Source organism: Parasteatoda tepidariorum, chromosome 5 (assembly GCF_982258835.1).
Source record: "Parasteatoda tepidariorum strain Cologne lab strain chromosome 5, Ptep-v5.0, whole genome shotgun sequence".
NCBI classification, from domain to species: domain Eukaryota; kingdom Metazoa; phylum Arthropoda; class Arachnida; order Araneae; family Theridiidae; genus Parasteatoda; species Parasteatoda tepidariorum.
Window position 1 is genome coordinate 67,871,952 of NC_141759.1, and position 144,179 is coordinate 68,016,130.

At 35.1% G+C, this 144,179-nt stretch overlaps 3 protein-coding genes and 2 long non-coding RNA genes across 5 annotated transcripts; 2 read left to right on the forward strand and 3 right to left on the reverse strand.

Annotated features, from left to right (window-relative positions):
• Window positions 1–14,878: 14,878 nt before the first annotated feature.
• LOC147809451 (uncharacterized) lies at window positions 14,879–21,672 on the reverse strand. Its single transcript, XR_015433758.1, has 3 exons — window positions 21,533–21,672; window positions 20,476–20,620; window positions 14,879–17,666 (listed from the first exon to the last, which is right to left on the reverse strand). It is a non-coding gene; the product is annotated as an uncharacterized LOC147809451 (long non-coding RNA).
• Window positions 21,673–22,428: 756 nt separating this feature from the next.
• RpS8 (ribosomal protein S8) lies at window positions 22,429–33,193 on the forward strand. The gene is made up of 6 exons (XM_016073166.5): window positions 22,429–22,470; window positions 23,321–23,427; window positions 24,872–24,971; window positions 28,643–28,818; window positions 28,906–29,035; window positions 33,052–33,193. Exons 1-6 carry the CDS (start codon window positions 22,467–22,469, stop codon window positions 33,159–33,161), a joined length of 627 nt encoding a protein of 208 aa, XP_015928652.1. The 5' UTR covers window positions 22,429–22,466; the 3' UTR covers window positions 33,162–33,193.
• A 1,066-nt stretch (window positions 33,194–34,259) lies between these two features.
• Window positions 34,260–40,015, reverse strand: LOC147809452 (zinc finger BED domain-containing protein 5-like). The gene is made up of 2 exons (XM_087162817.1): window positions 39,272–40,015; window positions 34,260–34,373 (listed from the first exon to the last, which is right to left on the reverse strand). Exons 1-2 carry the CDS (start codon window positions 40,013–40,015, stop codon window positions 34,260–34,262), a joined length of 858 nt encoding a protein of 285 aa, XP_087018943.1.
• A 21,057-nt stretch (window positions 40,016–61,072) lies between these two features.
• LOC147809453 (uncharacterized) lies at window positions 61,073–65,139 on the reverse strand. Its single transcript, XR_015433759.1, has 3 exons — window positions 64,926–65,139; window positions 64,606–64,710; window positions 61,073–64,015 (listed from the first exon to the last, which is right to left on the reverse strand). It is a non-coding gene; the product is annotated as an uncharacterized LOC147809453 (long non-coding RNA).
• A 62,096-nt stretch (window positions 65,140–127,235) lies between these two features.
• Window positions 127,236–128,021, forward strand: LOC147809454 (innexin inx4-like). The gene has a single exon (XM_087162818.1). It carries the CDS (start codon window positions 127,236–127,238, stop codon window positions 128,019–128,021), a length of 786 nt encoding a protein of 261 aa, XP_087018944.1.
• Window positions 128,022–144,179: the final 16,158 nt, after the last annotated feature.

Consider the following 144,179-nt stretch of genomic DNA (forward strand, 5'->3'; position numbering starts at 1 on the left):
GATTCTCTCTTTTTTCCGATAATAAATAACTCTTCTATTTATGATAGCTAAAAAGCCTTGACCCTGACTTTGGCTCACCCAACAAAAATAAAACAATTATTTTTTAATAACGAAATGCATTTAAAAAGATTTCATTTTTTCGAGTTTGATCTATATTCGGTAATGTTTTCATTTTTAAAGTATTATTATCATTTATATTTTTAAGTCGTCGGGATTCGTTTTTTATTTATTTTTTCTTCCGGAAGTGTTTATACGGATTTGATACTTTAGACCATAGGTCACCAAACTTTTTTGATCATCGACCCCTGTATAATTTTTCGAAATCTCCATCGACCCCCATAAAAAGTAATTTTCTGTTAATTAAAATAAAACTCTGTTAGATACTGTGTTTGTAGATTTATTTTATGATTTTAAACATTTATTAAAGCAATAGTACATTTTGTAACAATAGTTTAATGAAAAATATATTAATGTTCGAATTTAAATACTTTAATATTTATTAAATAAGTAGAAATAATAAGTAAAGTAACTACAGATTTATGGCTTCTTAATCAATGAGATGAGTGCGTCAGGTGTGTTTTTTTTTTGCAAGATTCGCTATATTAGGTTCAAAATTGGTCAATTTTAATCTTAAAACCCCTCGAAACTACACATTTAATTTATTTCTGTACTTAGTTAAGATAGAATTCACGTGACTGAAACCGGCTTCAACCTAATAGGAGCTTGGAAATGCTAGCATAAATGGCTGAGCTATTTCGTAAAGTTTTACATGTTTTCGCATTATATTTATATTTGTCCAAAATTTGCTTATTGTTAAATTTTCAAAAAGCGTCTTTGCTTCAAGTTCCGATAATAATTCAGCAAGCTCATCTTGTATGTTGATGTCCAAGTTTGCAATTTGAGCAGAAAATAGCGCAATAATCCAATCAGGGATGTCAATGTTTTCCAAACCAACAAAGCGCAGTTTAAAATCGCAGCTCAATTTTTGAAGATGATCTGCATATATTTTCAAGTCTTCTTTTATTCCGTCTGTCGCAGATTTGAAAAATACTGATAATCCTTACGTAGCAATGAAGATCTAAATAAATTTAATTTCACTTGGAACCCTCAACCCTAACAGTGTTGTTCGAGCTTCGATAATTATTGCATCTTTTCCTTGCAGCTTTGTTTCGACATCATTAAATTTTCCAAATAAGTATGCTAAATAAAAAAAATGGCTCTTATTGTTTTGGAGTTTATCACTCAGAACAGGGTTTATTTCGCTGAGAAATTCGGTCGTGGAGTGAAATAACTCAACGAGTCTTTGCAAGCATACACCTCTAGACAACCATCTAACTTCGGTGTACAGAAGTAATTGGTTAAATAACTCGTCGTTTTCTTGGAAAATATTCTTGATTTAAGAGGTTGGGCTTTAATTTGATTGATACACTTAATACAAAACTGTAAAGCTTTAGGTAACTCTGGACTCGGATACTTTGCTACAAAGTTGCTCCTATGCAACACACAATGAATAGTACGTATACAGGGCACTTTTTCTTTGAGAAATGTAGCAAAACCTCGGTATCGCCCTATCGTATAGCAGGTGCCCATCTGTAGCTACCGCTATTATATTTTCATGCGGAATATCATATTTATTAATTTATTTAAATATTCTTGTAAACATCTAAAAATTGTCTCTCCTTCTCCATCAGTTTCAAAACAGTTAACAAATAAAAATTCATCAATGACTTGTCCTTTAATTTTACTGAAATATCTAACTTACATCATAAGAACAGCAGAAACGCCAAAAACAGATTCATCAGGTTGGATAGAGAACTTGCAATTTTAAATACGTAAATACTTGTTTCACCGCAATAAATATACGTTTATTAATTTATGTTCTATAAAGAAACTGATATTAAGCCAATTATAAAAAAATTCACAAATTTCACAAACTCAATTAAGTATGTGTGATTTGCGTATTAAGAACTGTTTTTTCTTCGACCCCCAATCTACCCCTCCGATTCGGATCGACCCCCTGGGTCAGACCGACCCCCGCTTTTGTTAAATAGACCCCTGGGGGTCTATATAGACCACTTTGGCGACTTCTGCTTTAGACAGATGAAGACTTAAACTTATAAAAACTAACCTTATAAAAACATCACCATCAGTGTGGAGAATATCAGGCATTAATCCTTAAACTGCAAAAAAATAAAAATAAATAAATAAAATTTAAAAAAAAACTGAATTGGGAATGCTGAGCATGAACCCTTAACGTTTAAAGCGTCAGTTAAGAGATTGACGGGCAAGTTTATCACAATTGGATATATAAATATATATATATATATATATATATATATATATATATTCAATATATATTGAGATGCATTTTCAAGACATTCATCCTAAGACACGATTATTCTTATTAATAACCATGATAGGCTAGGATGTTGGGATCATTGCTTAGTACACATTTTCACGATATTCTCAAATTTATTATTATTATATTATATTTATTAAAGTAAAGGGCATCACTGCTGCCCTTTATGCTCTATATTGCTGTTTTTTTATGGTAGCGGTAGACAGATCATGAGTTAGAGTCCCCTTGTCATCAGACTGACCGTGAGAGCTTTTCCTCTTCATGTAACGCAAATGCAGGTCAGTTCCATCATACAATCCTCCACAAAGGTCAATTTTTATCATTACTTGATTCAGGTGTTTTATTGTCTATTGGATTATGTTCAAAATTACAAGGCTACTGAGTTGAACATTGGTGGTCGCAAACTAAGAATTGGATCGGCTGTTCAACACTGGTTATAATACAGATAGTTGACTGAATTCAAAAAATAACAAGCTTTATGAAACTAGATGATGCGGCGATATGTGAATAGGTTTAATATTAAGGAAGTTTTATTATTGTGGTTAAATTTACCCGTAATTTTACCATTTATAGGAGTTTTCTGTAATTTATAAATTCAGATGGGTCGTGAGTTTAAAACAAATTCAACAAAATTAATATCACAGCATAAAAATAGTGTAAGGTTGACTATATTTTGAGTATCATCTTTGATTTGGCAATACTTGTGTAAAATAGCACCGTTTGTTATTTTTTGGGTAGCATCTTCCGCAAGCTTGCAGAATCTTCCGAATTCATTTGTTGCTCATTTCGTTGAAAGTTAGATTGAAAGGACGCGTTATATTGAAAATACTGCAAGAATGGCAGTATTGGATGGTGCGCTTCTTTTAAGTTTAGGCTTAAAAAATCAGTCAGAAATAGTAACCCGAAAAAATTACAACGAATTTTAACCCTTAGCACCCTCTCCACTTTCCTTTACTCTATCAACCATCCATAAAAAAAAATGGGTCTCTATCTTTTAAGGAATTGGTAACTAATTTTAAACCATAGTTTCTACTACAGAATGGCAACAAGGAAATGATAACGTCGGATCAATGGGCTTTTCGCATTGTGATTGGCTGTTGACTATCACTCATGGTTGCAAGAATTTGGGAAGTTATCGCGTTTATTGTGAATTAAAATAAAAATTTCAATAATTTTGTGCACGCCTGTCTGTGTTCTCGCGTAATCTCGTATTTGGTGTGATGAAACAATTGGTTCATTGATGGATTGTGTTTACATTTATTTCGTAAACAGACACTGGAAAAGAGGAGATTTGTGTTTAAAAAAGAAATTAGGCGAAAATGTTTTCGAATTTTTAGATATTTATAAATGTAACAATAAAAATGAATGTTTTCTTTGCTATGTTTATTATTTGTTTTTAAATAAAAGTATGTCATTTTGATATTAAGAGTATGTTCTTAATACTTTGCTCTTAATACTTTTAAATTAAGTATTCTCTTATAAAAGCTTAGCTGCAATATTTATATAATTTTCTTACATTCTGTTGTAAGGAAAAGAGAATTCGGATCTAAATTAAAAGAATAATTATGCCATGTAATGTCTAATCATCCTATGCATATTTCCTAACATTTGTACTTAATTATTAAGCATTATAATTGTAACATAAAAAATAATTCTGGAGTAAAGTTCAAATTGATGTTTAAGTGTTTATATATTATGTTTATTCGACATTAAAAGTGTTTCTACTTCTAACATTTTATAAATGAATTTGTAACCCGCTGTTTTAATAAAATAAAATTATCGCTAGTTAATAAAACTATGGCAAGAGAAAAATTATCGGTAAAATTTTTATGTGGTTATCAATTATTATATATTTATTTGGAAGTAATGAAAAGTAATAATATATTTGTGAATCTAAGCACATCATGATAAGCAATAATATTGAAATGATAAAAATTCTGTGGAAATAACAATAATATTGGAAATGAAAAAAATTCATGTTACATAAAATTTATTTTCGAATAGTTGACTACTTACTTTCATGATGATAGATTAGATTTTTGATTACATATTATTTACTGCTGTGTATTAAAAGTTAGGTCAAATGTGCATCAAGTGGCAGTATAAAAATGTTGCTTTTTTTAAACTTACCACTGCTTTATTAGAAAAACAATTTTGTAACAATCAAATAATAAATATATAAAAATCTATATTTGAAGCATATAAGAGTAAAATTTTTTATTTTTTGATTTAGAAACTATCAATCAAAAAGATCCTTTAAAATTTGAATTATATTTATATAATAAGTAGAAAGAAATATTAGCAAAGGAAAAATTTCATAATGAGTCATTGAACAATATATCAATCACTTTTGAACTGACCCCCCTACTATTTTAATGAAATTTGGTGGAACATGCACACATGATAAAGTAAACAATTCGAACAGTTTTTAATTTGAAATTTGTCCAAGTTATAAACACTTGAAAAAATAAACTTTTCACTGAAAAAACCACTAACTTGCATACATATAAATAACTGTATTTTTTTTTTACTTAAAAAAAGTTACTTTAAGAACTTTTATTTTATAAGTTACTTTTTTTTTGCTTTAGAAGAAAGTAAATGGTGTTTAAAAAAAGATTTGAAACACCATTGCAATAAACCTTTCATTTGATACCTTATATGACTTTCTGAGGCTAGGTCAACTTTCAAAGCAACCTGATTTGACCTGTGATATGTGGTCTCAAAGAATTATGAAAGAAATATTTTTTTTTAACTACAACATTCTTCTACATCTTTCAAATTTGTAGCATAGAAATTGAAATTTAAAAAAAAAAAAAAAAAAACATTAATTATTGCAAACCAAAATTTTTATTAATTGAAAGTGGTATGCTGTACAACTTTTTTCCCCTTTAAGACATTTCATACAATATACATGGAAAACTGAGTAAAAAGCCTAAAATTCTTAAACCAATATATAAATCAATGATCATTCATACCAAAAGTAGTATTTATCCCATACTTTTGTCTCCTAAAATGTATCGAAAATAACATTTTTATTTTTAGCAAGTGTATTATATTTTTCTTATTAAAAAATGGTTTACCTTTTGATATGCAAAAAATATGTGAAATAGTTACAAGATATGAATAACATTTATTTCATAGAAAATATTTTTTAAAATTATGATTATTAACTCTGTTACAATATGTTATGAACAGAATTAGTAATTTTTTAAACATATAAGCATTATAAAATTTTATGAAATAGTTAGGAATGATGTAGTGCTATTTTTTTGTTAATTATTTTTATCTCATTAGACGGTATGAAAAAATCTTAACCTGTTGTTGTTAGTACTTCAACCTTCTAAATGATCTGTGATTTATTTACTTTCAATATCAAAGGCTTCTGTGGGTACGAGTATGACAGTGAGGGTCCATGAGGCTGTAGAAAACGTATCTTAACTTCTTCGTAGTTTATATTTACATCTAAAATACATCGTATCCACCATTGGCTGTACTGCAAAATTACAACATACCCTCTAATATCTTCTAAGAGCAGTTCTAAAGGATGTAACACCACTGACTGGATCTTACTTTCAGATGAATTTTAATACATTTTCGTTTTAATTGATGTGTGGCTTTCGTGTCTGTTTTCATATATTTTTTTGTGTACCGGAGATTGTGTGGCTTTTCAAAAAAGTGTCTCTATTTCTCACAATCATAATATGATTTTATAATACACAAAATTTGTTTATTGAACACAATATTAAAAAGTGTAAATAATTTACTCTAATTTTTATTTCATCAAAGTTTTTTTTAAAAATTTTTATAGGATTGTTTTGTGTTGAATGAATATCTAATTTAAATTGGTCTAAATGTTGCTAGCATATATATATATATATATATATATATATATATATAGATTTTTTTTTCTGAAAAAATTATGTATGAATGCTGAAACATGAAGAAAGAAATTTTTTTTACAGTACAACTATCGTTTTATGTTAAAAGGGCATTTATTTTTTATGCTTTGTTTAGGAACATAAAGAGACCAAAGAACATCTTAAGGGATTGTGGATCTCATTTCAAATCAGCTTAAGTAAATAGAATTAAATTGTTTTTTATTATTTGAATTAACAGTATTTGTTTATGCTTACATGGTTACTGCTACTTTATAGCCTAAAATAATAATTTCTTGTTTTGTAATCAAATGGAGAAGTGTATTATTTCTTCTTAGTCTAAATCAACTACAGTTTAAATGGTCATAAAAAGTATATTTAATTCTTAATTTATTTACCATTTGTATCAATGTTAATGTACTCAAAGTTTGGTATGAAATAAAACCTAATATAAAAAAGAAGCTGCTTTTGTACATAGTCTTAAAAAAAAGCTACAAGTAAAGTTTCATTTTTTCATAACATGTTACACATATATAATTTTTTTTTTTTTCATTTTTTTATCATGGCTAAAATAAATTTTCATAAATTTAATACAGAAAATGAGATTTGTTAAATATTTAGTTAATTTTTTACTCATGAAAAAAAGATATATATATAATTTTTATTTTATTTGCATGTATAGAATTGGCCTTTTATGTATAATCTGCACTAAGGCTCTTTCTCATACTGTTTAGCAGTTTTGGAATTTTGACATTTTTTTTTCAAAAAAATTATTGAATATAGCTTTTTTTATTTTATTTATTTTTGTCATTTCTTAGATGACCCTTTGACTATCCTTGGGCTGCAACCCGCAAACAGTAAGCCTATACTTATCCCCATGATTCATGCATAGAATAAAAGGGCATACCCCATTAATTTAACAGTACTTTTTATTATTTATTTTTAATTGTTTATTTGTAAAATCGCTGTTTGAACTCTAATGCACCATTGAAAAAGATTTTCCTTAGAGCATGAGTGGTGAGTTTTCATTGCTTATTACTAAGGAAAATAGTGAGGTTAACTGGTAATCAATAAATAATGTTTCAATTTTGATTTGCTACGTTTTATATATGGATTAATTGTATTTGAAGAGAAGTGTGCTTAGGATAAAGCTCAAACTGGACTGACTCTTTCTAGATGAAATTTCAGTTATAGTTTAATGACAGCATTACCAGAATCGACTACACTGTTCCAAACATCAATGATATTAAAGAAAGCTCATCAATATTTGCAACATGCCTGATAAACCTAGTATGAAACACAAGGATAAAAACAGCAGAATTTTATTTATTTACTTTTTTTTTTTTCCAGAGTGCCTTCGACATTCTAAATGCTCCTCAATATCGTTTGAACACTAAGTTGTTCTTTTTTTCGTAAAATCTATGCAACTTTTTACAATAGCTCATTCTAAAGAGCGGTCGAAAATATGAGCACAAATGCTATGGCAATTCGCATTTCCGTCGTATCTATGAAGTTAAATTCAAGAATTTAAAAATATTTTCACATTACAGTAAAATTTATTTGTCCAAAACTAATGTTGAAGTTCCTTTAAGAATTAAAGATTATTTGTATTTTATTCATTAATGATTATAAAAAGAAGTGTATTTTAAAAGGTATGAAACATTTTATATCATTCTTAACATCATAATTTTTCAACATAATTTTGAAGTGACGTAGTAATTACAAGAAGTTAAAAAATGATATTTTTAAATTTTAGGTATTAGAAAAGCTATTTATCTTATTAAAATTTAAATTTGATTGTGAAAATTACCTAATTAATAATCACGTAAAATACTGTATATCATACAGGGTGTTCTGTAATTACATCTAACACGTTGTGAAAGCTGCAAATTGATATTTCATAGAGGAGAAAAAATGACAACTTCATCGTATCAGTTAAATTAATTGGTAAATAGGCGGTATGAAAAATAGAAAACCAGTTTGAATGGCCGATGACACACGAACGTGTTAAGTTTTAATCGCCTTCTAAGTTTTGTTTTCTCTAGTAATCACAAGTTTTTAGTCAATCCCACCTTCATCAGTCGTGATTCATTAAATTTTGATTTTTTTTCCTTACCTAAATATTAATTTATGACCCTTAATGTGTGTACTCGTTTTTTTACTTAAATTTCATCAAGGATTTTAAAAATATACATTAAGGTTGAACTTTATGAAATGCCCTGTTTAAGTTGAAACCTTTTATTGTTTTTAAATGAAATTATTACGACAACCAGTTTCGACAACAATGATTGTAATAGGATGATTTGAATGCAGTCATCCAACTCCATCCAAACTCAAATATGTTATGCAGTTTAAGTAATGATATTTAAGAGCTTTAAATCTGACTCTCAAAAAAAAAAAAAAAAAATCGGGATATTACTGAAAAATATTGTGATTGGAGCGCGTGGTTTTTATTTTATTTCATAATCGTTGTTCAACAGCCGACCCAATTTTGGGTTTACTGTTACCAATGTTCAACAACGTCGCCTTGTAATTTTGTACCCAATCCAGAAGACAAGGGAACTCTTGGATCAAGTGTTGGGAAATTTTTTTATTGAAACTAACCCGCGTTTGCGTTACACGAAGAAAAAAACCACGAAATCCTATAATCCGTCTACCGTGGAGGATATTTTGCATCAGCACTGTAGTAGGTGCAAGCCGGGTGCGGAATTCGTATCGACCAGCCATTATTGGGATTCGAATCTGGTTCACCTCATTCGGAGGCGAATACTCTTTCCCTTGGTTCCATCTTCACTGAGTATTAACTCTACAGGATGTTCCAATTTTATTGATTGGTACCAATTTTATTGTTTTGTCTAAATTTAGTCATCTTCAAAATGTAAATAGCAATTCGATCGTAATTTAAGGAAATAAACGGTTTTTTTCTCTTAATCCGCAATGATTAATGAGAAGCAACCATGAGGGTTGATCAGCAACGTAAACAAGGGGCGGAACTTTCCAGTTTTTAATTATAAAATTACAAAACTACGGAGTTGAACATTACTGGTCGTAAACCCAAAAATTGGATCAGCTGTTCTACGACGGATATAAAATAAAATAAAATCTATCTATTATAGGCCTGGATAGTAGGGCACTGAACCCATGCCCAAGAGTTCGTGGGTTCATCCACAGCCGGCCGAAGACTGCCCGTGTAGTAAATGGTGACTGATGCAAGTTAAATCTATCGAGTTGCAAAGTCGTCCATGTTCCTATAACAAATCAATACCTCTGAGGGTACTGAAACAAAAATTTCCTTGTCTTCTGAATTTGTTCAAAATTACAAGGTTACAGAGTTGAACATTAGGAGTCGTAAACCTAAAATTGGGTCGGCTGTTCAACGATGGTTATAAAACAAAATCTATATTTTAAATAAGGCGAGTTAAAAAGTCTTTCTCACAGTTCAAATAAGGGGAAAAATCAAAACTGTTACTCGAGTAACCAAAAGTAGATTACAAGACAGGATGTGAATATTAAAGTGCAAGAGCGTTTAGTTTAGAATAGTAAATTAAGAAAAAGACTTCGACAAAGGAATAACATAAAAAGATTAGTTGAAGCGCTTTATGTTACACACACACATATATATATAGGGAGGGGGGAGGGACTCCCCCCACTCTATAGGTACTGCCGCGGTCATAATTTTACTTCTTATAATCTTAGCTTAACTAAATTACGCCGAAGGAAAAAAATGTAGCTTTAACTTAAACTAAACTCAGTGGCGCGACAGCCCCTAGGGGGCCAAGGCCTACTGGGCCCATCTCAGTTTTCTTGACATTGGGCTCTGGGGTACAGGAGCAGATGTTCCAGTTAGGTGGTCAGCCGAACGCGGAACCCCAAGTGTTTAGTTCCCAAGCATGCTTGGTACTCATTTGTCTCCCCACTTAAGCGATGAAAGGCTGAGTCAACCTTGCCCGGCCTGAGGATCGAACCCAGGACCGGTGGCACGGGAGCGCAAAGCACTACCAGTCAGCCACCGGGCGTCTAGCTTTAACTTAAGATAATTTAAAATCTGTTCTCCTATTTATATCCAATTATGTTAGATGCTATGTGTCCTTTTCGCTCGCACTCACTTGTTTTTTCCTATATTTTAAAAACATGAATGTAATTATAAATGGATGCAGAATTTAACAGAGTATTTATAGTTTGTCTAAGCTAAGAACTCCCCCCGCCACATGGTCTGAGGCCGTCTGCTGCTATGGATACAAGAATAGCGTATTCCAGGGAAGGTAGCTAGCCGACCGGCCTGTGGAGGGGTTAGGGAACTGCCTTTGCACCAGAAAGGTTCTGGGATCGAATCCCGGGCAAGGCATGGATGTTCTTTTCTTCTCTGTACTATCTGTCCTTACTGTGGGAGCAACGTTGGCCCACCTAATATGGTGCCCTTGTAAGAGAGGCCAACAAATCTGCCCTGTTAATGTCCGAATTGACGAACAATGTTAACACAGGAGGGCATTGGGGGGGAGGGAAGGTAGCTTCTCTTCACTCTAGGGCTAACACAATAGACTGGAAAAAAAGTCCTCTTACTCTCGCTGAATCTTAGCCAAAATCTGTCCTAAGCAATGACCCCACATCCCTTGAAATAGTTAGACCTCGTTACCATAGTCACCGCCAAGGGTCTTGACAAATGGCTAGGCGAGTTTTTACTTTAGACAAACTATACATTAATTAGTTCATTAAACATTTTTTTAGAAAAAATTGCACGTTGAGACATAAAGGTTTGCCACCCTTGGACTAAACCATCCGACAGAGAGCAATGAAATTTGGCATACTAATAGTTCGTCGCACGAAGGTTACTGTTCACATTAAAACATTATATTACAAACCGTTCGAGCGAAAAACGGATTGGAACTTTCTTGCGTCATGTCCACTTAATTACATGTCGGATAATCGAATAACAAGCTTACACGAATGGAACCAAATCATTTTGTATGCAACTAATGTTAAACTTCCCCGTTTAAACTGACATTCTTTGTTTTTTGTCCCCGCCTAATTGCATGAAGAAGAGGTACTGAAATGAAAAAAATTTGTTTATTTTGGAGAAATGCTTCACTAACTAAAATGAAATTTTCGTTTTTCAGTTAAGATAAGGATACAATAGGTGGTCACTTCAAAAGGGTCCTGTTCATTAGTTGGTCTAAACAGGTGTTAGGGGTAAAATTGAAAAAAAAAAAATCTAATCTTGCTGCTAGTTATACATTGAAGTGAGCGACGAGTGTTTTACCCCTCTTTGAATTATAGTTTGTTTACGGTAAGAACTCCCCCCGCCACTAAATCTGAGGCCGTCTGCTGCTAAGGAAACAAGAATAGCGAATTTCAGGGAGGGTAGCTTCTCTTTACTTTAGGGGAGTTTTTCCCAAACTTATGACTTTTGTGTACCCTTTCTAAATTTTTCGTAATGCTGTGTACCACTAATAAAAAAATGAGTGTATTTTTTACTATAAAAAAAATTGCACAAAAGTTAAAAATCACAACTGGCTGTTGACACCACTAATTATTAACTGCAAACTCCGCAAAAAATAGCAAATAGAAAAATACGTAATCTTAAATTTTCATGGCTAGCTTTGTTTTTAAATAAGTTTGTTTGAAATTTTCGTTTATTGCAAGATATTTCGCATAAGGACGCGTACCCTCGCTAAACTGTTCCCGTACCCCTGGGGGTACGCGTACCACACTTTGGGAAACACTGCTTTAGGGCAATATGAAGAAAAATGATTCCCTTTCTCTCCCCCACCCGAGACAAAATATATCCTAAATAGTGACCCACACCCCTATTTGAAATAGTTATACCTTGTTACCATAGTCACCCCCACAGGTCCAGACGAATAGGGGAGTTCTTACTTTAGACAAATTGTACTTACTTACACATCATTTAGAATTTTAAAAAGGTACAGAGTGATTTGTTTTGTAGTCAAGATTTTTGGTCCCCTCCTGGTGCGCTATTAGCTTTCATAAGAAAAAAATTTCAAAAACGTAACAAATCAGTATACAGTGTGTCTTTCTCTTAAGTAAGAATAATTATTGCTTAATCCAGAGAATAACTCTGAGAATGATTGCAAGTTCAGCAAGAAAAGGATGGATTTGAATTAATAGAGGGGGGGGGGCAATGAATCTGGGAAACGATATATTAAAAAAAATTCCAAACTAAAACAGCTCATTAATTTGGAAATTCTCAAGACGAGGTTAGAAAAAAAAATTTAAAATAAATAATCTGACTATACGTTTGAGAGGAATACGCAATTATTCATGAAAGTCTTAATAGAAACTGAAAGGGAAAATCTAATTTTGATAAATTGACGAATTAAACGGGTATAAAAATAGTCTTCAATTATAGATTTTTTCGGAAGGGATCAAATAATATTTTAGTACCTAACCTATATATTATACTATTCACTAATATTGATTTATTTTTATATAACTTTAAATGACATTTATATTTTATGATACTAACACAGATACTATTAATCAAAATTGTTTATTGATCATAAAACTAAGTTTATTTAATCAAAACACTATAATTTGCATTAAATATCATTAAAAATAAAATTTCGCAGAAATTTAGGATAGAATATTGCACTATCCTTTTAAATCGAATAACCCGCTCAATTGCATAGATTTGGCTGGAACTGATGATATTCCTTTAAGCGGGGTTGACTGGTTAAGCCTTAGCCGTTGTTTCCTCAAAAATCTTAAAGATAACATCATTGATACTTTATAGCTCTATTTAATAACAATAAAAGAGAGTTATTGCTTGTACTTTATTTAGTTTTTTTTTCTCGCTACGTCATAATTTCAATCAACAACAGTTCCGCAATTGACTGATTGTTGACACGTTCTCAGCAGATCACCGAAGTCGAGCATAACTGGCTGCTGTCAGCGTGCGGGTGAAAAACTACTTGGATCAATCTGTGAAGGGACCGAGGGTGTGAGGTATTGTTTCTCGTTAAAATGTTACACGTAAGTACTTGACTTCACGCGCATGTCGTCGGTCTATCGAAGCGAAGGGAGCCTCACCTCGGCAGAGTTCAAAATTGTGATGGCATGTCTTCAGATGATTGTCAGGAATGTTTACCAAACCGTTACCAATAGCCCATTGAGCAGCTTTAGTGCGACGTAAACAACAACAATGAAAAAAAAATTTACGTGGTAGCACTATGTCACCAAATTATCTCTGAAGTTATCTGAAATCACGTATTTAATTTGTCACGTCTGTCAAAATGTGTTTCGGTATAAGTAAATAATTTAAAAACAGCGGTAATTAAAATTAAAAAAAAATTCTTTTGCAATGAAAGGCAAAATTAATGGGAAAGTGGTAGTAATTTGCTTAGGAAAAACGTAGAAAATTACTTCAGTTTTATTAACAGCTGTCCCTCTTTTCTTTTTCTCTGGCCTTTTAATTCCTAGTAAGAATATATATATTTTTTTGGTATTCTCTCTTTAAAAATAAAAAGTCAAACAGCTGATAAAAAATATTTGTTAGATTACGGAATTATATATTTTACTGAAATATAAAATTCAAAATAATTAGTTTGGAAAAATCTTTTTTTGATTCATATTCAAAAATGTATTAATGATTTTGTAAATTAAAGAAGTTTCAATTATAAATAACTGTTTCGCTAAGATTTAAATAACTGCATATTAGTTAAATTGTTTGGAAGTGAACCGCGTTTGAAATATTTGACTTTTTATGCAGGAAAAGACATGGTGTTTCACGTTATATTTCATCTCACCAAATATTATTAAACTTCTAAATTTATTTCTCACCTATCCTGACATGAATAAATACAAAGAAATAATGAAAAAAAATATATTTAATGAAAATTCTGAGTCAAAGTGTTAATGCTGACGCTCAGTTCATTTAAGTAATGTAATAGATGCATATTGAAATACTAAAAAGTAAGCCATTATGTTACAAAAAGCAACATTTATGGAGTTCAGGTACTTATTCGTATAGATTAATCGTAAACAAGCGCCATACTATTATTGTCGCCAATGATGCTTAATTAATATGGGTAATTCCTATTATATAAATTAAAAAAATTACTTATTTACAAAAATTCCAAGTTAATGGTTAATTTCGATATTATGCCTAGTAATGTTGAATACAGTTAATCTCAATTTTAATGGGCTGAACAACAAAAAAGTTTTTGTTATGTTTTTGCTTATTAATTTTGTCAGTATATACCGTTCAGTTTTGTCCACGATTTCATTGGGTTGTTCAGTACCGAGTTATTGTTTTTTTGATTTTATTAATCCTGTTCGAAGAGTGGATATTTAGCTAGTTGAAAATAAAAAAAAGTTGAATTACAGTTCGTTAAAAATAAGTTAACTAACGCTTTTCGTTTCCCGAAACTCTTGTTTTTTTCTCAGGTCAAGAGCTAGCCCTTGTACAATACTTATCAATATTTTAGTCAAATAACTTCTAAACGTACTATTGGATGTATTTTCAAAATTTTAATTAAATATAGTAGCATTAAATTCTAACTTGCGATTCATTTAAACTGAAATAGTTGCAGTGTTATAGTAGTAGCACCTTGGATACATATGTACTATAAAATAGTATCTTTCTCTTGATATACATCTTCAAGAAAGAATAAATAAATGAGATAAATTTTCTTTTGAATATATTTATTTTTAGTGGTAAGAGTACAGCATATGTAAAAAGTATAAAAAAGGAAGAAAAAAAAATTATTCAAGTTGGATCTGAGAATTTGAAGCACGTATATTTGTTTTTGTTCTTACACAATAGACAGAGTATGGTAGCTAGCTTGACTCTATGAAGGTGCTTGCAGATGCAATCATATAAGGTCTATGACCACTATCAGTGGCATCATCCTGAGAAAAAGAGCAGCTAAGTCTTTCTTTATAACTATTGCATAGCTGCCAACCTTATGAATCAAAAATGAGGAACACTATATGCGACAAAATTATACGCACTAATTACGAGAGTAAGATAAAAATTTAATTATTAAATCATAACATTAATAGACATACATTTAAATATGTAAATTAGTAAAACAAAACTATAAACACTATCTTTTGTGGGAAACTTATAATATTAATGTTTTATAATTAGGAATACCGGTATAATATATTAAAAACAAACATTACCTATTAATATATAATTATTTATCTCCAAATTATAAAACACTGGTAAATAATAATCTACATCATAAACAAATATTTCTGATGCAAGTGTTTAAATACTACAAAAAAAAAATTTCCAAAAATAATAATTTAGTGAAATAATCAGCAACAGACAGCTATTGGAATAATATTTTCCAATAAAAAGCTACTAAAAATTACTTTAGCACAATAATCACAGGATGCATGCTTGTGGCGATCAGAAAAAAGGATTGGTTTAAAATCAAAAATTTTATGAAAATTCAGAATTTTTATAAAAATATCAGATTGGATTTAAAAATTAGGAACAAATCCGAAAAATTCTGAACAGTTGGCAGCTATGCTATTGTCTGCTTAGTCAGCTGTAAAATAAAAGCATTTTTCTAGATAAAAAAATAGAAATCATGTTACTTTAAAATTCTACAGTGGATCAGAATCCAATCAAAGACTTCAGTTATATTAATAACTGACAACCGTGCCCGAAAATAAAGAGCTTAATTATTTTTATGAATTTAAAAAATATACAATTATATTTAATACATATAGCAAAATCAATGACTGAAATGTTATCTTGTTACGGTACAGAGATATTCTTCAAACTAAATGAGACTCTGCATAAACCATTGTAGAAAATCAAGTCCTGGTAAATATATCTCACAGAAAAGCTTTAAGCAGACAATGCTGTGAGACCATTCCCCGGGACAAACATGAATCATCAGCAGAATCCAGGCAAAAGCTAGAACAGGGTGGCCACTCAAATCAGATTTCAAATTTCCCTGATTTTTCCAGGTTTTCCAGATAAAAATCTTAAAATTTCCAGGTTTTTGTTTCTTTTTTCTTATTAAGTGTAGGATGTGTACAAGAAAAGTGTCTATATTATAAAATATTTTATTCAAAATGTTATTTTGACAATTTGGCAAGATTTTTTTATTTATTTTTCAAATGTTTTGGTACAAAATTTTGAATCAAAAATCATATATTGATCAACAAAAAGAGTAAAATTAAATATTAATATATAGTCGGTTCTTAAAAAAACCATTTTTTAAAAATATGTTATAAAAGGTTAAAATGAAATAGAAAAAATTAGCATTAATGCTACAATTGTAACGATTCATCGACAAACATTGCTGTCAGCGATGGTAAAAAAATGTGTGATTGGTTGGCTTGCTGAGAAAAAATAATTCACAGATTTCCTTGAATGGGAGTAGAAAAAATTTCAGAAAAAAGAGTGCAATATAAAATCTATTATCAAATTATAACCAACAAATTTTTGGAGAATTTTATAAAGTTAAAAATACAAAAACATTTTGTCAAAATAGAAAAAAAAATTACCACCAAAGCATCAGAACAAACTTGAGCCATAAATGGATTCAGTCCAAAGACAGTATTTAAAAATAGAAGCTAATATCCTAAATCTTTTTCCACCTACACCAGAATCTTTCCTAAATTGCACAGTCCCATAGCGGTCAAAGGTTTCTGCATTCGTTTAGCAACAATAGGAGAATTTTATGTGGCATTCAAGTTTAACAGCTGTAATGGAGCAAATTTTGATGCAAGCAAAGTATAGCTACATTGATGATATTTCAACTGTTTGGCGATACATTTCCGTTAAAAAAAGTGGATATAATGGATGAAATAATTTAAATTAAGAAAATTAGCAAATAATTTAAAAAAGTGAAATTAAAAAAAATTATCAAAGAAAAAATTTCCATCTTTTCTTTAAAATTCCCTGATTTTTCCAGGTTTTTATCCAAATTTCCCTGATATTTCCAGGTTTTTTCCAGTATAAAAAAATTCCCTGATAATTCCAGGTTTTCAAGGTTTTCCAGGTGGGTGGCCACCCTGTAGAAGAGAACAAGTTGCTTCAAATTAATATTGTAATCAAGATACCTTGTTAAGATTTCAACCAATGGTTAAGTATATAGATAAAAGCACAACTCTTCAAATTGTGAATCTAATAAAGGATTGCATACATTAGTTTGAATCAATTTGAATTACAGAGTGAAAGAACTTTTAGCACAGAAGTATAAGTTTTAAGTTATAAGCACAGAAATTTTTTTATTATTATTAAATCTGGCATATCCATCTTTTCCCACGCATATGGCATACTTGCGACACTTTCAGAGTGGTCTCACAACTCTTTTGGGAGGAAGCATCACTCAAACTCATACTCGGGGATTTGACACATAAAAAAGGAGTGTAAATTATTGCAACATTAGCTTTGTTGCTCGATTTTTTCTTTTTGCAGATCCCCAATTTAGTCAGGTTACTTACATCTGAAAGAGAGGGAAAGTGTCTGATTAATATTATTTAATATTTCTATTGCAGCATCAATCAGGGTTTACATATAAAGACTAATGGCTTTAAGAACAAGACAATCACAGGACATTACATCACAGCATTTAATAGTTAGTCACAGCACAGATTTTATTATATTTTCTTTACACAACATAAATGACCCCACAGCCAATTGTTCAGTTGGTGTGTGCACTGTTGAGTCACCGTTTACCCTAGAGACAGCCACGTAGGCTTCTTAAAGGCACGAGTCCATGATGGATCATGGAATGTGCATGTTGTGTTATCCCCACGCTGACTTTTAATGATGAGCCAGTACATGTTGATGTGTTTGTCCATTGTTCAGGTTTGATTGCACTGTTCCCAGTTTTATAGTATCTAATCATTTAAATTCTGTCGACATCACCAGTTCCTTAATGAATATTATTTTCTAAACCTTTTACAAGAATAAAAAATAAAATCATAAATTAATTTTCTAAACTTATTAGTATCTAGATCAAACATTAAATTAGTTTTTATTTAGAATGCAATAAATGCCACTGATAAAAACAAAAGTAATAAATATTTTTGAAATAATCAAAGTAAAAGAATATATATTATTAATAAAAGAGGAATATACTAACTGGTAGGGCACTGTCTTTTCCTTAACCACGGTGTGATTAAAGACAAATACTGATAAACATTAAAAGATCATTTAATTCATTCTGACTTTAATTATTTTATTAATACTGTAATAATTTATAAACAGTGCTGTACTAACAGTAAACAATCCATACTATAACAATACAGTTGGGGAAAAAAAACTCACAACGATTAAGGTATAATGCCACTGTTAAAAATATACAATTCTCCGAATAATCAAAACATTATAGTAATAAAAGAGAAAGATACTAACTGAGACACTCATATTAGCTTCTGTTAAGTCTAGATCTCATTTAAGCTAACAAAGAATAGAATTAGATCAATCTCCGTGCAATCTAAAATTTTTTATAATCTCTTTTAGTGTTGAACATATACCCATTGCTATTTAGAAATAGCAATTGGCATTATTCATTAGCGTTATTAGCATTATTCATTTAGTATATTTTACCAAAGGCATTTAAAGTGGAAGAGTATTTATAATTCAGGTACAATGCTCTAAACAATCTTCCCTCTGTCCTTTAAGGGTAGAACCAGAATCATTGAGAGAGAGAACTAGTCATAAAATATTCTATTGCATCTAAAAAATTTTCTGCATTGTGTAAAGTAGCACAGATAAGAATATTAGAAAAAAACACTCTCTACTGAATATTTTTCTTTACAGCATCATAGTACTAAATCTGTTCAAGTACTGTCAGGGATCTGTCCAGACATTCTGTAAAAGGTCCGTATTTGTAAAATTGGAAAAAAATTACTTGTAATTTGTGAATATAAAATAAACGTTAAGTCACATTCTTTCAACCAGGGTCCTGCTTTTGTGAATTTGTGCAAATAGGGTCTGTTATTGCAAAAAAAAAAAAAAAAAATTTTTTTCAAGGAGTTTTTAAATTGTAAAGACTTACAAGATTATGTCCAACACTGTAAAATTATAATTAAAAAAATTAAAATTTAAAAAATAAACAGCAATTGCTGCTACTAAATTAGAGATGCAACATACAAATATTTGGTATTTTGCCTATACTGCTGAACGCAGAATATTCATTTCGGACGAATAAAGGAAGAAGTGTCTGCCGAAGACAAAATTTATTTAGATTACATCTGTCGTTCTCCCCCCCCCGGGAAGGGCTTATTCGATTAACAAAACAATAATGAAGATAAACGAATTTGTGAAGGGTCTGAGTAAAGGATAAATTATTTTGTGAAATGTCCGTTTTTATGAAAAGATATTTTGTGAATAGTTCGTTAACGGACCCAAATCTCTTCTAAACAGATATCTGACTGTGACTACTCTTTCTTATTTGTATGGGATGAGTTCTGGTTATCTGGCTAAATGTCAAGACAAGATTACAATATTTTTATATTATTAGTATATAAAGTTGTGTATAAATACACTTCTTTTTTTAGCAACTTTGCTATGCATTCTTCAAAGATGTTTGCCAGGTGAATATGGCCCTGGCAGTTTAAATGCATGTGATCTTAACCAATACATTCATCCACAGATAAAGCTGATTCACAGAACATTAGCCCAAGTAAAATTCACAAAGTTTTAATTACTTCATTGAATCGCTTTATAGTGACGTTTTCAAGATTAACAAAATGTTGATGCATACGCTGATCTTTCAGCAAGAGAAATTTCTAAACTCTTCGTTCGAGAAAAACAACTCAGAAATATTTCTGTATTGTGATCTGCCGTGCCAACTACAATCGCCAAGGTGCTAAACAGATTTTAAACTTGCAAATTTAATAACAAAAAAAAAAAAAAAACACACACATGTAGATAGTTGTCCGGGGGTGGTTACGAGTTATACCTTCTGAGTTCCCTTCTCTTTTTATTAGTTCCTGGCGGCTGGCTACCCAGAATTATTCTTCCACAGATAACCAAACAAAATCTCCCCAATAACCCCACAAATTTTATTAACCACACAAGCCAGTTTTTTAAAGTTGGGCATTGTACCCAATTGCACATCATTAGTTCCTTTATTTTTAAGAAAAGCAAAATAAATTATTATTTTATAGCACAACCATAAGTAATATTAATAAAAAAATAAATAAGTATCTGAATTAGAATAGTTACACAAGATACTAACAATGCCAACAAATGGTTTAGATACATAATCATTAAATATGTAAATAAATTACATTTCAACTTACCAACATGAATTAAGACAAAAACACAATCGTCCCTTCACAACTGCACACTTAATTTGTCCACACCGATTCCAGGGTGTGCAAACATCGATATCCCATTTTCATTCAGCATTTAAGTAATTAGCCAAATACTTCTCCAAGGAATCACCTAGTAAAAAAGTATTTTATGAAGAGAAAGAAGAAATATGAAAAGTTTGCTTTACATTGTCCACGCAAACTGTCAAAAATCTTAGGGTAATGAAAAAAATACAATTATAGATATAGTTTGAGAAGTTAAATAATTGAAAAAATTCAATTTCATATTAATATCCAATAAAGATAACTTAAATTTAAGATAACTTGCTAATCTGAATTATCTTCTAATTTATTATAGTATTTGTATTATGTATTTTAAATAAAACAAATTATTGAGTACAAATTGTTTTGCACATAATTGTGATACACCTATAGAATAAAATTTTTTTTTGAAAGTATGCATGCTCATAATTTATTTAATAGTTAAGACAACCTAAAAGAATAATAATGAATGCAGTAACTGTGAATGAAAATGATAAATATTATCTAAATTTGTTCCATTTCTCTCAGAATTTTTTTTTAGATTAGTTTACAATAAAATTGAAACAAATTATTTTAGACATGATCAAAACCCTCTTCACTATTTTTAAGAAAATTCAATATTAATCTTTCTATATATAATAAATTTTAATTAGCAATATATTTCATAGAAAAAAAAAAGATACCTCTATATTATGTCACTAAAATAAACATAAATCAAGTAATTCAACTAAATGAAATTTCATTACTAAACTGCTTCACACAATTTCGGCAGATCAAACAAAGGATTTCTAAGGAAGCAGAGAAAAACTTTGATAAATGAATTTTTATAACGATTTTCTTAAAATACATACATTTTACAAACTATTTACTTTAAAATCTAACGCGTGGTATTCACAGATATTTAATAAAATTCATTAATCTTTTTAAAAATTTCATGTAATTTTTTTATATACTGCTATGAAACGTACACTAATATTATAAATCTTTAATTAATAAGAATTACCTGTAATTAAAACTTTCATGATGATAAAATATGAAATCCCGCGCAGCCAAATACAGAAAATGGCTTCCTCTAACAATAGCTTTTGTTTAAACAACGCCAATTGCTTTGGCGAAAAAGTTTGGTCACACAATCAATATAGGGTTATAAGAAGATTGATGGATAAAAGCTAGCGTCAAGCTCACTCCGCCCAGTTACCAATTCCTAAATTGACCAAATATCAAAAAAAATATATCCTTGGAGCAAATTTCGTAACCTTCACTAAACGAAAATAGTCCCACAGTGAACTGATCATTAAGAAACGGTTCCCAGAAGAGCTCCAAAAGTCAAGCATCACTGGCTGCGATCTGTGTGCTGTTGGATGACCACTTTGATCAACCTACAAAGGGACCAAGGGTGTGCGGTATCAGCCCTCGTTGACTGTTCTACCGTGAAATGTTCAACTTCGAGCAAGTCATTGGGGTACAGAAAAAGGGGAGCCGTGACATCTTCAGAGGATCAAAATTGTGATGGCATGTCTTCGGATCATCCTAAGGATGCTTCCTAGACCCGTCGCCGATAGCTCATAGATCTACAGCGACTTGTTGAAACAAACAACAACAACCGAACGAAACTAAGAATAAACGAAAAAACTATTTCAAAATTTTCAATCTTCTGTACCTGTCAGCAGAAAATTACCGGAATAAATCTATTACATTTCCCCATTTGTAAGATTGCTTAAAAAAATTTGGGCTGAGGCAATTTCTTTGCATTATCTAAAGTTGAAGTTTTTTATTTTTGATCATACCCATTGTAATCTAAGAGTGAGCGATAAGTAAGCAACATGAATATACTACTCTCGTTTTTATCATTGCTTTTCATCCTGTGGCAGCACCTTACTCGCGGCATTCATTGGTAACATTAAGTTTTGGTTGGTGATCGCTATTACTAACCAAAGATGGGTATGTATTATAAATCTTTTCTAATCATTATTATTAACATTTTATAATTTAATATAATATATATAATGCATATGTTTTTACCTTTAATTTTCTCTTCTTGCATTATTTTAACACTGTGTTAAACTGTTATTATTGTATTAACATATATTATCAAGCGGGCATGATTTTCAGATACATATTAATTAGATTAAAACTAGTCATTTTATAGTCTAACAAAGATAGGTAACATTATTAATGTACCTTTTTCTCTAGATATATCATATAATTGTAAAATAAATCATTTTTGAGTGTGTGAAGCTTTTATTTTTCGAGAGGAATAGAAAGTTACACGCGTAACATATTATTCGGTTTGTTTTTATGATAAAATATCAAACTAATTAGTGTTAAGGTGAATATTTGATTTTCTTTTACTTATCTCAATTAATTAATTAGTAAAAATTTAAGGAGATATTCGCAATTTTTTATCATTTTCCAAGTACTTGATTTTCTACCTAAGTTCCTAATGTTTATACAAGATTTGGTAGAATTAAATTTCATTTTAAAATACAAAAATTCAGAATTTATACTCCATAAGTACTTTTTCTGCAGATAATTTTAAACAGCAAACAGTTCTTCAAACCAGAGTTGCATTAAATTTTTACAGTATAGAAATACTATTACTCAATCGATTTTTAGAGTTTATGTGCATACATAATAGTTTTATAAGCATTGGGTAAATAACGCTTAAGTGTGAAACGTTTTACCTTCAATGATGTGCTACAATATTCAATTTTTTTTGCGTGCTAGACATAATTTTTCAGATATAAGAATTGTGCTACTACTAAGATGAAGTTTTGTTTTTTGTAATTAGGTATTTCCCGAGATCACTGGCATAAACGAAGGAAGACTGGTGGTAAAAGGAAGCCCATCAGGAAGAAGAGGAAGTTTGAATTGGGACGCCCTGCTGCAAATACTAAAGTTAGTATGAGTACAACTTAATATTTTTTTCTTTAAAATAGGTGTATGATATGCTTCTTAATCAACTTATGATACTGTTTATATTTGAGAGGTATACTTGTATTTCACTTAATGTATTACAGTAGGCTACCAAAACTGAACCTTCCATTATATATTAAGTGAGATTTATAGTTGTCTTGTGAGACTGGATAGTGGTAGATAATAGTTTTGCTACATTGAATTAAAATGGAATATATTTTCTAAATTGTAATTGCAGTGCAAATTTATTCCTTATATTAGTATAAATTTTTAAGTAAAGTAGTAAATGTTTTTTCTTCGTTCAACCACAATCTATTTCGGCTTACTGTCAGTCTATAGTGCATGAAAGCACCAATAATTTCACATGTTTGATGAAATACTTGGGACTCGTATACTGGGCTGGTTGCGGTGATATTCTTGCATTCCCATGTGCAACACAGCTACATTTTGCAAGATATTCTCAATTTCAGTTGCGACTGTCTGTAAGGAAGTCGAAAAATCTATTATTTTATAATGGCTAATATGGTCAAGAAAAGAGTTTTTGGTTGGAAACTAGTTATTTTATCTTTATTTTAATAAAATATACATTATAAATATAAAATAATACAATATACATATCAGTCTATAGTGTTTATCATAGTACAATAGATGTAAAATAAGCACTATATACATTTACAAAAGACTAAAAAGTCTTCTGTAAATGTATGCTATTTTTAAGGTCCATAATTATTGAAATTCATTATTTTATTTGATAAAGAAATTTTAATCCCTATCACTATAGAATTTTTAAATTGTTGGGATATTTTTTGATTCCCTAACTTTGTACTTTATAACAGAGTTAGAGTTGGTGTTCAATTTAGTTCTGGAGTGATGGAATGGACATTTTAGCAAGGAACCATGCATTAATTTTCATTCGTAAAATAATTTTATGTTTTTTACTTCCTTTTCTGCTTTGATCACAACACTTTCATCATCAAAGTGAGTGTTACGGATGAAGGAGTGAATATATAATAGATTTTTTCTCTTATCATAATTGTTTAAAATTATTAAAGTCTGATATCTAAAGCATCTTAATTATTGATTATCTAAAGCATCTTATTCATTTTTTACATAAAGTTGATTGTTTTATATTGATTGTTTTATAAGAATTTTGGATTTGCTTGAGTTTTATTTTAGTGTGAATCTTGTTGCTGATGTCTTCAATTTACATTTTTAAAATACTTCCTTCAATCCTAATAGTAATCCAATTTTCTTTATTTAATTTTTTACTGCATGTAAAGCCTGGAGTAGTAGGGAACAAAAATTCTGATTTTTTCTGTTTTCTCAGAGTTAGTAATTGCCTAATACTTAAATGTGTGCAAGTTTAAATAATTTTTGTTTTTGTTATATAATCTTAGGCTATAGTACTATCTTTTTTTCCCTTCAGATTGGACCACAAAGAATTCATACTGTAAGAACCAGAGGAGGTAATAAAAAATATAGAGCATTAAGACTTGACCATGGAAACTTTGCATGGGCATCAGAACGTGAGTTAATTAGTTACTTAACCAAATCAAATTTTAGCTTATTTCATAAAAAGCAATGTTTTCTCTATTCGTATTTATTATTAAGATGTAATATTAGCTTTGCTTATTACAGCATGTCATTTTGCTGCTTATGCTCTTTAGTTTTGGTTAGAATATTTCTCTTATCTTTATTTTAAATTGTTGGTTGTTCTGAACAAAGTTATAGCTATTACTTTTAATCCTATCTAAAAACCTAAGGGCGGACCATATTTCCTTTTAAGGATTTTGAAGTGAAGATATAAGAATGATGAAAAACTTTTTGTGGAAGGCTTGCAATATAATGCTTGCCTTGATGATGCAAAGTCATAGTTACTCTGACATTTTTATTTTGAATTGTTACCTGTTAGTTTTTTGTGTTTGTGAATGCTTATTTTAGCTTTTTAAGATATTTTCATTTAAGTGTAATTAGCAAATTTTAACTGTAACAGAAATGGTAAGTGCTGTTAAATTTTTCTGCTGAATTTTTAAAAAAAACCCAAAGACTTACGGTTCGGTTATGAACATAACTTCAGAATCTCTTGTTTTTAGCAGTGTTCTCCCTAAGGTTTAATTTGCCCTTTTGGTTTAATGTATTAAATGAATGATTAATATGTTAAGTGTTTTAAGTTTAAGTGAATTTAAATTATTTTTTAACAAGATGCATTTTATTCATTGTTTATTTCATAATTTTCGGTTTAAATTATAGAAATTGATCAATTAATCATTTCTTTAGTTTACTTGTTTTTGAAAAAAGAATAGCGCACTATGAATATCTTGAATTATTTTTAATTAGCTACAAATTTTCCTTATTTCAATTAGTTGAAAGAAAATCTTAATTTTATCAATAAGTATTACTTTTTGAAAGACTCATAAAGTTGTGTAAGAGGGTAATTTATAAATTGTTTAGGATCTAATTCAATTCTTACATAATATTAAATTTCAATAAATGTTTTGTGCTAAATTCAAAGTGTCCTTTTCTGTTATAGAGTGGCTTGTCCTTTTTTGATCCCTAGGGAGAATTCTGTTTTTAGTGTATTATTGTGACATGCGAAATTAAAATAACAAAGGAAGTTTGTTTTTGTATTAATCAGATAGTGTATTAATCTTAATCCTGTCTATTATTGTAAAAATTTTTTGCTGAAATGTGCACTTAGTTTTTGCCCCTGTTGTATATTGAGGATAGATTAGATATTAGTCGTAAGAAATATAACACAATGAGGGGATTAATTTCGTTTATCAAAATTCTAAATTAATGATCTGCAGCAAATAGGAAAATGTCATGCTTTTGGTTTTTGAAAGGTCTGTATATCATAAGAATAGTATTGCATTATTATTCACACTTCAGTATTAATGTATAGATTTTCTGTTTTTATTCTGTTCTATAAAAATAACTAACTAACTCAGTGGCGCGACAGCCCATTAAGAGGGCCAAGGCCGACTGTGCCCATCTCAGTTTTCTTGACCTTGGGCTCTGGGGTGCAGGAGCATATGTTCCGGTCAGGTGGTCAGCCGAACGCGGAACCCCCAGTGTTAGTTCCCAAGCATGCTTGGTACTCATTTTATCGACCCACTGAAGGGATGAAAGGCTGAGTCGACCTTGCCCGGCCCAAGGATCGAACCAAGGACCTGTGGCACGACAGCGCGAAGCGCTACCGCTCAGCCACCGGGCGTCTCTATAAAAATGGCTTATCATTAATTTTCCTTTGTATCATTGTTTTTCCTTTGATATTTGAATGTTTCCTTATGATGAGATTTGTAGTTGTCGATAGCTTTTACTTTTAAGCTATGTGTGACATAGTCATAGTTACTCTGATCATGTAGCATTTATAATAATATAGATCAGGGGTTTCCAACTTACATGTGGCCGGAGGGCGCAATTAAAAACACCAGTCAAATGGCGGGCCACAACTTCATCGAAATTTTATATGGGACTCTTTTATGTTTGAAGAAGCATTAAATATTATTTTTAATATCAAAGTTTTTTTTATATTAAAAGCAAAATGACAAGCATTACAAATGCTTGTTACATATCATTTTGAATTGTAAGAAAAAAAGCATCTGGAATTTAAAAAAAAAAGAAAATATTTCTTTTCCGCTCATGCTATATTCAATTCAAGGAATTTAAATTAAATGTGATATTCATTCTCTTTTTTATGCTTTTAAAAATTTGCAAATGTAATTTTGTCCAAATTGTGGACTTGTTGCCTCCTATTCGAAAAGGCTCACTTTTAACACTAAAAATTTATCAATGTGTAAAATTATGTGATTACTGAATTTTATACTAAACAATTTTTGTTTTACCTTCTTATACTATTTTATGTATGCATTTCAAAAGGTAATTTTCTGTCATAATCAAAATAAGAAAAAAGTATAATATCTTCCTGGAAGAGCTCCCGTTAAAATTTACGTAATATTACCAATATGTAAATCAGGGTTGGAGTTTTTGCCGGCAAAAAGGGGTTTTTGCCAGGACAGTGGCAAAAACCGGCAAAAACCAAATTATTTAAATTGCTGATTAAATATTATTACAAAGTACTTGAAACAAATTTAAATCAATCATAAGGAATAATAATTTTGATACATTACATGAAAAAATTATTTTTAACATATTAATAATTAATATAATGGTAATTTTTAAAAGATTGAAAGTTTGTGATCTCTTTTCATTTTAGAATCCTAAAATAAATGTTTTTTCACAAATAAATAAATATTATTATTTGCATAATATTGTTATTTATTATAAAAAATTATTATTTGTACAATAATTAACTACACATATTGATAGATATTTTATGTTTTAAATTATAGTTATATTAATTTAAAATAAGTTCATTTCACTGGAAAAAAAGAATAATCACAAATTTCCCAATCAATAATGTTTTAAACTACTAAAATGATATATTATTACATTATCATTTAATTATGGAATAATAATTTTGTTAATTTTTTTGTAATTATTTATATTTATAGTATATATTTCAATTTTAGGAATAATTTTGTATCAAAAATGTGTTTTTGTCCCCTCATCTTGGAAAATAGAGGTTTTTGCCACTTTTTGCCAATTTGCTTGGCAAAAACCTGTTTTTGCCAGGATGGTTTTTACCGGTATTTACCATGGTTTTTTCCACCTGTGGCAAAATCTTGCCAACCCTGATGTAAATATTATTTAAATAGTGAATTAATGTTTTACAATATGGTATATGAATGTAAAGGGGAGTGTTTTTCAAGGATGCCAGCTTATTTTTACGGAAAGGGTACAAAAGAACGCTTAGGAAGAGCTCTGGGTTAAATTTAAAAATATTTGTTTGAACTATAATCTATTAGACTAAATCTATCTATACTATCTTTCACGCATTTCTGTTTAAATCCCAGGTTGCATTATGTATTGTAAGCCAACTTATATATACAATTGAATAATGGTATTTTTCATCTGCTATTATAGCCTTTGTCATAAGCTGTGTAAGGTTGTCATAGTTACTGATAAGATGCTCTGCTTTAGTTAACTGTATGATGAGATTTTTAATTGCTGATGGCTCATCTTATGAGCTATGTGTAGCAAAGTCATAGTTACTCTGATTGTAATTTTTTTTTAAATTAATGTAATATTTATAAGGTATTTTTATTTCACTAATTGTCTATTTGTGTTTCTGTAGAATGCACCAGACGAACTAGGATTGTAGATACTGTTTACAATGCAAGTAACAATGAGTTGGTTCGTACAAAAACATTAGTGAAAAATGGCATTGTCATGATTGATGCTACTCCTTTTCGTCAGTGGTACGAAGCTCACTACGCTTTACCTCTTGGTCGAAAAAAAGGAGCTAAACTAGTAAGTTATTTTTTTATTTCATTGATTGCCAGAATTTTTGGTCCTTAATTTCTTTTTCAATGAGTAACTTGTATTTATTTTATGTAGACTGAGCAAGAAGATGCAATTTTAAATAAGAAACGAAGTAAGAAAACAGAAAAGAAGTATAAAGAACGTCAAAAGCTAGCTAAAGTTGATCCTGCAATGGAAGATCAGTTTATGTCAGGTCGTATCCTCGGTAAGATGTTATTTTGTATGCATTATGTCCTTAATTATATATATAGTAAGTTTTTAAGCAGAAGTAAAACCATTTACCATACAAGCCATGTTATCTATAAATAATAGTTCAGGCAGCTGAATTTTACGCTCTGTTTCAGTTGCTCTTTTTTTGGTGAACTAGTGCACACCTGCAGCTGTCATAGTTAAATTGTATTACTGTGTCAGATGTTAGTCTTTGTTATTACAGTTAGTGTTAGTCTTTCAATATTACGTTAGAGGAAATAGCTCTTATATTTTTATTTAAGTGAGTGTAAAAGTAAATAAATGAGTTTTGTATAATAGGCAATACAGTGGGTGATCGGTTAACGAACTGATCGGTTAACGAACAAATCGGTTAACGAACACTTTCACGAAAGATTTTTGTGTTCGGATAACGAACACATATTCGGATAACGAACAATTTCAAGAAAGATTTTTTGTGTTCGGACAACGAAAACATATTCGGTTAATGAACAAAACGAATTCTAACGAACACTTCTCGGCCTGAAAAAAATTTATATTAATCATTTGTGATCATTTTGCATACGAAATAAGATCACTGAAAGGAGAAATGTTTAAAGAAGATGAACTAACGACAGAAGAACTCCAAGAAATTTTGAATGAAGAACACCAAGAAACACAGCGAAATGTGTCTCCTACTCTTGATGTACTAATGATGAAAGAGGACCAATGCCAACATCTGCCATTAAAGATATTTTGAAAAAGTGGGAGGATGTCAGAGCAATGGTCTTAGAATGGCATCCAAACCAAGCTGATGTCAGTAGGTTTGAGGATCTTTTTCAACGACAATGCTATTAGTTAGTTCCGGAAAATCCTGAAAAAGTGAGAAAAGCAATCGACAATGGACCGCCCCATAAGCATAAAATGATAAGGATTGATTAATATGCAAGACTATATGTATGTATAATTTTTTAAAAAACTTATTAAGAAATTATACATTTTTTAAAATTTAATTTTTAGGGTCTCCAGAACGAATTAATCGATTTCACATAGAAGTCTATGGTAAATCGATGATCAGTTAACGAACAATTCGGATAGCGAACATAGTCTTGGAACGGATTATGTTCGTTAACCGATCACCCACTGTATATACTTATATAGAAAGCAGACTTCTTATTTAGTATAAGCTCCAAAAGTTTTCCTTCTGTTACATGTACCTGGTTAGTGTGTCATGTTAAGTATCTGATCTTATGAAAAAGTCAAAACAGCCTTTTCTGCAGTAATTGCCTGTCTATGTGTAGCAGGTGGTTGAGAGGTGATCTTTCGACTGATATTGAGATGAGACTGTTATCTGGTTTTTAGTGTTTAAATTGAAGTATTTTGATAGAACAAAACTCACATCCTCCTAAGCAATGATGTCAATTTATCACCATCTTTCGGCTGATACACCGGGAAGAGAAACTATTCTCTGATGCTTAGTTATTTTAGAATTGTGCCACATTCACTACAGCATTGTTTTACTTGGTCTTGAAACTCCTTCTTTTAACTTGTAAAGTTGAATTAATTTTATCAATTGAGCAATGATGTATAATTTATCACCATCTTTCGGCTGAAATGATGATGAAAAATAGTTAATCTGATGCTTTATAACAGTGAAAAAAAAAACTATGACTACTGCATGTTTTCGATTATTTTGCATTTAGGCTAAATAGGGGTGCACAGCAATTTGGGCTTTTAATTATTAGAGTTTATTCAAAAAATGGTGATGTGCTTTTTAAACTAAAAATACAAAAACAAAAAAAAAATCCCCTTTTTGTCAAGAAACTATATACGTTTAGTTACAAGTCTTAATCATCGTGTAATCCACAAGTTCATTTTAAAATAAATTCCTCACTGGATAAGAGTTAAATATTTTAATTAATGGAAAGTTTTTCTTTTTTCTCTTTGAAAAAATTACTTAATTTCAAACAGAGTTCGACAGTGCTCAGCTTATAAAATGTTGATTTTGTTGTTGAAAGATTTTGCTATGTGTCCTGAAGGAGTAATTATTAAGTGGATTATCTAAAATTTGCATGTTGTAATGAAAGTCAGAATTTTTTTAATCAAGTGAGAATGTAGAACAATGACAGCCTAAAAGTGAGAAATAACTTGCATGTGTGGTGAAGTTTGCACAAAATGTCCTAATACTGTATTAAATGTATTGGAATTTTAAAAACTGCTTTGAAAGTATTATTTATAACTGCCAAAGAAAAGCACTTGTTGGTAGTCTGCATATCGTAATATCATTGAAAATATTGGGTTTTTAAACAGCCGTGCAAATTTCCAAAGCAATTTCAGCAAAAACGAAAAATTTATCAACATTACAGGTTTACAATAGAATCTGTTCAAACTGGGCACATCAAAGAGGGAACTTAAGCTTGGGATTCAAAGTTTTAGAATTTTGATTTATTTTAAATTATGTTTTCAGGCTTTCGTGGGCCACAGGTTGTGCACCCTTAGACTACGAAAAAATACTTCAGTGAAAAATTGCCTAGGTGTTTTAATTTAAATTGTTTTTCCATGTATTTATTAAGTTGATGTGTGTGTGTCATAAATGTTTATTAAGTTTAGTTGTTTCAAGTATATTTTATCACTTGTATTTAAGCAATGATGTTATACGCATCACCATCTTTCGGCTGAACATGCTGATGAAATATTTTTATCTGATGCTTAAATTTTGTGTTTAGTTTATTGTTTGACATATACTCAGGGCAGTCTTTTATACTTTTTGAATTTTATCTATGTTTGTATTTGTCTACCAATTTTTTTTATGGGTGATTTATGTAGCAAGTGTGCTAGTTTTTAAAATTGTTAACCAGTGCTTGCATTTAAAACCCAATGCTTTATTAAGTTATGTGGTTTTAAATTCTAGTGACTAAGCGTATGGGCTGTCGCGCCACTGAGTTTAGAGTCTATTTAAATTATATTTAAGGTGTGATACATAATGTTTTAATTCTGCTGTCGATTTTTTTTTTTTCTTTTTGTGATTGCATCGCATGATTGCCTTAGTTTGAATAGTTAGGTTGTTAATTTACTTAAGTAAGTGAGACTACATATTCACCTTTATAATGATGCATATTCATCACCATCTTTCGGCTGAGATGTTATTTATCTGATGCTGGGTAAAGATGTTAAAATTTTTATTGTTTGATTGGTTAAATGCTTTTTGTTACACTGCGGAACTCTTAATGATTAATGTATCATATCCTCATCTTTTTACTGAAATGATCAGTTAATCTTTCAGGCACTATTCCAATTTAACTGTTGATTTAAGTCTACCATTGCTCTTAAATGATACATATTCATCACCCTTTTTCATTTTCCATTAATCATTTTTTTTTTTTCATATTCATCAGCATTGATTAAGTGTTTATTGTCTGATAAGTTAAGATGTTATATAGTTTTTAAGAGTGTCTTGTTTAACTAAGGGTAGCATATCTGAAGCTTTACTGCCACTGTATAGCTAGGTTACCCTAATTTAAATAGATGTTGATTTTCATTTAAGTTTCTTTAATAACTACATCTTTACCTATATAATGATGCATATTTATCACCATCTTTCGGCTGAGATCCTTGATGAGATATTATTTATCTGATGCTGGGTAAAGATGTTAAAATGTTTGTTTAGTTGTACTTTTTATTACCCCAAGGTTCGGTTTTAATCCCTTGCTTTATTAATTTTAAGTTTCCTAAATGAAACTGCATCTTTACCTATATAATGATGCATATTCATCACCATCTTTCGGCTGAGATCCTTGATGAGATGTTATTTATCTGATTATGGGTAAAGATATTAAAATTTTTGTTTGTTTAGTTGTGCTTTTTATAGCACCAAGATTTCATCAGTTTTACAAACCTTTTTTGTATTTACCTCACCTAGTCCTTACTAAGTTTCGAAGAGTATTTATTTTTTATTTTATATCAACCTTTTTCTTTCCTTTGATATTTTTCTAGTGATTTTTGCCTCAAATTTATTATAAAATTTCTCAATTTCAGCCTGTATATCTTCTCGGCCTGGCCAGTGCGGGCGATGTGATGGTTACATACTAGAGGGGAAAGAGTTGGAGTTCTACCAACGAAAGATAAAAGCTAAAAAGGGCAAATAGACTATGTGTTAAAATAAAAAAAAATATGTTGATATTGTCTTCTTTTTTTCTTTTGTGAGCATTGTTGTTGCTTGGAGCTAATCTCGTGATGCATCTAAACAGTGAAGCCTGCTGTCAAAGTTAAGTTTTACTGAACTGCTAACAACATAGTAAAGAAAAATTTCTTAGTTCCCTTCATTGTTCGATTAAGGTTGAACCGTCCAAGTTTTCTCATGCTAGTGATAGGGTTTTTACTGTGGTCTGAGGAGGGCATGTTGATTTCAGAATAACATAACTTTTGCTGGGGGTCTGTCCAGGCCAAATTTACAACCGATTAGCAGTACCTTAACAAATTCGACTTTATGATAAACGGTAGTGTAACAAAATTCTTTTTCTTCAAATTTTATTTTTGTACCCCGTAAGAAACGAAAAATCCATACTTTTGTGTTGATTTTTGATATAATTTTTAATTTTAACAAAATTGGTACACCTCAGAGAAACCTAGGCAGACCCCTGGTTTGTATGGTCTGGTAAATTTCAACTTGGTCGCATATGTTAAACATAAGTCAGTAGGACTAACTAGTGTGGGAAATATGTATATTCAGAGCTGATAGTGCTCTGGAAAAAGTCCGGATTTTCGCTAACCGTGATCCGGAAATCGAAGGTCCAGACGTTTCAAAAAGTCGATCACAGAAGTTTCCAGAAATCAAATTTTCAAAGTTGGAACTTAAAAACTCAGTTTATTTTATTTGATTGTAAGGGAGAGCCAGAGAGATACTTTAGAAGCTTATATTTATGATTAATATTAATTTTTTATCAGTAAATAGTTGTTATAATCACAAACTCAAGAAAGACATTTGTAAATTTTAATTACTTCTCCAGGTCATCATAGCTGTGTGTAAATGGTATAGGTATGTGTAAAATTTTAAATATATTTTAAGTAAATTCAGAAAAATTGAGAAAAGGAAAAGAACCTTGTTTAAATTTTTTTTTTTTTTTTTTTTTTTAAAGCTCGAGATATTTTCCGGAATTTTGTCTTGGGTTCACAATCATCCCTTGTATAAGCGCCAAATGAGTACATTCGTTTTTCCTCAATTGAGCTAATTCTATCTACCATTCCTAGAATCCTTGTGTGTTGGTGCCCTGATACACTACTTTACACTCGCCCGCCGATCCTAGTTTAAAAACAGTGGCGTGTAGCCTGGTACATTCAATGTTTAGTTTGTTATTTTTCTGTTGGTAAAGTGAATTATAAAATCAGGCTAAGTACCCAAGTATTTAGGTATTGACGGCAGTTTGTTAGAATCAGTTCGAGTTATCAATCGACTTAGTATTAGCGTAAAATTGTTTTAAAGTTAAAATTCGTTCAAAACGAGACTACCATACTGATAATTTTCTAAATCGGGAAAAATTTGCGATCATTTCAATGCTAGATTCTAGTGCCCTATAATACTTGGAAATGATTTTTTTTTTTTTTTTAGAAATAGCTTAAATTTTCGATTCTACTGATACAAAGCAGTTTAGATATGACAATATTTGCATAATTCGAGAATTATGATTAAGAAGTTGAGCAAGTACAGGCACGGGATTCCAGGAATTTTGTTATGCAAAAACTTATTAGCCAAAATTTAAAATTCCGGCTCTTCTGTAATCTCCTTTCTACTCGTTCGCTAGCATATATCAGGGCCGGATTTACGTATAAGCTGTAGCTTGGGGCCCCCCCCCAGATCCTACTTTCCCCCCTTGTTTTATTCGGAGTTGGGGGCCCTCAGAAGCCCAAAATGCATTTTTTTTTTTTACATTGTCGGATATAATAAATATAAATAAATGACTGAATAAAACAAAAAACTTCGTTGTCATTAGAAGGGAACATATCATCTTTCAAGCAATTTGAGTATTAATAAATTATTTATAAATAAACAGTTTTTTAATTTAAAAGGTAAAAATGTTTTTTTTTCCCCCATCATTCGATCGTCAGACTATTTAATATCTGTTTCTAAGGATCAGAATTCCCTTTTGTTTTACTCTAAAATTGTACATATTTAACGCTTTCGTGTGATATGCAGCAGTTTTAAATATCACTTTAAAATCTAAAAAAGGACAGAAATTGTCAGTTCAAAAAAAAAAAAAAATTATCTAATACTTTTGAATAAGAATTTAAATAACTACACACGTTTGTTTTACTATCTCATTCTATATAGCAATATTTAGTGTAGACAGTTACGTGTGGGTGTGATGATGACGTAATAAAAGAGGCATACAAAAATGTTAAAATCCACAATATTATATTTTTAAACTCCTCGAAATGGTAAAAGAGGTATACAAATTAACTGTCGCAAACAAATTAATATTAAGTAAGAACGAAACAAAAATGATATCGAAATATGCTGAATCACTAATGAGACCGGGATGAAAGACATCGAAACCTATTTGATTGTAAGAGTATAACTAAAAGGTGTTTCTGAAATCTATCAGGCTTTAATTTTTTTTTTTCTGTCACAAACTGTGTCAGTAATCAAAAATAATAAATTCGTTAGATTTCAATATTGGTTCTTTTTATTCTTTGATTATATGTTAAAAATTAACAGATATTTGTCTTTTAAAACATTTCATTCTACAATTGTAATTATCTAAAACTAATTGATATAAGGGGCCGTTCAAAAAGTACGTACACAAAAATGGAGAAATTTTAACCCCCTCCCCCCCTTAGAGTACGTACATTTTATTAGTCTTCCCCCCTTTTTCATAAAAATTAAAATAATTATGTTTTAAATAAAATTAAATATTTATTTAATATAAATTATTAATTTGAACAATAACTCCCAACTTTATGTACGTACTTTGTATAATACCTCCTCCCCCTTCGGGACGTACGTACTTTTTGAACGGCCCCTAAAGCTTTAGTGTGTTTCACTGATATGTTGAATGCTCGTTTTGGCTGGATTCCCGGGGCTGTTGCTCTTTCACATCCTAGCCATTATACACCATCAAGAGCAGAGCTGATACTTTAAACCCGTATGACATTTATTCTCTCTGATATTTAATAAGTCCTTAAAAATATAAGCCAAACATTAACCTAAATAATGACAATTTTTTTTCTCGCACAAAAATTTAGCAAATGTACTTAAAATAATTAAAAAGAAAGCAAAAATAATGAAGAAATATTTTCAATCTGAACATCAATTAAATAATATCAGCTTACGAAATGTTCTTTTTATTTATACAAACAGTATTAATATAACGGTCCTCGCCTGCTCCAGGGACTGCTGCATTGGGTTCAAAATGACAAGGCTACGGAGTTGAATATTAGTAGTCGTAAACTCGAAATTGGGTCGACTGTTCAACGACGGTTATAAAATAAACTAATAAATTTCGCCGGGATAGCCTGGTTGATAGGGCGTTGGACTCGTGTTCGTGAGAATGGGAGTTTGAATCCAGCCGGCAGAAGAATACCCATGAATAAAATCGTGACTGGTGCATGTTAAAACTGTTGGGGTCACAATGTCCTCCAAGTTTTCATAACAAATAAATACCTCTGGGTACTAATCTAGCAGTTCCCTTGTCTTCTGGATTGGGTTCAAAATTACGAGGCTACGGAGTTGAATAAAAAAAGTCGTAAACTCGAAATTGGGTCGACTGTTCAACGACGGTTATAAAATAAACTAATAAATTTCGCCGGGATAGCCTGGTTGATAGGGCGTTGGACTCGTGTTCGTGAGAATGGGAGTTTGAATCCAGCCGGCAGAAGAATACCCATGAATAAAATCGTGACTGGTGCATGTTAAAACTGTTGGGGTCACAATGTCCTCCAAGTTTTCATAACAGATAAATACCTCTGGGTACTAATCTAGCAGTTCCCTTGTCTTCTGGATTGGGTTCAAAATTACGAGGCTACGGAGTTGAATAAAAAAAGTCGTAAACTCGAAATTGGGTCGGCTGTGCAATGACTGTTATAAAATAAACTAATAAATTTGGCTGGGAGAGCCTGGTTGATAGGGCGTTGGACTCGTGTTCATGAGAATGGGAGTTTGAATCCAGCCAGTATAAGAATGCCCATGTATAAAATGGTGACTGGTGCATGTTAAATCTGTCGAGGTCACAAAGTCCTCCAAGCTCTCAAAACAAATAAATTCCTCTGATTACTAATCTAGCAGTTCCCTTGTCATCTGGATTGGGTTCAAATTTACAAGGCTACGGAGTTAAACATTGTTAGCCGTAAACTCAAAATTGAGTCGATTGTTCAACGGCGGTTATAAAAAAAAATAAAACTAATAATCAAATTGTATTTTGTTGTTTTCTTTCTAACTCTTTGCATATTTTCTACGCACATTCGAAATTTCATGTTTCTAAGTCTTATAGATTTTGTAACGTAAAGCGAAAAATTCATTAAGCATTGCAAATAAAATATATTCAAAATGAATCTAAAAAAAAAAAAAAAAAAAACCCTGTTAAATATATAGTGGCCCAGCACGCCGAATTTTTACTTTGTGCTTAAAATTTGTTTCTTTTGTAACTTTTTCCCTCGTTCAAAAAATATGTTCAATAAAAGAAAGGTTCTACATAATAGTCTCATCACAATTAATATACAGGGTGTTTATAAATTCCCGGGCCCATTTTGATGTTCAATAACTCATAAAGTAATGAAGATATAAACAAACTTATGGCATTTATTGATGGAATAACTCAGGACTTCTTAAACTTTTTTATATAGCGACCCCCTTCAAGCTTAGGAAATTTTAAACGACCCCCTCCTCCATATAATGAAATATATATTAACCGTAGATGTAGATGTAATATCGCACTATTTTACAATGTAAATAAAATAAGGATTAAAGAATACGTACCCATTCATTTCACATATATATAATTGGAAACGTTGACGGGATATCGGTCAGAATAAAACACAATAAATAGAATGACATAAAACTATATAGATATTTATTCAATAGAAAAAATAAACTTTTGTAACAATTTTTTTAATAAAAACATATTATTAACATCAAACAATATTAATGTGACGGATGTGATTGTTTATTTTTACACAAATAATTAAATCTAGGCTCAATTTGAGTTAGTGCAGATCGTAATAAATTTTCAACGTTTATTAAAGTTGAACGGTATTTTGATTTTATGTAAGTTAATGTGGAAAAGGCTGATTCACATAAATATGTTGTACAAAATGGCAGTAATTTGTTCATTGCCATTTCCGATAGTAGGGGATATTCTGATTTGATTTCTATCCAAAATTCATGCACAGGCACTTGAGAAAATCTAAGTCGCAAGGTAGTATCACTTGTTAATTCGGCAAATTCTTCTTGTGCTTTTAAGTTTAAAAAATTAATTTCTTCCATTTCAATTGAAAATGGATTGCAAATCCATTGTTGTGTATCGATATCATTGGGAAAATACCTATGCATGTAAACTTCCATATCCTTCAAATGATTAACTATAATTTTTGTTATAGGAGTATCTTTTTTTGAAATATTGTTACTAATTATATACTCGTCAGTAAATGGAAACATTTCGAGCGATCCACTTTCCACTCTGTTCTTCCATATAAGAATTTTTTTAACAAAGGCCTCAAGTTTATTTTTTAACATAAACATATTAACGCAGACTCCCTGCATTGATAAATTCATATCATTGATTTTATCAAAAATATCTGCCAAATAGCATAGCTTGAGAAGCCATAAATTATCTTGAAAATAATCGGCCAAATTAGAATTTTGCTCTGTTAGAAATATAAGAACTTCATCTTTTAAAGTTAATAATCGTTTCAAACTTCGACCTCTTGATAGCCACCTAACTTCAGCATGTAGCAATAAACTTGTATAATCCGAATCCATATCAATGCACAAATTTTTAAACAATCGACTATTAAGTGCTCGACTTTTAATAAAGTTAATGATTTTGACTGCATCAAAAAACACAGTGTTTAATTCTGGTGCAATTTTTTTAACAACAAGTGCCTCTCGGTGAATTATACAATGTGTAAATGTAATACGATCATTTCCAGCTTTAACAAATGCTGTAAAACCAAGATCTTGTCCGGTCATTGCTGCAGCACCGTCCGTGCACACACCAACACAATTTTTCCAATTTAATCCTTCTTTTTCAAAAAACTCATTTACTTTTTTATATATATCTTTTCCACGAGTATGACCTTCCAGAGGACGACAAAACAGTATATCTTCATGAATGCTTCCCTCATAAATATATCTTACAAAAAGTAACAACTGTGCCATTTTTGAAATGTCTGTCGACTCGTCCAGTTGTATTGCAAACTTTGAGCTGTCTTTAAGCCTCATAAGAAGCTGTTGAAATTGATCATTGCTAATGTCTGAAATTCTTTTGGACACAGTGTCATTTGATAATGGAATTTTACTAATTTCAGCAGCATACTGTTTTCCATGAACAATTTCAGACATTCTTATAGCTGCAGGTAGTAAAAGTTGCTCTCCAATAGTAAAAGGCTTTTTCGTTTTTGCTATCAAATACGAAACTTCATACGATGCCAATAGATATTTATCATTCAAAGTAACATACTTCTCCAAAGTGTTCTTTTCTTTATTTGATGTTTGCAAAAGACGCTCAAAATATTCTATTGGCTTTTTTGATAACGTTGCATGTTTAGTATTCAAATGTCGTTGCAGTTTTGATGGTTTCATGCTTTCTGCAGCCAAAACTTCTTTGCAAATTAAGCACACTGGTTGTTCTTCATTGTTGTGAGAAGAGCATGTGAAGCCATACTGCAAATATGATTCGTCATATTTTCTTTTTTTTGTTTTGCTAGAAGTCGGATTTGAAGCACTGCAACTTGGTTGTGACGGCGTGGCAGACTTATTAGTTGGAATTTTAATTAGCCATTTATCCATGATGGTTAAATAATAATAAATAATTAAACAAAATGTAGTTGAACTTTAACGTAATAATTAAGAACACCAACTGAAAATTACACAGTAAATACACACATGTCACTACGAAGACAAAGCTGAGTCCAAACTGAAGTACAAACAGAAAAATAACTACACTCGAATCTTTACCAGTGCAATGACAACAAATTACGATCAGATCAACCCCGACGCATGGCGTGTTCAAAGTGTGCAGCGCACAAAGGCACCGTATCACAAAGACGCCGAAAAAGAAGCTTTCATTTAATTTTTTTTATTATTCTTTTATAAAAATAATATGCCGATTCGCCTAGCCTAGCTTGATTATGCTTCCGTATTGTATGTGTAAGTTGTAAGGCGACGCGGCGTCTGGGTACTTATAATCACTAAGTTATCTTGCAAACACTGACGCCGGCGGCCAGACATCAATGTCGAACGTTCAGTTGAAAATCGAGGAGCGCGTTGTATTTATTATTTTAAATGCTACTTCCATATTTTCATTTATAGGCCCCACATAACAGTTTTGCATTGCCACTTTTTTCAAAAAATAGTTATAATAAAACTACAATAGTATTTTGTATGATTTATATTTGTACGTAGTGTGTATACTAATTTTAAAATTTTATTTATAATGATTGAAAAGTATCAGATCTTTGCGACCACTTTTCAGTAGTCTCGCGACCCCCCTGGGGGTCGCGACCCACAGTTTAAGAAGCCCTGGAATAACTCATATATTTTCCTTTTCAGGTTGGAACATCTTTACTTTTGTAAATATCGTCTACGCGTGTGGTTAATTTCAGATAATTTAATTTTCCAGTCCGAATATCTATACTTTTCTGAATAACGTCTGCTTATTAATTGCATTTTTCTCTCTTTTGTTTTTGGCAACTATTGCAATGTTATGTTTACTTTTGATGTGTTTGTTCTATGTAGTTCTTTTCTATGTGATGTTTTATTCGAGCAGATATTAAGGAGAATGCATACACCACAAGAGAAAGCACAGATTTTATGGTGGTTCATAGAAACGAAATCGATAGTGCAAGCACAGAGAAATTGCAGATGAATTTACCAAAAAGATCCTCCATCCAAAGGCAGCATCTTACGGTGGAAAAAGAATTTTCTAGAAACTGGAAGTATCGCAGATAAGAAACAATCCGGACGTTCCTGCACAAGTGATTTTGACGTTGAGCATGTCAGACAGAAATTTTTAGACAATTCTTGAAGATCTGTGAGATCAGTGGCAAGAGAATTGGATAGGCCAATTTCGACGGTGTATAAGGTTATTAAGAAACAATTAAGACTACATGCATACAAAGTTTAAATTGTTCAAGGTTTGGAACCGGACGATAGGCCTAAGAGGATGGCGCTTGCAACAGATATGGTAGGAAGGGTAGAAGATGCTGCTGATTTTTTGAAGCGCATAATGTTCTCCGACGAAGCATCCTTTCATGTTTCTGGCATTGTTAAACGCCATAATGTGCGCATATGGGGATCTGAAAGCCCCCATGAATACCGTGAGACGCAAAGGGATTCCCCAAAGGTTAATGTGTGGTGTGGACTAATGCACGACCGAGTCATTGGGCCTTTCTTTTTTACAGAAAAGATGGTCTCATCAGTCGTATACTTAGACATGTTGGAAAACTTCGTATTTACACAACTAGAAGAGCTTCAGCCACGTGTCTTTTTGCAACAAGATGGTGCACTACCTCATTGGGGTATCATCGTTCTTTGTCGTGTATTTAGCCGTTCGAGGCTATGTTTACGAACTATCACGCCTACGCAATCGAATTGGGACTTTCCCTCTAAAAGTTTCAGTTTGTATTCCTCATCTGTTAGCGTTGCGTTAAGACGCATCTTTTGTATTCTAAATTCTAAATGTTGTAATTAATTAATAAATAGTGCTTGTTAGATGTAAGAGTGTTATTTCCTAAAACCCCACGCTATGGGACAGCACACTGGCGACGAGTTGGTGAATTTTATTTTTCATTGATACAAAATATCATCGCTTGAAAAAGTTTCGTTTCATAACGAAACTAATTTGGATTAAGGTTTCAAGTACCTGAAGATAGGTAATATTTTTGCTCTTGAAGACTGCTCCAGGTAGGACAATTTATTTCTTTTTCCAAATGGAGGACCTCATCTCACAATTAGTTGAACAAAATAAATTGTTAATGTCGGCGCTACAGCCGAAAGACGAAATCAGAAACAAAAGTAACGTTACTGGTGTGAATTTCGAGAAATTCGATGATTCCCAAGAAACATTTGAATCATTTTTGGAGCGGTTTGAGGCTTTTTTGGACATACAAAATGTTCCAAATGAAAAACGAGCAAAAACATTAATTTCCAGCTTATCAGCAAAATTGTATAATTTGTTAAAAAATTTGTTGGCTCCCAACAATCCAGCTGAAGCTGATTTTGAAACCTTAAAAAACACTCTTAAAGATCATCTTCACCCAAAACCATTAATTATTCCTAGCAGACATATTTTCCTTAATCGTAAACAACACGAGGGAGAAAGTATTAATGCTTATTTAGCAGAACTTCGTTCATTGGCAATGCCATGCAATTATAAACAAGAACTGCTGAACACTATGCTGCGGGACGTTTTTGTGAGCGGTCTCCGTGATCGTGCCACATTAGACAGACTTTTTGAAGAAGATGATATAGATCTCGAGCGCACTGTAAAAATTGCTTTGGCCATGGAAAAGGCTAGCAAGAGCACCCAAGAAATAATTGGGAAGGCAACAGAAATTAAAGAATTTAAGGCTAACAGGAAAAAAGAACCGAAACAATTCTGGTCTAACAAAACGAAAGAAAAAAATAACTTTGCATGTTATCGGTGTAAGGGATCTAATCATTCCTCAAGGGAATGTAAATACAAATCTGCAACATGCGGCTACTGCCATAAAGTTGGACATCTAACAAAAGCGTGTTTTTCTGCCGCTAGAGCAAAACAAAAAAAACATGTTAACCAGAAACAAATTGGCACTGAACCCGGATGTTCATGTGAAAATACTATATCCGTACCGTTGCACGCATTAAATGACAAAACATTTAGCGAGGAATTACCTAAAAGACCACCAATAATGATTAAAGTAAATATAGAAAATTCTCCAGTTCAAATGGAGGTCGACACTGGAGGAACAGTATCGGTTATGAGCATTAATAGGTTTCGAAAAATCTCTAATAAAAAGATAAAACCTACTAAACTGATTTTCAAAACCTATAAGGGAGATGAGGTTGTACCGCTTGGATATGTTTCTGTTAAAGTTGATTATAATAATATATCATATAACTTAAATTTATATCTAGTTAAAGAGAATTTAGATACTATTTTTGGTAGAGAATGGCTTTATGAAATTCCATTAAATTGGAATACCATTAAAACAATTAATACTGTAAATACTAAAGTTAATTTCGATTTGTCTAAACTTTTAAAAGACTTTAAATATCTCTTTACTGATGAATTAGGGGAAATTAAAAATTATGAATGTAAACTTGAGTTAAGGGAAGATACCAAACCCATTTTTTGCCGACCCCGGCAAGTTCCCTTCGCGCTAAAACAGAGAGTCAATCAGGAAATCGAAAGACTCGAAAGGGAAGGATTAATCGAAAAAATAAACATATCCGATTGGGCCACGCCCATAGTTCCGATTGTCAAACACAACGGATCGATTAGGCTATGTGCTGATTACTCAGTAACGATAAACAAACACTTAAAGGTACAAAAACACCCTCTTCCTCGAACTGAAGATATTTTTGCCTCACTTAGTGATGGCAGGGTATTTTCTAAAGTTGATTTTAGCCAAGCTTATTTGCAAATGAAGGTTGAAAAGGAAAGTCAGAAACTCCTAACCATTAATACAGAAAAAGGTCTTTATACTCCAAAAAGATTAATGTACGGAATTAATGCGGCTCCGGCCATTTGGCAAAAATACATCGAAAGTGTATTCCATGGTCTTGAAGGAGTTGAAGTATTTTTTGATGACGCACGCATAGCAGCTCCCGATAACGAAACTCATTATTTCAGATTACGAAAATTTTTTGAAAGATGTCAAGAACATGGTCTGAAAATCAATAAGGATAAAAGTAAATTCTTTCAAAGTGAAATTGAGTTTTTAGGATATAGGATAAGTTCTAAAGGACTTTCAAAAACATCGGAGAAAATAGCTGCAATTAAAAATGCTAAACAACCACGAAATGTTCAAGACGTTCAGTCATTTATGGGTCTCGTGAATTTTTATTCAAGGTTTTCTAATGACTTAGCAACTTTGGCCTATCCTTTATACAACTTAACCAAGAAAACCGTTGCTTGGAAATGGGATCGCACTTGTCAGGAAGCTTTCGAAAATGTGAAAAACGAAATTTGCTCTGACAAAATACTAACTCATTATGACCCAAATCTTCCTGTCTTGCTATCTTCTGATGCTTCACCTGTAGGATTGGGAGCAGTACTTTCCCATAAATTCCCAGATGGTTCAGAACGACCCATAGCATTTGCCTCCAGAACTCTATCTCCAACGGAGCAACGTTACTCTCAAATTGACAAAGAAGCTTTGGCAATCGTTTGGAGTGTTAAAAAGTTTTACCTCTACTTAAAGGGAAATAGATTCACTTTGATTACTGACCACAAGCCCCTGGTTTCCATCTTTTCATGTAAAAAGGGTCTCCCAGTCCTTTCTGCGACAAGACTTTTGCATTATGCTCTTGTTCTGCAAGCTTATAATTTTGATATCGTTTATCGCAATACAAAGGACCACGGCAACGCTGACTGCTTATCACGTCTACCATTGAAATCTGAAGAACTGGAATTAAAAGATGATATTGCAGTATACCAAATTTCCCAAATTGAAACCTTACCCGTTACTGCCAAAGATTTAGCAAAAGCCACGCAGTTCGATGAACACTTGGGAAAACTTTTAAAAATATTACAATATGGAGGTCAATTAGAGGGGAAGGAAAAATATACCTTACAGGATGGGTGTATTATGTATGGGCAACGAGTGTGTATTCCAGACTGCTACAAAGCAAAAATACTAGACGAGTTGCATCATGGGCATCTTGGTGTAGTAAAAATGAAAGCAATTGCCAGATCTTACGTGTATTGGCAAGACATTGACCAAGACATAGAAAATTCTGCGAAAAACTGTGTGGACTGTGCTAGGTTCAAAACGGACCCAGCAAAAGCAAAAGTTCATCATTGGGAATATCCCAGTGCACCATGGGAAAGAGTGCACATTGATTTTGCAGGACCTATATTTGAACGGATGTTTCTACTTATTGTTGACGCACATTCAAAATGGCTTGAAGTTTACCCCATGAAGACAGCCAACTCATTCAAGACAATTGAATGCCTCCGAGATTGCTTTTCACGTTTTGGACTACCTGTAGTGTTAGTTTCCGACAACGGCACACAGTTTACTTCACAAGAGTTCCAAACATTTATACGAAGCAATGGAATTAAGCATAAGACATGCGCCCCTTTCAAGCCATCCAGCAATGGACAAGCAGAGCGCTACGTGCATACATTAAAACAATCTCTCCGTGCCATGCAGAACTTTGCAGGAAATATCCAGCAAAAGGTTTTGCACCTTCCTCATGCAATATCGCAAGGCTCCTAATATGACAACTATGATTAGTCCGGCTATGCTTTTCCTTAAGAGAGACATCAGGACTAGAATAGATCTTGTTCTCCCTGACTTGGTCGGAAGAGTCAATGAGAAGATCAGAAAAAGCACGTATGATTTTCAAGATCGTATTTTTCACGAAGGTGATAAGGTGGCTATTCGAGACTATCGTTCACCCAACGCAAGGTGGAAATTTGGAACTGTCATGAGCAAAGATAGAGCTCTTCACTACACAGTTAATGTACAAGGTACACTGTATAGACGCCACGTAGACCAAATGCGACCAACAGGAGACCAGATCTTGGATAAGACTATTCACGTTCCACGAATTAGTTTCAGCAGTGAAACTCCACACATGGGCACCGCGGATAATTCTCCTGCACCCACTGATCCTGGTGGAGATATCCAAAAACACTCTGGATCTGTCAAATCAACACCAGAAACTCGCCAACCATCTCCAACTAAGAACCCGAGTTCAGCTGTTTTGCCGAGAAGTACTACATCCTCAACTTCTCAACAAACTCCATTTCAGCCGAGGCGATCACAAAGGATTAGACGGCCCCCTAAGAGACTTGACCTTTAAATCTCCATTTTAAAGGGGGAGGAGATGTCGTGTATTTAGCCGTTCGAGGCTATGTTTACGAACTATCACGCCTACGCAATCGAATTGGGACTTTCCCTCTAAAAGTTTCAGTTTGTATTCCTCATCTGTTAGCGTTGCGTTAAGACGCATCTTTTGTATTCTAAATTCTAAATGTTGTAATTAATTAATAAATAGTGCTTGTTAGATGTAAGAGTGTTATTTCCTAAAACCCCACGCTATGGGACAGCACATTCTTAGTTCTTTGAATGACCATTTTCCAGGAAGATGGATTGGGCGAGGAGGTCCAATTCCTTGGTCACCCAGATCAGCTGATATAACGCCGCTGGACTTTTTTCTTTGGGGATTTATAAAGGACAATGTTTACAGGAGGATGACCTAAAAGCCAGAATTACAACCGCAATAGCCTCTGTGAATGCCGACATGTTTGCCGCTACCTGGCGTGAAATTGACTATCGACTTGATATTCTCCGTGCGACGAAGGGGGCACACGTGGAAGTTCATTGACAAGGGTCATGAAACTTTTTGAGTCTATCTAACCATTTATGTTACTAATTTTAATCTATTATTTTATGAGTTATTAAACATCAAAATGGGTCAGGGACTTTATAAACACCTTGTATTTAACAATAAAGTAATATTATCAAAGTTTTTAATAATGTAATGTTAATACTCAACAATAAAAATTAATGACAGTTTACTTCAGGTGTATAGAAATGGAATTGAACTTATAAGGGCCCCATCATTTTCAGTAGCTTAGGGCCCCACCAAGCTTAAATCCGGCCCTGGCATATATAATTCCCGTGTTCATACGTCACAAAATCTGGATTGTGCATTTTAGTATCTCTAATTCGTTCTATTTGTGTTTATAAGAAATCCTTGCAGTGTTTAATTCTTTTTGTTTCACGTGACTGAATTCATCGTATGGCGAGACAATTCTGCAATTTTCTTCGGCCGTTAGCATTACTGATTCTTGCTTAACTGGATAAATTTAATACGGTTCGTGTGATTCAACAATTTTGTTTGTTAATGTTAATTACGTTTTTTTAATTGTGTGATTTACAAAGTAAGAGGGGGAAATAATTCAGTGTATGTTTTGTTATTGTGTCAGTGTTGTTACTTATTTACATTAAAATGACAGCCTTTTATTTACCGACGTACAGAAATAAAAAGTGAGTACTAAAGATACACATTAAAAAAAATATTTCAGGTAATTTCTTTGATCAGCAGTCATTTTCTGCGCATGGAAATCTGACAATAACTCCTGAAAACACGATCGAAAAGTCACTTGGATCAACTGTGAAATGAATTTAAAGCTGCAAAAGTAATTAACAGAACTCATAATTTTGTCGGACTAAAAATAGCTATATTTATTGATTTCTTTAATTGCGTTCAGGTGCTTCCGCAAGTTGTGGATCAATTATTGGCAATCGAAATTGGCTGCAGGTGGCGTAGAGCAGAACTCTCTACCTATGGCAACACTTTCCCCATTAGAAAACCATATGAAACTGAAAACTACATTAAACATGGTTCTAAAGAAAAGTATCACGGAAATTTTAGGAAGTATTTTTATTGAATAAAAAGGGAAAATATTGTGGTGAGAAGGGGAAGGGCTAAAGGCATGAAACCGGTCTCGCCCCAAATGGCGAGTGCGGATGTATTTGAACTTTTAAATCAATGATACGGTAGTAGCATTGATTTTAATTGAGAGATCTGGATGGCGCCTACATTTATGGAATAGTTTGCTCTCATTTGCTTTTTGTTGAAAATTATTTCATACAACAGAAACGGTCCCTAAAGCATTGTCGAGGGTCAATCTCATTAAATGCGAGACAAGCACTTTTGATCACCACAGGGAAAATATAAATAGCGGGTCTCTATCTTTTAAGGAATTGGTAACTAATTTTAAACCATAGTTTCTACTGCAGAATGGCAACAAGGAAATGATAACGTCGGATCAATGGGCTTTTCGCATTGTGATTGGCTGTTGACTATCACTCATGGTTGCAAGAATTTGGGAAGTTATCGCGTTTATTGTGAATTAAAATAAAAATTTCAATAATTTTGTGCACGCCTGTCTGTGTTCTCGCGTAATCTCGTATTTGGTGTGATGAAACAATTGGTTCATTGATGGATTGTGTTTACATTTATTTCGTAAACAGACACTGGAAAAGAGGAGATTTGTGTTTAAAAAAGAAATTAGGCGAAAATGTTTTCGAATTTTTAGATATTTATAAATGTAACAATAAAAATGAATGTTTTCTTTGCTATGTTTATTATTTGTTTTTAAATAAAAGTATGTCATTTTGATATTAAGAGTATGTTCTTAATACTTTGCTCTTAATACTTTTAAATTAAGTATTCTCTTATAAAAGCTTAGCTGCAATATTTATATAATTTTCTTACATTCTGTTGTAATTAAAAGAAAATTCGGATCTAAATTAAAAGAATAATTATGCCATGTAATGTCTAATCATCCTATGCATATTTCCTAACATTTGTACTTAATTATTAAGCATTATAATTGTAACATAAAAAATAATTCTGGAGTAAAGTTCAAATTGATGTTTAAGTGTTTATATATTATGTTTATTCGACATTAAAAGTGTTTCTACTTCTAACATTTTATAAATGAATTTGTAACCCGCAGTTTTAATAAAATAAAATTATCGCTAGTTAATAAAACTATGGCAAGAGAAAAATTATCGGTAAAATTTTTATGTGGTTATCAGTTATTATATATTTATTTGGAAGTAATGAAAAGTAATAATATATTTGTGAATCTAAGCACATCATGATAAGCAATAATATTGAAATGATAAAAATTCTGTGGAAATAACAATAATATTGGAAATGAAAAAAATTCATGTTACATGAAATTTATTTTCGAATAGTTGACTACTTACTTTCATGATGATAGATTAGATTTTTGATTACATATTATTTACTGCTGTGTATTAAGAGTTAGGTCAAATGTGCATCAAGTGGCAGTATAAAAATGTTGCTTTTTTTAAACTTACCACTGCTTTATTAGAAAAACAATTTTGTAACAATCAAATAATAAATATATAAAAATCTATATTTGAAGCATATAAGAGTAAAATTTTTTATTTTTTGATTTAGAAACTATCAATCAAAAAGATCCTTTAAAATTTGAATTATATTTATATAATAAGTAGAAAGAAATATTAGCAAAGGAAAAATTTCATAATGAGTCATTGAACAATATATCAATCACTTTTGAACTGACCCCCCTACTATTTTAATGAAATTTGGTGGAACATGCACACATGATAAAGTAAACAATTCGAACAATTTTTAATTTGAAATTTGTCCAAGTTATAAACACTTGAAAAAATAAAATTTTCACTGAAAAAACCACTAACTTGCATACATATAAATAACTGTATTTTTTTTTTTACTTAAAAAAAGTTACTTTAAGAACTTTTATTTTATAAGTTACTTTTTTTTTTACTTTAGAAGAAAGTAAACGGTGTTTAAAAAAAGATTTGAAACACCATTGCAATAAACCTTTCATTTGATACCTTATATGACTTTCTGAGGCTAGGTCAACTTTCAAAGCAACCTGATTTGACCTGTGATATGTGGTCTCAAAGAATTATGAAAGAAATATTTTTTTTTAACTACAACATTCTTCTACACCTTTCAAATTTGTAGCATAGAAATTGAAATTTAAAAAAAAAAAAAAAAAACATTAATTATTGCAAACCAAAATTTTTATTAATTGAAAGTGGTATGCTGTACAACTTTTTTCCCCTTTAAGACATTTCATACAATATACATGGAAAACTGAGTAAAAAGCCTAAAATTCTTAAACCAATATATAAATCAATGATCATTCATACCAAAAGTAGTATTTATCCCATACTTTTGTCTCCTAAAATGTATCAAAAATAAAATTTTTATTTTTAGCAAGTGTATTATATTTTTCTTATTAAAAAATGGTTTACTTTTTGATATGCAAAAAATATGTGAAATAGTTACAAGATATGAATAACATTTATTTCATAGAAAATATTTTTTAAAATTATGATTATTAACTCTGTTACAATATGTTATGAACAGAATTAGTAATTTTTTAAACATATAAGCATTATAAAATTTTATGAAATAGTTAGGAATGATGTAGTGCTATTTTTTTGTTAATTATTTTTATCTCATTAGACGGTATGAAAAAATCTTAACCTGTTGTTGTTAGTACTTCAACCTTCTAAATGATCTGTGATTTATTTACTTTCAATATCAAAGGCTTCTGTGGGTACGAGTATGACAGTGAGGGTCCATGAGGCTGTAGAAAACGTATCTTAACTTCTTCGTAGTTTATATTTACATCTAAAATACATCGTATCCACCATTGGCTGTACTGCAAAATTACAACATACCCTCTAATATCTTCTAAGAGCAGTTCTAAACGATGTAACACCACTGACTGGATCTTACTTTCAGATGAATTTTAATACATTTTCGTTTTAATTGATGTGTGGCTTTCGTGTCTGTTTTCATATATTTTTTTGTGTACCGGAGATTGTGTGGCTTTTCAAAAAAGTGTCTCTATTTCTCACAATCATAATATGATTTTATAATACAAAAAATTCGTTTATTGAACACAATATTAAAAAGTGTAAATAATTTACTCTAATTTTTATTTCATCAAAGTTTTTTTTAAAATTTTTTATAGGATTGTTTTGTGTTGAATGAATATCTAATTTAAATTGGTCTAAATGTTGCTAGCATATATATATATATATATATATATATATATATATATATATAGATTTTTTTTTCTGAAAAAGTTATGTATGAATGCTGAAACATGAAAGAAGAAATTTTTTTTACAGTACAACTATCGTTTTATGTTAAAAGGGCATTTATTTTTTATGCTTTGTTTAGAAACATAAAGAGACCAAAGAACATCTTAAGGGATTGTGGATCTCATTTCAAATCAGCTTAAGTAAATAGAATTAAATTGTTTTTTATTATTTGAATTAACAGTATTTGTTTATGCTTACATGGTTACTGCTACTTTATAGCCTAAAATAATAATTTCTTGTTTTGTAATCAAATGGAGAAGTGTATTATTTCTTCTTAGTCTAAATCAACTACAGTTTAAATGGTCATAAAAAGTATATTTAATTCTTAATTTATTTACCATTTGTATCAATGTTAATGTACTCAAAGTTTGGTATGAAATAAAACCTAATATAAAAAAGAAGCTGCTTTTGTACATAGTCTTAAAAAAAAGCTACAAGTAAAGTAAAGTTTCATTTTTTCATAACATGTTACACATATATAATTTTTTTTTTTTCATTTTTTTATCATGGCTAAAATAAATTTTCATAAATTTAATACAGAAAATGAGATTTGTTAAATATTTAGTTAATTTTTTACTCATGAAAAAAATATATATATATAATTTTTATTTTATTCGCATGTATAGAATTGGCCTTTTATGTATAATCTGCACTAAGGCTCTTTCTCATACTGTTCAGCAGTTTGGGAATTTTGACATTTTTTTCAAAAAAATTATTGAATATAGCTTTTTTTATTTTATTTATTTTTGTCATTTCTTAGATGACCCTTTGACTATCCTTGGGCTGCAACCCGCAAACAGTAAGCCTATACTTATCCCCATGGTTCATGTATAGAATAAAAAGGCATACCCCATTAATTTAACAGTACTTTTTATTATTTATTTTTAATTGTTTATTTGTAAAATCGCTGTTTGAACTCTAATGCGCCATTGAAAAAGATTTTCCTTAGAGCATGAGTGGTGAGTTTTCATTGCTTATTACTAAGGAAAATAGTGAGGTTAACTGGTAATCAATAAATAATGTTTCAATTTTGATTTGCTACGTTTTATATATGGATTAATTGTATTTGAAGAGAAGTGTGCTTAGGATAAAGCTCAAACTGGACTGACTCTTTCTAGATGAAATTTCAGTTATAGTTTAATGACAGCATTACCAGAATCGACTACACTGTTCCAAACATCAATGATATTAAAGAAAGCTCATCAATATTTGCAACATGCCTGATAAACCTAGTATGAAACACAAGGATAAAAGCAGCAGAATTTTATTTATTTACTTTTTTTTTCCAGAATGCCTTCGACATTCTAAATGCTCCTCAATATCGTTTGAACACTAAGTTGTTCTTTTTTTCGTAAAATCTATGCAACTTTTTACAATAGCTCATTCTAAAGAGCGGTCGAAAATATGAGCACAAATGCTATGGCAATTCGCATTTCCGTCGTATCTATGAAGTTAAATTCAAGAATTTAAAAATATTTTCATATTACAGTAAAATTTATTTGTCCAAAACTAATGTTGAAGTTCCTTTAAGAATTAAAGATTATTTGTATTTTATTCATTCATGATTATAAAAAGAAGTGTATTTTAAAAGGTATGAAACATTTTAACATCATAATTTTTCAACATAATTTTGAAGAGACGTAGTAATTACAAGAAGTTAAAAAATGATATTTTTAAATTTTAGGTATTAGAAAAGCTATTTATCTTATTAAAATTTAAATTTGATTGTGAAAATTACCTAATTAATAATCACGTAAAATACTGTATATCATACAGGGTGTTCTGTAATTACATCTAACACGTTGTGAAAGCTGCAAATTGATATTTCATAGAGGAGAAAAAATGACAACTTCATCGTATCAGTTAAATTAATTGGTAAATAGGCGGTAAAAAAAATAGAAAACCAGTTTGAATGGCCGATGACACACGAACGTGTTAAGTTTTAATCGCCTTCTAAGTTTTGTTTTCTCTAGTAATCACAAGTTTTTAGTCAATCCCACCTTCATCAGTCGTGATTCATTAAATTTTGATTTTTTTTTCCTTGCCTAAATATTAATTTATGACCCTTAATGTGTGTACTCGTTTTTTTCTTAAATTTCATCAAGGATTTTAAAAATATACATTAAGGTTGAACTTTATGAAATGCCCTGTTTATGTTGAAACCTTTTATTGTTTTTAAATGAAATTATTACGACAACCAGTTTCGACAACAATGATTGTAATAGGATGATTTGAATGCAGTCATCCAACTCCATCCAAACTCAAATATGTTATGCAGTTTAAGTAATGATATTTAAGAGCTTTAAATCTGACTCTCAAAAAAAAAAAAAAAAATCGGGATATTACTGAAAAATATTGTGATTGGAGCGCGTGGTTTTTATTTTATTTCATAATCGTCGTTCAACAGCCAACCCAATTTTGGGTTTACTGTTACCAATGTTCAACAACGTCGCCTTGTAATTTTGTACCCAATCCAGAAGACAAGGGAACTCTTGGATCAAGTGTTGGGAAATTTTTTTTATTGAAACTAACCCGCGTTTGCGTTATACGAAGAAAAAAACCACGAAATCCTATAATCCGTCTACCGTGGAGGATATTTTGCATCAGCACTGTAGTAGGTGCAAGCCGGGTGCGGAATTCGTATCGACCAGCCATTATTGGGATTCGAATCTGGTTCACCTCATTCGGAGGCGAATACTCTTTCCCTTGGTTCCATCTTCACTGAGTATTAACTCTACAGGATGTTCCAATTTTATTGATTGGTACCAATTTTATTGTTTTGTCTAAATTTAGTCATCTTCAAAATGTAAATAGCAATTCGATCGTAATTTAAGGAAATAAACGGTTTTTTTCTCTTAATCCGCAATGATTAATGAGAAGCAACCATGAGGGTTGATCAGCAACGTAAACAAGGGGCGGAACTTTCCAGTTTTTAATTATAAAATTACAAAACTACGGAGTTGAACATTAGTGGTCGTAAACCCAAAAATTGGATCAGCTGTTCAACGATGGTTATAAAACAAAATCTATATTTTAAATAAGGCGAGTGAAAAAGTCTTTCTCACAGTTCAAATAAGGGGAAAAATCAAAACTGTTACTCGAGTAACCAAAAGTAGATTACAAGACAGGATGTGAATATTAAAGTGCAAGAGCGTTTAGTTTAGAATAGTAAATTAAGAAAAAGACTTCGACAAAGGAATAACATAAAAAGATTAGTTGAAGCGCTTTATGTTACACACACACATATATATATAGGGAGGGGGGAGAGACTCCCCCCACTCTATAGGTACTGCCGCGGTCATAATTTTACTTCTTATAATCTTAGCTGAACTAAATTACGCCGAAGGAAAAAAATGTAGCTTTAACTTAAACTAAACTCAGTGGCGCGACAGCCCCTAGGGGGCCAAGGCCTACTGGGCCCATCTCAGTTTTCTTGACATTGGGCTCTGACACAGGAGCAGATGTTCCAGTTAGGTGGTCAGCCGAACGCGGAACCCCAAGTGTTTAGTTCCCAAGCATGCTTGGTACTCATTTGTCTACCCACTTAAGGGATGAAAGGCTGAGTCAACCTTGCCCGGCCTGAGGATCGAACCCAGGACCGGTGGCACGGGAGCGCAAAGCACTACCACTCAGCCACCGGGCGTCTAGCTTTAACTTAAGATAATTTAAAATCTGTTCTCCTATTTATATCCAATTATGTTAGAGGCTATGTGTCCTTTTCGCTCGCACTCACTTGTTTTTTCCTATATTTTAAAAACATGAATGTAATTATAAATGGATGCAGAATTTAACAGAGTATTTATAGTTTGTCTAAGCTAAGAACTCCCCCCGCCACATGGTCTGAGGCCGTCTGCTGCTATGGATACAAGAATAGCGTATTCCAGGGAAGGTAGCTAGCCGACCGGCCTGTGGAGGGGTTAGGGAACTGCCTTTGCACCAGAAAGGTTCTGGGATCGAATCCCGGGCAAGGCATGGATGTTCTTTTCTTCTCTGTACTATCTGTCCTTACTGTGGGAGCAACGTTGGCCCACCTAATATGGTGCCCTTGTAAGAGAGGCCAACAAATCTGCCCTGTTAATGTCCGAATTGACGAACAATGTTAACACAGGAGGGCATTGGGGGGGAGGGAAGGTAGCTTCTCTTCACTCTAGGGCTAACACAATAGACTGGAAAAAAAGTCCTCTTACTCTCGCTGAATCTTAGCCAAAATCTGTCCTAAGCAATGACCCCACATCCCTTGAAATAGTTAGACCTCGTTACCATAGTCACCGCCAAGGGTCTTGACAAATGGCTAGGCGAGTTTTTACTTTAGACAAACTATACATTAACTAGTTCATTAAACATTTTTTTAGAAAAAATTGCACGTTGAGACATAAAGGTTTGCCACCCCTGGACTAAACCATCCGACAGAGAGCAATGAAATTTGGAATACTAATAGTTCGTCGCACGAAGGTTACTGTTCACATTAAAACATTATATTACAAACCGTTCGAGCGAAAAACGGATTGGAACTTTCTTGCGTCATGTCCACTTAATTACATGTCGGATAATCGAATAACAAGCTTACACGAATGGAACCAAATCATTTTGTATGCAGCTAATGTTAAACTTCCCCGTTTAAACTGACATTCTTTGTTTTTTGTCCTCGCCTAATTGCATGAAGAAGAGGTACTGAAATGAAAAAAATTTGTTTATTTTGGAGAAATGCTTCACTAACTAAAATGAAATTTTCGTTTTTCAGTTAAGATAAGGATACAATAGGTGATCACTTCAAAAGGGTCCTGTTCATTAGTTGGTCTAAACAGGTGTTAGGGGTAAAATTGAAAAAAAAAAAAAATCTAATCTTGCTGCTAGTTATACATTGAAGTGAGCGACGAGTGTTTTACCCCTCTTTGAATTATAGTTTGTTTACGGTAAGAACTCCCCCCGCCACTAAATCTGAGGCCGTCTGCTGCTAAGGAAACAAGAATAGCGAATTTCAGGGAGGGTAGCTTCTCTTTACTTTAGGGCAGTGTTTCCCAAACTTATGACTTTTGTGTACCCTTTCTAAATTTTTCGTAATGCTGTGTACCACTAATAAAAAAATGAGTGTATTTTTTACTATAAAAAAAATTGCACAAAAGTTAAAAATCACAACTGGCTGTTGACACCACTAATTATTAACTGCAAACTCCGCAAAAAATAGCAAATAGAAAAATACGTAATCGTAAATTTTCATGGCTAGCTTTGTTTTTAAATAAGTTTGTTTGAAATTTTCGTTTATTGCAAGATATTTCGCATAAGGACGCGTACCCTCGCTAAACTGTTCCCGTACCCCTGGGGGTACGCGTACCACACTTTGGGAAACACTGCTTTAGGGCAATATGAAGAAAAATGATTCCCTTTCTCTCCCCCACCCGAGACAAAATATATCCTAAATTTTGTCTCGGGTGCCCTAAATCTCCCACACCCCTATTTGAAATAGTTATACCTTGTTACCATAGTCACCCCCACAGGTCCAGACGAATAGGGGAGTTCTTACTTTAGACAAATTCTACTTACTTACACATCATTTAGAATTTTAAAAAGGTACAGAGTGATTTGTTTTGTAGTCAAGATTTGTGGTCCCCTCCTGGTGCGCTATTAGCTTTCATAAGAAAAAATTTCAAAAACGTAACAAATCAGTATACAGTGTGTCTTTCTCTTAAGTAAGAATAAGTATTGCTTAATCCAGAGAATAACTCTGAGAATGATTGCAAGTTCAGCAAGAAAAGGATGGATTTGAATTAATAGAGGGGGGGGGGCATGAATCTGGGAAACGATATATTAAAAAAAATTCCAAACTAAAACAGCTCATTAATTTGGAAATTCTCAAGACGAGGTTAGAAAAAAAAAATTTAAAATAAATATTCTGACTATACGTTTGAGAGGAATACGCAATTATTCATGAAAGGGAAAATCTAATTTTGATAAATTGACGAATTAAACGGGTATAAAAATAGTCTTCAATTATAGATTTTTTCGGAAGGGATCAAATAATATTTTAGTACCTATATATTATACTATTCACTAATATTGATTTATTTTTATATAACTTTAAATGACATTTATATTTTATGATACTAACACAGATACTATTAATCAAAATTGTTTATTGATCATAAAACTAAGTTTATTTAATCAAAACACTATAATTTGCATTAAATACCATTAAAAATAAAATTTCGCAGAAATTTAGGATAGAATATTGCACTATCCTTTTAATCGAATAACCCGCTCAATTGCATAGATTTGGCTGGAACTGATGATATTCCTTTAAGCGGGGTTGACTGGTTAAGCCTTAGCCGTTGTTTCCTCAAAAATCTTAAAGATAACATCATTGATACTTTATAGCTCTATTTAATAACAATAAAAAAGAGTTATTGCTTGTACTTTATTTAGTTTTTTTTTCTCGCTACGTCATAATTTCAATCAACAACAGTTCCGCAATTGACTGATTGTTGACACGTTCTCAGCAGATCACCGAAGTCGAGCATAACTGGCTGTTGTCAGCGTGCGGGTGAAAAACTACTTGGATCAATCTGTGAAGGGACCGAGGGTGTGAGGTATTGTTTCTCGTTAAAATGTTATACGTAAGTACTTGACTTCACGCGCGTGTCGTCGGTCTATCGAAGCGAAGGGAGCCTCACCTCGGCAGAGTTCAAAATTGTGATGGCATGTCTTCAGATGATTGTCAGGAATGTTTACCAGACCGTTACCAATAGCCCATTGAACAGCTTTAGTGCGACGTAAACAACAACAATGAAAAAAAAATTTACGTGGTAGCACTATGTCACCAAATTATCTCTGAAGTTATCTGAAATCACGTATTTAATTTGTCACGTCTGTCAAAATGTGTTTCGGTATAAGTAAATAATTTAAAAACAGCGGTAATTAAAATTAAAAAAAAATTCTTTTGCAATGAAAGGCAAAATTAATGGGAAAGTGGTACTAATTTGCTTAGGAAAAACGTAGAAAATTACTTCAGTTTTATTAACAGCTGTCCCTCTTTTCTTTTTCTCTGGCCTTTTAATTCCTAGTAAGAATATATATATTTTTTTGGTATTCTCTCTTTAAAAATAAAAAGTCAAACAGCTGATAAAAAATATTTGTTAGATTACGGAATTATATATTTTACTGAAATATAAAATTCAAAATAATTAGTTTGGAAAAATCTTTTTTTGATTCATATTCAAAAATGTATTAATGATTTTGTAAATTAAAGAAGTTTCAATTATAAATAACTGTTTCGCTAAGATTTAAATAACTGCATATTAGTTAAATTGTTTGGAAGTGAACCGCGTTTGAAATATTTGACTTTTTATGCAGGAAAAGACATGGTGTTTCACGTTATATTTCATCTCACCAAATATTATTAAACTTCTAAATTTATTTCTCACCTATCCTGACATGAATAAATACAAAGAAATAATGAAAAAAAATATATTTAATGAAAATTCTGAGTCAAAGTGTTAATGCTGACGCTCAGTTCATTTAAGTAATGTAATAGATGCATATTGAAATACTAAAAAGTAAGCCATTATGTTACAAAAAGCAACATTTATGGAGTTCAGGTACTTATTCGTATAGATTAATCGTAAACAAGCGCCATACTATTATTGTCGCCAATGATGCTTAATTAATATGGGTAATTCCTATTATATAAATTAAAAAAATTACTTATTTACAAAAATTCCAAGTTAATGGTTAATTTCGATATTATGCCTAGTAATGTTGAATACAGTTAATCTCAATTTTAATGGGCTGAACAACAAAAAACAGGTTTTGTTATGTTTTTGCTTATTAATTTTGTCAGTATATACCGTTCAGTTTTGTCCACGATTTCATTGGGTTGTTCAGTACCGAGTTATTGTTTTTTTGATTTTATTAATCCTGTTCGAAGAGTGGATATTTAGCTAGTTGAAAATAAAAAAAAGTTGAATTACAGTTCGTTAAAAATAAGTTAACTAACGCTTTTCGTTTCCCGAAACTCTTGTTTTTTTCTCAGGTCAAGAGCTAGCCCTTGTACAATACTTATCAATATTTTAGTCAAATAACTTCTAAACGTACTATTGGACGTATTTTCAAAATTTTAATTAAATATAGTAGCATTAAATTCTAACTTGAGATTCATTTAAACTGAAATAGTTGCAGTGTTATAGTAGTAGCACCTTGGATACATATGTACTATAAAATAGTATCTTTCTCTTGATATACATCTTCAAGAAAGAATAAATAAATGAGATAAATTTTCTTTTGAATATATTTATTTTTAGTGGTAAGAGTACAGCATATGTAAAAAGTATAAAAAAGGAAGAAAAAAAAATTATTCAAGTTGGATCTGAGAATTTGAAGCACGTATATTTGTTTTTGTTCTTACACAATAGACAGAGTATGGTAGCTAGCTTGACTCTATGAAGGTGCTTGCAGATGCAATCATATAAGGTCTATGACCACTATCAGTGGCATCATCCTGAGAAAAAGAGCAGCTAAGTCTTTCTTTATAACTATTGCATAGCTGCCAACCTTATGAATCAAAAATGAGGAACACTATATGCGACAAAATTATACGCACTAATTACGAGAGTAAGATAAAAATTTAATTATTAAATCATAACATTAATAGACATACATTTAAATATGTAAATTAGTAAAACAAAACTATAAACACTATCTTTTGTGGGAAACTTATAATATTAATGTTTTATAATTAGGAATACCGGTATAATATATTAAAAACAAACATTACCTATTAATATATAATTATTTATCTCCAAATTATAAAACACTGGTAAATAATAATCTACATCATAAACAAATATTTCTGATGCAAGTGTTTAAATACTACAAAAAAAAAATTTCCAAAAATAATAATTTAGTGAAATAATCAGCAACAGACAGCTATTGGAATAATATTTTCCAATAAAAAGCTACTAAAAATTACTTTAGCACAATAATCACAGGATGCATGCTTGTGGCGATCAGAAAAAAGGATTGGTTTAAAATCAAAAATTTTATGAAAATTCAGAATTTTTATAAAAATATCAGATTGGATTTAAAAATTAGGAACAAATCCGAAAAATTCTGAACAGTTGGCAGCTATGCTATTGTCTGCTTAGTCAGCTGTAAAATGAAAGCATTTTTCTAGATAAAAAAATAGAAATCATGTTACTTTAAAATTCTACAGTGGATCAGAATCCAATCAAAGACTTCAGTTATATTAATAACTGACAACCGTGCCGGAAAATAAAGAGCTTAATTATTTTTATGAATTTAAAAAATATACAATTATATTTAATACATATAGCAAAATCAATGACTGAAATGTTATCTTGTTACGGTACAGAGATATTCTTCAAACTAAATGAGACTCTGCATAAACCATTGTAGAAAATCAAGTCCTGGTAAATATATCTCACAGAAAAGCTTTAAGCAGACAATGCTGTGAGACCATTCCCCGGGACAAACATGAATCATCAGCAGAATCCAGGCAAAAGCTAGAAGAGAACAAGTTGCTTCAAATTAATATTGTAATCAAGATACCTTGTTAAGATTTCAACCAATGGTTAAGTATATAGATAAAAGCACAACTCTTCAAATTGTGAATCTAATAAAGGATTGCATACATTAGTTTGAATCAATTTGAATTACAGAGTGAAAGAACTTTTAGCACAGAAGTATAAGTTTTAAGTTATAAGCACAGATTAACAGAAATTTTTTTATTATTATTAAATCTGGCATATCCATCTTTTTCCACGCATATGGCATACTTGCGACACTTTCAGAGTGGTCTCACAACTCTTTTGGGAGGAAGCATCACTCAAACTCATACTCGGGGATTTGACACATGTCACTTTAAAATCAAGACATAAAAAAGGAGTGTAAATTATTGCAACATTAGCTTTGTTGCTCGATTTTTTCTTTTTGCAGATCCCCAATTTAGTCAGGTTACTTACATCTAAAAGAGGGGGAAAGTGTCTGATTAATATTATTTAATATTTCTATTGCAGCATCAATCAGGGTTTACATATAAAGACTAATGGCTTTAAGAACAAGACAATCACAGGACATTACATCACAGCATTTAATAGTTAGTCACAGCACAGATTTTATTATATTTTCTTTACACAACATAAATGACCCCACAGCCAATTGTTCAGTTGGTGTGTGCACTGTTGAGTCACCGTTTACCCTAGAGACAGCCACGTAGGCTTCTTAAAGGCACAAGTCCATGATGGATCATGGAATGTGCATGTTGTGTTATCCCCACGCTGACTTTTAATGATGAGCCAGTACATGTTGATGTGTTTGTCCATTGTTCAGGTTTGATTGCACTGTTCCCAGTTTTTTAGTATCTAATCATCTAAATTCTGTCGACATCACCAGTTCCTTAATGAATATTATTTTCTAAACCTTTTACAAGAATAAAAAATAAAATCATAAATTAATTTTCTAAACTTATTAGTATCTAGATCAAACATTAAATTAGTTTTTATTTAGAATGCAATAAATGCCACTGATAAAAACAAAAGTAATAAATATTTTTGAAATAATCAAAGTAAAAGAATATATATTATTAATAAAAGAGGAATATACTAACTGGTAGGGCACTGTCTTTTCCTTAACCACGGTGTGATTAAAGACAAATACTGATAAACATTAAAAGATCATTTAATTCATTCTGACTTTAATTATTTTATTAATACTGTAATAATTTATAAACAGTGCTGTACTAACAGTAAACAATCCATACTATAACAATACAGTTGGGGAAAAAAAACTCACAACGATTAAGGTATAATGCCACTGTTAAAAATATACAATTCTCCGAATAATCAAAACATTATAGTAATAAAAGAGAAAGATACTAACTGAGACACTCATATTAGCTTCTGTTAAGTCTAGATCTCATTTAAGCTAACAAAGAATAGAATTAGATCAATCTCCGTGCAATCTAAAAATTTTTATAATCTCTTTTAGTGTTGAACATATACCCATTGCTATTTAGAAATAGCAATTGGCATTATTCATTAACGTTATTAGCATTATTCATTTAGTATATTTTACCAAAGGCATTTAAAGTGGAAGAGTATTTATAATTCAGGTACAATGCTCTAAACAATCTTCCCTCTGTCCTTTAAGGGTAGAACCAGAATCATTGAGAGAGAGAACTAGTCATAAAATATTCTATTGCATCTAAAAAATTTTCTGCATTGTGTAAAGTAGCACAGATAAGAATATTAGAAAAAAACAGTCTCTACTGAATATTTTTCTTTACAGCATCATAGTACTAAATCTGTTCAAGTACTGTCAGGGATCTGTCCAGACATTCTGTAAAAGGTCCGTATTTGTAAAATTGGAAAAAAATTACTTGTAATTTGTGAATATAAAATAAACGTTAAGTCACATTCTTTCAACCAGGGTCCTGCTTTTGTGAATTTGTGCAAATAGGGTCTGTTATTGCAAAAAAAAAAAAAAAAAAAACTTTTTCAAGGAGTTTTTAAATTGTAAAGACTTACAAGATTATGTCCAACACTGTAAAATTATAATTAAAAAAATTAAAATTTAAAAAATAAACAGCAATTGCTGCTACTAAATTAGAGATGCAATATACAAATATTTGGTATTTTGCCTATACTGCTGAACGCAGTATATTCATTTCGGACGAATAAAGGAAGAAGTGTCTGCCGAAGACAAAATTTAATTTAGATTACATCTGTCCCCCCCCCCGGGAAGGGCTTATTCGATTAACAAAACAATAATGAAGATAAACAAATTTGTGAAGGGTCTGAGTAAAGGATAAATTATTTTGTGAAATGTCCGTTTTTATGAAAAGATATTTTGTGAATAGTTCGTTAACGGACCCAAATCTCTTCTAAACAGATATCTGACTGTGACTACTCTTTCTTATTTGTATGGGATGAGTTCTGGTTATCTGGCTAAATGTCAAGACAAGATTACAATATTTTTATATTATTACTATTAGTATATAAAGTTGTGTATAAATACACTTCTTTTTTTAGCAACTTTGCTATGCATTCTTCAAAGATGTTTGCCAGTTGAATATGGCCCTGGCAGTTTAAATGTATGTGATCTTAACCAATACATTCATCCACAGATAAAGCTGATTCACAGAACATTAGCCCAAGTAAAATTCACAAAGTTTTAATTACTTCATTGAATCGCTTTATAGTGACGTTTTCAAGATTAACAAAATGTTGATGCATACGCTGATCTTTCAGCAAGAGAAATTTCTAAACTCTTCGTTCGAGAAAAAACAACTCAGAAATATTTCTGTATTGTGATCTGCCGTGCCAACTACAATCGCCAAGGTGCTAAACAGATTTTAAACTTGCAAATTTAATAACAAAAAAAAAAACACATGTAGATAGTTGTCCGGGGGTGGTTACGAGTTATACCTTCTGAGTTCCCTTCTCTTTTTATTAGTTCCTGGCGGCTGGCTACCCAGAATTATTCTTCCACAGACAACCAAACAAAATCTCCCCAATAACCCCACAAATTTTATTAACCACACAAGCCAGTTTTTTAAAGTTGGGCATTGTACCCAATTGCACATCATTAGTTCCTTTATTTTTAAGAAAAGCAAAATAAATTATTATTTTATAGCACAACCATAAGTAATATTAATAAAAAAATAAATAAGTATCTGAATTAGAATAGTTACACAAGATACTAACAATGCCAACAAATGGTTTAGATACATAATCATTAAATATGTAAATAAATTACATTTCAACTTACCAACATGAATTAAGACAAAAACACAATCGTCCCTTCACAACTGCACACTTAATTTGTCCACACCGATTCCAGGGTGTGCAAACATCGATATCCCATTTTCATGCAGCATTTAAGTAATTAGCCAAATACTTCTCCAAGGAATCACCTAGTAAAAAAGTATTTTATGAAGAGAAAGAAGAAATATGAAAAGTTTGCCTTACATTGTCCACGTAAACTGTCAAAAATCTTAGGGTAATGAAAAAAATACAATTATAGATATAGTTTGAGAAGTTAAATAATTGAAAAAATTCAATTTCATATTAATATCCAATAAAGATAACTTAAATTTAAGATAACTTGCTAATCTGAAATATCTTCTAATTTATTATAGTATTTGTATTATGTATTTTAAATAAAACAAATTATTGAGTACAAATTGTTTTGCACATAATTGTGATACACGTATAGAATAAAAAATTTTTTTGAAAGTATGCATGCTCATAATTTATTCAATAGTTAAGACAACCTAAAAGAATAATAATGAATGCAGTAACTGTGAATGAAAATGATAAATATTATCTAAATTTGTTCCATTTCTCTCAGAATTTTATTTAAGATTAGTTTACAATAAAATTGAAACAAATTATTTTAGACATGATCAAAACCCTCTTCACTATTTTTAAGAAAATTCAATATTAATCTTTCTATATATAATAAATTTTAATTAGCAATATATTTCATAGAAAAAAAAAATACCTCTGTATTATGTCACTAAAATAAACATAAATCAAGTAATTCAACTAAATGAAATTTCATTACTAAACTGCTTCACACAATTTCGGCAGATCAAACAAAGGATTTCTAAGGAAGCAGAGAAAAACTTTGATAAATGAATTTTTATAACGATTTTCTTAAAATACATACATTTTACAAACTATTTACTTTAAAATCTAACGCGTGGTATTCACAGATATTTAAAAAAATTCATTAATCTTTTTAAAAATTTCATGTAATTTTTTTATATACTGCTATGAAACGTACACTAATATTATAAATCTTTAATTAATAAGAATTACCTGTAATTAAAACTTTCATGATGATAAAATATGAAATCCCGCGCAGCCAAATACAGAAAATGGCTTCCTCTAACAATAGCTTTTGTTTAAACAACGCCAATTGCTTTGGCGAAAAAGTTTGGTCACACAATCAATATAGGGTTATAAGAAGATTGATGGATAAAAGCTAGCGTCAAGCTCACTCCGCCCAGTTACCAATTCCTAAATTGACCAAATATCATAAATACAGTCACTCGAAAAAATAGATAAGCACCGTGACCCTTGCAAAATAAAATTGAAAACGCAAAACGACACAATAAATAGTCTTAAGCCTCGGTTCTCACTGCTCTTTTGTCGTGACACCATGATTGGAAACGTTCTCACTGCCCTCTCGTGAAGCAGTCCATTGTGTATGTGAAATGGGTGACCACCCCAGAGAGAAAAGCCATGTCCAATGCATTTTCAAGGTGTCCAAGGGGTCTGCACCCAAACGCCCAATGTTGGCTTTGCGTGTATTTTAAAAAAAATGGGACGAGTCCCCAATAAGGGGGACTCGTCCCATTTTTTTTAAATAAATGGCTTTTGACATAGAGTTAGATTTCGTGTCGGCAAAGGGGACACGTCCTGCGTCGACGCGTGCGCAACCAATCGTCCAGACACTGTGTGTGAAACACGTGCTGGCAACGAGTTTGATGAGGCATGTCCAACATATCATCCAAGCAAATCGGGCAAGGCTCGGGTGGGGTGTAGTACCACTTCTCAAAAGGCAAGGAAAACAGACAATTTCGAATTTCGCTGGCTAGGCGAATCCGCAAATCGTCTGTTATGAGATAACCTTTCCTAAACCAATCAAACACAATGTTTATCAACCATCTCATCCCGAAGCGATTAAAGCATCGGAAGGCTGGGCTTGAGGTACTCAAATCATTGTGAAGATCCTGCAACTCTTGATCCATGAATAACTTGAAATCACCCCTCACCCGCCTCACATCGGAATAGCCTTCCGGGTCGAGGAATAGAAGCACTGGATGCGCCTCGTCCCCCAATTCCACGACCTCCGGCTCTCCCATCTCCAACACCTCCCGAGGAACGCTACCGGATGGAAGCGCCCGACCCGCTGGAACGAGATTTCTCACAATAAAAAGATTTGCCATCTGAAATCGACTCTATGTCAAAAAATATAACTGCTCCTCGGCGTGCAAGCCCTTTTTATAGACACACAGAGGGCGCTCCAGTCGTCCTGAAATGTTTTAGAAAATGCCACGTGACCTGAAAAAAATCACACGATGCATTTCCAGAAAGTCACGTGACAGGACATTCGATCCACCTCACCGGATGCACTTTCAAGAAATCGAGCGACACATTACATCCGCCAGATGCACTTTTAGAATATCACCGGATGTATTTCCAGGAAGTCGAGCGACACATCATATCCGCCAGATGCACTTTTAGAATATCACCGGATGTAATTCCAAGAAGTCGAGCGACAAAACACTTTCACCAGATGCACTTTAAGGATATCACGTGACAGGACATGATTTCGAAACCACATGGATCCAGAGGATGGGGCACCGAACCCACTTGAAATCTTTGAGAGGGTTGCGTCACGTGAATCCTTTGAAGGGGTGGACAGCTTTCCTGGACCTGGCTCAGACAGTGTGAGAGCGACTCTGTGGCTTTGCGTCACGGGGCTCTGGGATCTGGGGGGTTGTGAAAAGAATGGAATGGAAAGGTCAATGCCCCAAGGACATTGAGATGTTTGGACAGCTTTCCTGGACCTGGCTCGGACAGTGTGAGAGCGACTCTGTGGCTTTGCGTCACGTGGCTCTGGGATCTGGGGGGTTGTGAGATGAATTGTGATTGAAAAGTCAATGACCCAAGGGCAGGTGGATGTTTGGATAATGCATTGAAAGTGTGTCTCGAGACTCGAGGCTCGGCTGGAAAAAAAATTATAAACCGGAAGTGGGCGTGGCCAAATGACAACTCAAAACTTGCATTTCGAAAATTTCAAATTTTGTCTCGACCCAAATTTTGCTGGACCCAAATCTGTGGCCGAGTGAAATTTTTTTTAATAAAACCGGAAGTGGTGGAAAGGTAACGACTGCTTAACATTTGGATTTCGAAAATTTCAAATTCAGTCTCGAGAAAATTTTTGCTCAACCCAAAATCTCCGGACGAGTGAAATTTTTTTTTTTTTTTTTTTTTTCAATTTTGTAATAAAAAAAAAATTCTAATTTTTAATTAAATAAAAAATTCTTATTTGTAATTTAAAAATGCTCGTATAGCTCTTCTACCTGAATGCACACATCTTGCACACTTTAAAAAATATCGTTTTTTCATAATACACGCCTTCACCAACCCATAAAGCGTGGGAACTATCGTTTCAAACGATGAAATATAATAGATAAAAAAAATCCAACCCAAAAATCTGCTCCAGGATGACAGACCCAGGTGCCATGGATGACCCTGCACTTGTCCAGTGTCTCAAAGTCATTTTTTTTTTTTTTTTTTTTTTTTTTTTTTTTTTTTTTTTTTTTTTGTGGATTGTACTAGAGTGACGGTGTTGAACCAGTAGTTACAGTGACAGACATCTCACCCATGTTTGTGATGTGTACTGTTGACGCGAATTGTCTTCTCAAATTTGCCACTTCTTCAGCCTGAGTTGTAATTTTTCGTAGAAGTGTTTCAATTTCGTCTTGTTTCTGCTTCTTCAAGTTTATAATTTCCGTCTCCAGCTCGTCAATCCGACGTTTCAATACATTTCTTTCCGATACGTTTTCTGCATTGATTCGTTGCATCTCCACTCTTTGCTTCTCCCTCATGTACTCTACGACACTCATCTGACGGGCTTGTGGTTGACTCAACGTATAATAAGCATTTGCCATGCGTTGGCGCAAGGAATTTCCCTTTTGAATCTGAAACATCATGAATTGTTCGTGATTCGAAAATGTCGGTTCACCCCCCGTGGGTTGGACGCGCATCACGTCGTTCTCAAACCAAAACGCTCCGAAATCTCCCTCTGGATGAGGCGCCCAATCCCATCGCAATTGAATACAACAGTTTGGAAGCGTCATAATCTCAGACACTTTTACGCTATACGTTTTGTAATTTGAGCCAAATTTTTCACACTTCCAATCCAGTACGAGTTTATCACGAAGTTTTCCGTTGAGCCACGTCATCACGCCGTGGCGCCAGAAACTGGCCATGGACATGACTGAATGCTCGTGTAACGGGCGATTGATGTAAAAATGTCCACCTCGCCCCACACCCGGCTTCTGAGATCCTGAGCATTGGGCTTTTTCGCTCGATACGTAATGAATGGTATTGGCCAAATGCATGGACGACATCATTTTTTTCTGACCTTTGCAATAGCGCTCTTTGGCATGAGATTGTTCAATCGACCTCCAAACCTTCAGGTAGGCGGCTCGATCTTGAACAGCCACAATCATGTGGCGATGCAATTTATTAGAAGCAATGGTATTCTTCTTTGGAATCGAGCAGCCGTCGCACAAGCACCAAAAGGTCGACACCACCAGTTGACCCTCGTCAAACACGGACATTTTTTGTTTGAAACTGGCAAAGGCGTAGGATCGAATAAACACGTGATAAAGTGTCCAGGAGTTGGAAAAATACATTCGAAACAGGGCCGCGGCCTCGCGTCCCAAATTGCTTTCGTCGTTGAACGGGTAAAGGGAACCCGTGTTGGTCAATGCTCGAAAGTCGCCGGGGTAGTTGTCGTAAAATCCAACTTCTTGTAAATCTGTGTCGAGGACTCTATGTTTAAGTTTGCGACGTAATAATGAAGGGTCAAAAGATTTACATTCACATAAATCGGAAGTGGCAGAATTGATTGCAGAGGCAGTGCTGGTTCCAGCGGTGGCGTTGTCAGTGTGGCTTAAACATTTTTTTTGTCGTTTTTTATTCCTCCTTTTGAACGATTCAAAACATTCTTTTCTGTGAATGTCGTCTTGAGTCGAATTTGAAAATGTATATGTTCCGCAAAAAATGCATACAGTTTCTTCATTTAAACCATGTTCGGAACGGGAATGAGTCTCCCGATACTCTTTAAATAACAACTTTTCAACCTTTTTAACGCAATGTGGACATGTGATGATTTGCTTGTCCCAATATCGGTATGCGAAATACATATTCCTATCTGGTTTTGCTTTCAGATTCATCTTGATGAGGCGTTCAAAGTTCAAATACGTTCAAATGCTTCTCAGTGATGGTTAAAGCATCGTTACTCGATCACAATCTAATGGAGAATTGTCAAGACGCTGGCTTAGATATACCGCTCTACACAAAAAAAAAAAAAAAAAAAAAAAAAAAAAAAAAAAAAAATGACTTTGAGACACTGGACAAGTGCAGGGTCATCCATGGCACCTGGGTCTGTCATCCTGGAGCAGATTTTTGGGTTGGATTTTTTTTATCTATTATATTTCATCGTTTGAAACGATAGTTCCCACGCTTTATGGGTTGGTGAAGGCGTGTATTATGAAAAAACGATATTTTTTAAAGTGTGCAAGATGTGTGCATTCAGGTAGAAGAGCTATACGAGCATTTTTAAATTACAAATAAGAATTTTTTATTTAATTAAAAATTAGAATTTTTTTTTTATTACAAAATTGAAAAAAAAAAAAAAAAAAAAAAAAAAAATTTCACTCGTCCGGAGATTTTGGGTTGAGCAAAAATTTTCTCGAGACTGAATTTGAAATTTTCGAAATCCAAATGTTAAGCAGTCGTTACCTTTCCACCACTTCCGGTTTTATTAAAAAAAATTTCACTCGGCCACAGATTTGGGTCCAGCAAAATTTGGGTCGAGACAAAATTTGAAATTTTCGAAATGCAAGTTTTGAGTTGTCATTTGGCCACGCCCACTTCCGGTTTATAATTTTTTTTCCAGCCGAGCCTCGAGTCTCGAGACACACTTTCAATGCATTATCCAAACATCCACCTGCCCTTGGGTCATTGACTTTTCAATCACAATTCATCTCACAACCCCCCAGATCCCAGAGCCACGTGACGCAAAGCCACAGAGTCGCTCTCACACTGTCCGAGCCAGGTCCAGGAAAGCTGTCCAAACATCTCAATGTCCTTGGGGCATTGACCTTTCCATTCCATTCTTTTCACAACCCCCCAGATCCCAGAGCCCCGTGACGCAAAGCCACAGAGTCGCTCTCACACTGTCTGAGCCAGGTCCAGGAAAGCTGTCCACCCCTTCAAAGGATTCACGTGACGCAACCCTCTCAAAGATTTCAAGTGGGTTCGGTGCCCCATCCTCTGGATCCATGTGGTTTCGAAATCATGTCCTGTCACGTGATATCCTTAAAGTGCATCTGGTGAAAGTGTTTTGTCGCTCGACTTCTTGGAATTACATCCGGTGATATTCTAAAAGTGCATCTGGCGGATATGATGTGTCGCTCGACTTCCTGGAAATACATCCGGTGATATTCTAAAAGTGCATCTGGCGGATGTAATGTGTCGCTCGATTTCTTGAAAGTGCATCCGGTGAGGTGGATCGAATGTCCTGTCACGTGACTTTCTGGAAATGCATCGTGTGATTTTTTTCAGGTCACGTGGCATTTTCTAAAACATTTCAGGACGACTGGAGCGCCCTCTGTGTGTCTATAAAAAGGGCTTGCACGCCGAGGAGCAGTTATATTTTTTGACATAGAGTCGATTTCAGATGGCAAATCTTTTTATTGTGAGAAATCTCGTTCCAGCGGGTCGGGCGCTTCCATCCGGTAGCGTTCCTCGGGAGGTGTTGGAGATGGGAGAGCCGGAGGTCGTGGAATTGGGGGACGAGGCGCATCCAGTGCTTCTATTCCTCGACCCGGAAGGCTATTCCGATGTGAGGCGGGTGAGGGGTGATTTCAAGTTATTCATGGATCAAGAGTTGCAGGATCTTCACAATGATTTGAGTACCTCAAGCCCAGCCTTCCGATGCTTTAATCGCTTCGGGATGAGATGGTTGATAAACATTGTGTTTGATTGGTTTAGGAAAGGTTATCTCATAACAGACGATTTGCGGATTCGCCTAGCCAGCGAAATTCGAAATTGTCTGTTTTCCTTGCCTTTTGAGAAGTGGTACTACACCCCACCCGAGCCTTGCCCGATTTGCTTGGATGATATGTTGGACATGCCTCATCAAACTCGTTGCCAGCACGTGTTTCACACACAGTGTCTGGACGATTGGTTGCGCACGCGTCGACGCAGGACGTGTCCCCTTTGCCGACACGAAATCTAACTCTATGTCAAAAGCCATTTATTTAAAAAAAATGGGACGAGTCCCCCTTATTGGGGACTCGTCCCATTTTTTTTAAAATACACGCAAAGCCAACATTGGGCGTTTGGGTGCAGACCCCTTGGACACCTTGAAAATGCATTGGACATGGCTTTTCTCTCTGGGGTGGTCACCCATTTCACATACACAATGGACTGCTTCACGAGAGGGCAGTGAGAACGTTTCCAATCATGGTGTCACGACAAAAGAGCAGTGAGAACCGAGGCTTAAGACTATTTATTGTGTCGTTTTGCGTTTTCAATTTTATTTTGCAAGGGTCACGGTGCTTATCTATTTTTTCGAGTGACTGCGTGTCGAGTAGGCGTAGAGCCGTGGAGAGCCGTCAAACCGAATCAGGGGTCTGGTTTGACGGCTCCCGCCATTGACGCCTTGTTGAAGACCTTTTTCAGTGGACCCCCTGTGACATGACGAGGCAGACACGTTTTCAATGCAACCTTTGGATGTGAAAGTTGGTTATCATGGAGTGAATCCCTGGGGGTTCCTCCAGGATTGCTAGGCAGAGAGCCGTTCAACCGAGTCGAGAGCCGTCGAGGGCTCCTGCGCCATGGATACCGTGTGGGAGACTTTTTGGGAATCCCTGCGAAAGGAATGGAGACAGACACGGGTTCATTTTTCCAAAAGCAAAATTTTTATTCATAGAAACACATTTTTTTACAGGGTGGACGCTTTTTTTTGACAGACGGATGGGTGGACGTGACATTTTTTTTTCTTCTTGGAGCGCTTGGAGGATGCTGGGGGTTGGGGATGCAGCTCCTTCCACAGGATCTTGCTCAACACGTGTCTCGTTTCGTGTAGAACTTCGATGGCGACTCCCTTCTGGGCATAGAGTTGTTCCACGGCCATCGTTCTCGCTTCCGTGGCGGTGCAGTTGAACGGGACGGGCAGCGTGTGTGCATGGAGGCAGACGTACATCTTGTGACCTTTGCAGGAGATGCGACGCACGTGGGGCAGACCCAGTTCTGTCTTGAAAAACTTTTTCTGCGTCATGGATCGGACGCCCAAGACGCGGTGATCCAAGTCTAGCAAGGTGAGGACGTGCTTCAGGACGTGTCTCCAGCTCCCCGGCTCCATCTCAAAGACGCGAGGGACGACCATGTCCACGCAGTGGGATCGGCCACGTCGATGCAGCAACTGGAGGTTGGAAAAGAGGCTGTGGGTCTGGGTGACGCTCTCCTCGGGGAAATGAAACTCGGTTGGAAACTGCATGACCAGAATGTAGACTTGGTCCGGATTGCAGACGGGAGCAAAGGAAATTTCCAGTGGGATCTTTCGTTGGTTGGGCAAGACCATCCACGTGAATTCGCCGCAAACGTCCACATGGGCTCCACTCTGGGGGCTGCGAGGCAAGCAAACTTCGGGTGGCGACATTCGGATTCTGGAATCAGGTTCGGCTTGGAATAGAGTCAAAAATGTCTCTCTAGTCTCGAGAAGACGGTTCCGAATGATCTGAAGGCTCTGCCTTATATACTGCTCAGGCAGGAAGTGATACACAGGATGTGTTTGAAAATGTGTTTTTTTTATGGGATGGAAGCCAAGAATGGGTGGAGCGGCGCTGCTGTTGAAACAACATGTCGTAGCACTGTAAGGAGTTGGAGAGCTTGGCTTGAAATCGAAATTTTTGATCCGACATGTGTGACGAAATACATTTTAAAAAAATAGATTGAATCATTTGGCTATCATAGAGTGAATCCCCGGCGTCCTCCAGGGATGCTACATCCAGGGTCGTTTTGCGTTTGTGTGTTTTTTTGCAAAGGTCACGGTGCTTAGCTATTTTTTCGATTGACTGCATCGCATGGATGGTGAGAAATGTCAAACCCCACCACTCGACATTTTATTCAGCAGATGGATCGCGTAGACAATCGTGGGATCATTTGTTCAAGCTTGGCACGACCCGTGTTGTAAAAAATGGGGAAACAGTCTCTAGACCGAGAGCGTCCCTCCCATTTTTTACCCATCCCTTTTTTGGAAAAAGAGATGGAAAAACCGTGCGTGTTCAAAAACGCTTTACATCACGTCACAGTCGTGGGCCAACCAATTTTTGAGAGCACACAGTTTGACGTTGCCACAATTTTTTCTCATGGAGCTCGAATGAAATCCACACGACTTCTCAGCATCGAATGGGAGGAGGTCGAATCGTGGGCAACCCCAGGTCCCCAGATTGACGGCGGGTATGTCGAGCTCTTGTAGGAGTTTAGCATGTAGGCTGTCATCTAAATCAGATTGCATGAACAGAATTGCGCCAACTCCTTTTGACGATGCATCGCAATGAAGCTGTAAAGGTGAGCCTTGCTTGAAAAGGTGTAGCACTGGTTCAGTTGATAAGGCTTGTTTCAGCGTTTGGAAAGCTTGTTGCTGTTCTGGGCCAAAATGAAAAGGAACGTTGTCTCTAAGAAGATCACTTAGTGGTCGTGCAATAATTGCATAATCTTTAATAAATTTTCTAAAATATCCTGTTAAGCCTAGGAATGATTGTACATCTTTAGCAGTTTGGAGCTTTGGAAAATTTAAAACAGCTATTGTCTTTTCTGCTGAGGGACTAATCATACCATTTTCTAAAATATGTCCAAGAAAGGTAATTTTTCTTTGCAGGAAATTGCATTTTTTGAAATTAAATTCTAGTCCATAGTCGGAAGCTACTTTGAAAACTTTCTGGAGTTTTTGAAGACCTTCGGACTCATCATCTGATGGAACAATCACATCGTCCAAATATAAGATCAATGTCCCGTCTTCTAAGAGTTCTCGAAAAACAATTTGTATAAATCGTTGAAATACTGCTGGTGAATTGGAAAGACCAAAAGGAACTTTGTTGAATTCAAATTGTCCATCTGGTGTCACAAACGAAGTGTATTTGCGGCTTTGAGGATGAATGTCTACGTGGTGAAACGTATTTCTTAAGGGGTCACAGTACCCAAAAAATGACAAAAATACCAATTTTTTTTTATTGCTTATAATAAAACTTCAAAGTATTTCATATGTATAAAAAAAATTCATCTCCCTATCTACATTTTTAAAAAAGTTATGAATGATTTTAAATTGTTCTAATACAGAAACTTGCCCAGCAGTCTGACTTTAAAGTGCTTTTTCGCATAGATGATAATTTTGTGTCTTAATCTTAATTAAATCCCTAAGAATTTTTTTCTATTTAAGATAAAGCTTTGAAGTAAACTTTTTTATCTTGAGTATAATACATTTATTTAGACGGTGCATGGAATAAGCATTTTATGAGGTATTACAATTTTTACGGCTTGTTATATATACCTAACAGGAATTTTTACTCTTTTTTTTCTACTTTTTTACAAAATAATCTATAAAAAATATTCTAATTTATATATCAACAAATGAATGCGCAAAATTGTTAAGATAAATATTGCAAGCACTATGAATAAAAAAATTTTTGAAAATATGTTAAAATAAAAAAGCCTTAGGGATTTAAAAATTTAAAATTTTTTCAACTTTTTTTAAAATTTACAAAAAATTAAGCGGTTTAATCATTTTTTGAAGATAAATTATTAATTATAACTTAAATGAGCATGTAAAGCATCCTCAAAATGAATGATTATACCTTTATTTTAAAAAATTGTTGCAAAGGTACTGTGACCCCTTAAGTCCAGATTTGTAAAGACTGAAGCACCTTGTAGTCTATCGAAAATGTCATCCATAATTGGGAGTGGAAATCTTTCTTTAATTAACTTCTTATTTAAACATCGATAATCAATCGCAATGCGAGTTGAGCCATCTTGTTTTTTACATAAGACTATTGGAGCAGAATAATCTGAAGTGCTTTCTCTAATTATACCTTTGTTTAACATTTCTTTAATTTGCTTATTAACTTCTAATTTCTCGAAAATAGATAGGCGGCGCGGACGTTGGTGAACTGGCATTTCATCTTGAAGAAAAATTTGCATTTCATAATTAGTGTTCTTAATTTTATTTGGTCTATAAGATTTAATAAGTTGTTCAATTTCGGCACGCGTATCGGATTTTAAATGAGATAAATCAACATCGGCGTTAACTATATTTATATTAGATAAACGATAATCCGTATTTTCAATAAACGCATTTTTAATCTCTTTATTTTCCGGATTTGAAGAATTAAAATAGTTTGTTTCTGTTTCGGCTGACGAAAATATATCGGTTTCGGTTTATTTATTTACATCGGAACGAGCACTCTGATCACGTGATTTGGCAGTTTCCGCTTTCCTATTACGCGCATACGTCATTGAATCAAATTCATTTATTTGTTTTTCAAATAAATTTTGAGTAGAAGTACTTTTGCATTCGCATAACAAATTTTCGGTTTCAGTTTGAAAAGGGAGTGGTTCATTATTATTCTCAATCTCAAAGAATGACTGACCTTCGTCTAACTTACGCGACTGTATTACATCCTTGTCAGATCTAGTTTTAGAAAGTGGAGGAGAAAAATTATCGTTTTCTGAAATGAAAGAAGTAATTTGATTTTCTTTTTTAGACATTGAGCTTAATTTAGAAGTATTTTGTTGTTCGTTTTTATGCAAAGGAAATTTAGTTTTAGAATAAGGAGAAATCATATTTTCTTTTGAAATTCGATCATATTCTTTTTTTGCTTCATTTAAATCATCCAAAATATTTGGTGGAATTATTAAATCACAATAAAGATTTTTACAAACGGCTGCCGTTACTGTTATAGGGTTTTTACGAAAACTTGGAAGCGATAATTTTACTTTTGAAAGTTCAGCTTGTACTTCATTTCCGAAAGCACAAGTTAATTGAACAGTTCCGACACTTTTTGTTTTGGGGGAATTAAGTGTTCCCGTACGCAAATAATATTGGCTCCGGAATCAACTAACGATTGAATGACTAGTTTATCATTAACGAAAATTTTTTCGTATTGTAATTCATGCTTAGATTCATTAAATATTTTAGCTTCGACTTTGCAAACAGGGTCTCGATTTGAGTTAAATCTACGATTCGAATTAGTTTCGTTTCTGGGAAAGTTTTCGCGCGGATTATTTCGTGATTGGTATTCTGTAGAATTTCTCTCATATGAATTACGATTAAAGCTTTGAAATGAGTTATTTTTTTGCTTGTTGTCGAACGGTTGTTGACGGTAGTGTTTTGGACTCTGCTGATTTCTTCTGAAATTTTGTCCGTGGTTAAAGGATTGTTCATTATATTTTGTTTCACTTAGCGACTTTCGTTTTGACGTAAAGAAAATATCACATTTTTGAGCAAGTTCTGGAGGTTTTAACCATTCTTCACCTTGAATTATGGCAATATGCGATTGAGTTTCATAATCTAATGTTGAATAGAGTTTATCGGCAATAATTAACTGGGATAATGTTTTAAAGTCAGTTGCTTTGCGTATTTTGCAATAATACTCGAAGGATGTTGTTAATCGTGAAGCAAATTGTGTGTGCGATTCATCAGGCATGCGTTGAGATTTTCGAAAATTCATTAAACATTCGTGTGGTGTTGGCTGAAATTGTTTCAAAACGGCATTTTTGACTTTTTCATAATCTCGGAGATCATTTTCTGAAATGTGTAATAAAACGTGACTTGCTTTTTCGCCTAAAATATTTATCAATATTTCAGATTTTATTTCATCCTGTACTCTTTTTGTGGTAAACGAACGTTCAAGAGATTGAAAAAATAAACTGTAGTTCTCTGGTCTTGTCGGCACAGGCATGCTAAGTGTTCGGACGCTTCTAATAATTCTTTCGATATCGGGACCATCTTCACTTGCGTCTGAATTTCTAGATGAGTTCAGGTTGGCACTAGGAGTGTTTCGAAGGCTTGTTAATTCGATTTGGCGTTCTAGCTGTGCGAGCTTAATTTTTTCTAATTCTATTTTAGCACTTTCGTTATCTTCGCGGGCTTTTCGTTCTTCGACGGTTGATGCAACTAGATTTTTAACGAAATCTACGTTCTCTTTGAACACATCACTTGATTCAAAGATGACGACATGGATTCATAAAAAAAATTTTTATTTTTGTTCTTAAGCGTAATACAAAAATATTTTATAATAATAATATATATTAAATACAAGCGTAATACAGAAATAAACGCTCGCAATCAATGTGGGATCGGTTCCATTCCCAAATGCAAAAAGCTTGAAATGCCTTTCGTCACGGCAATCCATCTGTGGCACTCTTCCCTCAAGCACTCTAGACACCTGGTTGAGGCTACGTTGGGATCTACCTTCAATATCACCGTTTTTAGCTCCTTGGATGGATGATAATTCGGCAACTTCGTCAGCACCTCGCCCCATTTCGACTTTGTTATGGCGTCCGTGCATACTAAAAAACGGACCCGCATTTCGTAGAGTTGCGCCAACAAGAGCTGAGGGCGTGTGGGTCCATCCGTGACATGATATATGTAACCATTGGTCAGCGTGTGTCCGTCATTCCGCATGCACAGCACTGCAAAGGATTGTGAATGCCGCCCTGTAAAATCAGTCCTTCGCCTACGTTCAAAAGTGTCACGAGGATAGGCGGTGTCCTGGCTCGTCTCTCCGAAGGTTGGTGAGGGTGAGCGTGGACGAGCGTCGCTGGACTTGGAAGGTGGGGGGGAAGTTTTCAGAGTCCTCGAGGCGTTGGATTCCACTAGTGTCTGGCTTGAGGTTTTGGTGCTGGAAGGAGCAGAGCGGCGGCTGGATTTCTGGGGTGGCCTTGAGGTGACAAAGGTGGGAAGCCTGGATCTGGAGATGGGTGTTTTCAATCTTCTGGGCCTCGAGAATGGTGTTATTGGTCGTCTGTATGGCTTGTAGAGGCGAGGAGGAAAGGTGGAATGCTTGGACGTCGAGACTGGAGATTTTGGTCTCTTAAATGTCTTGTAGACTCGAGAAGGAGCTGCCTGGACAAAAGAGGGTGGAGTTGTCGATACTTTAAATGATTTGGAGATGCGAGGAGGAGAGCTGGAGATTCGTTTCTCTCGGGATTTGTAATCTGATGCTGAGACCACGGGAATCTTCGCTGGTTGTACTCGAGAAGGAGCTGCCTGGACAAAAGAGGGTGGAGTTGTCGATACTTTAAATGATTTGGAGAGGCGAGGAGGAGAGCTGGAGATTCGTTTCTCTCGGGATTTGTAATCTGATGCTGAGACCACGGGAATCTTCGCTGGTTGTACTCGAGAAGGAGCTGCCTGGACAAAAGAGGGTGGAGTTGTCGATACTTTAAATGATTTGGAGATGCGAGGAGGAGAGCTGGAGATTCGTTTCTCTCGGGATCTGTAATCTGATGCCGAGACCAACGGAATTTTGGCCGGATGTACTCGAGAAGGGGCCACCGGGACAAAGGAGAGTGGAGTTGGTTTGAGTATCTTGACAGGTGCTGAAGCCACAGGCATGGGTGGTGACACGGGTTCAAAGTACTGAGGCTCAGGTGAGAGAGGAAACGGAGAAATCAGGTTCTGTAAGTGAATATCCATAGCTGTGGGAGTTGGAGGCGATGGAGAAGTTGCTTGCAGAAGATCCAATTCCGGCAAGCTGTCTTCGTCCGAAGAAGACAGCAAAATTTCCGCTATTTCAAACTTCTTTTCAGCCATGGTTGGAAGAGCAGAGAGAACTGGCAGAGGTGAAGCGCTGGTTCTGAATGATCTGAAGGCTGAAAAGGCTGTGCCTTATATACTACTCAAGTAAGAAGTGAAACGTGATGTTTTTGAAATGGTGATAATTTTTTTTCCATTGGATTCAAGAATTGGGTGGAGAGCAAACTCCGTCTCGAGGGTGTCCTTTTCAAGTTGTATGGAGGTCAACTTCAAGGCGTAGAAAATTTCTAAAAATTTCAAACTTTAATTAACCTATAAAAAATAGATATTCATTGCACGGTGTCAATTCTTTCACAACGCTGGATAGAGTTCAAACTATTACTAGTTATGAGAGCTCCAGAAAATTCTGATGAGTTGAGATTATCGAGACTCGATGATTTCAAACAAAGACTTTCCAACAAAATATATCATGTGGGGTATCGATAGATTCGTCTCGATGAGTAAAATATTTTGGTGGGACCGGGTCCATGAGATCCCCCATGGAGCAAAGTTGGTATTTTCAACAAAAACTTTCCATCAAAATATATCGTGTAGGATATCGATAGATTCGTATCGATGAATTAAATATTTTGGTGGGACCGGGACCATGAGACCCCTCATGGAGCAAAGTTGGTACTAATTTCAACAAAGACTATCCAACAAAATATATCATGTGGGGTATCGATAGATTCGTATCGATGAGTTAAATATTTTGGTGGGACCGGGTTCATGAGATCCCCCATGGAGCAAAGTTGGTAATTTCAAAAAAGACTTTCCAACAAAATATATCGTGTAGGGTATCGATAGATTCGTATCGATGAGTAAAATATTTTGGTGGGACCGGGACCATGAGACCCCTCATGGAACAACAATAAACAATTCACTTTAATTAACTTTTTCTCGGCGTAGAAGCAATTCAATATAAAAATTGTATTCGTTAAAAACAATTGGTAATTAAAGAATTTTATTATTCCTGAAAAAAAATTAAAAAATGAAATTTATTTGTTACCAGTTTTTGCACTTTTCCGTCTTGATATATATGGGCTTTCAGCCCTGCGGTACAAGCAACAATTTCTATAAAATGCTATTTGTTGTAATGTAGTAACTAGTAACTAAGTGAGTAAGTTCAAATTTCTCCAGTCAAATTCTTTATATTCTACATTTATTTGACATGTTTGATGCATTTTATTTTAAATTTTCCTAAATTATAAATACTATATCTATAAATACTATATCTATAAGTACTATATCTAGTACTATATCTTTAAGTACTAAATACAATATCCATAACAAGAGATCTAAAAAGAGACGAGATTATTATCTGAAATAAGCCACTATTGATTTGTAAACTCTGTATGTAAATTATATGACAGAATAATCATTCTTCTGTATACATATCATTCACCCATTTTTAATGCATATTTTTTATCTGTTATTTTAAACCAATCAGTGCCAAATTAATAAGTAATATGCAATTGTGCTTCGCATTCAGATTTTATTGTTAAAAGTCAAATTGAAAAACTTAATAATGGTTACAGTATGTATACATTGAAATTCTATTTTTTAATGTAAAATTAATTTTCCAGTAGTTTTAAGTTTGATTTACTAAAAATAAATAAATGAAATTGTTTCCTTTTTACAAATATTGTTTGTCTTTCTTAAATGTGCTAGTCAAATTTCAAAATGTGTAAGTCAAAGTCTCGCAAGTGAACAGCCCCGTTATATTTTGTATTATTTCCATTGTCTTTTCAAAACATTAATAAATTAATTCAAGAAATTAAAAGTTTTAGAAGTAAAGAAAGGATAATTGCATTTAAATAATCAATGTTTTAAAAAATAATATAACTTTTGGTTTGTATTTAGTTAAAACATTTTTTACAAATTATTTATCTTAAAATAAATTTTAGATTTTTCTCTATAGTAGTTCTATACATTAAGTTTATAAAGCCTCTTCATAATTTAATTATTTTCTTCCAATTAATTAATAATTAAGCAATTAGAAGAGATTTTTCTTTTTTCTGCATTATTTCTTTAATTTTCTTCATAATTTAATAATTGAACCGACGCCTGAAATGAAAATGAAACACGAGAAAATGAACACATATTTAGTTTAGTGATTCCATTAATATTTTAAATTTCTTAGTTTAAATGACATTTAAAATGAAAAGCAGGAGGAAAAGAAACGTTCGACATAATTTTATGAATGTTGAAAGAATAAATCTTTCTATTCTATTTGCACTTAAAACTGATCCTTGTGAATGCATATGTTTTACCTTAAGCATAACTCTTAAATGAACGTTTAGTTTTAAATATCAAACTCGTTTTAATAATTTAAATAGTTTTTTACGTTAAATGATACATTTATTACCCCTGGACGCATTTAGTAGTACAGAAAATATTAAAAATGTCTGTGGGTAATTTACAAAAATAGACTTTTAAAAACCTTCGGGAATCATTTCTGAGTTTTTTCTTTTTTAAACCATTAATAATTTTGAGACTTTTAATTATATTTAAATCCAATCAATATTCCATTATTTATTCAATATTTTACTGGCTTTTATAAATTTTTTTTAAACCACTGAAAAAGGCAAACTTCTTTTCTTCAAAAAATGTACCTTCTCTAATAACAATACATTGAATAAATTACGAAAAGTTAATGTGTTGATAGTCTTTGCCAATTTTGGAAGGAGTAGATACAAAAGCTTCCCTAAACAAACAACGCCCGATGAAGAGGTTGGTAAGTAGGCAGGCCAGGTCACCTTCCGTATCTCACATCTACTTGTTGACCTACACCTGAAATTTGGAATCACATCCTATGAACTAATAAGTAATCGATAACTTTCATATTTAGGGAGGAATAATTAAAGTTCATTCGCCAGGAAGTAGCATACAAAGAACTCCTTTCTAGGTCAAATGATTAAACTATTATTTCACTAGGGATTATATATATTTTTCTTGTTTGAATATTAAGGTGTCCGACTACCTTTTTTTGGCTGATTTGGACAAAAATATCGATTTTTTGTTTTACATAAAAAATAAAATAATGAACTTTTCTCTTTCCAAAACCGTTTGAATTTTGTTCTTGCGTTAAATAGAATGGCTTTCGCGCTATCGGCGGCTTCCTTTTCGAGGTCGAGATGAAGGCGTGTCCTTTATTTCCCTCGTAGCTATTTGTTGTAATAATTCAATCAATGTTCTATTTTGAAGAGTGATTTTTGCATTGAATTTTGTCCACTCGCATAGAAATAGATGTCCCTCTGGAATTGCCTATTATTTTGTTGCTTAAAAAATTTATTTACTTTGAATTTTTGAAGAAAATAAATAATATATTTTTAAATGATAATATTCTGCAGTAAAGAGAAAAATCTATTACAGTTAATTTGACCAATTTCTTTCTTTTTTTTCCTTTTCTTGTTTTGAATTTTTCTTTGACATTAAAATTACCATTAAGGCTACATAGTACGTGATATTTTGATATCAATGTGCTAATTGTTTTGAAAGAAAAATATTATTTAAATAATCCAAGAAAAGTTAAGAATTGTTAAAAAGACTTGCTTCTTTAAAAATTATGCTAAATTCGTTTACTGATGCTAATTTTGAATATTTACTTTAAAAAAATGTTTAAAAGCCTGGGATTATGCTCTATATTTAATTTGCTAAATGTTTCATCTGGTGCAAATTGGTAAAGCTCAATCAATTACATTTTAATATAAATACTTTTTTAGCCTAAAACTGTCAAATGATGTTATTCGAACTAGTTAAAAAATTGCGACGAGGTTGCAATGCATGCAGTTAGATTATTTTTAGGTATTAGGTTATATTTAATTTCATTTTTGTCAACTTAAAATTCTAGAAGACAACTAAGCCCTATTTCTTTTCTTTATATAACATGAAAAAATGCAGGTTATTTTGTCAAATATACAGAATATAATGTGCTATTCCTAAATTGTTTTTATTTAAAAATAATAATACACTATGTTGTATTTTAAATTCAGAGATTAATTTTTTTAAAAATTTCTAATTTATATCAATATTGATGAAGTTCCATTTCTTTTTCTCTCGTAGAAATGAAAAGATTCTGGTTATATCGTCAAACAGAATGTAATAGGGAACTCCTATATCTTTTTTATTTAGAAACAAGTAATAAATCTGTTTCTAAATTATTTTATGCTTGTTAGAAAGAGGCAAATTTTGTAAAAGAATTTTTTTCTGCTTCACTCATTTCTCCTAAAAATGCATTAAAAAGAACTGTATTTTGTAACAAAAATTATTGTATCTATTATTATTCATTATATTTAATTACACTAACGAAAATGCTTTTCAAGTGTTTTCAACCAATTTAAACTACCCGATCTAAAGTATAATCACAAAAAGAAAAAAATATATATACATAAAAAAGTACGAAATATAATTTTTTCACCGAACCTAAACAATAGAGAATAAAAGAGAAATTAATGTGTAACTGCTTTCGTTTTGTTTAAAAAATAACTGGAAAAAACATCGCGATATTTTCTTACTCTGAGAAAGAAAAATATGTATTTCCTAATTTTGTCAAATTAGCAGAAAAATATGTATCTGCTACAAAAATACTTACCATTCTAAACTATATTTCTGGCTGCGGTCGGTGTGCGGGTGGGTGATCAGTTGGATTAGTGTGCGTAGGGACCAAGGGTGTGCGGTATTGGTCCTTATTGAACTATTCTACTGTAAAGCGCTCGACTTCGCGTGCAGGTCGTTGGGCTACCGAAGCAGGGGTGCCATCCCCTCTGCAGAGGATCAAAATTGTAATGGCTTGTCTTCGGATCATTTTCAGGGATGTTTCTCAGACAGTCGCCAATAGCCCATTGTGCAGCTCTAGTGCAACGTAAATTAACTACAAGGGCGAGTGGTGTTGCTTTTAGGCAACGGAGTACCTGTGCACTGGGCACGCACCTCCGATCGAATAGTAATGGAAAACTAGAAATAGGGGGTCTGTTAATCGAGAAGAGAATAAAGTAAAATGTAATAACAAGGGGGGTGGGGTGGGTCAATCTGGTATTTTCATCATGTGGATTGGATAGCCGTCGGCATCCATCACACACTTCAAGAAATCATTTATTGAGAAAATAAAAAAGGGGAGGTTACATAGTAGGGGAATACAAGATTGTACATTGTAGAGCAAAACACTTATTTACAGTTGAGAAGATCAAAAAACTTTGTAAAATTGTTGCAATATTCTTGTTTAACATAAAAAGACGAAAATATGTACAATAATCAAAATTTCTTAAGAAGAATAAGAGATGGCGCCACTATGGCTGTGTTACAAAATTTTTGGTTCATGCATACCATAACAAAACAATAATAATTTGATAAAAAATGACCAATGGGGGGTTAAAAAAATATAATGATGGATAAAAAATCCAATAAAAATTTAATAATTACTTGGGGATAAGTAGGTTGTGTAATTAACACTAAATATATAGTTAGAGGAGTTAATAAATGTGGAGTAGTGAGATATTTGAATGTAAAGATTGGGGAAGGGATAAACGGGGTATTAGTTAGGATATAGTATCTTAATTATGATAGTTGGTGTATAGCAAAGATTAATTAAAAAAAAAGAGTCGGAAAATATTAGGGTAAGTTTAGTAATTGGTAGTATTAATAGAAATAATAAGAGTAGCGAGATTGAGTGGTGTTGTGAGCAAATTGATACGATAGATGGCACCACTGCGGCACCAAATTGAACGAGCTGGGAGTAATTGTTGATAGTAGTTTACAATGGAATTAAAAGTAATTTAATAATATAAAGGTGAATAAAAGTATAATAGAAGGTTAGTTAATTAAGTTGAAAGGGGGATTTGATGAATCAGGAGGTAATTGTTGTAATTAGTAGAAATAATAAGTAAGCGTATTATTTAAGATAAGGGGGGAGGGATAGTACTTGGAGCAGCGGTACACCGAAATGAAGCATCATCCACTGAAGTCAGTGTTTGGGAGGGTGACCGGGGAAAGAATTGAAAAGATCTTAATAATAAAAACATAGGGATTAAAAGAGAAAAAATATGAAAATATGTTGCAAAATACTGAGTATTTAATTAATTAAGAATTTTGAGGTAATTATTATGACAATGTTGTAACAAATTAATAATATCTATAAAACACAAACTTTAAAAGTTTCGAGATGTATGATAAAGGTAATATTGTGAATTAGCAACGTACATTAATGGAATTGATTTAACATAGATTGAGCAAAGAAAAAATCTGTAGAGGTATAAAATTAAAGAATAACATAGACGAACAAGATAATGATAAAAATACTGGTATTGACAAAGTAGGAAAAAGGTATCTCCGCTGGGGATCGAACCAAGAATCCTGGGGTTACCAGTCGAGTGTGCTATCCACTACACCACGGTAGTACGTAGATATGGTATTTATTAATAATAGAAAGAAGTAAGACAGGTCATAGTAACAGTAAAGGAATTTCGGGTGATTCATAGCGCATGTGGGTGTATTTAGATAAACACGAACAGCTGTATAATGTGGGGGATCTAGGAGGAAATGGGTAATCGTCTAGCAAAAGTTTAAAGAGTCGTAAGGCAGACGTGGCAAAAAAGAAAAATAATAATAATAAAATAAAATAAAAGTGGATGGTATCAGAGTAGAATGAATGAGAATAAATATTTTATGGGGCCAGTGCTTGGATAATAGCGAAGAATTTATCTAGGGGGTTATTAAGAAGTGAGAGGGTGAGGAATATTTTTCTTGATCAGTATAATCATTACTCGATTTCATATTTGAGGAAGCCATAATATTATCTCACAAAATAGGTAGAAAACGAGCTTGTAGAAGAGGAACGCATTGGGGGGTATCGATAGTAACTGGAATGGCCGGAGGGAGAAAAACGAAACACGTCCTCTCTCTTCGGATGCTTCGTCGAGTCTCTCGTAAATTAACTACAGCAACAACAATTAAATTATCTTTCAAATGTAAAAAAAGTTGAATTTTTTTTCCTTAGACCTGTTATTTTGGAACAGGTATTATTTTGTATGGTAACAGCTGGAACCTGTTATTTGAAAATACCTGTTATTGCCCATCACTACATGAGACCCCCATGGAGCAAAGTTGGTATTTTCAACAAAGACTTTCCAACAAAATATATCATGTGGGGTATCGATAGATTCGTATCGATGAGTAAAATATTTTGGTGGCCTCTGTTTTCAGTTGTACCAGCCACGGTACAATTTTAAATTTTCCAGCAAAGTATATCGTGTTGGGTGCCTATAGACTCGTCTGGATAAGATAAATATTTTAGTAATCAAAGTTTTGGAAAATTTAGTGGCACTCGGGACGCACAGCAAATGCTTATCTCATCCAGACGAGTCCATAGGCGCCCAACACGAAATACCTTGCTTGAAAATGTAAAATTGTACCGTGGTAGGTACAACTGAAAGCAGAGGTTACCAAAATATTTTACTCATCGAGACAAATTTTTTGATACCCCACACGATAGGTTTTGTTGGAAAGTCTTTGCTTAAAATCCAACTCTGCTCCATGGGGGGTCTCGTGGACCCGGGTGCGATCAAAATATTTTACTCATCGATACAAATTTTTTGATACCCCAGACGATAGGTTTTGGAAAAATTTTTTCCCAACTCTGCTCCATGGGGGTCTCATGGATCTGGGTGCTACCAAAATATTTACGAATCTATTGATACCCCACATGATATGCTTTGTAAGAATTTTTTCCGAACTCTGCTCCATGGGGGTCTCATGGACCCGGGTGCTACCAAAATATTTTTCTTATCGAGACGAATCTATTGATACCCTACATGATATACTTTGAGAAAACTTTTTCCCAACTCTGCTCCATGGGGGTCTCATGGACCGGGATGCTACCAAAATATTTTACTCTTCGAGACGAATCTATTGATACCCTACATGATACCCTACATGATATACTTTGCGAAAATGTTTTTTCCAACTTTGCTCCATGGGGGGTCTGATGGACCCGGGTGCTACCAAAATATTTTTCTCGTCGAGACGAATCTATTGATACCCCACACGATATGCTTTGCGAAAATTTTTTCCCAAGTCTGCTCCATGGGAGGTCTCATGGACCTCAAAATATTTTACTCTTCGAGACGAATCTATTGATACCCTACATGATACCCTACATGATATACTTTGCGAAAATGTTTTTTCCAACTTTGCTCCATGGGGGGGTCTGATGGACCCGGGTGCTACCAAAATATTTTTCTCGTCGAGACGAATCTATTGATACCCCACACGATATGCTTTACGAAAATTTTTTCCCAAGTCTGCTCCATGGGAGGTCTCATGGACCTCAAAATATTTTACTCTTCGAGACGAATCTATTGATACCCTACATGATACCCTACATGATATACTTTGCGAAAATGTTTTTTCCAACTTTGCTCCATGGGGGGTCTGATGGACCCGGGTGCTACCAAAATATTTTTCTCGTCGAGACGAATCTATTGATACCCCACACGATATGCTTTACGAAAATTTTTTCCCAACTCTGCTCCATGGGGGGTCTCATGGACCTCAAAATATTTTACTCTTCGAGACGAATCTATTGATACCCTACATGATACCCTACATGATATACTTTGCGAAAATGTTTTTTCCAACTTTGCTCCATGGGGGGTCTGATGGACCCGGATGCTACCAAAATATTTTTCTCGTCGAGACGAATCTATTGATACCCCACACGATATGCTTTACGAAAATTTTTTCCCAACTCTGCTCCATGGGGGGTCTCATGGACCTCAAAATATTTTACTCTTCGAGACGAATCTATTGATACCCTACATGATACCCTACATGATATACTTTGCGAAAATGTTTTTTCCAACTTTGCTCCATGGGGGGTCTGATGGACCCGGGTGCTACCAAAATATTTTTCTCGTCGAGACGAATCTATTGATACCCCACACGATATACTTTGCTTGAATTTGAAAAAATGTCCCATGGGGGGTACAACAGATCCGGGGCCATTCAAATGTTGAGTCTGTGAAAAACCTCAAGTCGCTTCTGATTGGTTCAAATTCTTAAAAAGTGGGTATAAAAGGCGCTCACTCTCGGTTGAAAATCAGTCGCAGCCGCGACTGCACCTGGAGAAGAACTTAGAAAAGATTCCAATATTGACTCGTCTTGCCAATGGACTGCCGACTGCCTTGCCGGAGCTTTCCATACCATTTGCCGGGACGATCTGCAGTATTTGCCGTCGCTGGATTCGACTTGCTGAAGATTTGCCGGGACGATTTGCCGTCGCTGGATTCGACTTGCTGAAGATTTGCCGTGACGATTTGCCGTCGCTGGATTCGACTTGCTGAAAATTTGCCGTCTGTTATGCCGTGGTTCTCTGTATCCTTTGCCGGGACGATCTAGCAGTATTTGCTGTCGCAGGAGCACATAGTAGACACGTCTTGACTCGAGGAAAAAGTTTTGGAAAATGATGGAGATGACAAAATACTTCTTGAGCTTTCAAACTCTGGATGAGGAGTGAAGTGACTAGGTACGCGCTGGCTCTTTTAAACTCAATTTCACAAAAAAAAAAAAAAAAAAAAAAAAAAAAAAAAAAAAATTTGGAAATTGGGTTTAAAAGCGCTGGTGAGATCTGGGATCCTCACTGTGTTGGCAAGCAGTCACCAGGCATGGAGAGCCTCTACAGTCATCTCGTTACGATGGATGAATCTGCAGCTGAATATGATTGTGCGCAGGGACCGCTGCTACCGCCGCTCTCTTTCCTATACCTTTTGCCTTTGTGTGTTAATTTTCAACATTGTCTGCGACCGGCCTGGCCAACTGGAAGTGGATAATGTCTTTTTCTTTGCATGCTGCTTAAATTGAGTTTTTCGATAAAGCAATCATATTGAGCTGTGAACATGTGTCGTAACGAGATTCATCGAGGATCCACCAGGTTAGTATCATTTTTATTTCAGGAGGAGACTACCAGATGGAATGTGCCAGATATGAGATGATTCCAGAGTTCCAGAAGCAGATGGGTATTCCAGATTTATATTGAAGATTCCAGAGTTCCAGATTTATATTGAAGATTCCAGAGTTCCAGCAGCAGATTGATTCCAGAGTTCCAGCAGCAGATTATTGCAGAAATATAAAAACTCTACTGTTTGCTTTAGAGTGGGAGACTCTGCGGTCCAGCGGAGAGATGGAGGATGATGACATCGCGACGTATGTCATCGAGAAGAGCACTTCCGTAGTCGCTACGGCGGCTATGATGCACATATTGCAGGTCGGAGTTGCTTTGGCAATACCGAGGTAGCGTTTCCGTAGTGGCTTCGGCAGCTATGAGCATAGATTATTTTTTTCAGATGGAGTTTACCAGATGGAATGTGCCAGCCGTGAGATGATTCCAGAGTTCAAGCAGCAGATGGGGATTCCAGAGTTCCAGCAGCAGATGGGGATTCCAGAGTTCCAGCCATGAGATGACAGAAGAAGCGTTGCCTTAAAAAACGTTCCAGCCATGAGATGACAGAAGAAGCGTTACCTTAAAGAATTGGAGAGAAATTGGAGATAATCGAGAGAAATAGCTGAATTAAAAACTCTAATGTTTCATTAGAGGGGGAGACTCTGCGGTCCAGCGGAGAGAGGGAGGATGGTGACATCACGACGATGTCATCGAGAAGAGCATGTTCCCGTAGGGGTTTCGGCCCAACGAGAAAATCCGTAGTCGCTACGGCGGCTATGATGCACATATTGCAGGTCGGAGTTGCTTAGCAATACCGAGGTAACGTTTCCGTAGTGGCTTCGGCAGCTATGAGCATAGATTATTTTTTTCAGGTCCAGACTAGCAGGTAAGTATTTTTTTTCAGGTGGAGACGACCCGATGGAATGTTCCAGTCATGAGATGACAGAAGAAGCGTTGCCTTAAAAAACGTTCCAGCCATGAGATGACAGAAGAAGCGTTGCCTTAAAGAATTGGAGAGAAATTGGAGATAATCGAGAGAAATAGCTGAATTAAAAACTCTAATGTTTCATTAGAGGGGGAGACTCTGCGGTCCAGCGGAGAGAGGGAGGATGGTGACATCACGACGATGTCATCGAGAAGAGCATGTTCCCGTAGGGGTTTCGGCCCAACGAGAAAATCCGTAGTCGCTACGGCGGCTATGATGCACATATTGCAGATCGGAGTTGCTTTGGCAATACCGAGGTAGCGTTCCCGTAGGGGTTTCGGCCCAACGAGAAAATCCGTAGTCGCTACGGCGGCTATGATGCACATATTGCAGATCGGAGTTGCATTAGCAATACCGAGGTAGCGTTCCCGTAGGGGTTTCGACCCCCCTATGAGATATTTTTTTGGAGCTTATGTGTTGGTCATGACCCTATCCATGGATAGAATGTTTAAGATTTAGATTAGTTTTAAATTTAGATTTAGTTTTAGATTTAGATTTAGTTTTAGATTTAGTTTTAGATTTAGATTTAGTTTTAGATTTAGTTTTAGATTTAGATTTAGATTTAGATTTAGTTTTAGATTTAGATTTAGTTTTAGATTTAGTTTTAGATTTAGATTTAGTTTTAGATTTAGTTTTAGATTTAGTTTTAGATTTAGATTTAGTTTTAGATTTAGAATTAGTTTTAAGTTTTAGATTTAGTTTTAGATTTAGAATTAGTTTTAAGTTTTAGATTTAGAATTAGTTTTAAGTTTTAGATTTAGAATTAGTTTTAAGTTTTAGATTTAGAATTAGTTTTAAGTGGGATGATGGTACCTCATCCCCCTCACTAGTGTGGATCTAGTGAATTTTTTTTGCCGTTTGGATGACCTTGAAAATGGACTTTGAAAATTTTGCGTTGTTTAGAATTAGGTTTAGATTTACAATTAGTTTTAAGTTGGATGATGGTACCCCCCCATCATCCCCTCACTAGTGTGTATCTAGTGATTTTTTGTCACTTGGATGGCCTTGAAAATAGACTTTGAAAAATCTAAAGACTAGCTTTAAAAAAATTTCGGCTTAAAAAAAAAAAAAAAAAAAAAAAAAAAAAAAAAAAAAAAAAAAATTTTTTTTTTTTTTTTTTTTTTTTTTTTTTTTTTTTTTTTTTGAAGCTGCAATTTAAAGCCATGCGTAGAGTCTTGAGAATCTCAGTTCATCAGAATTTTTTGGAGCTGTCAAAACTTGCAAATTTCTTGGAGCTGTCGCAACTTTAGAATTAATTTCTTGGAACTAGCATCTTTAGAAGTCGCTTGTGATTGGTTCAAATTTTTGAGCAGCGAGTATAAAAGGCGCTCACACACAGTTGAAAATCACTCGTTGCCGCTCCAGCATCCGGAGATAAAGTCTGAAAAAACTCTAAGCTTGAATTGATCACAACCCAAAGACCTGTGGAAACTTGACGACTGAATAGCATCATGGCCAGCAATCATCCATACATTTCAACTGATGAGGACAATAGTGAATTTACAGCCACATTGGCTCGAGTGCAAACCAATGCTCATGACAAAAAAGACGAGGACACAGAAATTATTTCACTAATCTCGCCACCCATGACTCCTCCTCCTGTTGATCCACTCGTTTCGACGGAGTCTCCGGATAGGATACACGATTCAAGCAAAAATGGCACGTGGCGAAAAATGTCAGAGCGTCCAAGAAATTCTTCCCCTGATAACTTTGCCTCGGAGCGTCCCAGAAATTTCTATACGCCTCGTAGTCGTCCGACAAAGGTCTTATGCACACCTCGTAGATTGGATTTTTCTAGACAGTCTGCCTTCCAGCCCTATCCTTCGAGGTTGAGTGAGAGGTCTCGTGCTCAGCCACCACCCAAATTCTACCGTTACCAGCACAGAAATTCGTTTGCTGTCCTGTGTTTGCGCTCTGATGGATTTACAATCACCAATGGTTATGTTTGCAAGTCTGGCGATGGATCCATTGCGAACCAAGTGCTCTTCGAGAAACTGTCAAACATGAATGCAACGACCCTCGTCTTACCAGACTACACGACACAGAAATTATGGATCGACATCCTAAACACGTGGCCGAAATATCATCCAGCCCACGATATAAAGACTGTTACTCTGGATACTTTGCCTGAGCCACCCATCGGAATGTGTGAGTCTTGCGGTCGAGAAGAGTGTCACCGTTGGATTGCAGTAGTGGGTGGTATTTCACGCTACCTGAATATGTATTTTAAACCAATATATCATTGATGCTGTAAATCATTTTAAATAGATTAATAAAAAAAAGTTGTATTGAACAATGTCTCATTCTTCTGTGTCGTCATCTTTTCAAACAACTACATACATGATCCAATTTTCAAAAACTATTATTTTCCACGGAGGGTCTCAACCACTCGCTCTGGATGACTCACGTTTGATTTGAAAGTTCACTGAAAGAATGGTCACGCCACACCCAAACTGTTTTAAAACTCGACGGGGTCTACACGCTTTGTGGAAGGACCGGATATCCTAATCACAGGATGTGATGCGTCATATCCCCTTTGAGCAGTATATATAAGAAGCAGCTCTCCAGAGCCAAACCATATTCTTCTCGCTTCAACTCTAGCCATCATGACCCAGCAATCTCACATTTGTGGATTTGTTCATCTCCACGGCTACGTGATCAACCAACAATTTTACGTGCGAGAACTCTCTGCTCTTTCGGTGAGGAACGAGGAACCACCGATCCGTGTCGGCTTCTCCATCGACTCTGCACCGCAAAGCCACCTCGATCTGTTGTCGGCTGAATTTGTCTACGCCAACGTACATGGACTTTGCTTGATAAGTCGACCTCACGAATCTGTGCAGCCACAATCTAACGTCCGAACCATCCTGCAAAATATCTACCTACAGCTCCTGAAAGCCTATCCAGGGGGCAACCGCCTGGCGTTTAAAGGTTGTGATGCGACTGCTAAACTCCTACAAGAGCTCGACATACCCGCCGTCAATCTGGCGACCTGGGGTTGCCCACGATTCGACCTCCTCCCATTCGATGCTGAAAAGTCGTGTGGATTTCATTCGAGATCCATGAGAAACAATTGTGGCAACGTCAAACTGTGTGCTCTCAGAAATTGGTTGGCCCACGACTGTGACGTGATGTGAAGCGTTTTTTTGAACACGCACGGTTTTTCCATCTCTTTTTCCAAAAAAGGGATGGGTAAAAAAATGGGGAAACGCTCTCGGTCTAGAGACTGTTTCCCCATTTTTTTACAACACAGGTCGTGCCAAGCTTGAACAAATGATCCCACGATTGTCTACGCGATCCATCTGCTGCTTGCGCTCTGATGGATTTACAATCACCAATGGTTATGTTTGCAAGTCTGGCGATGGATCCATTGCGAACCAAGTGCTCTTTGATAAACTGTCAAACATGAATGCAACGACCCTCATCTTACCAGACGACACGACACAGAAATTATGGAGCGACATCCTGAGCACGTGGCCGAAATATCATCCAGCTCACGATATAAAGACTGTGACTCTGGATACTTTGCCTGAATATGTACTTTAAACCAATATATCATTGATGCTGTAAATCATTTTGAATAGATTAATAAAATAAGTTGTATTGAACAGTGTCTCATCCTTTCGAATAATGTTAAAAAAAAAAAAAAAAAAAAAAAAAAAAAAAAAAAAAAAAAAAAAAAAAAAAAAAAAACGATTTTTTTTTTTTTTTTTTTTTTTTTTTTTTTTTTTAAATTTTTTTTTTAGTATTAAAGAGCCAGTATCGAGGCTTTACGATCTTAACTCATCTCGATTTCTTGGAGCAAACATTTCTTTTTTCTGCATTGTATTAACCAACATTGTATGAAGAATGGAGATGAGGATGAATGCGGATGAGGATGAATGTCCAATCTGTTGTACTTCTTTTAAATTGCTAAAACCAATTTATGAAACTCCCTGCAAGCACTTGTTCCACAGGCCATGTCTCGATCTATGGTTGAAGGTCCGTGTACGTCAGACTTGCCCCGAGTGCCGCAAAAAAATATCGAGAGATTTGTGTGAAACAATTTACTACGGCAGAAAAACATTTAATATGCCTACGCAATGTCAAATTGATTTTTACGACAAAGAGCTGTATAATGCGAAATTTAAAATCAGAGAATGCATTTTAAAAATTGAACACTGCCTGGAGAGTGTGAAACCATTGCTTCAGGAAGACGAATCCCTATTTCGATCGATTTGTGGACTAGGTGAACAGTTCTACGAATCGTCCGGTTGGGCGCATTACAACCTTCTTGATATTGTAACACTACTCGGAAATCTAACAAGTAAATACAGGAGTGATGGAATAAACATGCAAAGCCAACGTCCAGACAAACGTGACAAAATCGACTTTTATCGAGATTGCATACCTCCTAAGCGAAAAATCTTCAGAGACGTCGTTTTAAAACTCCAACTTGATATTGAGAAAGTGCTAACATTGAGTGAGGAGAACAACGTCCTCCATCGCGAGATAAAAGACGATTTTAAACAGTTTACAGAATCATACGCGTTGGCAAACGAGAGTCTGCACCGAATTGAAGGAGCCATGGAGGCCCTCAAGAATGAGAAGTTGCAAATGTTGCAGGATGAAAAAATTTGAAAACTCTCTGATTTGAAAACTCTCTAAACTCTCTGATTTAAAAACTCTCTGAAATTCTAAATTACATTGTTAAAAAAAAAAAAAAAAAAAAAAAAAAAAAAAAAAAAAAAATTTTTTTTTTTTTTTTTTTTTTTTTTTTTTTTTTTTAATGATAGTCTTATAAATGCAAGTCGGTAGGTCCTCACATCACATTAAACTTGTAACGATTTGATTCTGATCCACGAGTCCTGTTAAGCCTTCAACAATGTGGTTCAAGTTGTATTTGGATTCCAGCGATTCTCTTTCTCTATCTGGAGTTGTGGGAAAGGATGGATGTATCTATTGGCGTCTGGTCGAAGTGGGTGTACTATGTAAAATGAATAGACCCTATAGATTGCACAAAATCCGATGCATTGTACGTAATATTGTTAAGGGTGAAGACGTTTTACCCGAGGTATCTTTATACCATTCTATTCTAAAGAGATGCAAGTTGGTTAATACAGACACTGTGATTATCATTTTGAAATGGTGGAAGCGAGAGATGCTTGACAAGTTTTTGTCCGCGATACAGGAAGCCAAATTTAAAACAACGCTACAAATCACAAAGGGTTGTAAATTTTTCAAGAGTTGTATTGCAATGTATCCCAGTCCTGAGGGTGCTGCATTCTACGAATGGATCGCATCGTTTATTCAACATGTGCAACGGGAAAAAATCATCCTTAAAGATATTAATGTTCCTTCGACTAGTACTGCGAATGTCGCCAATCAAGTTTTGAATGAAGACTCGATCATTACGGAGCCAGAGGATACGCAAGATTCGGCGTTAGCAATTTCACCGTTTGCTGATGAAATGACATCCAATACCAATGACGTACCTCACACTGCTGATGAAATACCTTCGTTGGAAGTGTATGAAATGCCTCAGACTGTGAACGAAATGCCTCGAGTGGCTGCGTATGAAACGGTATCCCATGCACCTGAAATACCTCAAAGGGTGGATCAATCTTTTCCAAACAAACCCGAGTCTGAAAATGTTGCTGGTTCAAGTGATAAATCGGTTGTCGAGGTGGATAAAGCATTGTTTAACCGACTTCGTCTGTTGCTTTCAACCAACACAAACCTGGAATTTCAAAAGAATCATTTGGAGCAAGGACTTTTACGGATGGACGAGAGATTGAAAATGTTAAACGTTGAAATTTTGAGAGTTGTAGGACTCTTGACAAAAGCGCCTGATGCATAAAATTGGTTAGCTCCTAAAAATCAGTAGCGTAAAAAAAAAAAAAAAAAAAAAAAAAAAAAAAAAAAAAAAAAAAAAAATTTTTTTTTTTTTTTTTTTTTTTTTTTTTTTTTTTTTGATTCTGTTATTTAAGTCGAGGTGTGCCTGTATAGAAAAATCAATTCAGATCTGCCTGTACAGAAAGATAAATTCGTTCCTGATTGAAAGCTCTGCAACCATGTGGATAAGATTGTATAAGGATCACTCTTCACCTCCCATGTCATGTGTTGTGGGAAAGGATGGAATTCTTTATTGGCGAGTGGTAGATGTTGGTTTTCTGTGTCAAATGAGCAAACCCTACGATTTGCCAAAATCTAGTTACGTCATCACCAGATCTGTGATGGGTGCAGACATTTTGTCAGAAGGATTAGCCCAACATTCTATTAGTAGTAGATGTAGACTAATCAATACTTCAACGGCATTGGAGATTATAAAATCAAAAAGTTCAACAATGTATGACCATTTTTTATACATCTTAAAGATTGAAAAATTTAATGTGACTTACGAACACGTGAAATTTGGTAAATTGTACAGTGATTGTCATGTGCTGAAACCTCATCCCACCGGCGTAACATTTGAAAGTTGGTTAGAACAGTTTATAGAGAGTGCACGTGATAATAGAATGATAATGGACGACTCTGGAGAGATGAATATACCTTCCAATAGTGGCATGGAATCTGAGAATCAAGTTTGGAAAGATAATTTGAATGATGGCTCACAACTTGTGAGGCTTGAAAATTCTCGAGACGTGATTCGAGCAAACCCAATTGTTGGTGAGGAAAGGAGTCTAGCAACTGCTGCTGAGGAAAGGACTCTAGCGACGGCGGCGGATGAAATGTCACGAGAGGCTCAAACACCTAAAGTGATTCTTACCATCGATGAAACAACTCAAACGACAGATGAAATGTCTCAAACTGTTGACAAGGACCCGGTGGAGGAAAACTTTTTTAAGCAGCTCCAACAGTTGTACAAGGAATACAATACATTGAAACAACAAAAGCAATTTGTTGAGCAAGCACTTCAAAGCGTCAATGTTGGAAAACAGAATGTAGACACTGACATTTTCGAAACTCTAAAACAATTTGTTGAAAGCAACCATAGTTAAATATAACATGTGTACTTAAGCCCAAAGTCCTCACTTATTTCAAGCTCAAACATTGGCTACGTTAAAAAAAAAAAAAAAAAAAAAAAAAAAAAAAAAAAAAAAAAAAAAAAAAAAAAAAAAAAATTTTTTTTTTTTTTTTTTTTTTTTTTTTTTTTTATTATTATTAAGCTATTATAAAGCAAGTGTCGAATCTTGATTTTGAATTGTTCAAGATTTGTGACCATGGCCAACTTTAACACAGACTACTACATTAACGTTGTATTTGCAACCCAATGGGAATACTATAATGACGGAGATTTGTTACCAACAAAGATTCCTTGGGAAATTACCTTTAGCAACAAACTCAATCCCAAAGAAACATTTGTCATGATTCCATCTCCTCAATCCGTCAAGACTATGGGTTTGGTTTACCTATATGATTCTGATGAATCGTTTGCTCCAAGATATTACGAGAATGTGGAATATGTTCAAGTTAATTTGGGTCAAATACACTCGTTTCTGACCCAGCTGGCCGCTAGAAAAATATCTGAAACAGATTCATGGATCGCTAAAATTTTGCATTCTTGGGATTTACCATCTAAAACCATCGGGGTTATACACGAGAATACCTTTATGTTTTTAAAAAAATACTTTTCAAACGTTGTGCTTCTACCCAATCCTGATGAACCGGAAAATTTTAGTGTAGACGATTGCGACGTGCTAAATGAATTGGGTGACGCGAAATTTGTCGAAAATCTTTTGGAGCTTCTGGAGAAACAGGAGACACCCAAAGCAAAACCACCCGCTTTGGCACGAATTGGAAGAAGAAAAACTCGAAACGGATCGATTCGAAAAAGTAAACGACTGGTGGAATTAAAACAAAAGTTGAGCCGTTGTTCAATAGTGTAAAAAAAAAAAAAAAAAAAAAAAAATTTTTTTTTTTTTTTTTTTTTTTTTTTTTTTTTTTTTTTTTGTATGGATGTATATAACGTTGCCTTTTGACCATGATAAAGTCAGTCCTTCAAGAAATGATCCACTGAGTCAAATGCCAAATCTAACCCAGCTTGTTAAACAGTTTCAAAATCTATGAGACATTTCAATTGATCGAAATCATCTATAGGATCAAGCTTGTTGAGCCATTGCACAAATCTTGCCAAGAAATTTCTACCCAAAACAATTCAAGATCGATTGCGTCAAGCTTGATTCCCGTGTGCGAAAAGTCCTTTGGAAGCAAAACACCCCTTGACGTCATCTGCTAAATAGAATCGCCCACTAAACGGATGCACATCCTGCTTTTCGGCTATAAAAGCAGAGGCACCGCGAGAGAAATTTCACTTTCGACTCAAGAGATCGAAAAGCCTTTCTACTCGTGTCTAACCATGGATGTGTTTCCGAATACCCTGAGCTCTTCACTCCGTTCTCTTAGCCTGGAAGATAACTTGGATGCCTTTGAACATGCTGCCAAGATGGGACGAGTCACCGCATTCATAGCATTTCAGGAGCAAGAGCATTATAGAATGTTTTACTCGATACTTGAATTAAAGTGGACAGAGAAAAAAAAAGCCATTCAAAATTTCCTGCGGTGTGTGTCAGAGGCGCGGCACTGTTCGCCGAATAAGCCGCAATGGGACAAGGTAGTCCGTAAGCTAATCAAAAACCCACACAGAAACAACTTGAAAAATTCAGACCAACGGCTGGGATTCCAAATGGACAATATGTTCATCGTAAAATTTGGATTTACGTTTGGACTCAGGATCGTGCAGAGTGGAACGAAGCACGTCTACCAGACCTCAGACGCACCCCTCCAACTGTACGTGCTCTCCAGTTATGACCAAAAGCCTTGGACGGTGCGAAGGAGCTTAAAGCCAACGGACCAATTTAAATATGACCTCTTTGTGTTTCAGCCATGGAAACGCTATAGTATACCAGAACATGTCGAGTATGTGGTGATGACGGTACAGAAAACAATCTTCACCTTGGACATTGTCCAGAGAGACTGCCCGGTGCCGGAGGGATATGATTACCGAGACCACCGGGAATTTGAGCCCCAGCCTTACAAATTACCGCCTCCCACACCCGTGCACATGCTAGAGCCTCCGGCAAAGAGATCTCGATTGGGTCCGCCAGCTGAAAAGACTCGAATGAATCCGCCTCCACCGCCTCCGGTGTTTCATCCCGAGCCAGTGGAACCCTTAGCATCCATAGAGCCCATCAGTTGGCCACCTGCGCCAGAATTCACGATGCCTGATCCACCTGCGCCAACAGTCACGATGCCTGATTCACCAGCGCCAGAGCCTACGATGCCTGATCCACCAGCGCCAGAATTCATGATGCCTGGTCCATCTGAGCCAGTCCTTTTCGAGTCGCCTCCCTCCCTAGGTGCGAGTCAAACGGAGGAAGTGACTCTGTTGGAAGATTTCTTCCAGCCAGACGTAGAGGATACACTCTTTGACCAAATGATGCTCAACTTAAAGAAAAAAAACGACTACAGCAGCGTCTTAATGGAATTACAAGAAACTTGCGAGGTGTATGAATGGCCCACGACACGAGACATGCCTACGCTGGACAATCTAGTGCCTGCGATACATCCGACGCCAGAGACGTGCCAGGAAGACGATCCAGACGTGCCTCTGGATTTGACAACAGGCCGAAAGACTGGATCCTATATCAATCGGTCAGCAATCAAGTTTATCGAGCCGTTAAACTTGAGCGTGCGTAATGTAACTGGTTGTTAAATGTTAAATGTAAAGAATAATTGAATGTAAACTTGAATCAATAAATGTGTTTTGTTTTTAAATGCTGTCGTGTAATTTATTTTGAAAAAAAAAAAAAAAAAAAAAAAAAAAAAAAAAAAAAAAAAAAAAAAAAAAAAAAAAACAACATTGAAATGTGTTGTATTTGACAGTTGAGGACGTGAAATGTAATTCCGAGATGTAAAAAATTGAATTACGTTCCAGGTAATTTTTTTAATTTGGGCGATTATTGATTATACAATTATAATTGAAGTTTGAGTCTTGAGAAATCTTGTTCAACTTTAGACAATATTATTAAAAAAAAAAAAAAAAAAAAAAAAAAAAAAAAAAAATTTTTTTTTTTTTTTTTTTTTTTTTTTTTTTTAAAAATTGTACGTTTAAGACAAGCCTCGAGTCTTTGCAAACATCAAAATCAAGTTTTACCCTTCCAAAGATTGTTCTACTTCTCCAGCCGCGACCATGAATAATCTTAGAAATAGTGTTGCAACGCTCGAGCCAGAAAGCTTTGTCAATGAGCAGGAGTATACCACTTCTACATGGCTGCTTTATAAGGAAGTGACTCTAAGTCAAAACAACCCACATTTAACACATGAGACTCTGGTGATTCGCATTTTAAAAAGATTGACAGAAGAAAATTTCAAATTGTCATGGACCGCGATACAAGAATCCATCAAGCAGGGGCAATGTTTGATGGATGCCGAATTGCATAAAATGTTGCAAGATCTTTGGAAACAACGAAAAAAGACTCAGAATGCTGAAGATCAACATTGCGTTGAACGAGTGCTGGGAAGAGATTATGTTAGGTTAACAGATTTGTCAAGGATAGCAACCTGCTTCAATCGCTTCGTCGAGGACAAGAGGCAGTTGTGGATATTTTTTGCCGTCGACGGATTCTTGGGAAATGATTTAAAATCATATGTGGATGCCTTTAAATTTGGACCTGACGACATCAAAGGGAAGCATATAAGAGCGGTTCGGCAATTGTATCAAGATTTTGATGGCATTGCTACTCCGAAAGATATGAAAGAGGTTTTGGAGGGTGTATTCCAAGGGAAGGGAAGTATATATTCAAATTTTTACTTGGAACAAATTGGAAAAAATGTCGCAGATGTCGCAAGCTGGCGTTTGGATTTACATGAGAAATGGAAAAAGAAAAAGGGAGCAGGCGAGGGAGGAGAATGCAGCAACAAGCGACCTGGAGATGCTGGAGAAAAAACCCACCACAAAAAAATTAAACAGAAAAAGACGACGTTATAGAAGAAGAAGAAGAAGAAAAAAAAAAAAAAAAAAAATTTTTTTTTTTTTTTTTTTTTTTTTTTTTTTTTTTTTTATAGTAAGTTTAAAACAAATCGCTGTGAGTGAATGTTTAACACTTGTTTGAAAGCAAGAGCAAAACCAGCCATTCCTATATTCTCAAGTATCAATATGAAAAGCAAATTAACCACGTCTTATGGACTTGTCGTACAGACGTCAACCGACAAAATTGTTCTTTTGCGTCGAAAGGTTCCATACTGTGTACAGGATTTTTATCATTACCTACATAAAAAGAAGATACCGTACGAGAGTAATCAAAAAATCATACATGAATGGTTTGAAAAGAAAATTCTTGTAAATTTGCAGCAACATGATGTTATAGATTATCAACGCTATAAAAATGACGAGATATTTGAGGACATGTATGATTTTCCTCATGGTCAACTTCCATATTCAGTCAAAAGACACGAAAAGATAAACGCTATCAGTTTATTTAGAGCCGCCTATCGAGAGTTTGAAGAAGAAACTGGATTTCATTTTGATATTCCAAAATCTGAAATTGAAAATCTTCCAATGGTACATTTAACATTTAGAGGATTGAATGGCGTTGTGTATGAGCAACATTATTTCTTGATAGAAAATGTGAAGCATTTGAAGAGACACTCCTATTTTAATTCATTTACATCATCCTATGCTGCTGATAAACAAATAAAATCTTGGACTGATGATCGCCTCATATATCATGGTCAAGTGGTGTCCATGAATAAGGCATTTAAACAGTTGATGAAACAACAAGACATTAAATCAGATTTAAAACAATTGTTGTGTTTGAAAAGTCTGGACATGCAAAATATTCTGAATGAATTGCAAGTGGATCGTGAGAAAAATAATCGTAAAGCGTTTGATTCAATAGAGATTCAAACAACACTGTAAAAAAAAAAAAAAAAAAAAAAAAAAAAAAAAAAAAAAAAATATTTTTTTTTTTTTTTTTTTTTTTTTTTTTTTTTTTTTTTACAGTGCTGTATTTAAGCTGAACGATCAAGCTAACGAAACATTTCCATTTAAAAATGTTTGACTTGCTGCGAGCCAAGGAGATTGTCGCTGATCACTATTATAGCACATTGCGATACATTGAATCTGACAGGTTGGCGGCATTCATTGATCGTTGGTTGAATCTACTAGAAATGTATTCTCAAGAAAAGGATTTTGTTTCATTCGATCCCAAAATTCCAATATTGAATCATTTGGTTTCCAAAGCAGTCGGTGTACTCATTGTGCCCTTCCCCAATACCATGAAAGGCTCCATGAAAGGCGTCAGTGTTTTCCCCATGTATCCTTTTCGGATTTGTAAAAAACATGGGACGGTATGCAGTCGAGATGGTTTGGATGTGCTCATCATGTATTTGGAAATGACTGGAATTGAGCGAATTGGATTTCTAAAGATGAGTTATACAGACAAAATCATTTCCACGCTCCAAGAAAAATGTTCAAATTTGAAAATTTATGGTTCCAGTTCCTTTGGCGCGTTCAAGTTGGTGTGTGCCCAAATGGCTAAGCTGTCGTCGTAATGTAATTTAAAATGTCGACCAAGTTTTTCTTTTCTGATGGATACGATATGACAACGGGTGCTTCCTTCATCCAATCTAGTAAATAACGATAATGAAAAATGTCATATTTTCGATGATTATCCAAACGAATAGCTGGGATATACGTTTCCAATGATTCCGTAGGCTCGTACGAAAACACACCATTTTTGTCGATCAACACGTACCAGTTTTGTGGGAATATGCGTACGACCCTAAATTCGTTCCACGAATACACGAGGGCATAATGATTGTGATGCGGTCGACCCGGAATCGGATCTAAATGGAACAATAATAACAATAGACAAAGAATGGTAAAGAGAAAATACATCTTGTTCTTGATTTTGATCGTGGCCATCATCAATTTGTTTTACAAGCCATTTTTGAACGAGTCTCCTGTGACCCATTTATTGCAAGGTCCGTGGATATCCACCGTCAACGCGTTCGCCTGTCCTTTATACGGTTTCAAATGTCCCACGGACGAAGCTTGTGACTGTCATCAAATCTGCGGAAATGGAGAGTATGTCTCCTTTCGGGTGATGAAGGGTGAATCCATATATTTAATGGATCAGAAACTGGTACCGGGAACGTATTGCTTACCCAAAGGAGTGGGTGATTGCAATCAAACAACATCGCATCACGTATTCTCGTCATCTGGCTGGACCTGTATTCCGAGAAACACATCCATTTTTCAAAATCCGTGTTACAGTGATGATGCTCGAGACAACAGTAAAAATGTGCTGTGGGACTATTTAAAAAACAAACCAGCGGAAAATATTGAAAATGCATACGAAACTTTGTCTGATGGAAAAACGTTACGTTTCCGATGCAAATGTGATTCTCCCGACGCCCGTGGGCACGCGATGGTAAATACTTTACCTTTTACGTGTTCAGTCGATTATTGCATTCAAGACATTCCAAATCCTTTACCCATGATGAAGTTTATCGGTAACAAATGCGAGTGCGGACCTTATTTACACGAAAAAGATGAAACATCTCGTTGTGTGGTGGAACGCTCGCGGGTGGAGCAAAACGTGTTGACCGGACGCGTCAATTGCATGACAAACTTTAGTTGGAAAAAGAAACCCATTTTTTGTCCATTTGATGAAGAGGCGTTGAGTTTTCGCGTACCCGTGAAATCTGGAAATTCTCCTCTAGATTTTGTGTCAATGGCCATTCAATAGACAAGGATAATTAAAGAACATGTCTTGTAAGCGTACCCAGCCTAGCGAGTATTACGATTTAAAAATGTTGAAAGCGCAAAACTTGCGTTTGGATCGCCTCGTAGATTCCGTTGCCGAGAGAAACGAGTATCGCATCAGCAAATTCAAAATCAAAAGCCACGTTTTAAAAGACTTTTACACAGTACCGAGAGAGTTGGTACGAGAGTTTAAACCAGAAGCCATTGCTCACGTAAAAAATATACAAACGGGACTGGTGGACTATGGTTTTCTATACAATATTATTGATGATCGCGATCGGTGCTCCCATGCAGTGTATATTAAATACAATGATTTTTCATTAATAGAGAAGAATGCATTGCCCGAAATTGAAGAGATTGCCAAGGAATTTTATCCAAAGGAAACGGATCACTTTGATGCCACGTGCTTGTATCTGCTGATATTTTATGCGTTGTTGGTCAATCGACATGCCAACTGGCTCACAATTGATTATGTAACCAACTGCAACATGAATCACCAATATGCTGCTCATATGGATTGGTTAAACTACAACAAGACTCAATGCTCAGTGTAAAAAAAAAAAAAAAAAAAAAAAAAAAAAAAAAAAAAAAAAAAATTTTTTTTTTTTTTTTTTTTTTTTTTTTTTTTTTTTCGTTGTCCCTTTAAAGCGAGCGTCGAGTCTCAATGTTCTCACCTCATCAGAATCGCAACTTGCAAAATTTTTTAGTGTATAGCTTGTCACAAGCTCGATACAACTCAATAATACATAAAGCATAATTCTGTTAATATGCTATACACCATTCTACCTGGAGAATGCTTCATTTGCAGTGACCGAATATGTCTGCTGGATTATAACGTGACCACTTGGAAGTGCTGTCGACATACGGTTCACCAAAGGTGTTATGATTTGTGGAATGTTATGTATAAGACATGTCCGCACTGCAAACCGGCCAATTCTTCAAATAATAGATTGATTCATTTCCGGAATGAACGCTTTCATGGACAAAAAATTAGTGCTTTTGAAATGATACGGGACTTAAGTCTAGATTCCATCGAAGTACAAAGAATGATTGATAAGGACTTGGTAAACAGGAGGATTTTAAATTGGATGCCTTCATTTGTTCGGTCGTACTTACTAGAAGCATACACCCAACGCTACTGGCATGATTTTTCAGAAAATTTTGAAACAATTTCTAAAAATTGGGATTCGAATATGTGGGAATACAATTCTTCACTCGAGATGAAGGACATGTTGGTCAAAAATTTGAAAACAAATTAAACACATTTTTCATAAGACTTGCAAAATTGTGTCAATCTATTCTTGTTAAAAAAAAAAAAAAAAAAAAAAAAAAAAAAAAAAAAAAAAAAATTTTTTTTTTTTTTTTTTTTTTTTTTTTTTTTTTTTTTTTTTAAGAAAGGTATCAGAAATTTTCAAACCTCTCACAACTTGATAAAGAATGATTTCGATTAATGCAGACGATTTCCATAACAGATGGTCTTACCCCGACGAAAATGACTCGGTTGAATTATATTACGAACGTTCTCCTTATGGCGTCGAAACCGACTTGGACTTCGTTTTCTTACCCCTGCTTGACAGACTCCTTACCGCGAAGCAATTTACATCATATCCGATGACATTACCTGTGGAGAGCATCTTTCCAGGAATAAATGCTGTAATAATGTATAAATTAACGAAAAGTAACAAGAAAAGATGTGAGTATCGGAGTTACACACAAAGCTACTGGAATATTTTTTTTGAAAACTTGAGAAAAAGTTCTAAAGGTTTGGTTTCGATTATCTGGAAATGTAATTCTTTACATGAGATTAAAAACGTGTTGGTCGAAAATTTGAAAGCGGATTGTTCAATTTGCTTAGATACCATTAAACCATACGAGGTTGTAAATGAAACTGGATGCAAACAAATCTTTCATAAGACTTGCTTACAAAATTGGATGTTGATAAAAAACTCTTGTCCAATTTGCCGAAAAAGATTAAAAAAACTATAAAAAAAAAAAAAAAAAAAAAAAAAAAGGAACTCGCAACTTTAGGATATCTTGAAGACCTCAACCTCAGATAATACTGTATCAAACTCAAACATCAACATTGTTTTAAAAAAAAAAAAAAAAAAAAAAAAAAAAAAAAAAAAAAATTTTTTTTTTTTTTTTTTTTTTTTTTTTTTTTTTTTTAAAACGTTCTTTAAATGCTAGAGGCTCGAGACTTACTCACGTCAAAGAATGCTGTACTCGATCCGCTGGGAGAAGGTGATTCCCGTCTTTAACAAGAAAAGCTATGAACCTCACATTATTCAAGTCAAAACCACGTTTTTGGATGAGTCTGGACAAATTAACCAAGTCGCTCGAAAATATGAGGAATGGATAGGTGTTTGTACAAACCACATTGACAAGGTGGTGGAATCCATTCGAGAAAATTTTCCAAATTGTCCCGTCCGACATGTTAGTTTGGGATCTACTCGCAAGATTTTACCCTATTTTGAATCGCGATTGCATTCTGGAAAACTGGATTCTCCCACCAAACCCTTTTACAAGGTGTTTGTCAAAAATGTTTCGGTGGCTGATGTGGGAAGGCTCTTGTCCAAGTACAAATTGAGTTATTACGAAAAAGATGATTGGTTGGTTCGGCTGTACATTGATCTTTGCTTCAAATACAATTCTACCGGATTTTTTTACAAATGGTACACCGTGTCTCATCAGTCTGAGTGGTTATTGGAATCGTTTCAGATGCATCCGGAACAAACACAGTCTCCCGATTGGACCATTGGAGCGTTTGATTTGGAAACGGTGCCGATGGACGGGACCGATCATATTCCAAACGGAATGGACCCATCGGACGAAATTGTCATGATTAGCTTGTACAAATGGAATAAGCGGGACGGTGTGCGCAAATGGCTATTGTATCGTTTGCCTTGTGAGATGGAGGACCTTTCCATGGCAGACACAATCGCCTACACCTCCGAACGACACATGCTGAACGATTTTCACGCGTTTATTCAAGACTGTCACGTTTTAACGGGTTACAACATTACTGGATTTGACATTCCGTGTGTGTTTGCACGCTTGCTGTGGCTAAAAATGTACAAAATCTTGAAACTGTACACTTCCCAACTCGTGGGCACGACCACCGTTGCCACGTTTCAAAACAAGTTGGTGTTGGATTTGTATCAGTATTTTCTCGTCTTTTCAAAATACGATTTACCAGGATTGAAATTGGATGATGTGGCGCGAGCAAAGCTCGGTGAAACCAAAGTACCCATCCATTCAACGGGTCTTTGGTCTTGGTATACCCATCCCAATGTGACTCCTTCCTTCGTTCTCTCCAATCAGGCGGAGGAGTGTTTCAAAATTTTACAACCGCGTCGTTTGCTCCAGCATCAATTTGGAACGTTCAAAGACTATGTGCGTTATTGTTTAAAGGATTCCTTTCTAGTGTACAAGCTCTTTACCAAAGAAATGGTCTTGTCGTTTCTAGTGGAACGAGCCAATTTCACGGCTTGGGATGCCGGGCGTGCGTTGTACATGGGTAATTCAAGCTTTTTGTTGGAACTGTTCAAAACGTATGGCTCACGATTGGGCTATTTTTTCAACAGCAAGTTTATGAAGAGTCCCATCGATCCCAAAAAATACAATGCGTTGATGGTAACCAACGCCAAAACCTATCAGGGAGCGTTAAATTATTGCATTCCTCAAACGGCTTACGAGGACGTGGCCGAAATGGATTTTGTGAGCATGTACCCGAGCGCCCTTCTCAATTGCAATCTCTGTTACAGCACCTGCACCATTTTGACGAGAGAAGAATGGTTGGCCTCCCCCCACACCCAAACCATGTTGGCCATTCCGTACAAGATTCATGGAGACGAGGATTTTGAAAAAAATGTAAACGTTGAGCATTTTCGATATCCATCTTACGAGTCGGAATCGTTCGTCATGGTCATCAACCCCCACACCAAGGGTTTCCTGCCTTGTATCGTGAAGCATTTTATCAATTTACGCAAATCACACCAGCGCCAATACAAGGAGACCAAGGATATTTATCATCACAATGTCCAACTGTGCATCAAAATTTTGATAAATTCCCTCTACGGCATCATGGGCAACAAACAGTCGTGTCTGTCGTACTTGCCCATTGCCATGATTATCGTCACACTCGCACGCTATCAATTGCTGGGGTCGTATCACTACTGCAAGCGTTTGGGATATCGCGTGTGTTATGCCGACACCGATAGCTTGATGGTGGAAAAATGGCCACACGACCATTGCGAAAGCATCAATGCTTTTTTAAACTTGCCTCACGTGGAGCTCAAATATGAGAAACGCATTAAACGCTTGCTCGTCTTATCCAGAAAGCGCTACATTTACGAATCGCTGCAGGGACAAGTGGTGGCTAAATGTTTTCAGAAACGGGTGAATGAACTCGTTGAATTCATGACAGCCTTGGTGTTGGAAAATGTGTGGAATTTCATCTACTCGACCCGTTCAACTCCTATGGCCATACAAGATGTGCCAGAAAATGCCGTATCCAACGCTTGGCTGGAGGAGGGTCTTTCCTTGGAGAGCTGTGGATGGTTACTGTGGGTCGAATTGATTCAAAAGGCTTGTTACAAATGCAGAGATCCGACGAAATACTCCATCATCAAGAAAACAAAACACGTGAGCGAGTACAAATCCCAAAATTGCGCCGCTTACCGCATGTTGGAAAGGTACCCAGAAAAGGCAAACGATTACATTGAATACACGTATTCTCGAGCAGATGTGAGCGAAAAACATTGCCGATCGTTTATCATGGACGCGCGAGAATGTAAATGGGTGGATTATGCGCAAATGTTTATCAACACCAAAAAGACATTTTGCATTTTGTTAAACATGGCCTTTTGGAAAAGATCAAAGACGCCTATAGAAGAATGTGACATGGTCATGAATACTTTGAAATGGAAACAATTGATGCATGCCGAGTTGTTGCATTGGCACGCTCGAAAGCAAAATATCGTCATGCTGGTGGAAAAGGGAATAAAATACACATTCCGACTCAACAATCATGTGGCTGATAAAAAAACGTGTGTCAGACGAAAATTGCTGCCAGACGAGTGGGATGATGGACCCACTACCAGCCACCCATCTAAAAACACATTACCCATCAAAAATAAAATTCTAGAGAAGAAACAATCTGCCACACTTTCAAAGAAAAGCAAATGTGAATCCAAACGTTCTGCCACACCCAAGAAAAAACGAGCACTGGAAGCATCTGCCACTCCCAAGGAAAAACGAAAATGTGAGAAATCTGAATCCACTGCTCCCAAGAAGAAAAAAAAATATCCAATGGATTCGACAAAGGCCACTGTTAAACACGCAAATTCAGAATCGAGCAAAAAAGATAAATAAAGATGAATTCACATAGGCAATGCCTCATTAATATCGAAAAGGAAAAAGCATGTCGGGCCAGAGATAGGGCCGAGACAAGCATGAGATATCTCAAATATTTTTTGTCAAACTTGCTTGAAAAATTTAACAAAGATGAAATACAATATATCGTTTTGAAAAGAGAAATTGATGTCGTTCACTCATTAACCATGGAGTTTCACAATTCCATGGTCAACACGGAAATGCATGTATTTAATCACCCAATTATAAATAACCAATTGCCAATTGACAAAGAAAAATAAGTTTTTCTCTATACACAAATTATTGAAAAAAAAAAAAAAAAAAAAAAAAAAAAAAAAATTTTTTTTTTTTTTTTTTTTTTTTTTTTTTTTTTTTTTTTTTTTTTTTTTAAATCTGTATCTAGTCATGCCTTGAAATGACTTGTTTTGAGCTCTTGTTAGTTTTGATTAAACAAGATGAGTGAATTGATTGAAGACCACTTAGAATGTCAGATTAATGTGTACCGTGAAAGTATGTATCGTGACCGAAGACACCTCAGTAATGATGCAGTAAGCATTATGGATGATATTACACAGATTATAAATATGTTAGATCGGACTGATGTTCGTTTTAATATTTTGCAGAATCATCTGAAAAAATATAAAGAGTCATACACTGAGTTGAACAAAACTCTTGAAGCTATCGAAGTAGCATTGGCTCTACTCGAAGGAATTTCAAAATCATCCACTCCATGTGATGAAGTTGAACCGGCGAGAGATGACAGCGAACGAGAAAAAGAATAACTAGAAACAAGTTTAAAAAAAAAAAAAAAAAAAAAAAAAAAAAAAATTTTTTTTTTTTTTTTTTTTTTTTTTTTTTTGACGTTGCTGGTTAAAGTCAGACGTTGAGTCTTGATGGTCTCAGACTCGTCAGAATTTCTTAAAGCCCTCGACTTTAGAATCTCTTGAATCTTGGAACTCGCTACTTTAGAATTTGTTGAAGGCCTCAACTTTAGAATTTCTTGCAGCTCTCAAACACTCTGAAATCTATGGATGACCTCACCAAAGAATTGTTGGCCGACTTGCCGACTGAATGCTCACCCGATGATTCGACTGAAAATGACATGTTTGAAGCGTCTGATTTTTATGATTGGATGACCACACTCGCTTCCACAGTTTCGACAGAAAAGAAAACACCCTCTGTTGAGATACGTGAAAGCTCGTTTGCTCGTGTCCTAGCCTCTCGTCTCCCACCCACGTCACATTCCACACGCTTTGTTCACGCACTCTTATCCGGACACTATTGGTTTGAAATGATTTTGGAAATGGATAAAATTAGAACGAGGAAGCCAAACCCTCGCGTAAAATATCCCGAACCCCCTCTTTGTCTCTTACACGATATTCGACCTTTTAGACTTGGAAACACAGGGACGCGAGAACTGGTGGCCGGATCCTGTTCATTGCCTTTCCCCACATGATACAACAAAACAAGTTTACGATGTGGGTGACAGCATCAGCGCTAGTTATTTTTTTACTGTATTTTTATTACATGATGCCATCTAACACCTTGTTTGTTTCTAAACCCTCCACTCCTTACGTCCCTTCCAAACCCACATTTACCCAACAACTCGAGTTGAATGGATCGACATTTCAATACTCGACCCACTCTACCGTCGATTGGAAAGTAGACTTGCCCGATGAATTCAAACTTCGAGACGAAACCATTACTTTGGGAGATGTTTGCCACGGTCAACCCAACGGTGTTCACGTGTTGGCTACTGGAAAACCCTTATATGAATACTTGAAAAGGGATAAAACTCTCGAAAATAACGCGCAGTTTGAACCTAATGCCACTACCACGTTACGAGACAAACGCGTTTTTTACTTTACGTGCCAAGGATCCCAAATTGATACACTGCGCATGTGTCCTCCCGGTCACTTGTTTGCCCACCAACACTGTGAACCCATCCAATCCTGCTCGGGTGAAAAGGATGGAAAACGTTTTGTCTATCCTTACGATTTGAATGTGTATTATGAATGTGAAAAGGGGGCGAAAGTGGCCAAAAAGTGCCCTTCCGATGACATTTTCATGCACGACAAATGTGTCGACAGGTCTGATGCGTCAGTGTATTGCCAGTTTCACAAGGAACCCAAAATTTTAAATTCAAAAACACTACTCGTGTGTCGAAACAATCAAATAACGTACGACACGTGTTCGGAGGGGTTTCGATATTTCGACACACCCGTCTGTGAATCGGACGCCTGTGTCAATGTACCGGAGGGAACGCTCATCCCCCTCCCCGATCAGCAAAATGGACCTTTCACCTTTTCACCCGGATACAGAGTGTGCAAGGGTGGAAAAATTGAACGCGTTCAAGTGTGTTCTCCCCATTGGGATCCCTATTTATCGAAAGGGGATGACTTGACTCATTTACCGCTCGTGTTTGATGGCAAAACATGCTCCGTCCCTTCCTTGGGTCAAAACGTTCACACTACCGATCCAGAGGTCGTGGTGCCAGCCTATCACTTTTTAAAACACGTACCCAACTGGAAATACTCATCCCTCCTGGATAGCGTCACGGGTTACGAGGGCAAGGAGACGCGAAAGCGAGTCCATTTAGAACCAGGGCAGCGGATAAACAAACGTTTTAAGCGAGAATCGGCGTGTGACGACACTGTTCAAAAAGTACCGATCGGGGGACAACCGGACGCCTATTATGATTGTCACACGAAAACGGTTGAGCAATGCCCTGCGAACCATTATTTCGATACCAAATTGTGTCAGCCACGCAAACAAAATGTCTTTTCGTTCGAGGGAGTTGATTTCTTTTCCTTTGACTCGCTGAGCGTCAGTAATTGGATTAGGCCGTGGAACTACAAGGTGCCGGCCAAAACCTGCGAGGCGTCTGAAACATATTTGGAAACGTTTAACGTGTGCAGTCATCCAGAGTGCGCAAAATATCCGTTTCTTTCCCTCATACCCTCGTTTAAACTATCGCTCGAAGACGGTTCGCAGTGCCTGATGGAAAATGAAAGGTTGATGAAAAAGGAATCGCTCGAAAAACGTTTGTATTGGTCCCAGAGGCCCGTGGAGAAGACGTACTACGATCCATGCGTGCCCGGGAATCGACTCCAATCTGGAAATTTCGTGTGGGACTCTACCATTTACATGACGTGCGATGACAACGAACCCTTTTTGTTTTGTCCTTCCTCCAGCACGACGGGCATTGAACGGATACAAGGTAAAAAATTTGCTTGTGTGGCACCCGTCATGAGTTTTACCATGCCAGGCTACTCCATGACCCATTTTGCAAAAAACCAGGTCAAAAGAATAGTGTGGGGAGATGACCATCCCATTGTTAGAATAGACGACGTCGATGTCCCCATTCCAGAAGAAGGGTACGTAATCGATAAGACAAAATACCCGCATGGGTTTAATTTGCAAACGTTTCGAAATAAAGTCATTGTAGAATATCAATACCAACCCACTTATCCACCTGACGTGGTGTTGACGGAAGACTTGCAAGGTCGAGTGTCCAGATTTGGGGGTGGATTTTTAATGAAGAGAGGAGACTTTACAACGAGATCTTTGGGTTTTCCAACATACAAGTTGAATTACAAAGCGATTGACTTTGAAATGGAATGAGAAACAAGGATGGGTGACCGATCCATTATACATGGTGCATTGTTTTATACGACAGTTTACGTAAATTGCATATTGCTTTCGGTCGCTGTTCTAACGGGGAGATGGATATTTTTACTATTGATTTTGCTGACAATCGGTTTGACTGCTTACATGATGTACATGACGTCACACAATGACGAGCACTTGAAATCGGTGGGAAGGTGGGTGGAAAATGTATTTGCGCAAGGAATGCAAAAGGTGAAAGAAATGATTCCGGCATAGTACGAGTCTTGATGATCTCAGACTCGTCAGAATTTCTTGAAGCCCTCAACTTTAGAATTTCTTGGAACTCACCACTTTAGAATTTCTTGGAACTTGCAAATTTAGAATTTGCTGAAGGTCTCAACCTTTGACAATATTGATTAGACAAAAAAAAAAAAAAAAAAAAAAAAAAAAAAAAAAAAAAAAATTTTTTTTTTTTTTTTTTTTTTTTTTTTTTTTTTTTTTTGTAGTTTAAAGCCAGGCGTTGAGTCTTGATGATTTCAGACTCGTCAGAATTTCTTGAAGCCCTCAAATTTAGAATTTCTTGGAACTCACCACTTTAGAATTTCTTGGAATTAGCAACTTTAGAATTTGTTGAAGGTCTCAACACTATACTAGAGAAACAATCTATTGAAGCAAGTCATCCCATCCACCATTTAAAATGGAATTGTTATTCTCTGATGAAACATCTAGTAAGTGGTTGAAAAGAAAACAGCGGCGTGATTGTTGCAAACAACCAGATTTCAACAATGTCTTACGCCAAGATCGCGCTATAGATGAACCACCGAGTTTATATCGCGTTTGTAAGAATTGTGGCTTTTGTATAAAAATAAAAGCATAAACATAATTGCTTTAAAAAAAAAAAAAAAAAAAAAAAAAAAAAAAAAATTTTTTTTTTTTTTTAATTTTTTTTTTTTTTTTTTTTTTTTTTTTTTTTTTTTTTTTATAGTTGTGTATTTAAGCCCCGCTTTGAGTATCGATGCTAAAACATTGGATTAAAATAAAGGTTATACATGGATCCTTCACACACGTCTGAAGAAATTTTGCAAACGACTTTTGCTGGGCTGGAAACATATCTACAAAACACTTTGGATCCCGATTCATTTCAATCGTTCCTCAATCAAAGGAAAACCCTCTTTCCCACTTGGAATCACTTGTGGGAAAGACTCAAATTTTTTCTCGTCAATCATTCATTGAGTCGCCGGGATGATACAATTTCCAGTTTAGCCCATATGCTGTCAGCGGATGAATCTTTTCATAGAAATATACTAAACTCTTTGACTTTCCACGAAACGCTTTGGAATCAAGTGTATTTGAATTTGCTTGCAGCAAAGGAGCGAATACAATGTTGAGCGTATCCATTTTGGAACCTTTTGGAATTTTATCCCTTGCGAGCGGTTTACTGTATTCTATTGGTGTTTTGACATTGCAGACTCATGAAACTACATTTCGGTTGCATTTCATCGTGCTCACATTGATTATTTTTCTAGCACTCGTGTCAATCACCATGTTTAAATATTTGAAATATCGGTATACATGCGAGAAAATGGATGATATTGTAGCGTCTATGAAAATACGATAGCTAAATTTAAATCATCTCTGTAAAACTGAACAACATCACCCTCTTTCCATCCAAACAGCTGAAAATATCCTAAAGGTATGGAAATGCAATCAGGACTAGCCTCTTTTCGTCGATAGCGAACATTTTGCATGGTGGTTAAAAACATTCTGTAAGACAAATCAAATCTTTCGGAAAATGCTTGGCCATCCTCATATTCCACGCATACTGTATTTGAATTGAATCCAATACTACGTATAGGTTTTGTTGCGAGGTTTCTGATGACGCTAGCGTAAAATTCCATGATTTAAACAAGACGATGGAAACCCTTGATATAGATCAAATTTCTAAGAATCTTATAACCAAAAACATTATCTTTCAAAAGATTTTCAACGAGAATCTCGAGTATGCCAATATGCAACCGCAAGAAATTGAGGTGGCGGCAGCAGAGTTTAAAAGATTATATCCAGCTGTATTAAATGGAAATTATAAAATGTTTCACAACATGTGGTATGCGCAAAAGATGCAAGGGGAATTGTATTCTGTAGAGGAGTCACAATCGGAAAATTTTGGATCAGCTTGTTCACAAAATATATATGATGCTATAAAACGCAGGTATCTAACTCCAAAAGTTGTGCAAAATGGCAGGCGTAAAAAAGTTGAAAAGTTTGACTTGTTTGGATTTATTTCGAAAAAACGAGCCAACCAAAGCTTTCATGAACTGGTGTTTGAAGATAATGAATACATAGGTGATATCTTGGAAGAAGTGCTACAACACACTCAAAGAGAAAATGAACTCTTGGACGGTATTGCAGAGATCGCGTCGGCATTAAACAATTGCAGCACGTACAAGATTTTGAATCTACACCCAGTGCAAAGCGTTAAATAGAATTTAAAAAAAAAAAAAAAAAAAAAAAAAAAAAAAAAAAAATAAATTTTTTTTTTTTTTTTTTTTTTTTTTTTTTTTTTTTTTTTTTCAACTTTACTTAATTTAAAAATCCAGTGAGATCTAGGCAAAGAGTCATCGGCTAAACAGGACTGAGCGCAAAACATTTACCTGTAGTTATGATTTTTACTGGATATATAGCATGCTGTACATTTGAGGAGCGATTTAAATGTGCATTATTCAACATTTTGACGAAAGAAATGATCTATTTGAAAGTACCTAATGACACAAGAAGACAATCCAATTTAGAATGCATTCCAAACAATGCCATTATTTTTGTGGGTGGAATAAATCAACTCACATGCTTTCAGAAACTCTTTGGTTCACGCAATTCCATCAAAATAAAATGTTTAGATTCCATCAACGTTCAAGAATATCCCAATGCTAAGGATCCACTGATTCCATTTTTATTTAGGGATAAAATATATTATTCGAAAGAATACTTTCAACGCAATGCAAGATATTTGGCGAGAATGATTGAACCGACTGAGCTACGAAATTGCAATTCCAGTGACATTAACACTTGTCCAAGTCTTTTCCAACTGTCTATGGCAGCAGTTTCTGATTCCATTGATAATTGTGATTACTTAAACGACTTAAAACTACCAAAGTGGTTTGAATACGAATTAAAATATAAATTCGTTCAAAGAAAAGCGAAACCTCAACTGAGACCCATCAACTTTTTAATGGCCGCCATTTTGGAAAACAAAATTTTGAAAAAGTTTCAAGGAATAGATTTCATTAATCCGAATATGAGCAGAGCTTTGAAAGACATGAAAAAGCCGCTGAAATTTTACAAGAGGTATGTTTTTCAGAGACGTATTGGAAACCAGCAACTGAAATTTCGAATTTTAGTGACTGAAGGAATTTTTTACGCCGTCCATGGAGATTGTTTGATTGAAAACAGACACTTTGGATCTATTTTGAGAAGCATACAAGGACAATATGAAAATATTCATGTAGATACTGTGCATTTGAAAAAAGTGAACGAAAATTTTGGTGATGTGTACATTGTTGAATTTTATCTAAACATTCGAAAATGTCGCAACAAACGAAAGATTATAGTGTGTTTAAGAAAAGATGGTACACTTGTCGTATATCCAACTTTACTCCGTTGTATAGATTACTTTATACAGGACCTAACGCCAGAATTACTTCTTGCCATTGACTTGGAAAAACAACATAACTACATTTCTCCGTAAAAAAAAAAAAAAAAAAAAAAAAAAAAAAAAAAAAAAAAAAAAAAAAAAAAAATTTTTTTTTTTTTTTTTTTTTTTTTTTTTTTCCAAATATATATTATTGGTGATATCTGGATTCATCACATCATCATCAGCTGCATAGGACTGAGCGCAAACTATTTACCTATAGTCATGATTTTTTCTGGATATATAGCGTACAATACATTTAAGAAGCGATTGAAATATGCATTATTCAACATTTTGACGAAAGAAATGATCTATTTGAAAGTACTTGATAATGAAACAGACAGACAATCCAGTTTAGAACTTATTCCAAACAACGCCATTATTTTTGTAGATGGAATAAATCAACTCAAACTCTTTCAAAAAATCTTTGGTAATCGCGATTCCATCAAAATAAAATGTTTAGATTCCATCAACTTTCGAAAATATCCCAAGGCTACGGCTCCTCTGATTTCATCTGTAGAATATATAATAGATTATACAAAAGGATACACTCAACACAATGCAAGATATTTGGCGAAAATGATTGAACCGACTGAGCTACGAAATTGCGATTCCAATGATATTAACACTTGTCCAAGCCTTTTCCAAATGTCTATGGCCGTAGTTTCGGATTCTATTGAAAATTATGATCACTTAAATGACTTAAAACTACCAAAGTGGTTTGAATATGATTTGAAATATAAATTTGTTCAAAGAAAAACGAAACCTCAACTGAGACCCATCAACTTTTTAATGGTTGCCATTTTGGAAAACAAAATTTTAAAAAAGTTCCGAGGGATAGATTTTATTAATCCAAACATGAGCTACGTTATAAAAAAGCAGTTCAAATTTTACAAGAGTTATGTTGTTTGTCAGAGACGTAAGGGAAACCAACGTCTGAATTTTCGAATTTTAATGACTAAAGGATTTGATGGTTTGGTCTTTAAAATCAGTGATTTGTCTGTAAACAGACATTTTAAAGCTATTTTGAAAAACATACAAGGAGATTATAGAAATATTGATATCGATAAGGTGCATTTGCCAAAGGTTAGAGAAATATATTTCGGTGACGTGAACGTAGTTGAATTTTATCTAAAAGTTCGAAGATATCGAAAGACACGAAAGATTGTAGTGTGCTTAGATGAAGATAAAGACCTTGTTTTTTATCCGACTTCAATCACTTGTATAGATTCATTTATACAGAACGTAACACCAGAATTACTTCTTGACGTTGCCTGTGATAAATATCATGATAATCGAGATTATCTCCCGGAATCATCAGATGAAGAATACTCGGAATCGTCAGATGAAGAGCACTCGGAATCGTCAGATGAAGAGCACTCGGAATCGTCAGATGAATAGGATATGACCAATTTGTTTCGTTTCTTTTATTAAACTTACGACAATTTATAAAACTCCCTGCAACCACGTGCCATGTCTCAATCTATGGATGAATAAGCATCAGACTTGTCCCATATGTTACAACGAAATATCTAAACGTTTGGTGGAACAAATTAAATGTACGACGTCAACTAAACAAATTCAAATCGACGCTCATGTTAAACGCCTGGATATTGTGAATGAGCGGCTGCATATTTTTATTTTAAAAGTCATACGTGAAGTTGAGCTGTGGCGTTTACCAGTGCTCTTAAAATTGCGTCAGAGCTTGTGTCAGGATTTAAAAAAAAAAAAAAAAAAAAAAAAAAAAAAAAAAAAAAAATTTTTTTTTTTTTTTTTTTTTTTTTTTTTTTTTTTTTTCAATGGATTATATCTCGATTTGCTGAAAAAAATCTCTTTGATGCGTTGCGATGGTGTAATAAAGACGTCTGCCGAGAGCAATGTCTGTATATCTGCATCGAATCAATACTGTGGAAGAAGCTCCCGTCTCCGATGTATACCTCCTCTATAATATTACGGGCGGTATTTCTTATGTAAAAGTGCAAGATTATCTCCATTTTGCTCATCATTGGTGCTTACAAAATGCATTTATACCTTGCACGTTGGATTTGGCATCGGCCGAATGTCATTCTGTGGTTTTGGATTTGGATTTCCATGCGGATGGCCAAACGACTGAATCCTTGTTCGATATCATTCTACCTCAGATACATTCCACCCTCAAAATGACATTTTTGACACATGTTAATCATTTTACTTATATTATAGCGACTCGATCCGACGGACATGGTGTTCACGTTCATTTACCAGAATTTCTCATATCGCACGACGATTATATACTGCTATGTGAATCTTTGAAACCCATCTTGCGATATTCCATTGCAAACAGGGGTACATATACACTCGATATTTTGCAAAATATGACACTTGCGGGATCCGCCAAACCCGACACAAAACCCTACATGGCGCTTCAAATACATTACGTGGACGAGAAAAATGAATACATGATTGATTTCAGTAGGACGTTGGATGTTCAACTGGAAAAAATTAAAAAATCATTTAAACGTGTCAAATACAATCTAGAGTCGTATTTTCGCAAATTTTTGTTTGTCGAAAAGCAGCAGATTCGACAACACATTTTGAATTTTATGATGCCCGTCGCAACACCCTTCCCTGCCTTGTATAAATTGTCCTACCCGACCCTGATTGGATGTATTCCGAATGAATCGAGTGATTTTCAAGCCATTTGTTCATTTTCATACAAGAGTTCTTCTGCCATGGGATACATTTTCAAAGGGAAAAAACTATTGTTTGACGGCACTCATTTCTTGAAAAGCCATCATTATTTGCATTTCAATACATTTTTATTAAGCGATTTCGAAACCAATAACGCCGCCTTAAAGAGTTGGTACGAGCGCGGAGCACGTTTGACACCCCACTCTACCAATGTCAATCCCATTTTTCATAAAATGAATCAAGGGTTGCGAGAAAATAACGACAAGTTTGTAAAAGACGCCAACCCCGTCAAGACCATCATGGAATTTAACGACGGCATTTACTTTTTACCCATGTTTTATGCATTGTGCAAATGCCTAAACACTTCCTCTGTGGTGATGGTGGCACATTTAAAAGGAACTTTGGACAAGGATTTTTTTCCGCTCTTGGATCGCATGGAACTGGTGGATGTGGAACACACCAACGTCACCATGAAGGATTTCACAGAAGAAACCATCTATTTTTGCGGCAACAATTTGTGCGATCGCTACGTCCGCAACAAGGACAAGCTGAAGCAAATTGTGAAAGATTCACAGCGGGCCATTCTGAGTGTGACGACGCCACAGCAAATGGTGGAGCTGTATCGACGCATCCAAGAGAGTCACTTTCCCATCAAGGTGCTGCGCATGCTCAATTCGTTGCGAAAACCATCGACGTACATTTGGAATTATTTGATTGAATCGTGGAAAGAAATTTCGAGCGAAAGTGAAAAGGAATCGCACCTGAGCAATTTGTGGCAATTCATCGTTTCGTGGTTGCAAGAGTACAAGAGATGTCGCAAATTGGGTGGACCCGACGACGAAACGATTCAGAAATTTAACCTCAGGGCAGTGACGTCTACCATTACAAGTGATTCGAATTTGGAACAGAAATACATTCAAATGGATCGTCATAAGTGGTTTATCCGTTTACAGGACGGTTTACTAGACATCTTGACTGGACACATTGGAGCTACGGTACCCGAGTTGTTTTTATCCGATAAGCGTCTCGGCATTGACGTTTCCAGGCAAGAAATGATCAAATTGTATCACAACTCTCCCGATTTGGAAAAATTGTACGAATTGATGACTGACAAATTTTTCTTTTTAAAATATTTAAAAGCGTTGTTTACGGATCGGACGGACGATTTGTTTGACACGTTACATGAAATGATTCAGGAAGAAATGTCGCACATTGCTTACGATCCCTATGCCAAATCCATGATGCATTTTTACGTTCATTTGTGTAAGTACACTGCATTTGAACACGATTTGCTCATGTACTTGTGCGATGTGTTGGCAAGCATTTTCATCGCCACCAATTATGAGAGAAAATTTTTCGTGTGCAAAGGTAAGACATCCAACGGAAAGAGCAAACTCTTTGAGATTCTGGGCCGCGTGTTTGGAGGCTATTACCATTGTATCCAATCGGACAATTTGAAACCCAGCAATGCCGCGGGTAACGCGACTCCCGACTTGGCGTCGACCATTTTCAACTGTCGCATCGTGACATCCGAAGAACTGGAAGGTAAATTGAACGAGAATCGCGTCAAACAAATTACGGGAAACTCTTGCGTAACCTTTCGAAACATGTATGAAGCCAGTCAAGGAGGCATACCCACGGCCAAGCTGTTTACGTCGACCAACAACGTACCAGATTGTCAAGCCACTGAAGCATTTCAAGATCGCGTCACAGCAATTCCCTTTTTGTCGCGATTTGTCAACAAACCACCGAAAACAACTTCGGAACAAGTGCAGCTGAATCGATATGGAAAAGATGAATATGCTGTTGAAAGATCATTTGTAGGTTGTTTTTTAATACTCTTGTATCATTTGAAAAAACACATGAGTATTAAGGACGGGTTGCTGCATTATCGAGACGAGCCTCCCAGTGTAGTGGAATATACTCAAATGTATTTGCTCAACACCGATGTTTACAATCAGTTTAAAACGCATATGGATGTACAAATGAGTGATGATCACATTACAACCATGACGGATCTTCGATCAGCGGTGCGTCAATTTCTGAAAAATACCAAAAATAATACGACTCCGGAGGCAGATTTAATTGTAAAGTTTGAGGAGGAATTTAGTGAATATCGCAAATCTGATTTACAATTGGGATCTGTACGTCACAATAGTATATTGGATCAAGAGGATGAGCCCTTGACATTTGAAAACGGTATCTTGCAAGAGGAAAATAAAAGAAGCGCAACGCTGGAAGGTTTGACAAACAAAAAACGAAAAGTGGAATCTGCAATTGTGTATTATGATCACATCATCATTAGAAACTTGCGTAGGACAATAGAATCCTAGAATCCATGTGCAAGGGGTGAGAGTTTCAAAGCATCCCGATGAGCGATTGAGACTCGACAGCATTTAGAAAACTGCTCAAGGGCACAAGACGAGCTACATACAAGACGACAATTCTTAAAAAAAAAAAAAAAAAAAAAAAAAAAAAAAAAAAAAAAAAAAAATTTTTTTTTTTTTTTTTTTTTTTTTTTTACGTTGTAAGTTAAAGTGAAAAACGTCGAGTCTTGTTCATCTCAGGCTCGTGAGAATTTCAAAGCTTTCAACTTTTTTTTAAATCTGTTGCTAACCTGGTACTCTGACACAAATCATAAAATTGTAAAACTAAGCATTTGTAAGATTATGAATATTAAAAGAAACTATTTAAATATTCAATATTTAAAACACTATAGTGAAGATGAATCGAGCGATATTTGGAGAGCACTGACAATCTCCGAAAATAAAACTTGGGAATAATTTGTATAAAATTCCCAGAAAGCTAGCAGCTTATGGAGATGACATAGCTTATACATTTTCCGGTATCACTTTTAAAGGTTTACCATGGACTCCGATGTTGTTTAAATTAAAACAATTGGCAAACGAGTTGTGTTCTTTTGAGTTTAATTTTGCTTTGATTAATTATTATCGAAACGGTTACGATAAAATTGGAAAACATCAAGATGACGAAAAAGAATTGGTGGGCCCGATTATCGCTTTTTCGTTTGGAGCAGAACGCACGTTTGTTTTACAAAGACGTTATTTTAAAGATGAATCAATCGTGTTGAAGAATGGAAGTATTTTAATCATGTACCCTCCAACGAATCAATATTGGTTTCATTCTATTCCAGAAGAAAAGCATGTGAGCAAACCTCGACTTAGTATTACATTTAGAAGGATTCAAAATTAAAAGGGATCAGGATCACAGTTGACAATAGAGAGTTAAGCTCAAACGTCTACAGCATAGTTGAAAAAAAAAAAAAAAAAAAAAAAAAAAAATTTTTTTTTTTTTTTTTTTTTTTTCTTACGTTGTACTTTTAAGGTGAGTCTCAATGTTCTCAACTCATCAGAATTTTTTGGAGCTGTCACCACTTGCAAAATTTAAATGATGAAGAATTTGGATAATCTCTCGATGCGAAGACATCGTCAATATTAAATAACACATCGCAGGCAACAAGGGATTAAGGAGGGTTGAGATAACGTCAACCGGCATATGCAAGCACACAACATTTCGAGACCTGCTGGCAACTCTGAACCACGTACATACACTCTGTTACCTGTAGAGTCCCTGCAATAGAGATACGGAGTATCGTCTTTAACGTACTCTAGTAAATAATTCCAAGGAATCATTGAAATACCTTTATGATTTTTTGCCAAATACGGTGTACCATCACTTTGTCGCATCATAAACGGTTTCCCTTCATGCAATAAGTAATACTCGTTACCGTGTTTGTCCACCGGATAACGCTCTGCGCCATCATGCATTTTTGCAATTTTGACTCTCTCTCCTTGCTGTATTAAATAACTTTTCTTGTCTCGAAGAGGATAATACTCGTTTCCATTTGCGTCACAAGCGTAAAACTCTTCAAATTGCTTGTCACGCGCAAATATATTCTTTGCAGAGTCTGGATACGTCTGGTTTCCGTGCTTGTCACGGGCATACACCTCGCTACCCAACCTCTTTAAAAAACTCCTTTTATCTTTGGAATAATACTCGGAACCATCTCTTCGTCGTCGATAACTTTCCATGGCTGTCGACAATTACAAGATATCTCTCTTGTCTTTACAAGATTGCCCTATTCAATACCATCCCGAGGAGGTGATTGAAATTTTAAAAGCATGGCGCAAGAGTCACACCAACGAAACCAAATGTTTAGTGTGCAAAGATGCGTTAAAATTTACAAAGGTGTCGTGGACAGTATGTTGTAAGCAGTTTTATTATGATGGGAGTATTCGGTCCTACCCTGTCCAATCGATTGCAGTCCCCACACCGGGCTATACGTTTGCTTTACCCGTGTTGAAACGCACGTTACACAAGTTTCGTATAGCATCGAATCAAGATTTTTTAATTCTTCCCGATCCCATTTATTGGCAAGTCAAATCGACACTCACGTATGAAAAAGTCATGAAATTTGTACAAGGTAAACCCATGACGCAACGCACCAAAGTGGTTCAACCCAAGGTGAAAGTAGACAAAATGTTGATCGATATCTTGGAAACGCCGCTCAACTACGGGAGCATAGCACGCAGATCGGGTGGCAAATACACCATCATGAGATATCATGGATTCGGCAAGCGATGCACCTTGTCCATGCGGGGCATGATTGTTCCGGACGCCACCTTACGACCCAACGAAATCCGATTGCCTATCCACATTGTAAAATCGTTCAACTTGTACAAGAAATGGATCATTTTGAATCGTATGCCCTCCCTACAACCCGGTAATTTTGTAGGGTTGTACGTTTCGTCTCCTGGATGGGAATATGATTGTTTTGGAATTCCATTGACTATTTTGCAAGCTATTAATGGTGATTTCGATGGGGATGAATGCAACTTGTACGTGATACCCAATGGTTTGTCGCAAGCCGAAGCCGCCACCATTTTAAATTCTGAATATTCTTTGGGTTGTTTTGTCATGCAGGGTCCCAAGCTGACGCCCAACCAGGACATGTTGGTGGTCTATTTCTTAAAGTATGAGGAGATTGATTTTTTGCCTTTCAAGGCGAAAAATTTACATACTACGTTTAAAGTGTTGTACGACCATTATGGATCCCAGAAAACGTTTGAATACATTGACCGTCTGAGATTATTTTATTTGGAAGTGTTGCAAAACGAAATTTGTTTCGGTTTGACGCTGAAAGAAATGGACATGTTGAGCGAGTTTGGAAGGGGATCCTTTGAAACGTTTAAGCAAAAAGCTGAAGAAACCAATGGCTGTCTGGTGTCTATGGTTAAATCGGGTGCCAAAGGCAGTTATGAACACTTGTATCAAATGTTTGGGCGCATTGGTTATCAGGAAGACATGTACGTTAAAAGTTCGTTTTGGGATGGATTGGACGCAGTGCAAGCATTGGCACATGCCAAAACTTCAAACGATGCGCTCAGTAAAACGTGTAAAATTTGGGAACCCGGCTACAGTTATTCAAAGATGGTTTTCAATTTACAAGGGTTGTACGTAGATTACAAGGGACGCTTGATGGATGGCAAAACTGTTATTGAAATGGATATATTGAACGCGTTACATTTTACAGATGTCATGAGTAGCGAAAGCTTCCTACATCTATTAAGCAAAACATTGAAATTGTAAAAAAAAAAAAAAAAAAAAAAAAAAAAAAAAAAAAAAAAAAAAAAAATTTTTTTTTTTTTTTTTTTTTTTTTTTTTTTTTTTTTGTAGGCTCTGTTTAAAAGCTTGCGAGATCAACCCGGGATCCATATGCTATTCTCTCATCACTACTTGTTGGACATTCTCTCATCACTACTTGGAAGATGTCGGAACGTATATTACACTTGCTCAACGAGGAAAAGGATAAAGTGCAAAATCACACGACTGAACAAGAGTTAAACGGCCAAGCTGAGGTAGAAAATCGAATTTCCGAAGAAGAAACAGAGTTTTTATTGTGGTTCGATGAAGATCCATTGCATTTGCCAAATAGAGAAATCATTTTAAATCCTGGAAAAATTGAAACTGTAAAAATAGAAAGAATAATTAAACTGCGACCAAATGAAGCAGCTAAATTCTGCAACGAATTAAAAGGTGTTAAAGTACACAATGAATTCTTTCCCCTTGGATACGAAGGACAAATTGAATTGCAATTATCTACAGAGGGAAATGAGACTGTTGTGTTGCAGAAGTACCAAAGAATTGGATATTTGACAACAAGGACATATATGGTTGACGATGGAATAATATGTTTAAGGAGAAGCGTTACCATACCTACAGAGTCAGCTTTTCTGACTATGAAGAATTTGGCCCTCGATGAAGAATTCGCTACTCGATCAAAAAGACGGATCGGATCTTGCTTAAAACACATTTAAAAAAAAAAAAAAAAAAAAAAAAAAAAAAAAAAAAAAATTTTTTTTTTTTTTTTTTTTTTTTTTTTTTTTTTTTTCTAAAGCTCTGTTTAAAACCTTGCGCGATCAACCCGGGATCCATGTGCTATTCTCTCATCACTACTACTTGTTGGACATTCTCTCATCACTACTTGTTGGAAATTCTCTCATCACTACTTGCTTGAAATTTTCCCATCACTACTTGTTAAAAGATGGAACTACCGACTATTAGGTGGCCTACAAATATTGATTACGTTGCAAAGATTCAATGGATGCATTACAATGGAGAGTGTGTACCGTATTCTTTGTACTTTGCTGCCACCTATGAGGAAAACCACGATTACGCTGTGGTCGCAGAAAAGGATTCTCTAACGTCTTTCACGTTTAACGAAGTTTTGAAAAATTGGGAATTACCTCAATCACCCTTTAAGGACTGGCACAATTTACCACCCAAACATTTCGAGATACCTATTACACAGATGAAACAATATTTGAAAACGGAATTTTACCACGAGCATTTGAATGAACCCGCAGAAAAAGTTCATGGATGGCAAGCAAAAATAGCGACTCTGGATATGGGTACATTTATGTATTTGAATGCATTACTACCTATGGATAGTGTGACATATTGCGGACCAAAACTTGATGCTGTAAGTCTGGCTACTGATTATATAAGACAGTATGATTACAATTCTACATCTACAGAGAACGACAATAAAATAGATCAAATTTAAAAAAAAAAAAAAAAAAAAAAAAAAAAAAAAAAAAATATTTTTTATTTATTTTTTTTTTTTTTTTTTTTTTTTTCTTTACTTTGTAGTTTAAAGGCAGGAGCTGAGTTTTGATAATCTCAGAGTCTCGTCAGAATTTCCGGAAGCCCTCCACTCTCAACTTTGGAATTTCTTGGAACTCGCAACTTTAGAATTTGTTGAAGGTCTCAACTCAAACAAAACATGTGTTCTGAAATTTATTGTATACATTGTAAAAAAGTCTTGGAGTTGTATTTGTGTAACAACGGTTGCAATAGACCCTTTCGCTCAATAAAGTTCTGCGATACGTGTTCAGACAAAATTCATGGAGAGCCATCATGAATGCATCGAGACTCATCGCTCGAATTGAAGATTAAAAAAAAAAAAAAAAAAAAAAAAAAAAAAATAATTTTTTTTTTTTTTTTTTTTTTTTTTTTTTTTTTTTTTTTTTTAAACCTTATTGTTTAAAGTCAAGCGTTGAGTCTTAATCAATTCATTCCACCTCTGAATATATTCGTCATCATGGCCATGTATTGTTGTGATATGAAATGTTTTGAAATACCTCGTGAATCTGTGGATGGTATTGCTTGCAAAGATTGTAAAAGTTATTGTTACTGCATTTGCGAGTGTGAATCATATAAACGAAAACATTCTTGCAGCGGATGCTTCCAGCTTAGCAAACAACTGACATTGCATCAGGGTTTTGAAAAGAAATGTCCTTCGTGCACTGAAAAGAGTTGCAAGAACCATTCTAATTTCCAGATTTTTGAATGCAAGACTTGTAACGAGCCAATTGTGTATCAACTTTACAAACCCAGTTTATAAAATTTGGGAACCCGTCTACAGTTATTCAAATGTTTTCAATTAAGATCAAGCGTCAAGTCTTGAAAAAAAAAAAAAAAAAAAAAAAAAAAAAAAAAATTTTTTTTTTTTTTTTTTTTTTTTTTTTTTATGCTTAAAAGTTTTGCGTTTGTCAAACTGGTTACTTGTTGATGAACCATCCAGCTACAGCATCAAGGTCTCTTTTTACTCATCAGCGCTTTCTAGTATAAAACATTGTTGCACCCACACCAAACGATACGAGATATGTAATCAGTTGTATGATGTAGTGCATTTGATGCGAACTGATCAAAGTCGCTCCCGTGGTTGCAGTTGCAGTACTGTAATACATTCCATACGCTGAATAGGCAAAGGACAAAAATCCTATAAACACTACTACCAAGAGTGCACCAATCATTAGTATCTGTAGATTCATATTTTTACTTTATTACACATTCAAAACAAGCAATCATGTTTAACGTTACGCAACTGCTGAAATGGAAACGTTCCCAGGTGCCACAAAAAAGCTTTAGCGCATTGATTGACCTGCAACAAATACATGTACGCAACGTTTTCTTGTTTTGCTTTGGACTTGCCATGACCCGACAATTTTTTGGAAGCAACATTATCTGTCAAGTGGATGGGCATCGCATCAACCAAGAATTGCTGGACACCAAATGCTTCATTAATAGTACTTTTACAGAGTCTTCAAGTGGAATTTTATATCACAATTACTATCAATGGGTATCGGTGGTACTTTTATTGCTGGCGTTTGTGTTTCATTATCCCTTTCGTATTTGGTCAAATCAAATGTCTAAATTTATGACAGAAATTACACACGAAATCAAAACCACAGATGATTCCGTGAGAGTTTTTAAACTTATTCGGGCATCTCGAGGAAACCGTTTGTTTTGGAAAGTGTTTGGATTGGAATGTGTTTACCTCGCGCAAAATGTTTTGATTCCGATAATTTTGAATATTTTTTTCAACTACGCTTGGTCGCTGTATGATTGGCATTGGAATACCATATCCTTATTATTTCCCGAAATGGCTTCATGCAACTATGATTATTATTCTGGAGGAGGAATCACTACAGGAAAATTTAGATGTTTGCTGCCTTTGAATAGCGTGTACAGAAAAGTGTTTTGGGTCGTGTATGGCATTTTTCCGACATTGATTGTATTTCACGTGTATATGTTGCTATATCGCCTTTACCAAGCTATACGTTTGGGAAAAGAGTGGATAAACATTTGGTGGTGTCTAAACATTGCAAAAGCTGAAGCAAAAACTTGGCATGCAAAGCAGAACTTGAAAAACCAATGGCGAAATGCACATTTGAAGGATCCGTTGTATGTCAGCATGGAAGCCTTCATCAAAAGTTAACAGCGTTTTATTTAAAAAAAAAAAAAAAAAAAAAAAAAAAAAAAAAAAAATTTTTTTTTTTTTTTTTTTTTTTTTTTTTTTTTTTTTTTTTTTCGTCTTTATAACTTTCAGAGCACACGGCGAGTGGCTACTTTTAAATCCCAAAGCTCGATGAGCATTCAACGTAGAAATTCTGCTTCGAAGCATCTATATTTAAAAAAAGCGATGTCTTTTCCCCGTGGTCGAGGTGTTGTGTTCATTGATGAAGAGATTATTTTTGAGAATGAAGATTTTTCGGTGGAAGCGGAACGAGTGGAATCATATGATGCAGTGTATGAAGATTTACCACCTCTAGATATGGAAGCGGGGCGAGCCGAATCACCTGATCCCTTGTATGAGAATTTATCTGTTTTAAACGCTGAAGCGGTACAGTCTGATCCATCGCATGACGAGTTATCCATGGAAGCAGAGTCTGTCGAATCACCTGATCCAACGCACGAGAATTTATCTGTTTTAAACGCTGAAGCGGTAGAGTCTGATCCATCGCATGACGAGTTATCCATGGAAGCAGAGTCTGTCGAATCACCTGATCCAACGCACGAGAATTTATCTGTTTTAAACGCTGAAGCGGTAGAGTCTGATCCAGCCCACGACGAGTTACCACTCATCATCTCTCCCGATGTGGAAAATTTACAATCCGAACCAGTGTCTCGAGAATTGCCACTCGATTCGATGGACACCCAACCACCCGTCGCCTCTTCCAACGAGAGACAAAACACATCCATTGAATCATCAGAGGCCTTCAAACCTCCAAATGCCGTTATAGTGTTGCCTGCTGGCCCAGAATTGGCTCAATATGATATCAGTCATGAAGTGCTATCTGACTTTTTGTGCGTGAGTGGCAATCAACACAAAAGTTTTACTTTTCTCGCCGTGCGCTTCAAGAATCCAGTTATTGTCTTGAAACACTTTGGAGGGGACTGCAATCCTATAGACATTCCTCGCAGTACTTGCATGTTGGTCGAGGCAAGCAATCGTCCACTCCAAGTACGATATGTTGGAACCCCTCTGATGTTTGTCATGCCTGCAAACTCAAACGCTACACCTACAGAGCACAGCATTCTCTTGTCGTTTTTCCCACGAACATCCGTAATATTTTCAGTGTTTGACAGAGAAACCCTATACATTGTGACCACAAGGAATCCATTTAAAAAAATTTGGAAGCGTGCGAGAAAGACAAAGGCCTTTGAAGCATTAAAGACATTCTTAGAGTGTTGCGTTTTACACACATCCAAATGTATGTTTGACATAAATACAGCGGCACTGATGAGGCATTTTAAACGCAATACAAGAAAGATCAACGTTATAAGTACGTGGTATGCCCTGGCTTTCGCGATGGTTCAAAGGGACGCGGTAAGACATCATGGTCGCGATCCCTGCGCACTCTTTGGAAAAAGATTGTTTCAAATTGCAGAACGCACGAAACACTTTGTACCTCTTCCACATCTCCCGCCACCAGACTTTTACACGTGTCAAATCACTTTAGGCAATGAGCACCCCGTGGGAATTGCCTTTCGATTGATAAATGGTAAAGTAGAATACGTATCTTTGATGATTATTAGCTACACCAAAGAATGGTACTTGGACGCGAATAAAAAGGCTTGCTGTTTTGTACCCACTTCCAAAGAAACCCTGTGCCGCAACTGGTTTCCACTCTTTAAAGATATCCTTACTTGGCGGACGTTTGGATGTAAGTTTTACGAGAGCAATTTGGAACGTTACAAAAGGATCTTGATGACCTTATTGGATTGGTTATCGATTCAAAAAACAGATCCGCATAGCTACATTAAAAACGATTTGCTGCAAGTGTATCAACTTTTAAATGGATATGTTGAAACAAGATGGTCTTTAAATCATTAGTGGCCTCGATTTTACAATCTCGAAGGAATCCGAACGACTTGGTGCATTTGCAGCACATGCAAACGTTGAAAAGGAATGTGTCCCGTGACATTTCCGAGGCATTCGTCATGAGTCAACCTTTGGTGGAAAGCCATTCCGAACTGTATCGACATAGCAAGAGTTTTTTGGATTTTTTACTTCAGTTGTGTCACGTGGACACATCCGAGGAACCACGCGTGTGCCAGGTGTCTGTCGAAACGTCAAACTGGGACGAAACGATAAAAAATTTGAAAGCGTCCAAGGATCGTTTCAAAGACAAAATGGACGCATTGGAAATGGAGAAACTGGAAATTGAAAATAAACTCGAATCATTAGAGGGCGAGGTCAAGTCTATGAAAACCCAACTGAAATGCTGTGAAAAGAAAAATGTAGACCTAGAGAATCAAATGAAAGAAGAGGTCGAGTCCATGAGAGCCAAACTGGAAGGTCGCGAAAAGGAAAATGCAAAGCTAGAGAATCAAATTGCCGGTGTTCGAGAGGAGAATCGAAAATTACGAGAAAATATGGAGCCTGAGCGTTTGACGGATATCCACAAGAGCGAATGGAAGACTGCTCTCAGGGACATGTTGGTCCATTTTAAAGAGGAATGGTCGAAAGAGTTTTCGACATCCAAAGAACACGAGGAAAAAATGGATCTATTGTTGTCGAAACTTGAAAAGGATAAAGATGAAAAATTTGACAATTTAATGTCAAGGTTGCCCACTTTCAACGTGCAACTCATTGGCGACGCGCTGTGTCAAAAACTCGAAGGACTGATGAATCGGATCATTACACACGAAGAAATGACTGAAATGTTGGGCATGTTTAAAGTAGAGGCTCATTTCGAATCCCTCAAGACAAAATTGAAAACTTATGTCACAGCAGATGTAGCCTACACTGAATTGGAAACTGAAATTAGTCACAGCCAGCAAAATATTATGGGACTGGCGAGAGAGTTGTTGCGAAAAGTATCGGTGGGATTGGGTAATAATTTACCGGTCATCCATTTGTCCAATCGCATCGACGAGTTGCAACAGCATCTCACAGAAAGCAATACTCAACTGGCTCGCATCGATAAGGATTCCAAAATTACTCAGTATTTAAAAATGCATTTTGCAGAGATTGGATACGGAGAGAATTGGCAAGAGCAATTGATTGAGCTGATTGAACGATACAAAAAATTCCAAGTCGATATGGTGGAACAATATCAGCGGGTTAGAAACAGTGTGGCGCAACGGCTTCTAGTCGAAATACCCATGATAACGAGTGAGGAGACCGAACCTAGACTAGATTTAATGTTACTTTTTAGACCTTTGGAGGCTGAAAATGTGAATTTAGTAACGACCAATACTGCGTTGCAGCAAGACGTACAAGTGACGCTTTCGTCTATCCATGAACGCATGGGCACACTGAACCAAACCGACCATTTACAAAATTATATTCAATCACGTTTCATGGATCTACAGGCGCGTTTGGAGACCCTGCAACTGCAATGGGTTGAAAGACCCCAGATTGAGGAAGTGCCAGAGGCTCAGCCCAATTCTGATGTCATGTGTATTGAAAATGGATCGCAACAGGCCTTACCGAGTACCGCCCAATTGGCCATCGAACATGCACCAGAACAAAATGAAGACATACAAACATTGAAAGGTGTTTTGGAAGCTGTTTTACACGTGACACTCCCCGAGGATGTGGCCCGATGGGAGTCGCTCATCAGAGAAGAAGTTTCAAATTTGAACAATCGATACCAATCAGCGAATACCGAAATAAGTAAATATACCTCCCATTTAAACACATTGAAAGTTGTTTTGGAAAAAGTCTATGACGAGAAATTTTCTATGTATTTTGATGAATGGGGCGCTCAAATCCAAGACATAATGTCGAAAATGAAAAACACAATGTCGAAAATGGAAAAAGAATGCGAATCAGCAAATAAGGCATCAAACGTTTCACAAAATGTAGAAAAACACGCGAACGAATTGAAAAAAGCTATAAAAGAAAAAGACTCCAATGTAGAAACCTTGAAAGGTGTTTTGGAAAAGGTCTATGGTGTGACATTTTCTGACGATATGAGTCAATGGGGTGATCAAATCAAAAGCAAAATGTATGGAATGAAAGCTGAATTCGACTCTGTGAATAATACAACATTGAGTAAATACAACTCCATTTCAGAAACATTGAAAGGTGTTTTGGAAGATGTCTATGAGGATGAATTTTCTAGTGACTTGAGTCAATGGGAAATCCAAATCAGAAACAAAATGGGGAAGATGAAAAACGATTACGACTTGGTGAATGATAAATTTGCTAACTACGTCTCCGGTTTAAAGACATTGAAAGGCGTTATGAAAAAGATCTATGGTGAGACATTTCCTAACGATTTGAAGCTATGGGGTGATTATATCCAAAACACAATGTCAAAAATGAAAAACGCGCTGTCGAAAATGGAAAAAGAACGCGAATCAGCAACTATCGCATTAAATGAGCTTACCGCCTCCTTAAAAGATGAGAAAGAAATCAGTGAAAAGTCAAAACGGCGCCTCAATGTTTTACAAAATGAAGAAAAACGCGCGAATGCATTGGAAGAGTCTATAAAAGAAAAAGATGAGACGTACAAGGTTAAAATGGGTCAGCTCGAAAAAACCATACGCGAAAAGGACCAGGAATTGAAAAATCAACATGATGAATGTAGTCGTGTCATTGAAAATCTTAATGATAAAATTGGGTGGCGGGATGGTGAAATCAGTCGATTGAATGCCTCTGTCAGCAGTTTGGAAACAGAACGAAGCAAACTGTCGGAAGATTTGGAAGCGGAAAAAATGCAAGTGTGTGAAGATTCCCTCGTTGAATCCCTCTCTGAATTGAAAAAAGAAAATGAAATGAAACAAGATCAAATTACTGAAAATTTGAGGAATATTGAAACGCTAAAGTCGAGAATAGAAAATTTGACACCGGCCATCGCGACTTTAAATTCAGAAAAGGAAAAATTGGTACAAGATGTAGCCTCAAGGGAATCACGATACGCCGATCTCCTTCGGGAAGCGGAAACATTCAAGAACGAGACCAACGCCAATCTTCGAAATTTTACCGATAATGCTCGTAAGGAATTAAGTCAAAAATTTTCTAAAGAAAAAGCAGAGTTGAAAGAGCAAATAAAAGAGAAAATGAGTGAAATTAAAAAATGTGAGGCCAATCTCAAAAGTACAAATGACGAAAAACAAAACTGGGTCGCGGAAAACGGAAAGCTGCAGGAGCAACTAAAAGAGAAAACGAATAAAATTGAAAAATGTGAGGAGGAACTCAAACAATTAAATGGCGTAATTGAAAAATCGGCCCAAGAAAAGGAAACCGATAAAAAGAACTTTAACGCAAAAGTCGTTGAATGTGACAATTGTAAAACCAATCTCGAGAAGATAAGGGGTGACGTCAAGAATTTGACCCAAGAAAACGCTACTCTCAAACAAACGAAGGAGGAAAACACGAATGCGCAAAAATCGATGTCTGAGGAATTGCAGCGATTACGTGAGGTGGAGAAAACGCTGACTCAAAAAATAAACGAGAGAATGGTTCCTGAATCCATACAGAAATTGCGGCGGGATATCGATACTCTAAACGAAAAAAATTCAAACTTGCAAAGAGAAATAACCCACTTAAACAATTCAAAGTTGAAACCGGAGGTAGAGGTAAAGGGAAAACGCAAGCGCGTGGCAGCAGATGAGGAAATAGAAACAGATAAGGAAATAAAAAGTGAAAATTTGAGAAAGGAGCATGAGCGGTTGCAAAAGAAATATGACGCCATTGAAAATAGCAAAATAACCATGGCTCAAATGACCCAGTTGTTTGCATTATTTTATCGAAATGTGTTTTCAATGTATTTACATTTTAAATGGAATCTCATTCTCTCACTTCCAGAGAAACTAGTGCTCGAAATACGAGAAAAATTGAACCGTTTAAGGGAAGTAGATGTTAACACAAAGAAGCCAAGTGCAATTATGAAATTATTGCTTTCGTACGTCCGATACGATTTAAAAACTATAATTGATGATGAAACCGATATAATGCAATTGATTAGGCATGGTGATACCGTTTATCCAGATCTTGAAACTTTACTGCTCAAAAATTTGGAGAATACAAAGGATTATATTGACGAGGTGGCAAAGAATCTAGTTCAATTTGGCAAAATATCCAACAGTGACACCATGGACGTTCAACAGACAGAGTAAAAAAAAAAAAAAAAAAAAAAAAAAAAAAAAAAAAAAAAAAAAAAAAAAAAATTTTTTTTTTTTTTTTTTTTTTTTTTTTTTTTTTTTTTTTTGACGTCGTAGTTTAAAGCCAGGCGTTGAGTCTTGATGATCTCAGACTCGTCAGAATTTCTTGAAGCCCTCAACTCGCAACTTTAGAATTTCTTGAAGCCCTCAACTCGCAACTTTAGAATTTCTTGGAACTCACAATTTTAGAAAGTTTAAAAATTTCCTGAAGCCCAAAGTCCTTAGACCATATTAGTTCAAACGCCCAAAAGTCAAGGCGTCCACCACCATTGTCTCGCCTTACAAAACCAATAACACAGATCAAAAACATCGCTAAACCATTCCAAAAACAACCACTTTTTGATGTAGCTCAGGAAAAAAGCAATAAATATTAGTATATTTATGATAAAAAATAGCCATAAATACCACTTTCTTGTTATTAGCATGCATAACGCAATAGCGCCTGTCGTATAAGCAGCTGTAGCCATCAACGTGCCAATGACTAAACGATCCATCCCAAAGGTTTTTCTTGAATCATATACAAACGCCACTCCTTAGGCGTCACATTTTTGTATAGTGTATGCCATGTAAGTTTTATATAGGCGTGGTAAAACCGATGATTCCAACAAACAAAAACCATAATCGCACACAACAGTATGACAATCATCTTTCTTCAACGTAAAACAAAGGCATGAATATCGGACGTGATCAAAATGAATCTATTGTAAGGCGACGTCGAAGAGCTAAAATGGCGAGAATGGAGGTCGACAACAATGATTCGGAATTAGACAAGGGTGAAACTAAAATTTTTGTCGAGATTCCAAGTGAAATCAATCCCGATGTATCCTCTGACAAACCGAAAAGTCGCCGTAGACCTTTCCCAGCGGTACCTTATGAATTTGAGGTAAGCAGGGATGATTATTCCGATTTCGCGATTCCCGCTTTAAAAAGGCGTCGTTCCATTGAAGAAGCTCCAAATCCTTCTGAAGAACCACCCTCTAATGACACTGGAAACCCTTCCGAGGGACAACCCATGGATGACACTGCAAATGCTTCTGAAGAACCGCCGACCAATGGCACTGGAAATCCTTCTGAAGAACCTCCCGCTCATGAAACTGAAAATGCTTCTGAAGAACCGCTGGCCAATGACACTGGAAATCCTTCTGAAGAACCTCCCGTTCATGAAACTGAAAATGCTTCTGAAGAACCGCCGGCCAATGACACTGAAAATACTTCTGAAGAACCTCCCGCTCATGAAACTGAAAATGCTTCTGAAGAACCGCCGGCCAATGACACTGAAAATCCTTCTGAAGAACCTCCCGCTCATGAAACTGAAAATGCTTCAGAAGAACCGCCGGCTAATGACACTGGAAGCCCTTCCGAGGGACAACCCACGGATGACACTGCAAATTCTTCTGAAGAACCACCGGCTAATGACACTGCAAATTCTTCCGAGGGACAACCCATGGATGACACTGCAAATTCTTCCGAGGGACAACCCGAAAATTCTTCTAACAATTTACCCGAAAATTCTTCTAACGATTTACCCGAAAATTCTACTGAAGAACCACCCGCCAATTCTTCAGAGGATGAACCCATGGATGAGACTGGAAATTCTTCTACAGAACCGCCAGCCTCATTCAATCCTTCCATCGAGCCACCAGCCGATGAAACCACCACTCCCTTAGAAGAAACACCTGTTCCCGCAACTCCTTCTGTCGAACCACCTGCCCCCGAAAGTGACATTGAGTATTCTTTGAATCCATCCAAAGAGGCACCTGCACTGATGCCCACCACAGACACTGCGCAAGAGCATTTTAATTCAACCGTCATACCGATGGTGGTGAGAAACGTGACGCTCGATACAAACGACATTTATTTCGCTCAGCCCGCATTTGCTCGAGTTTTACTTTCCAATGAAAGATTTACCTGTTATCCCACCTATCAAATGATGGTCAATGGAATATTGCGTACTGTTGAATACATTCCGAAAGCCCCAGACGGGACTCCGAAATATTTGTTCACCCGGGACAATTTAATCGCTTATCCATTCGACTTGACATCCAAACAACCCTTGTATCCTAGGGATGTGAATGGGGATGAAATCTACTTTGGAATCGATGGTGTGGAACACTATGCGCGTGATGCTTTGGGAAATCCAATCTATGCCAAAGACAGTCAGAATAAAGAAGTACCCCCCAAAAATAACGAGGAGCGCTACTATGCGCGCAATGTGTCTGGAAAGGAGATTTATCCTAAAAAAGCCAACGGAAGCGAGTATTACATTTTTCGCGTGTGGAAAGAAATACCCGCTAAAGATAATTTGAACGGATATTATGCAGTCGATGAAAAAGGTTTTGGAATATATCCAAAATATAATAAAAATTTGAAACCTAAAGACGCGACTCTACATTAATCTTATGAATCAAGTACAATGTACATGCTGCCTGATGTTCTAAAGGGGGTTTTAACCATGTCCGAAAATTTCCCAAAGGAAGACGGATATTTTATCGTGGATGCATTAGGCGACCAACACTATCCAAGAAACCCAGATGGAGGCGAGGCTTATCCCACCGTGGATGATATCGATGAGACAAATGGGAATTCAATGTTTGCCAGAAGAGGGGGTGAAGCGTATTACGCGAAAAACTCCATCGGCAATGAATATTACCCGACGCCAGCAATACCCCTAAGAACGAGTACCGGAGAGCTTAAATATGCTCGCGATCACTTGGAAAATGAATTATATCCAAAGTTGAATAATGGTGATGAGTATACCTTTTGGTATGGTAAAACCCCCCAATATGCCTCAACGTTCGAAGGAGATCGATTTTATCCAAAAAATAATACAGGATGTGAAGTGGTGATCGATAACAATTGGATTATGAAAATAAATCATGATACACAATACCCTCTCTGTCATGATGGTAGACCCATTTATCCAATGGACAGCTACGACAATGAATATTACATGGATAACTTGGCAAAAAACAGAAATGGGGACGAGGTGTACGCTCAAAAGGCGAACGGAGACGAGTTTTACTTGGACAATACGCGTTTTGCAAGATTGAAAAATGGCAATTACATTTATGCCCTGGACGACAATGGAAAAGTCATATTTCCAAAAGACGAAGACGGAAACGAGTGGTACATTACAGACAAAGAGAGCGATAGTGACGTCATACACATGAACAATAAAAACATTGACCGATACGCAAAACGGTCCAGCGGCAAAGAAATTTACCCCAGGGTCAAAACGGATCCATTGTCTTTGGACAAAAAGGAAGTCATTTTAAACAAAACGTATGCTCGAGTATTTGGAAACGCTGACGGATATCCTGTAGATGAAAACAATAACGAATATGTGAATGATTTCTCGGCTTCAGATCCCAATATCGAAGAAAATTTTCCATTGGGATATCCCAAAACCAACGATGGGTACGTGATCCTACCATCTGTTAACGACAAACCTTATATAAACGCAAATATCAACCCCCCAGTGAATGAAGATAATGTCATTGGGAGATTGGATCGCAAACACAAAGGCTACGTCGATTATTTAACAAATGTCCAACATAAGAGTCGTCCAAGGGTACCGAAGAAAAAATATGACGTGATGCCTTTTATTAAAACTGCGCAACCTCCAGCTCAAAACTACCCTCCAGTTCAAAATAACCCTCCAGTTCAAAATAACCCTCCCACAAAGAATGAATCTCCTGCCGTAAGAGTACCTTCTTTGAAACCAGTAGCGCCCGTTCCAACAAAAAATTGGTTGGTGGTGACCCTACTCATTGTAATGGGATTACTGATTGTAGGTCTTGGCCTGAGTATCCGTATGTTTATGAATCGTCATTTGCATCCAACGTCATTTGAAGAAGCATACAAAGCAAGCAACAAGCAAATTTAAAAAAAAAAAAAAAAAAAAAAAAAAAAATTTTTTTTTTTTTTTTTTTTTTTTTTTTTTTTTTTTAATATATAAAAAAGATTTAAAAGACGAAACAAGAAATGTCCAGCACCACTCTGACCGAGAAAATTGAAAAAATATTGGCCGCGGATGATGCAGATCGTGTAAAGGAACCCTTTGGTTCTAGCGAGAAACAACTGGCGCAGATTGTATTGTTTCTCGTTGCGGTTCCAGCAGTGTCCCTACCCGCAGTGCTTCATTTCGTGTGGAAAAATATTTATTGGGGGATATTCATTTTGGCTCTGTACTTGGGAAGCATATATTTTGTTATTCAGCATCGTTTGAATTGGCTGCTGTACCTTTCAGAACAATTCCACGCATTATACAATGTATGAGTACGAATTTCGGCTGGTCGTTCAAAGCAGTTCGAGTCTCGAATATCTTTTAAATCACATTGCGTCTGAATGGTGCGTCACTCGCCCAATCTATTATATAAAACCTCACTTTCGGTTTCGTGACAGAGCTCTTGAAATCAAAACAATTTTAGATACAAAAATGGTTTATCACGATCGTTTATGGTTCAGATGGGTACATTCTAAGGAAATCCCCTATAAAAAATGGAACGTGGAGAATCACAAGCAATTTCTGGATGCAGTGGGTAATTTCCAATGTCCATTTCGGATCGAAACGCGTCGTGTTTTGAAATTGGATGATTGTGCCCAAATTTACACGTTTCAAGCAATCGATGGAATGTTTCGGTTAGTATTTGAATGGGAGTATGGTGTGTTTGAAAAACCCCTTGAATCCATTCCCGGAGAGCATTTATTATCATGTTTAACGAAATATAAAAAAATCTACCCTTATTTCCGCGATTTTCCACACCCGACCTACACACTAGATGAACACATGTCCCGAAAACCAGTAACGTGCATTCCTGATCTCATCTACTCTGATACCCATTTGGTGGCCCATAAATGGGATGGTACGTTTGGAATGGTATACAGTTATTCGGATCGTATTGTAGAAAAGTGGGAAGGTGGATTGCAAAAACTCCGCAAGGGCATCACAATTGATGATGGAATTGTATTCTCTGCTGAAAACTTGGGTCACACAGTCATTTTGCTGGATGTGTATCAAGTCCGAGGACATTTGGTCGCACCTTGGAGCAAGAAGAACATTTTTTTGGAGTATTTGCCTAGCATCTCTTTGCCTGAAGGGTATCACACGCAAAAATATTATTTCTCAGTATTTGAGTTACCCGAACCAGATTTCGATACAGATGGCTATATTTTCCATGATACGGAAAGCGATAGTGTTTTTAAAGTAAAAGAAAACCATTCTTTAGATGTCATTTACAACGATGGATACTTTTACATTCCTCAACATCGTTTCAAATCATTGGAAGAAAATACATTAATTAACGGCCACGTTTACGAGGTTTCTATATCGAATGGTCGTGTCTTGCGTGAGAGAACGGATCGTATGACGGGAAACACACAAGATCAAATACACAGTATATTGAATAAAAGAAAATGGGGAGGATCAACGATAGAAAAGATAATTCCTCCTGTGGTAAAATTAAAACCGGGAAGAAAAAAATTTAGTTTGTTCAAATGAAAACTAAATTCTCACGAGTTGAGATTATCGAGACCCGCTACCTGATCTACTTTAGAATTTGTCAAAGGTCTCAACTTTAGAATTGCGTGATGCTCTCCACCCTTGACAAGACAATAGTGGCGCAACATTTAAAAAAAAAAAAAAAAAAAAAAAAAAAAAATTAAAAGCTTGATTGCCTCGACACAAATTTCACTCTCAACTAAAACCAACCAAATCAAGACATGGATGATTACAGTTCTCTCATCGCTCGGGTTTTGAAAAATGAAACCTTGTCCGAACAGATTAAGGAGTTGGCTGCCGAAGGCGATGCTTTAAATCTCACAACGCAGGATTGGAAGCAAGTGTTGGAAAACGACTCATTTTACCAGAGATTACAAACCGATGCCAGATCTCTTTATGGTCCCGCAAAAGTTTCATACAACCAACAATTTCGCGTTCAAAACTTGAACAACGAATCCATTAAAGTGATTCTAGTTGGACAATGCTCTGTCTATCGTTCGTACGACAAGGATTCAAAACGCAGTGACAGCAAGTATTTCGCCATTAATTTAAAAGAGTGTCCCATTTTGAACGTATTGAGTGCAGCGATGAACAGCGATGTGAAAAATGTAAAGTTTTCAGACACGAGCAAATTAAATTTTGGTGCGTGCAGCATGTTTTGCAAGTACTGCAATGATGCCAGAGAAGAAATGATTTGTAAAGGAGCACATTTAAAATTGAACAACTTTCATAGTTGTATCGTGAAAACAGCCATCTATGATGGGCGTAGGGTTATGAATCGATTTGATACTCAAATATCGCAAATGTTTGAGGGAACATTTATCGCTATTCTCAAATTGGAATTCAATATCCGATATTTTTATACGCCAAAGGAAAGCCAGGATGAATGTGTTCGCCTTGGTGGCAACGTGTTGAAAATGATTGCCTTTCCAGAATCCAATTTGAAAGAATTCAAAATATATTTAGGAGATGTTTTTTGGGAACCTAAGCCTGACGTACCAGAAGATGCTTCTCAGAAAAGAGCTTTGGACAATGATGACGACGAGGTAATTGATGTGTACTCGTGCAAAATGATGAAAATGGAGAAACCTGAGTGCGTTGTCGTGGAAGAAGAAATTATAGATTTTAATTAAAAAAAAAAAAAAAAAAAAAAAAAAAAAAAAAAAAAAAATTTTTTTTTTTTTTTTTTTTTTTTTTTTTTTTTTTTAATAATCAAGTATATACTTAATAGGCGCGTCCAGCAATCATTGTTCTACGCAATGCATTTTGTTGATTAATCATACTTTTCGAAACTTGGTGGTTTACAATTTCTTTGGGATGCACGATAACATTTTCAGCATAGAATCCCAAGTCGGACGCTGCCCCTGCCTCGTGAATTCCTCTAGCAGATCCAAAGATGACGAGTGGATAACTACGCTCGATTTCCTTGCTGGCCACGACACCAATACCTTCAATGTACATGCAACTGTACAGTACATTCGACACCTCCCATGTTGTTGAATTTAAATCCTTCACGATGTGATGGGAGGTTTCAATTCTACTGAGAAAGTATTTAAGGCATAGAGACAATTTCTCTTCTTGCATGAGGCTCAATTTTTTATCCCCGTTTAATACAATTCCATTCATATGCTCCTTGTTGGCATGATTTTCAATAAACGTTTCCGATACTGTCATTTTCGATCGGATATAACCAATGCTTAAGGGATCAATTTCACAGGCTGCAATAGGGTTAAGGTTCACTTTATCAGACGTTTCAGATAAATTTCGAAGCATTTCGAATGTTGTGCGATCGCCTTTAACGACTTGAGTTTTATCGGTTGCTCTTCGCATAAATGTGTCCAATACGTGATTCATGGAAAACGTTTTCTCCTTATTAGTCAGGGCTGGCGTGTTTGAATCATTTTTATTTCGATATGTTTTATCAATAAAACTTTGCACGGGGATAATGACTTCGTTTCGTTTAAAATTAATTCCTTCACAGGGCTTCAATACCCAACCCGTAAAATTGTAAGAAGTTGGCTTTTCTATGCAATGCGCATATACTTCGAGTCCGTAATACTCTTTCAAATGTTTGGCACACAAGAGATTGTTCAAGTGAGTATTCTTACGTCCATTGCAAAAGGAACTTCCTCCACTTAAAAGGCAAGCAGTTGATTCCATTTCTTTACTTTGTTTACTTTGAAAAACTAAGCAATGGCGGCTTGGAAAAAATGGGTGTTCAAGCGCCCAAAAATTGGAAAAAGCTTCAAAGGATTTAGGGGGACGGCTAAAAATGTGAAACACTTACGATCTTTTGTGAGTAAGAATGATACGCTGCGTCACGTCATTTCCAAAGTGTTTACCAAAAAAGGTTTGGTGGCGGTCACTGCTGCCACTGTGGTGGGCGTAGGCGTGTCTGCCATCAACGATTACATACAATCCAATTCGGGTTGTTTCGTCAAATCGGAAAACGCCGTGTGCAAAGTGAGAGACCTCAGTTGTTGTCAACCGGATCCAGTGAAGGAGCTTCCATTCTGCTCGCAAACCGTACAAGGAGACCCTTGTTTAAATTTTGATGAAGACAAGGAAAATTCGTGCTGTAAATTATGCGATTGTCAATTTTATAATTGCTTACCTGGTCAAGAAATGGAATGCCGCCGACCAACGATTGGAGAAGCGTTGGCCCATTATGCTCAAGACTTAACGTTTGGTGTTTGGAATTGGGTGACGTATTTGGTACCGTTACTCTATTGGGCAGCGGGAATCACGACAGTGCTTATAGTGTTGTGGATAGCGTGGAAGATTTATAAAAAGACAAGAGCGACATGATTCCACAGCTGAGACAATTGGATTTACCAAACGATCAATTGATTCAGCTCATGCGCAAACGACACAAGATGGACATTGAGAAGAAAATCCCAACATGCGAAACAATGAAACCGTTTACCAAAAGAATAACACTAGAGTTTGTCAAATGTCCAACGGTACAGCAAATGGCCAAGACGTATATCGAACATCTTTTGAAAAATAAAAATGATTATGGATACTTGTACTTTTTAATTAATCAACCTCTTTTTGTCAAACTAGACATTCGATTTAATGGAGAAATGGCCATCGAATGTTCACGAAAGGATGAAGTTGTCACAATCATTGAAGATTTGGCCAGAACCTGGGCAAGAGAAAATACAATGCTCTATGAAGTGACTCGATTGGAATTGTTATACTTTTTGGTTTTGCTAATCAACCCTCACTTGAATTGGGTGGCTGTGGATTTTTTGCTGAAAGGAACCAGAGGTCATGCTCATCTCATTGTTGCACCACATCGTCTCTTGAAAAATAGGAAAGCAACATTCTGAAAAAAAAAAAAAAAAAAAAAAAAAAAAAAAAATCGTTTTTTTTTTTTTTTTTTTTTTTTTTTTTTTTTTTTTTTTTTTTAATTTTGTATTTTAAAGCCAGGCGTTGAGTCTTGATAATCTCAGACTCGTCAGAATTTCAATTTCTTGAAGCCCAACACTCGCCACTTTAGAATTTGCTGAAGGTCTCAACTTGAGAATTTCTTGAAACTCGCCACTTTAGAATGTCTTGAAACTCGCTCGACTTGAAAATCAACTTATCACACATGTACTCTGTTCCTCCAAAGTCTTTTCATCTCCTCTATGTACACGAATGCTGTTGATGTAATTTGTCTCGTTTTGACCCATCTGCAGCTCAATGTCGTCATCACTCAACATGTACACGTAGCCCTCCTTTTTGCGAGGGGGTGTAATTTTTGTTTGAAAGCAAACTTTGTGTTGAACTAATGTTAACGCCATTGGAACCATTTTGACATCGACAAAATTGCTTGCGCTGTGCCGAAACAAATTCAACCACTCCATCACCAACTTTGGCATTTGAACTTTGGAAGGAAGTACAGTGTCGGATTTTGTGAGGCACCACGATGGATACGCTACACCCTTTTGAATACCTTTGTTGACTGCGTGTACGTGATCAAATCGAAACGATTCCATCACTTGAAATTCATCCGTGAGTGTCGCAGTTTGAAAAATGTATTGAATGCCTCGTTGTGATTCTAGCGCAGGGCGTCCCTCCAAAATCGGAAAACTAAAACAGAAAAATCCCCCATTGTAGACGTATCCCAGAACCGTCGAATCTACACACACTTTTTCTGTATCGGGTGGTAATTTTAAAAATGTCGGGACATAATAAATGGGTGTCCACGCGGTGGTGGGAACTTCATGAAATTCTGTATACACGTCATATGGATATCGGACATACAAAACGCGTTTAGGCAATAGTCCATTTACAGACAATGCCACAAATTCCTTGGGTTCCTGTGAATGGGCTCGCGTTCCTTCATACGTGATGCGTAATGGACATTCGACAATGACGCCCAATTGCTGCAAAACGTCATCTGAAGGTTTTCCTTGGAGAGTGACGACATGATTACGGTGGTACGAGTTTAAAATGTCTTGTATGATAAGGTGGGGTCTGTTTATG

Bases quoted from the DNA above. Each gene is read 5' to 3' on its own strand.
- RpS8 (XM_016073166.5), top strand. The intron at 23,428-24,871 runs GTTAGTATGAGT...TTTTCCCTTCAG, and splicing joins GCCCTGCTGCAAATACTAAA to ATTGGACCACAAAGAATTCA. The intron at 24,972-28,642 runs GTGAGTTAATTA...GTGTTTCTGTAG, and splicing joins CTTTGCATGGGCATCAGAAC to AATGCACCAGACGAACTAGG.
- LOC147809452 (XM_087162817.1), bottom strand. From the start codon at position 40,015: ATGGATAAATGGCTAATTAAAATTCCAACTAATAAGTCTGCCACGCCG. The intron at 34,374-39,271 runs GTAAATGAGTTT...CTTTACCAACAG, and splicing joins GAAAAGATATATATAAAAAA to AAAAATAACAAACTAAACAT.
- LOC147809454 (XM_087162818.1), top strand. From the start codon at position 127,236: ATGACCCGACAATTTTTTGGAAGCAACATTATCTGTCAAGTGGATGGG.